Raw genomic sequence first — 105,785 nt, forward strand, 5'->3', positions numbered from 1 at the left:
AAGGGAAAAAGGATGCTAAGGAAGAAAAGATGAATGAGGGAGAGAGAGAGACGGTTTCAACGGCTGCGAGACAGGCTGTGATATGGTAGTCACCATAGTGATAACGAGGGAGGGAGGCAGGAGACAGTACAAAAACAAAGTCAGTCGATAGTAAAAACATTCCAGGTTCAAAAGGCAGTCTGCTGGCTTGGCGCGTGTCTGCAGATCGTGAGGACTGGGCAGGCACCAGCTGGCTTCTCCACACCTTTCTGCCGCTATTGGATTTTGTTTGCTGAAGGCAAATTTAAAATGATTCTTTGGACCATCGTGTAACACAGACAACAATATTTTAGCTAAAGGATATTCCCTTTAGGAACAACTGGCTCTTGGCTAAGCCTGACTAACTTTGTGGTAAGATTGATATGAGAAAAAATCCCTATCCTACAAGTTATTGGAAAAGTATATTTTTTACCTTTTTTGTAAACGACTCCTTCCTGTCTTTTACTAGTGGCTTCAAATTGTTAGTACATTTATTCCCTGTGAAGGGAGGACTGTCCTACAGCTGTGGTCCTAAGAACACAGAGATACACACCAGCCACAGAACCCACGGGTCTGTGTTAGCTCCCTTGGTGCCCCGGCACATGCAGATGGTAAGGGAGCGTCGGGAGGGGATCCACAAACACCAGTACGCTGAAGTGACGCTTACCTAAAGCAGTCCAAAGGAGGCCCTGGAAAGAGAAGACATCCTTAGATGCACACTATCACTTCAGAAGAGGCTGCAGCAATTTAGGACTTGATCGTCTTTTCAACTGTTTGCCAGGTCTCTCCCCAAGATCACTGTTGTCACTGCAATGTGGTTCATCCACTCCAGAGCAAAGCCAGACCAGGTGGGTTTTGCACTGAAGCAGATGAGCTACATCATGAGCAACTCTGCCAGCTCTGCTAGGGGAAAGCAGTGGTTTTCAGACCAGGAGAAGTAGCAGAAGGGCAAAGAGCTAGTTCCTTACGCTGCCACAGATACATTTTCAAGAGACCATCTGCCTAAAGCCCCTGATCTGCCCCTCTGATCTGCCCCTTCCCATGGCATAGACATCTCACTGCATGCCACCAGGCAGTGCCTTTCTCCGTCTGAAATTCAAACTGGAGCCAGATGTCTGAAACTTGGCTCTATTGCATCAGTCTTTCTGTTGTTGTTTCTGCTGTTTCTGTGTCAGCTGCTGGAGATGAGACAAGAGACAGGGGTTAGAGCACTTGACAAAGAGATCCATTCACCTACTGCCCATCAGCAGAGCATCCAGGCGTAGCTGCAACTATGCTGGAAGAGAGGACCCCGCAAACCTTTTGAAGCTTTTCTCTGCTGCATGAAATAATTAGAGATCCTTGAGGGAAGGGAAAAGGATGGAGGAGAAACTGTGAGGGAAAATTCTGTTCCAGAGATTGCAGCACCTACCTCTGAGTCCCAGCATCCCAGTCTATCCCTAATAATTTATCTAGTCAGTCTTGTTTTGTCTTTGTCCCCTCCAAACTTTATTCTAGACTGCAGCATTTCTGTGAACTGTGGGAAAAGAGACACATAAGCTTAGAGAAAAAAACAGTCTTACATAAGTTATTACTAGAATACACCAAGGACATAAACATTTGACACTGATGTATTAAGTGTGTTATTGCTATCAGTGAAGGCTTCATGATATGCCATATTTTCTCTGACCCTTTTACTTGCAAGTTGTGTCTTTTCCTAAAGCTTCATAGTAAAATCATCCTTTTTTTTTTTTTTTCTTCTTTTTTTCTTGGTTGAGAAATTAGGTGAATTTTAGATTTCCAAACCTGTTATCCTTGATCTTCTTCAGTGAGGAAAGGCCTTCAACCATGCCACAAGAAAAGTGGTGATTTTTGCCTGATTCTTTAAGGGTACAGGATGGACTCAGCCCCTGGGTTTACCAAATCATTCCATTGTATATCTTCACTTCCAATAAATATCCTCACCAGACAACTCCTCCTATTTCATTTGGGTTGTAAAAACAAGTCTAGGAACCTCCAGGAGTGATGGTGTCAACCTAACGAGCTCCCTTCCTTTGATTTCTTAGGCAGAGAGGAGCACATGTTAACATTCTTAATTCTTGGATCCAGCCTTTCAGGTTTCTTCCTATAACTTTAAAGTTGTGTAAGTTCTGTGAAGTGTACTGTGCAATGGGCTACAGAAATTGTGAACCTGAATTACAGGCAACCATATTAACCCTTACTTCTGAAAGTATTTTTGTGTCATTTCAATACTTGTGTTAGGGTGTACTTGTAGTGTTCAAGCACCAAGTCAGAGCTCAGATTGTACCATGGCAGTCTTCAACAAACAACCTCCTTTTTATATTTTTATTTTTTTATTTTTTGCAAAGATTTCACAATGGTACTCTGGTATGGGGCATAGGCCTAGAGGTGAGAGGGAGAAAAAGGAAAGGGAAATTAGCAATAGGGAGGAGAAACAGGAATTAACCTCATTGAAAGGCAGCTGTCCTTGGTGAAAAGTCATTGAGAACTGTACTTGGATGGAAAATCCAGAGATGGAGGTTGCAAGTAGGTCATCAGAGGAGCTGGGATGAGGATGAGATCCCTGAGCAATGGAGAGTGAAGTGAAAACAGTGGGAAAAGTGAATAGCGCAAGAGTAAGCCAAGGATGTAAAGAAAAGAATGGGGCAGGGATGCAGAAAGGTCTGTATTAGGGGAATGCCCATCAAGGTGTGTGACATCCCCCCATCAGAGCACGGACAGGCAGCCTGGCTGCTGAGCCTCCCTGTTCCGTTGTCAATGAATAGCTGTGAAGCTGTGGCAGGGTAGGTGCTCTCGCATCCAGACTACAGGGCATTGTAGTACTGTGAGCAGATATTCCATTAGGTCAAGCAGCAGAAGTGCGTGGAGTGGATCTAAAGAGTCACCTCTTCCTGAGCATGAGGATATGAATGATTCCAGATGCCACATCAAAAAAAGAAAAAAGTATTAAAACTCCTTCCCCACTCCCCAAAATAGAAATCTATACGTGTAAGTGACAATGAGGTTGAAGTTCAGGTGATTCAGAAATTCAGATGACTCAGAAAAATGACAGAATAAAGACTGCATTATGAGGCAGCTCTTAATGGGATACTATTTTTTTCCAAAGGACTCAAATTTCTTTGGTACAAGAGAGAGGCAGAGGATCCCTTAGTCATTTTGTTTTATCTGCAGCATTTAATGAGTTGTCCCCTACACATTTTATTGCATGTTATACAGACTTGTTTTAAAGACCATCTATTTCCTCCTAGCTAAGGATGCCGTATATTTTTTTTTTTTTCCTCTGGCACATCCTTCTTTTCTGCCCTTTGAATCACATCCAGGTGATTTTTAGTAAGTAACCAGGATTTTAAAGGGCAGTTTGAGGGATGAGTGCTCTTGGAGTTGGAGGGTGTGAGAGTTAACATCTAAGACTTTTACTCCCCTCGCTTTATATTGGCGATACGGTAGCTCAAGCCCTAAAATTTTCTCCAGTGCTCATCACTGCTGGTTTGGAGGGCTTCACAAACATTAAGTTCATCTTCATATCAGCCTGGAAAGGGTTTCATTTTGCTTTGTTATTTTGGGGAAATTATGTGGGGCTTCAGAAACAAATTTCATTATCAGTCTTTTAACTTTGATTATAGAGTACATCTGTCCCTGCAAAGACCTTGCCAAGAGCAGTGGGTAACACCCTCTGATTATAGATCAGAAAACTACAAGGTTGCCTCCTGGATCATTTTTTTTCTTTTCAGGCCATGTGCTTTTCTTTCTCATTCAAGGTATTTCAAGCAGAACATGGTAAACTCTCTTTGCAATCTTGGACTCCTTACCAGCTGGGTATGCAAACACCCCATTCTCACCTACTTTCAGCTGGACGCGGTTTGTGTAGCTCCAAGCACCTCTTAAGGTTAAGATGAAACAGAGATCTGGAAGTCAAGAATCTCTCCTGCTGCAGACCTACCCCAAGCAGAGCGATCTGTTACTCAGAGAGGTAGATGATCCTGGGGGAAGTATGTGATCACATCATTAAAGGCTTCAGAATTAATAATCAGAAGCAGGACAGAAGGGATATCAGTCAAACAGAAGTTGCGCACTCAGGCTTAATGTTAGTACTTCCTCAATTCCCCAGTCACACTGTTCTTACTAGATTTTGATATAAATGCTGCAACTAGAAATGGAATGACAAATACACCCAGCAGAACTGATATCAATTCACTGCAAAATATATTAGTTGTGGCCAATAAAGTCAGATTATTTTACTGGATTTACTCTGGATTTACCCTAGTGTAACCCAGAACAGAATGTGGTCCTGTGGGTATAGGAGAAGTTACACTGTAAAGAAATAAATCTCAACTATTTCAAGTTTTATTAGCTTCTTTTTCTGTCGGGCCTTTCAATTTTTGTATTTTTCATATACTGGGGCTTGGCTGGGATGAAAGCTATACTTTTCCATTAGTCTTCATTGTGTTATAGAGTTTTTGTAAAGAGTAGATGATGTTTTAAAAAAGCCAAGAATAGACAATATATGTAATTGTTTATAGTGAATTTACTCTTGGCTCAGTTCAGCCTTTAGCGTGACAAAGAATTTTATCCAAGAGCATAGTCAATCTATACAGTATTGCCAAATCAAATAATTTAAAAATCATGAGTCACATCTTAAAATAATAATAAAAAAATGACATGGGCTTCTAATTATAAAGTTTAGAAGAGAATATATGTTCAACTCATTTTGCTTTGCCTTCTGTTTTCTGAGCCTTCGCAGTGTGCTCAGGTTATATTTTTAAGCCTTCCCTCTGCAGCCATGAGAGCAAGAAAATTACTGCCTTTTTGTTTAAGTGAAAGAAAAATGAGAGCTTCTTGTGTAATCACATCACTCCAGAAGCTGGTACTTTGAGGAAAAAGCCTCAAATATCACAAAACTTATGATAAAAATTGGGAGAATTGGCAATTTGTAGCTCCTCAAAGGTGTCTGAGTTTTAGATATGCCCTTCTTACAAATAAAGAATTTCCTGAAGTATATAAAAGATGCAAGGCTATACTTCTGCAGCAATACCATTACCTGGAGGAAATAACTTTTCCAGGAAAAGACACAGATTGCCACCTTCTCTCCACAACCACTGAAATGGGAGGCCTGGCTAGAGGAAAAAAAAGTCTGATCTCAGCTGAGTCGGCAATCTGTTACCACAGTATGGGTTGGGAGCAGCTCCAGGAAAGTCGGTGAAAATGCCACAGCTTTCCACTTTGCATCTCAGATCAGAAAGTTTCCCAATACCTTGTGGAAATTGGAGGTGGCAGGGATACTATTTTTCGGTTTTATGACTGTGTATTATCTCTAAAAGAACAGGAGAGGCTAGGGTCTCCCATCTGCTCTGGCTTACTGTGGTGTAATTCTGCAGAGATTGCACAAGGACCAACCAGCATAGGTAAGACCGAGGCCAAAGAAGAATTTAGCTTTTTTTTTTTTCAACTTTCAGTTCTGCACAAAAATGACATTAGATTTTGTGCATTTTTAACTCATATCTGTCTGCACGAGGGGAACGCTTCATTGCTAAGCAGCAAACTGAAGTTATGCAGCTAGTTCAGGACGTGGAAGCACCCTTCTCAGTGCCCTAGGGGAAGCATCCTAGAGCAGACCCTCTGGAAATTGAACCCAGGAAAACAGTGCAGGCTCAGACGTGGGCTCTTATCTCTTTGGGATATAATCTAGGAAGACTGAAAAGAGTGAAGAACCTGGGGAGTGTTATGGGGTGACCTAGTGAATGGTGAAATCCCCTTGTCCTGTTCCTGTGTTGGTCCTAAGTAAGCTGACCTGATGACATCTCCATACATCTCCCGCTGTTCCAAGGGTTCTTTACAGAGTTGTAGCCTCAGCATCTCTCCTGAGTTTCAAAGGAGCTCTTTTTTATTGTCACGAGGGAAGCTACTACGAAGTATTACCTTTCTTTGTCCACTTTTCTGCAGGGTGGATGCCTGTGATTGATATGCCATCCCACAGCTATGGGAGATGACAACCACCAACAGCAGTAGGTCATTCATTTCTTGTAGAAAAAGATGGGTTTCTTTACAACTTCAGGACAGTTTTGTCAGGCACATTTCTTTCCAGTCATCTGAAGGTTCCAAAGGAATTTTTCTAATACTCCTAGTTCATACCTTTGCAGGGTTTGAGCTAATATTTCACCATTTCCACAACAGGTCTTTCAATATCGGGCACAACAGGAGGGGCTTCTTCTCCAGTGGACATGGCTCTTGTGTGCATTGGCGCCAACAGAACTCATTTGTTATCCCTCCAGTTTCAAAACAGGAGCCTCTACAGCTGAGCAGTTGAGGCTGTTTGGTACCCTAATGTTCAACAGCTCTGTCTGGCTTCTTCCTGCTGCTCAGGCCTTGGTGCGGGTCTGCACCAGAGGCCTGAATAATCCTGCATGACAAAGCAACTCAGGATAAAGGAGGGGTTACCTGTATTCCCAACACCACAACTCACTGCAACTATCTGGCACTGGCCTTCCTCAGGCCACGAGGCCTCCTCCTTCCTTGTCCCTGTGCTGGTACGAGCCGTCCCACAGCTCTCCAGTTCTCAGGCTCACCAGAAGCCTTATCCTGATAGCCAGCTCACATTTTTCCTTCTCAGCTTTTCTCCCCAGTCTATCTGCTCTTGAGTCATTGCTTCTTTATGCTAATCACTGGAGCTGGATTCTTTCTAGCTCTGTTTAATTACTGTCTAGCTTATATATAACCCCCTCATACTGTAATCATAGAGATAGTAAAGATTATGCAAATGTTGATTAGGGTGTAATGTGGCTTGCAGAGCATTCATCATAGCTGGTGAGAGGTGAGAAGAAGAGAAGCTTGATTCTTAGGGGCTAGGCTGAATTTGTCTTGAGAGCATTTAGATTTATTTTTTTACTTGAAAACTGAACGTATTTGATACAGAGAATCAGAGAATACTGAAGCTCAACACGGAAAGTATTTGAATATCATCATGCATCCCTGAAGATACATTTTAAGTAGATGGTCTTGGATCTCACCTGTGCAGTGTGTTGTGGTTGCTAAGATAGTTAGTTGTTTGCATCACAAGACAGCCACTCTCATCTTGATACCACTCGGAGGCTTTTTGTCATTCTCTTCAAATTCAGAGAGCAGAGACCTCCCAAAACCCTGTGATAAAAAATACAGGTGAAAGTGAAATTATCCTAAATATCAGTCAGCAAGTGGGATGATCTTCTTTCCTCTCCTAATTCTGAAGACTCGGGCGGATAAGCAGAATCCCAGGTAAGAAGTATCTTCTGACAAACAGCTGGATAATTTTTTCCCCTAGAGCTACCATATTTTCCACATATTATCATGAGGCAGAATGAATGGTAGCTGCGAAACTGTAAATCTGAATTGCTATTTATTATACAAGGTGAGAAAACTGCCAAGAATAGCGGGGAAAAAAAATGTTGAGTAGCAAGAGGCAGACCGTCAGGAAACTACAAGCTGTATGCTAAAAGCCAGAGAGACAGAAGGACGTGATACCTTCGTATTGGAGTGATATAAGTCTTGGATCCAACACTTGTGGATCCACTAGATTGCTGGATACATATTAGATAAATGCTGGCAGGGAATTGTTAATGTCATGAAGCAAGTCCCAAAACTGTATCTGTAAGACCTGGATCCGGGACAGAACATCCTTCAATAAGACGATAGTATCTGTCATACACATAGGGTAAGATTCACGTGATTTAACATAGGGAATCAGGGCTCCACGATGAAAAGCTATAGCTCCCAACGGAACAACGTTGACAAGGGAAGTTTTATTTTCCTCTAGGCTTCTAGAACAACTATTCTTTACATGATTATTGCTACTGGCTGGATTCTGACCAGGAATCTTCTGGCATTACCGTGCAGCAAACGCTGAGGTTCCATCTTGCAGTAACCTCTTTGGTACCAAGGCCAGCTGGTCCGCCTAGATCAGGCTGTTGATGAAGTTGGGTTTTCAGGGTTTGGAAACGCACCTTTTGCAGACAGTTTGCTTATGACAGAAGAGCACCCAGGGGCTCAAACAATCTTCAAGAACATTCTGAAATCCCCCTTTAGAACTTGCTAGAGCAGTATCAATAATAGGGGAAAAAACATGCCTCTTAGCTGGCATGACTGGAACCCAACCTGTTGTGATGCCCTCATGGTGCTGGAGATGAGGCACACAGCTAAGCTGGAAGCCAGGGAAGCGACGAGACTCAATGACCACCTCCCCGTCACCTCAAATGCTCAAATTGTTCCTAAGTCTAATTCTCGCAGGTTGGTTTGTGTTCCCATGACTACATGTAGAAAAGGTGAAAGTAAAAATAGTTATGTCACCCTGAAGAAACAGCTATTATTGATTACCGTGAAGAGCCAGTAACAATTTCTACAATAATGAGCAATTCTCAGCATTGAAAGAATACTCATCTGGTCTTTCTGCCAATATTGGGAGAGGCTTTTTTTCTTTCTTGTGATTACATTCTGAGATTCTTGATGGAGAAAAGATCCCAAAGATATTTTCGGAGATGGGTGTATCACCCAGAAAATGAGGGCTTCTGGATAAGTCAATACAGCTGTTATATTCATCTCAGCCTTTTACTGTGCCAGGTATTTAATAGAATCTTTGCACTTGTTAGTTACAAGCTAGTATCATAACAGACATCTTATGTCTGGGGAAAACTTTTGGACCAAATCCTTGATCCCGATAAAGCTGCTTCACGCTGCTCAAAAGGCACAAAGCAGCCTTTAAGATGCTTTTACTGGTTATATTCGGATTCAGCTGTCACAGGGAAATCTCCATATGGTGGAGAGCAGGCCTTGCTGAGTCTGCACTCTTCCCACCACAGCTCTGGATCTGGAGATGTACTGTGGCGCAGACGTGTAGCTGAAGAATTGCTCTGCTCTAGTAATTCCCTGCTGTAGTAACTTGTCTTTTCTTCCAGGTACAACTTAGAGGTTATGTGGCCCACTCTACAGGCCTCTTTGGACATCCACTCAAAATTTTCATTTGACTCCAAAGCGAATTTGACACAGGCACAATGGCAGTCTTGGTGGTGGGGGAGCCTGGGGATTTCAGTGTTTATTTTTTTGATGGTCTCAGCAAGAGAATAAGAAAGCCCTAAGATTACTGAGACACAGTTGTGATATGTCATACTAATATTTCTTGTCAATCGTGAAGGATGTGTATAAGCTGACGTGAGAATTACAATTACTTTGAAAGAAAGGAAAAATGTCACATAGCATACTCCTAAACTTCTGGAAGACTTAGGGAATGTTTCACCTCAAATGCTTGTCATTTAAAAAGCCATCACTTTCTAGGAATTTAAAGTACAAATCACTGCTTGGGCAGGGGAAATCTTTTTTTCCTTAAGCAAGAGGGCTATCGCATTAGACTTTCCTGCTTAGCAGCAGTTGAAATAAACTCAGGGGAATCTTTATCTCATATATAGGATGCAATAAATGAATGTGTATTCCCATGATACAGGTTCTCTTCAGCAATACAAAGGAATATAAATTTAATGATTTTATTGTTCTGTTAATTAGCACCTCCAGTCCATAGCGTAAGATGAGGAAGCTGCAAGTCAAGAAGCTTCCCCAGTGCCAGATGCAGAAGCTGTTTTGTGCTAAGTCCTGCTCAAATGCACAATCAGTATCGATTAGGAACGCGACATAACCGCCTTCTGAAAACACGCTGCAGAAACTGTGGAGAGGGCAGGCACAATGCACACGACTCACAACGTTAGAGGTAGCATTATGTACAGAAGCAGTGCCAAAATGCACCTGAAACAGCGGGGCTAATAAGGATGTACTGTATCATCACCAGTTACAATAGTTCAGCTGAATGACCGTTAATTGCAGGAAACCGCTTCACACGAGAAACAATGGTTTGCTGTCCTCTCTCTATCCTTCTCCCAGGTTCACCTCCAGCATTACAAATAATCTGTTGATGCTGCTTTCAGAAAGATAGGACTGGAAATGATCTCTCCCTACAATGGTGAGCAACAACACAATGGAGGTTTTGTTTAGGACGTCTCACAGAACACCTTTTCTGCAAACCCCATTCATCCAGGGTCACAAAACACTTCTGAGTATTGGATAATAAACTTCAGAGCTGCAGCAAAAGACCAGACCTCACACGCACAGTATCACAGAGGACTGTGGCAGGAGGTGACGCCAGAATCCCTGCAAGAGGATATCTGCCAAGTAAATTTCCCAGAAGGTTCTGAGAAATCGGCAGGGGCGGGGGCAAAGGGGAAGCAGTCCCCTGCCAGCCTCACCTGAGGGAGAAGATTTCTTCGTGACCCAGATCTGTCAATCAGCTCAGCTATACGCCTATGAGCAAGATGCACCACAAACCACCTGACGATTTCATGTCACCAGTGTCCTTTCTACATCCTGTTTCTGACTAATTTCCAGTGCTTCAGAGGCAGTTGAGAAAACCCTGAGAAGCCAAATGCAGCTGGGGTAGAGGACCAGAAGCAGCCCTGAAGTTTGGGAAGCGTAGAGGTACAATGGAAAAGGTCAGCAGCTTGATCCCGTTTAAATTCCCCTCGGACATATCACAGTACCATGCCACGATTTAAAACCTTTTAGGTGCTTGTGCTTAGTTTGTTCACTCTGGCATGGTCAGAAAGCTTTCCAGTCCGAGTCCAAGCTCACGAGCAATTCGTAACCATACATCCTTGTGCTTGCATAATTCTTTCATTAATTTAAATAATTCTCCTTCCTTGATATTTACTCTTTGAATGTATTTACAGTGAATCACCACGCCTTTTTGCAGCCTTCATTTGGCTAGCTAAGGAAGCCAAGCTTGCATGCTTGTAGCTCCGGTCCGAGAACACAGAAGCCCCATTCCCCGTCACCCCGCTGCTCCTCCTCTGCACCTGCTGCAACCTGAGTCAACCATTTCTGATCGTAAGTCACCAGAACTGTACATAATTTTCCAAATGAGGGGAGGGTCCTCAGCAGTGCCGTGTAAAGCCATGTTAATACTTCCCTATCTCTTCTAAAAATACCCCAGCTGGTGCATCATAGGCTCACATAAGCCTTTTCCACAGCTCTGCATGCTGGCAACTCACAGTCATTTTCTCAGAGGTACACCCCCGTAAGAAGGCCAGGCGGGCAGGCGTAACGCCACCAGCATCACTGCCTTCCTCCATTCACTACTTCTAACCTTGAACAAATTGTTTTTGAAATTGTAATTTCATTTGCCAGTTTCTTTTGGTATCTGTGGGTAAAACTCAGCTTTGGGCTCCTCAGTCCCGTCATGAGCATCCTTTGTTTCTCCATGTTCTGTCACCCCCGAGCTGTGGACAACTTGTCCCTCTTGCAGTGTAACAGGAGCTAAATTAGTCCGTGATTGCTCAGTTTCAATGCTACGGCCTTCTACAAGGCCCTTGTCGCTTATTAATACGAGGCCTAAGACAGCATCCTCGTCCACGGACCCCCTGCTTGCTTGACAAGTCTAGCTCCCATCACCCTCCAGAATATTTAAGCCCTGCCTCTTCCCAGTGATATTTTCCAGCCTGTACCTGAGAAATTATGGTTTCCCTTAATCACACGATATCGACTCGTCCGCATTTTCCCCATAGTTTTTACAGATCACTGTCCCTATTCAAGTTTCTAACGGATGACCACCGCTATTTGTATGGAATTTTTTTTTTAATTCTTCTCACATACAATTTCCCGAATCAATGCCCTCTCATTTTACTTCTTTGAACCGTTTTACTAAAATGCAGGGTCACTTTACCACCATTTCTGTCGCTCCAAGCAGCTGCCCCTCCGGGACCGTATTCCGAGCACTGCTGCCAGCAGCGCTGCGTGGCAGGGACGTGCAGCGTGCCGCAGCAGCGTTGACAGGCGCTGCTTTGACTGAAAATGTCGTGTATGCCATGAAATCCCAGACCCCTTATAGGCCAGGCACAGGGGACATACATCACTGTAATAGTCGCGTTCGAAATCTTTGGAATATTGTAATCGTGATAAGGAAGAAGAAAAATAGCAACCAAGCACTTGGAATGGGAGGTATTTCATCAGATCAATGCTTTCTCCCTTCACTACTGACATTTTTAAATATGGAAGGCCTCTGTTTGACATCTCTTAGATGGTGTAAGACTTTGTTTTCAGTCTCTTTTTTAGGAAGAACATGTTAGTACAGCTGCTGGAGCTACCGGCACTGGAATCCTGTTATGTTTTTTCCTTTCTTTTTCTAGGGCAAAACAAGAGGACACACATACAACAGCAAAAAGAGTGGCAAGGAAGGAAATTGCAGGTTTGTCTCTGATAGAAACTTATTCGCAGCCCCGCTGCTGGAGAAATCCAGGCTCGGTCCTAGCAGCCTTCCCAGAGCTAGGCAGTCTCGAGCAAGTGACGGGAACATTTAAGACCTCGGTCTCGGCTTGCCTTTCTGCTCGCAGGTTCACGGCAGCGTTTCGGCAGGCGCAGCTGTCTCGACAGCAACGCCAGCCCCTTACTGGGGACAGCAGCAAGAGGAGGGAGGGAGCGAGGAGGGGGGAGAGAAAGCGGACAAGTGGGACGAGGAGGGAAGCGGCGCGCAAGGAGGGAATTAGCCGAGCTTCGTTGTTTAGGGTCTGGTGAGGACACAGCCGGAGCTGGAGGCGTGTGGTTCGCCGGGCAGGTTGGCGTGGGCGTTGCACCGCTGCGGGGGGATGCGGATGGCAGCGGGTCGGCGGGGACGGCTCCGGGGGACGCGGGCAGGGGGATGCTGCCGGTGGCGGAGCCTGCCCGCTCCGGATCCCGCAGCCGGCCGATCCTCCCCCGATAAACAACGTCCGAAAGGGACGCTGGCCTCACCCCGGCGAAACCAGCCCCGCACCGCGCGGTTCTCCGCGCCCCGGCTCCGTCCCTGAGCCCCCCCAGCCCCGCACGGCTCCTCACGGCGGCCGCCCCCCTGCCCGCTCCCCCTCCTCACAGCAGGCACCTGCCCACGTCGCGACATGGCGCGACACCAGCGCGGTGCGGCCGCCTGTCGAGGCCGGCCGCCCGCAGGGGACGGCAGCATCTCCTCCTCCCCTCAGCCCCTCTGAGGAGAGCCCCCCTGAGGGGGGTGGTCGAGCCGCCCTGCCCCCGGCTCCTTCCTCAGCTTTTCCAGACTCTTCTCCCCCTCCCCTCCCCCCTCTCTTGTGTGTGTGTGTGTGGTGTTTTTTTTTTTATTTTTTTTTGTTTCTTCTCCCCTCCCCTTCCCCCCCCCCCCCCCCCCCCCCCAGTGGCGTTTTTTAAATAAAGCCGACCGCCTTCCACAGCGACCCTTTGCGCCGGCTCCTCTCCTCCGCGTCCCCTCACGGTCCCCCGCCTCCCTCAGCCCCAAACCCTTCAGGGCGAGCCCCCGGGACCCCCCAACCCCTCAGCCCGGGGTGCTGTGGTGCGGTGTGGTGCTGCTGGGGGGGGGGTGGACAACAACGGACGGGGGGGGGGGGGGGGCACAGCGGCATCAGGTGCAGGCGGGCAGGGCAAAGCCCAGCCCCCGGCTGCCGCCTGCGCGTTGAGCCGGGCCCGCCCCTGTGTGTGCGGGGAGGAGCCGGGCGCGCAGCGGGCTTCGCCGGGGATTTCCAGCCTGAGCGGGCGGGAGAGGAAGTGCGGGGCGGGGGGGAGACGGCGCAGGGCGGCCGGGACTTTCCGCCGGGCTTGGCGGGCGCCTTTCGCCGGGCTCCAGCCGCCGCCGTGCCCGCTCGCAGGTAGGGGCGGCCGCGGGGCTCGGCGCGCCCCGGGGCGGTTGGAGCTGCGCTGCTGCTGCCGCTGCCGCTGCTCCGGGCTCCGGCCGGGCTGCTCGGGGCTCCCCGGAGCCGTTGTGGGGGGGGACACGCGGGGCGGAGGGGGGGGCACGGCGCTGATACGGGGCATCTGCTGGCAGGCGGCGCCCGGTGCCGGGACCTCGGCGGCGGCAGCGGCCGGGGACGGACCAGCGCGGACTCTGCCTGCCCGGAGGCGCTCGGTATTTTGCAGGTGCCCCGTTTTCTTACTTATTTTCGCCCCCCCGCGGCCCCCCCCCCCCCCTTTCCCTTCCCACCCCCGCTCCCTCCTCTCCCCGCTGCCTTGCGGCGTTTGAATGCGGGAGCCTCGCTGCGCTCCTGGCTCCCTCCGTGTGCGGCGCTGGGGGCGGGCCGGCGGCCTTTAAAGAGGCGCTGCCTGCCCGCAGCCGCCGAGCAGGGCTGCTCCGGGGGGCCCCCGGGCTCCTCAGCGCCTTCCCCGGGCTGCCTGGCTCGGCTCGGCTCGGCTCCCTTTGGCTCCCTTTGGCTCGCCCCGGCCCGCTTTGGCTCGCCGGGCGAGCTCCGGCTGTCCCCGGGGGAGGGGGGGGAAACCCGTGGCCGTGCCACCGAGCTGCCCCCGGGCTTGGACTTGGCTTTATTTTATCTTATTTTTTTTTTTTTTTAATCCCCGTCTGCAGCCCGGCCGGCTGGCTGGAGCCTGGAGAGGGGCTTCGTGTGTTGTTTTTTTTTTTCTTCTTATTTATTTATTTATTTTTAACGCCATTCATTTTCGTGCGCTGTTTTCGCAGCATCGCGTTTTCGCCCGTTTAAATTAATGACCGCGGTGCGGGTTAGGAAAAAAAAAAAAAAACAACGAGTGTTTAAAAGTTTATACTGAGTCATTCCTCTGCAGATGAACCTATGACTGACTCATAATCTGAGAACTGCAGCGGCTTGTGAAATAGGAAGGTAAGGCATTTACGTCTTGATTTATTTGTATCCGAAGTGTCTGAGATCCGAATTACATGCGGAGGAACGAGTGAAACCGTATTAATGCTGAGCGGCGTAATCTCGCCCGCTGCCAGTCTGAGCTTGTGTGTGACATGAAAGGCTGTACGTGCACCTCTAGGTGGATCTTCACCGCGCACTGGAACGTCTTTCTGTCGTTTTCTGTTTCTGTAGTAGTAAAATGTGGGAAGTTCCAGTGATACAATGTGAAATTTGCAGGCTGCTTGGGTGCCTGCCTTCTCTACCTCGTTGAGATCCGACAGAGTCTTGTGTATCATGATCCCAGTGTTTTTATCTCTCTGATGGAGCTGTGTGTTCCTCGCTGTACGTCTGTCCCGCAGGATTCACGTAGGGTTGTTGTGTACTACTCTGAACTCGCATTCATAGACCGAAAGGGAGCTTAGCGTGTGATGTCAGGGCGTGTTAACCGTATGTAGCTCAGACGAATGAAATAGTTTAATACGAAATAGTAAAAGTCAGTGTTTAAAATAGCTACTGACTCGCGTAGAAGCCTGGATTTAAAGGATACACTGAGCACTAGAGTTAGGACTAAAAGGATGATAACATCATGTATGTTGTCCTTTAAAATGAGCTATTTGGCTGGAAGTGCCTATAAAAGGCAATCTCTACATGCTGAAGTGTATGAGTAACGTGGATGTACATGTTGTTTATTTAGCTTAGGGAGAGGATTTTTATTTTAAGACAAGAAATATTTGAATATTTGGACTGAATCGGTTTTTTATGGCTGGACTGGGAAACCCCTTGTAATAGGGCTTGATAGCGGAAACATTGATGTATCATGAGTTGGGGCATCACAAGCAGACAGCGCTATGAGGTTATAGAAGTTGCTTTGGTACAACGTGAAAATGGTAGGTGTTTTACTGAAATTTGACTTGATTCAACGCTTCCACTAGCAGCTGGATCGAAGATGCAGAAGGGTACAGTGCATTCAGTATCGAAGCAAATTAATTGTAATGGAAAAAGGATACTAAATGACTGAGTCCTTAGGCTTGCCTGAAGTCCTCCTGCAGTTAGCTGTGATGATCCCAGTTTTGAGATGCAGTTCTATTATGGATTCAGAGAATTTGAGCGTCACGTAAGCATATTTACTGTTGGTATCTGAGAAAACTGTAAGATGGCAGTAGTTAACATCAGTAACAGAAAATTCTTAATGAGGTCTTACCAGTCCATGCTAATGCGGTTTGTTTCTAAATGATTTCAACAGCCTGCTGCATTTCAGATCTTTGCATTGCTCTTGTTCATAATGAGAAGTTTAAGTGATGGAAGGGGAACGTGTTTTTCAATGCTGTATTAGTGGCTATGGCAATACTGAAAGCAAGAAAAGTCAGCGGTCCTAATTTTTAACTTTTGTTGTTAAACCACCGATATGTAAATACATTGGTAAGTAGACAATCACAGTTCTGCAGATGAAAAGTAAGGCAATTTAAAAATAGGCATGACTTAAATCTAATCCAATATCCTAAATTGGCTCTGTATGAATAGATATTGCAAGAATAACACGTTTTGATCTCAGATATCCAAGATGATGCAATAACTGGATTTCATGTTCTTTAGCATAATAGTGTTTCTTAATTGGAGGTGCTGAATCCTATGATGTCTGAAGACTGCTCATTACACGTTGGTTTCAGATGTCTGTGTTCTTGTGCACCGTTCCTTTAAAGAATTGCCAAGGCTTTTTATTTTTTTATTTTTTTTTTTTGATTCTTGTGGGTGGGTACTTTCTGCATATGATGCTTGTATTTAAAACCTCCTGGCATTTTTGGCCTGTGGCTCAGGAACACCAAAAGTGGTGGCAGAGAGTGAAATTGGAGATTTCAAGATGTGGTATGGGGTAGAGAAGCCAAGGGAGGGAGGGTTGCGTGGGTTTGTGCAACAATATAAAGGTGTGATTGTAGCACAAGAAAGAGAGCTGTAGCTTTGCAGGGTTTTATCTTACACTTTTAAACCTGCAGTGGTGAAGTAGTGACATAGAAACCACAGCAGCAAAGGGCTGGCAAAGAAAATAGAGCTGGTCTGCCTGCTGGAAGCCCCTGCCATCATAAGCAGATAGATTGAAGTCAGTATATGTTTGTTTTGACAAATAACAAAACATTTAATTATGTCTTTAAGTTTTTTTCTTTTGTTTGTTTGTTTCAGACAGAAAGAAAAAGGACTAGAGAATTCAGAGGAAAGGGGTGGCAGCTTGCAAGGGAAGATGATTAGGTGTCTGCAGATTAGGAAGAGGTGCTCTCTTGATCTGTGCTAATGGGAGAGAAGAGAAAATAAAGACTACTCCCTCCACCCCTAGAAAATGAGCAAGGAAAGCGTCGGTAGAAAGATCCGAGAGCATAAGAAGAAAATGAGGCAAAAGATGATTTGATTTTGGAAATTGTGAGATATACATCTTACGTAGTGGGGTCTGAGAATTTTTTTCTTCCTGGATTTTTTTCTACTTTGGCACTGACAGCAAAACATTGTTGCCCCTACGACTTCAATTGCTTCTGACTGTTGGCTTTGTAACTAGGTTAACAGGGCGAGTGTCTCTAAAATTATATACGACAACTGTAGGTCACTAATCCTTTCCACACCCCCAAAATGTTAAGCCTTTGATTTCCATGCTGTTGTTCTTCCATGCTGATTTACTCTGCACATGTAAGTGTGATTTTTAGTAGAATCCTGCAGTCTATCTGGTAAAGGGCAGCACGGGAAGGGAAGGCTCACGGTGCTCATGGTGCAGAAGTTCCATGTAGGACGTGTGGGATGGCCTCCATTCCTGGTTCCCTCCTTGTACTTCAAACTGGGTCGTTGTGTACTCTGACATCATGATTGACTATTGCAAACTGCAAGCATTGGAACTGCGTTGGCCATAGCAGAAATTCTTTAGGTTGGAGCATTTTATAGTTCCGGTATTACTTTATATGCTGTCATAAAATGTTCGCTTACGAAATAGGTTTAGCTGATGTGTAGAGGAAACATTCTCTAGGTTATTTTCCATGATAAAATCACAGATAATTCTCTAATATAGTATAAGGGCTCTGAAGTGAGTATACCCTTTCACATACAGCATGTATAGAAAGTGCTCCAGTGAAAGAAGTCATGAAACTTCTCTTTTACATGCTCTAATGATGGCTGCATGGAGGCTCGTGATTGCAGAAGTTTAACATTTGGAGTAATATTGAACTTGTCTGACTTGATTTCTGCATTAAAACAAAAAACATCTTTTGGTAAATCAAGTAAGATACGCCCATTCAAGACAAGCTTGGAATGCCATGAGTCTTCAGTGTTCTTGGGTGTCTAGCAAAATGAATTATTTTGATTTGGTTGGTCTTGAAAAGCACGTTACAGATGCTGCTTTTAGAAGAAGCACTGCCTTCCTGGCTGCCACTCTGTTCCCACGAGCTCTGACATCTCTTGAGAACAAGAAGCTGGCCTGTTGAAGATACCATTGTAAGATCTGGGAGACCTGCAGGCTGTTGTTTTGTTCCTGTAGATGCATGTAATGAAGTCATTGGAAGGCCAAAGTGCCGAGGGCCTTTGATGTTGTGGTGCTGAGCGGTGTGACATCATGTTCACGTCCCCGGGGCAGAAGGGGGATTCCAATCCAACTTTTCTACTTCCCTGGGGAGCATTCTCATAATCGGCTCACAGGCCAGTTAAGCATAGTGTCACTTCCTTCTCTTGAAACTCTTCTGCTATGCCAGGAATAATCAAAACTCGCTGTGCCTGTGAAACGGAGCAAGAGGAAGCGCGATGGCTTAGAAGGGTGGTTAGGACGATTACCGAGATGAGGAAAGGCATGCAGTCTGCTGATGCTTCTCTCCACTGATGTTTTGTTTCTTGTCTTCTGGTGCGTTTGAACCTGATACTGAGGTGCTTGCTGAGGTGACCAACCTTGTCAAGACAGACTGTTCTTGTAGCACAGAAGATGCCTTCAAGGTGCTGTGGGGGGCGAGAGAACTGGTACTTAGGTGCATCTAGGGTTAGGTGAGAGCTGGCTGGGACTTCTGAGAATACTTGTCATACAGCTTGTGGCTTATGTCTATCTGCTGGCCCCATGGTCTCGGCTTTTCCTGCTCTGTAAAATGGAAATAGTGGTGCTTTCCTGCCCTCTGAGGACATCAAAGATGATGAGGTGCTGAGGCACAGCAGGGCAGTATGAGCTTTATCCATTGATAAATGACATGAATTGCAACAGTTGTGTAGAGGCATCCTGTTTTGTCTTCTCCACAGTGCTGTGCCTTTCTGCACCGTCAGCATTATGGGACAGGAAACAGTATTTGCTTCACGGCTCTTGCACTGTTGCGTACAGCAAACATGCAGGGCTCCATGAACCTGAGTGTCCATGACATAATTTCTCGAAGTGGTACCTGTTCTGGTGCTCAGTGTGTTCCCAGCTTTCTGCCTTGGATGCTCTAGAATAGTCATAGTCTTTCCTTATTCTATGGAACCAGCTTACTCGCACAATAGAAGTGCCTAAAATAACTTTTTAACGGCAAAGCCCAGCTCATGAACCAAATTTTGGCAATGTGAATAAAATTCATTTTGTAAGCTCATCCATGTACTTGTGAGAGATATTAGAACAATTGTTAGGGGTTTCTATTATGGATGCGTTTTGTACTCTATCAGTTTATACCTATCGCCTATCTCTGTCTTTCTACAGAGAAGAACCTTCCAAGAGTAAGTTTCCTTGAGTGATGTCTTCTGACCATTTATTTATTGACTTGCAGCTTTAAGGAATTGTATCTATCTTGATTTTTTTTTTTTTGCTTAGGAAGTACTGCCTTAAAATTTCCATTCATCTTCCGCTTGTTTTAAACTCCTTTAAACCATCCCAAGTCACTCGTCTTTCTGCATTTTATGCTCTTCAGCTACCAATGAAATACTCTTACCACTGTGTTTCTGTTCCATCTTAAGTTGTTTGGCCAAACAGTGTAAACGCTCTTACTTTCTTAAGTTGGTTCTTCTGATTCTTAGAAGTGGCTTATTTTGAACTGCTTTCAGTTGTTCCATATCTCCTGTAATTTTAAGTTGTGAAGGGATGACTTTTATTCCAAGGTGGTCTCATCCTTTTACTTGACCAAAATGACTGACTTCATTTTCCCATTCACTTTTCTTCCCATTTGCATCACTTTTCTCTTGAAATACTTGCTTCCAGGTTTGTACTTATTTTCATGCTTCTGGCTAATAATCTTTATCTGTAAATCAGCTTTTCTTTGACCTCTCTGTAGCTACCTGTTTCTTTCATTTCCCCCAACCCAAGGTGAATTAACAAGCTCTTCCATGCCACTAAAGATGGATCTACAATGTACCCTCCTATTGTCTGAAGTATATATGTCCTTAGATCTACAAATGCTCTCTTTCCATCCTTTTCACTCTCCCCTTTTATGTTTTCCTTGAGAGAGGAGCATTGTGCTTTTAACCTGGGAACGTTTTAGTTCTGACTGTTGTAGCTGCATGTGACAAGGGTACCAGTTCTGCGTTCAACAGGTGCCAGAGGTAAAGTGCATGTGGTTGTAAAGCTACATATTCTCAGAATGTTGTCATTAGTTTAAGTGGAAGGAGGTTGCATACTTAAGTGAGTGCTGTTGATATGAGTATGTGTGTATCTAGCGGTTTTGAGACGGTCTCATGCAGTAGTATTCCCGTTGCCTTCCAGAACTCAACTTTTTTTGGGAAAAAAAAAAAAGGATTTGACCTAACTTACTTTGCAGTTACTTTGCATACCTTATGTTACTTACTTTGCATACCTAATGCTGATTTTGAGTGTCAGTATCTTCTCTGTCTTCTGTTAGGAGCTGAACCGTTCTTCTATCTGCAGAACCTGAGCGTGCAACATTTCAGATTAGTAAATATGCCTTCGGTATATTTTTCATATTAGTAAGTATGCCTTACTTCTCACTGGTGGTGTTGGTGAGTAATGGAAATGGCAATGGATCTCCTGTTGTAGTTAGAGTAGCAGACATTGCTGTTGTGTTGTCCTTACTGTTTGGCAGGGTTTTTTTGTTTTAATCTATGTTATAGTGAGATATTTTCACACTTCCTTGGAGCATGTGCAGAAGAATGCTCTTGGCAGTATTCAGGAACATAGAGCAAGTTTATTGCTGTTTGTGTGCTGTACTTTGTCAGCGATTTTTCAATACCTTGGCCCGTAAATTCCCCTTCTTCCTCTTTCCTTCTTGCAAATTCCTGAAAGCTTCACTTTCATTTTGGAAAGGATTATTTAGATATGTAACTTTCAGTACTCCAGCCAGTAACTTTTTGAGGGAGTTTTGGGGGATTTACTCTCTTGGCAGTTTGTTTTGTGTGTTCTTTTTTTTTTTTTAAATTGTTAGGATAAGCAAACAAATATCCGCCTACTACATTCTGTGTATCTTTGCTGAGGACATTTTCCTAAATTAAGTGAGGAAGGGAGTTCAGAATTGTCCTCTTTGTGAATGTAAAACCTGTAGCACATGTAGCTGAAGTATGATGTGTAGTGTAGCTTTGCAGACTTGTTTACTAAGAGTTGTTTGTCTTCTAATACAAACTCTCAATGTACCAGTCGACTGTTCTGAGGTGAGTTGGGGCAGACAGTCTTCGAAAGTCCTTTGAGCTGTACATAAAAAGGCAGTTATTCCATAACAAGAGTGTCAGTGTGCTGAGTTAACTGGCAAAGTTCAAAGTAGTTGAACCCTTCCTTGAAATGCTGTGATTTAACAAACCATCCAAAGAACAAGGAAGACAAAATGACATGAGGAAGAAAGTTCGTGAAGGTCAATTACATATGTAACGATATACTTTCCTGTCATGTTTTCATGAGAAAATGTTGTTAATGAGATGACTATTGGCAGTTCCTGCTATTTATTGTGCTACATGCTTTATTGATGCTTTTTCTTGATTCGCTGCCCATCTCCTGTAGCATGTTTTGTGCCAGAAGAGCAACCTTAAGGATGTCTTGGAGTGCTTAACTTCATTTTGAGCAGGTGCAGGTAGTCACTTGGGTTGCTATGGTTAAGATCCAGGGTTGTCCATATTCCTTAGACTTCAGAGGCACTGGCATCTCTATTTGACTTTTGGAGGGAAAGCTTAAACATTAAGGTATTTGTAAACTGGCATTGCTTTTTTCCACGAATACATATTTAAATACTTGAACTAAAATCTTATCTCCTGGTTAAACAAACTCCCTGTTGTACTTACGTCATATCTGTGAAAATGGACTGTCTGACTGTTTATGGAGAAATGATTTGGCTTCTCTTGTAGCTAATCAGTTTTTGTAGAGTATTAGATAGGCTTTGTGTTAAAATATCAGTTGTTATCATCTCCAAAATAAAATGTTTGTCATGTTAAAGAAAGGGGAAAAATTGGTGAGCTCTCCATTAGATGGTGCTGCTGGTATTGAAATATTTAGATACCTAATAGAAGCAGGTTTCTGCTTAGAACTGTTTTTACATTTTTTTTAAAGGACTTCTTTTTAATAAAATACTTTCCAAAGGCAGTGATACTTGAAAAGATGTTTTTTCTTAGTTTGAAATGAATAGGTAAGATACTGAAAAGACAGGCTGTCTCCATGGGAAGGAGGTATGGAAGAAGTAAAGCATATGCTTTTCGCATGGATGATTTCAATTCTAGCAGCTGCCTCTTTTGTTGTATCCCTCATCTGTTTAAATGATGACTCTGTGTTACCTTCATACACTGCTATCATGTGGATTGGGATGCTACAGCATTAAAGAAATTCAGTGTCAAGAAATACTTGATTTTAAAATCCCCAAGTGAATTAGGCTGACCATTGCAGCATTAACACCCTGGTGAATTTGAGTTCCTGTCTTCTTGCTGCTCCCTGTCCACCTGTGTTCCTTTTATAAGTTGAAACAAATACTGCTAATTAAATGTGTAGCGATAGCATTCATTTGCCTGAACCATGGCTGACTAGCAAGTTTTAGAAAAACCTACAGGAACAGAGATGGTGCTTACGTGTAGGAACATGGTACCATCTTAAATGCTGTAGGTTATCCCAGACAGTCTCAAGTTACTGCTCCAAAACTGTGCTCCATATGTCCAAGCCTGTATCTGCCAGTCCTGCACATCTTGGATGCTTTAGGGCATCTAAAATTGCGCTAAAAACTCATGATTGGTCACATGACTCTTCATACGTATTAATTGAAAATGTGCATTATCAAGTGTATCCATGCTGTTAGGACTGCTTCAAAGATGGTAAGGCTGGGTTGCTGAAGTCTTTGAATTCTTCAGTGCCACAAAGGCTGCAAGTAGAAAAATAACTAGTTTTTAGAATTGGTGTTGGACAAGAGAAATAGAAATTGGTCGGGGGCTAGAACTAGCTGATCTTTAAGGTCTCTTCCAACCCAGACTACTCTGTGATTCTAGGTTGGGTTCATGAAGCCACAGCCCTTTTCTCATTACAGGTAGAAGTATTTTTAGTATGATTTAACAAATGGAGATGATTGTGACTAGTCAGCAAAAGAGTTTTATAGTATGAAATAACACTTGGCAAGAAATGTAGATGAAATCTTTTTTAAGAAACTGAGATTTTTTTTTTCTTTTGGGAAGGTTTTTTATTGAAAAGCATTCACGAAGGCTGGCTAGCAGAAATGGCTTAGCAAAACTCTACTTCTTGGGGTTGGAAATCTTAAATAATTTTGTACTCAGCAGCAGGAAGCCTAACGTAACAGACTTGGCCAGAGTTTAACAGCCTTTGAAAGCTGGTGAGGAGCAGCCAGTGGATTTCATATGTAATTTTCTGTTTTCAAGAGAAGTGAGCAGCTTGCAGATTCTTGGTTTACTTTCTGACCTTACCTGGGGTTAGAAGGTGTGACTGCAAGGTGCTGTTAATTCCCCCAAAATCTGGCAAGTTGGAGTAATAAGGCAGAGGGATGGTTCTCTTTGCTGGTATTAATGATCCATTTGTGGGAAAACTCAAACAGGAAAAGGTACAAGTTATGAGGTAACTGGGAAAATGGACAAGCTGTTGAGAATGAGAACTTTGCTGTAATTATCTTACCACTTTGCTAATAGTAACGTGCAGCTTGCTCATAATAACAACCCTTGTAAGGGCGGTTAAAAGATTATCATGTCATCCAGCTGTATGATAGAATAGCTAGAATTCAGAAAACTTGTAGGTAAGATGCCGTAGGAGATGACTTAGGAAGCATGACTAAGAGTAAGGAATTCAGTGAAGTTGTTCCTTAAAGAGCAGGTAAGTGTGATTTACTGATTTGTACTTCTTTTGCACTGACACGTAGCAACAGACTGCTTTAGCTAAATCAGTACACTGCTAATGATCTGAAATCCAAGAAGAAACTATGAAATTAGGTGACAGTGTTAAAGATAAGCAAGACAGAATGGCACAGGCATGTAGGGAAAAAAATTGGAGTGTTTGAGGCAAAGAACAATATCAAACTAATGAGGGAGATAAAAATATATTCTCGTTACTCTTTCATGCGGTCTTGAACAGTTAAGAGGGTATTGTTCCAATAGTCAATATGAAGGAAAAAGTAACAACAGTTGATGCCAAGAGAAATGAAGTAATTAATGCTGCCTTTTTCTATGTAAGAATGAAATATTATAATGCATAACCCAATTATCTGTTAACTCTTCAGCATATTTATGGTAATTCATGGAGGTTAAATGCAATTCCAGATGTTTTCCATATTTGATTTTGTGACTTCTGTAACAAGAGTGGTGTGAAACTGCGTAATATAATTTTATTTACCAGAGAAACTAAAAAAAATATTTTGTTTGTAAACATCTGCAAGATAGCAGAATGATCCTAAGGGTTATTGGAAACTTCTCCATAGTATTTCTATTGCAATTCTTTCTGTGTCACGATTAGGGATTTAGGGGGACTGGGGAGAACCATGCCGTTTTAAAAAGGATAGCTGCAGAAGTAGCATGGAATGGAGTGGAGAAGAGAGGAAAAATGCTGGTAGCTGTGATCATCCTGGGATATGTTGCCTAAGTATCTATTTTTGGGATGGTTATAATTTTCAACAGTGATGTAAAGGATTGAATAACAGAGAATCTATTACATTCAAAGATGGATACCAAATTGGTAATACCTGCAAGTATTCTGGAGAACAGAATTCCAATTCAGAATGAGCAGTCTTGGTTGTTGGCTTTGGGTAGCTCACTGCTCCTTAAGTTTTTATATAGCTTACGTTTTTCTTGCAGCAAGGGTGCAGCCTCAATTTCTCTTGATCTCCCGAATTTCAATACTGAATCGAATTCAAGATGTCATTGAGCTTCCAAGTACTTGTCCTACAGCCTCATCTTAAATGAGATGCCTGAATCTGAAGTTAAGACTAAATGCAACATGTCAGTCCTGATGCCATTACCAGCACTGAAATGAAATTGCATCTTTCCCCCATTTGTAGAGTAGACTCAGAGCTGCAGCGTGCTAGAACTCACTTTATACCGTGGGCAATGTTTAAATGATCAGTGAACATGAGTTTTGTTATATGAAGCTGTGAAGTGAACTGTAAAATGAAGGAGCTGTTTTTTAAGTCTTTTTTTTTAACTACCACAAGTATAGCAAATGCAAAGGGAAAGATGGGAAGGCCATATAAAGATGTAGCACTATCCTAATGGCTGTAATTAGTCACTAGGGCTCAGACATCAGAGCCTATTGCTAAATATTACATACGATAAGAACAATAGGAGCAAAAGCATTTAGAGAGTGTTTAATAATTCACATGTGTCTGTATGGCCTGATCGTCTTGGTAGAGCTCCCTGAGCCCTTATGATGACTCTTCTTAAACTGGTGTTGTCTTTGTTCTTCTGATCTCTACTATTCCTCCTGTAAATAAAAATGTTTTTAAGAAGCCTTCAATGTTTGCATGTCTGAGAGACTATACAGCCTCCAATTAAACCTCCCTGTGTATTGAGATGTTTGGTGCTTGAATAAAGAGGTTAACATATAATGATTGTAAATTAGTGTGGCTCCTGTTCTAGGCTAAGGTAGAATATTCATCTGTTCTCAATAACCAGGATGAGACTAGGTGGTGACTGGGTCATTCTTTCTGCTAATACTCAGAACGGTCAGTCCTCATCGTGACAGTGTTACAGCTTTGCCATGACTGCGGCAGAACGAGTTAAGAAGACAGCCCAAATTAACCAACTTTGGACAAACAGGCAGGATGAGAATTGAAGCCAGGCTAATGACTTCTCAGGATTATGTCAGTCGATTAAAACTAACTTCCTGTCAATACTGAGCTTGGCAAAAGTGCATAGGGGAAAACAGATCTTGGAATGTTACACATCTGAAATCAGTAATACCGTTGCCTGGAATTTGCCAAGACATAACTGCTTCTGGTGGTTGCACAGACACAGGAGGCTTCAGAGTTGTCTCCAGTCCTTACTCTGACGGGGAATAGCTGGACTGGAGGTATAAGGTCTGAGCAGTCAGTTTGTCAGTAGAGAACTCTCTGCTGTTTTTAAGTAGTGATACAGGTGGCTTTTCTGTTATCCTGTTATTCTGTCCATGATTTGAGTGCTTTAGAAGGACAGAAGTCTCTATTATGGGAAGAAAGAAGTCTAAGTTGTGTGGTGGTGTTGTTTGCCTTCATCCTCTCTGTTCTTCCTTTCAGTAGAGGATTACATCATGGGCTGGAATATGGGCTGGAATCCATGCTTGCTGCTGCAGCAAGGATCTCATTTTTTTTTAGTGCATCCTTTGCCCCTTGTTTAGTCTGCTAGTACTGTGCGCTCTCACTGTGCAGATCTGGACTGCTGTACTGAGGCCTGTCCCTGAAGCACATGGAAATACGTTGCTTGACAAGACTTACTGAACCCTCTGTAGCATTGTATCCCTGTCAGAATAAAGGAAAGATGCTTTCATGGCATGGCCCTCATTTATGGCAGTAGCTCAGAGGCTTCTGACTTTCGTAGGGCTGTCTAGCAAAAGAGCAGGTTAAGCTCGCTCCAGCATGACTTCCAGATGTGTAATGCCGTAGGAACAGCTATGCTCACACTTACAGTATGAAGTGCAGCGATCGCCTTAGGTGGAAAACCTTAGGCAGACCACAAAACCAATATTGTTCTGGTTGTGGTTTTTTGATAAGGCATACAGGGAGTGCACTCTGCCAGTTTGTGGAGAGGGAGGACAGAGTCGGTATGTGGATAAAGATGATGAAGCCAGCAGAAGCGTGATGCTGTTGAGCCTGACAGGAAAGCTGGCAATATAGGTGCAGGTGAGGAGCTTTCTACGTGAACTGGTGGGCACCTTTGGGTCCTCAGGGCCATTCCAACAGCTTGCTTTGGCCACTGCGTGGTAGAGATGTTGTATTTCACCTCGTCAGTGCAGCTGTATCGCTGGTCTCGGCCTGTATGTTCTGGGGGTAGAATCTGGGCCTTCAAAACGAGTGCATTCATCACTAGATAACAGACAGGAATATGCTTTCTATTTTCTGTTTTGCTTACTTTATTATGTGTGTGCATATTTATATATGCAACAATTTTGCATGATTACAGGTCAGTTCTATCCTGCAGTGGAGGCAGACCCTTTTTGTACATTGAAACTAGGAAAGGAGCATGTAGTTACTGGACTCAGATGGCCTTTTTCAGTCACTTTTTTTGTTGATCCATCCAACCTGGCCTTAAACAGTTCCAGGGATGGGGCATCCACAGCTTCCCTGGGCAGCCTGTTCCAGGGCCTCACCACCCTCTGAGTAAAGATTTTCTTCCTTATATCTAATCTAAATCTATCCTTTTTAAGTTGAAAACCATACCCCCTTGTCTTAGCACTTCACTCCCTGACAAAGAGTCCCTCCCCAGCTTTCCTGTAGGCCCCCTTTAGGCACTGGAAGGCCACTATGAGGCCTTCCTGGAGCCTTCTCTTCTCCAGGCTGAGCAACCCCAGCTCCCTCAGCCTGTCCTCATAGTAGAGGTGCTCCAGCCCCTTGATCATCCTCGTGGCCCTCCTCTGGACTCGTTCGAATAGGCCCATGTCCTTCTGCTGGGGCACCAGAGCTGATTGCAGAGCTCCAGGTGGGGTCTCACAAGAGCAGAGGGGACAATCACCTGCCTCACCCTGGTGGCCTTCTTTTGATGCAGCCCAGGACACGGCTGGACTTCTGGGCTTCAGGCGCATGTTGCCAGCTCATGTCGAGCTTCTTGTTAACCAACACCCCCAGGTCCTTCTCCTCAGGGCTACTCTCAATTGTGGCTTTTACTCAAGTGTGGCTTTTACTGGCAGAAATGTCAGTAAAGTAAATCATCTGTGAGAAGAAAGGAGAGTTGTGAGCTCTTAACGTGTAGTGGGGTGGAAAGGATGCTTTGGTAGGACAGAACTCTTTATAAAGAATTTCATTGCAAGAGTTAAATAGATTACAAAAGGGCCGTAGGAACAGGTTTTTCATATATTGCATTGTGGAGTTCTCTTGCAGGAGATGGCAAAAGATGCTGAACTCTGAATTTGGGCTTCTAAGTGTGTGGTGTTTTTATTCCTTCTTCCCTGAACGCTTTGTGGCTTGTTGGTAAAGTTGTATTACACTGCCACAGTAACAGAGTTGTACCTCTTCACTACTGAAACAACTGGTCTTTGTGCTTTTGAGACTTTTCACAGATTTAACTTATGATCAGTTTTGCAGTTTGAAAATATTTTAGAATTCAAATCCTAATACTTTGGAATTTAAGATCCATTATATTAATTCAAAATATTTACTTAATTTGCAACTTTGCAAAAGTTGTATTTTTTAAAAAAGATGTAGTCTTTAGTATTATTAAAAAAAAAAAGTAAAAGCAGTAACTAAACCATAAGTGATAATCTATACAATCTGAATTTTCAAATTTATTGTATTTTTAGCAGAATAAGAGGGAATAAATTTAAGCAGTGAATGTATTGAATTTACTCTGATTTTATCTTTGAGTTTCCTGACATCAAATATAGTCTTCAAGCTGTTCTCAGCCTTTGGAAGACTGAGGAAAGCTCCCTTCATTCCAGTTACTCTGTTTTGAGTGAACTGGCTCTTATGTTGTAGTTGTGTTGCAGCATGTTTTCATTGGTAAAAGAAAAGAACACCTTTCAGTTTGTTACTGACTGTCTGTAGGGATTCTTGGCTCTCCTATTAGCTTTTATGTCACTGTAAAGTGAAAATGGAAGGATTAAGATGATATCGTGCTTTCTCGTAAATCCTTTCTTGTAAATCCATTCCGATTGTTTCACTAGCGGTAATTTTTTTACATGAATAAACTGGTAACTTAAGCTATGTTCAGTTCTCAGTATCGCAGTTTAGAAATGGCCACGATGGTCTAGCCAATATGTTTTAATACTGTTTGGTGGCAGTATTAAAACTACCTGTGTTTTCAATCTTCGTATTTCCTCCCTTTTTTATCTGAGTGTAAATTTTTCCTACGCTGAATAGGTTCAAGTACAGTAGCTAGTAAAATTAGACCCGTGTTGAGAAATGGAGCATGCATCTCAGATAGTTTCTTTTCTTGGTTTTGGTTCAGGTTAACAGAAGTATCTTTACATCTGCAGTTTCTGGAAATTTAAGAACACTGTGAACCTCTGGCCAATAAAAATTTTCCCATTATGTAAAACATTCTTGCAGATTAGCTTGACTCACTCGGTGGTGGCAGTGGTGACTTCCTCCATGAAGTAAATACACTTTTGCAATGAATTTCCTAGTCAACTAATAAATCTCAGTGTAGCTTTCTGATTTGCTGTAGTTTGTGTGGTTTCATGGAGCTCTAACCTACTATTTCTTGTTTGTGCCTTCAAGCTTGAGAGAATTGTTTCTGTATATTAATAGGAGACACTTGAAACCGACTTTACTCGTTTGTTTCCCAGCAGGAAAGCCTGAGTGCTTTGGGCTTTAACTGAATCAAGACCAGCTCTCAGCAGTGGGAGACTGTATTAATCCATTGGAAGTACAGACTGCAATCTTGTGTATCACTGCGGTTTGTGTTGCGAATTTTTCTCATGTAAACAGGTAGGTTGCGAAATTTTTTCTCTGCTGCATACATTGTTTTTGTAATGCGTACATTTAGAAACCTCGTGACAGTAGTGTGAGGTGGTTTTCTTTTTTTTCCTTTTTTTGGCGGGAGGGGTAGTGGTAGTATTTCTGTCATTGCATGAAACTGTAAAGTACCTTATTCTCCTTTGTGTTTTCACATCTTTAAGTTCATGGTATTAATTTTACAAATCGGCTTCAGTGCTCCGAGTTGCTTTAGGTATGAATCAGGGTGATAGCTCAAAACTCAAGCAAGTTTCTTTCTTGTTTCTGTAAGCCAGCCCTCTGGTAGTGTCTTTTGTGTTTTCCACACAATCAGTGGATTATTTGGCAAGTTCTTCTGCACTCTCTGCCTGATGGAGTTATGTTGCCCGATAGTATGTGGAGGTTTGTTAATAAATTTTGGGCTGTTTTATCAGTTTTATTTCATTTGCAAGCAAGGTAAGCAAATTATTATCTCTATTTCATTGAACACCAGAGGGAAAGATTTTTTTTTTTTAACAAATAGTTTAGAAATGTTATAAGAAGTCAGATGGTAGCCAACTTCCTTAGTCAGCTCTGCCTAATTTGGGAAACTGCATTATACCTTAGTTGTGAGAGGAGAAAATCCAGCAGGAAATGCCCTGCCGGAATGGTTGGATACTGTCTTGACCTTTTTTTCTCTTACCCTTCCCCCCAAATACAGGGGATTTTGAACAATTTGTGACGCAGGCTTGTTATCTTTCTGTAAGAATTTTGCCCTTGGCCCTAGCATCTAACTTAACGCTAGATGTTATTTCTTAGGAAATGCTGTGTGCATCCCTGATAGTGTGTGAATCCCAGCCAGAAAGCAGCTAGGCTGCATGTCTCTGTCTTGAAGTCATTCCCAGTGACCCAAAGCAAAACAGGTTAAAAAGTGTTAAGGTGCTAGTTTTAGACTAAATGCAGAAACTGAAAACTACTTACAAATCTTACTTTACCATTTATGTTCCCTTTTTAGGGGAAAGGGGATATTGCTGGTCCGCCCCCCCAGCTTTACCAAGATATAATTATGTTTTTGTGTTCCTTATTTCTAGTTATTTTTTGACTTTTGGCAGTTCCCAGCTTAAGACTGAAGTCCTATTATACAAGGTAATACATATACAAGTATGTGAAGAGGTGGGATCTTGGTAGGTGTCCAGGTAAGAGGAGAGAAAGGAGGCATTATATCTGTTCCTTGATGAATGGGAATGGAAATGTGCAGAAGTGCTCCAAGTCATGCAGAAAGTCTCTTAATAGTTCTGATTATTTTTTTCCTGTTCCAAAGCCAACAGTCCTTTCCCCTTTCAAAATCTGTTATAATTTTTTTATGTGGCACTTAATGTTTGGCGTACAAGCCAGGGAAGAGATTCTAAACTGAAGATGACCTTTGGCACTGAATAAAATCTTTATTAGTAGAAGCAAGCTTAAAATAACTAAAACTTTGTATGGGAGCCTAAACTTGAGTACACGTTGTCCATTATAAGAACTAACTAAGCCATATTGGAAAATGAGAAAAACAAACGCACACAACCCCACAAGACAAAAAAAAACGACAACAAAAAATAAAGCTGCTGTATCAGTGCATGGGATCTCAGGAACCCCTGTGAAAAGTAAGTGAAGCACTTGTACCCAGCTGTGAGAAAGTAATCTTTCTCCCATCTGTGGGTGGGGGAGTGGGAGGCAGATATTTCGGTTTTATCTGAGAGTCTGTACCTGTGTTGCCCATTACCACCTTCTTTAAAAGGTCAATGTAAACCCTGTTGAAGCTTGCCACTAAAAACAAGCAGTCTTTTCACTGCTGTGAGCCAGAAGCCAAGAGGATGCATGCACCTCCTAATTCTTTCCTGTTTCCTTTCTGCTTATCCCCAAATAACGTAGTCTGAATGCTGGCTCCTGCCCCTTCTCCTGGGGCTGCAGAAGAAGGTAGGGAGGTGAGATAGGGAGTGCTGAAGAGTTACTGGAGGTTGCTGAGCTTTCGGTGCCACTGTCAGCATTTGTTCAGCCCCACCTGATGTTCCAGTGGTGCCAAAACAGATAAGTCTGGGCAGGATGCTCACCCAAGGAGGAGGTGGATGGATCTTGAGGAATAATAGCTTGCTGATGGTAGGCAGCTGGGCTGCTGTGGACTAAAAGATCTGGCCTTGAGCCTTGCTCTGCAGGATGCAGAGGGAAGGAGGGGTGAAAAGCAGTGTGATGAGCCTATTGTTGCAAATGAGCTAACTGGCTGATTGGTACTGGGGCTCTCATGCTGCTCCCTCTGCTCTTAAATGCAGCTGTGAAGAGTGAAGAAGAGAGGGGGGAAAGGGGAAAACAAGCTAGACTAAACTTCTCTGTTAAAACAAGTATAAATTAGACCTAGTGTCTGAAGAGGCAGGGGGCATAAATAAATAAACCCTAAGAAATTACATCTAAACACAAGAAAACCTTTTTGAGGGTGCTCAAATGCTGCAGCAGGTTGCCTAAGGTGGGGTTGGAGAGTCTCTTGTAGGGGATGCTCAAAACCCAGTGGGACACTGTTCTGGGCAGCCTGCAGTAGTGACCCTGCTTGGGTGGGTGGATTGGACGAGATCAGCTCCAGAGGTGCCTTCCAACCTCAGGCAGTCTGTGAAAGCTTCTTTAGTTTTTTTTTTTTTTTCTAACGTATACTTTAGCTGCTGTTGCAGAATACTTGGGAAATAATTACAAATGCTGCTGCTGGGCATTTGTCTTGCAAATGCTGCTGCTGTGTAATCATGGCAATTTTAATTGTATGGGGAAAGCATCCAAGTGTTAAAATAGTTAATTAACTAGACTGCCCTATTTAAACAGCATAAGCAAAAAAAAAAAAAAACCAAACCCGAAAAACCACAAACTAAACAAGAACCCTCTTCCCTCCTCCCCCAAGAAAATGCTATCACCTTCAAAACATTAAGAGACTTTTTGCTTTATTTTTAACACCTTAAAATATTAGTGGCTATGAACATAAAAGATAGTTTTAATATAAATAGTGAAGTCACTAGAATATTTATCAAAAATATTTTTTATCATTTACCTTTTTTTCCCCTGATTCCCTGTAAGTTTGCCACAAAGTACACCTCAAAAATTATTCAATGAAAAGGAGAGGAAAAAGGAGATGAAGAGATGCAGGAACGTGAGAGGGACAGTAGAGAAAATCCTAGAGATTCCACCAAACTCTGCAGTTTATTCCCTTAAGCCCACATCTGATGTGGCAGGAGATGATTTGAACAAACTTTACTGTGACTATTTCTTTCCTGGGCTCTTTCAGTCCTCTCCTGCCTGCGTTTTGCGTAGCCATCAGAAAGACTGCAGTGCAGTCATTGGCAAGGAGGGAATTACTAGGAGGGAAAATCAAGCTGTGGTGACTCCTCTTGCAGTTTTGTGTTACTGAGATCCGTGTTTGGGAGCGGGAGGTAATGCCTGGATGCCTTCGGGTTCCAGATTCGGAGGTCGGGCTGCTTGCGAAGGAGGATGTGGACAAGTCTTCATTGTGCCCCTCGTGTGTGCATGTCATGGCAGAGAGCCATTAAGTTTATTGATGCAGTGGTTTGTTTGTTTTGTGATATGAACTGCTTGCAGTTTCTGCCTAATGCTTTGTTTCTAATCCTCTGTGCTCAGACAGTGGAGAGCAAGGTAAGGTACTTTTTGTTGCCTAACATTTGAAGGTTAATGGAAGTAACTTCTGCATGTTGTAGCATGCAACAATGACTGTGTTCCGCTGGAGAGTAAAAGTTTTGATCACCTTATTGCTTGCAACTCATTGAAATTCGCTGTAATAAATTCCCTGGATTATCTAGTGTACCCAAGTTGGTGAACAGTTCCCTTAATTAAGATGAATTAAAAGATTTTTTTGGTCGTGTTTAACTCTGATATTCCAATGTAACAATGAAAAAGTTATTTTCAAGAACAGCGTTTTGGGACTGTTCGTCCTCTTTATGTTAATCTTAAGAACTAAAAATCAGGCCTTTCTGTTTTATTCTTGTCTCTGGATGATTTTTTTTTAAAATGTAAGAGTTTTAAGGTTATAGCGTTGTCATACTACTGCTATTTAGCTGTGAAGTGCGCTCATTTAGTAAGAAAGAAAATGTGGAGGCTCCTAAATTCTCTGAATTGGAAGGAATTATGTGCAGGGAGAGGCAGGAGGGGCTGGAAGCTCAAAAATCGCTGCGCTAAATTAAGCTTTATAGCTGAGAATGTAAATGGACAGTGACCAGGGCAATCGTAATTGGTGTCTAAATTCTGGATGGGAGCTTTAAAAGAGCTTTAGAACTTACATTTTTTGCTGAGTTACTATATAAAAAATTTAGTACTGAAATCTGTGAGATCTGTAAGCATTATCGACTGATTTGGAGTGTATGTACTATTTTGGTAGGGAAGTGTAAGATTGTGAATCTTCACGTGAGTAAGAGTTTGTTGGTATGGATTTTAGAACTGGGCTATTTTTCCAGCTTAGTTTCTAGAATGGGTCAGACTGGGCTTTTGTCGGTCAATGCATTTCCTCTTCCAGAGTCTGAAACCGCTCATTAGCCTTAATTAATAGGATTTTGGTCCAAAAGTGCAGCATGGCTGCTGCTCCGTTAGAAGCGGTAGCCTTGCCTTTCTCTACCTCCTGAGGACCAAAGGTGAATTGGAGCATGTGACAAAGATAAGAAAGAAAGCCCCCAAAAGGACTCATTTAATAGCTCTGAAAGTCTGTAGCACCTCTCCTAACAAAACAAATGTTCCCTTGGTCTCGTGGTGCAGAGTTACTTACATGAGACGTGATTATGAGAATGAGAGCCCAGCACGCTGAGTGGCAGATACGATTCTGTGACTGTCTACGTTTCTGTAACCCGTTCTGTGTAACTGCTGAGGTTGATCCATCTTTGCAGGATGACAGCTGGGAACACGCTGCCGAGCTGGGCCCTCGGTGCCGCCCTGCTTAGTGTCATCTGGGAACATCGTTGCGCTGGCACCACGGAATAGCTGGTCAGGCTTCTCAGAGCTCGCTGACACTGTTAGGCTTTGTGGTAGGTGGCTGCAGGACTTCACTGCCAAGAATTGAGAAATTGAAAGTATTGCACAAGTGTGGTTTGATTTGTGTGCAGTATAAATGGTTAAGTGAGGTTTCTACAACACGGTCACAAAGTGTTGTCCTCATAGCATGAGAGCTCTGGGGACTTCAGATTAGTGTATTGGTTGCATAAGCATTGGGGCATTTGTTGTCTGAACTCGACTGCCAACTTTTAGGAACGGACATAGAGGTTGATGGACACTTCCATTAATAATGCTTTCAGACTCTTCCTCTTTGTCTGTGCCTGTAAAAATGTTAAGATCAAACAAGTTTGACCCCAAACAGGTTGCTTTCTTCTAATACAGGTTTGAATATTGTCATGGCGTGAATCATTTTTTGAAGAAATGCTTTGTAAAACGCTTAGCTGCTTTTCCAGAATAATGTTTCCAAATGGAATTCAGTGTTTAAAGAAAACTGCACGACTTTGAAGTGTGTGTGTGTGTGTTTTTTAAGTCTATGATGAAAACTAACCTATCAGGGTGGATAAGCTTGTACGTGTGTGAGGGCAAGAAAAATTAACCATAACTTTGTGCATGTCCTTTTAGCATGTTTTGTTGAAAAATCTGCTGTGAGTGATAGTGGAGGGGGAAAGAACAGTTTAAAAATCGTGCATTTGTATGTTAACTATACTGTTCTTTATCTATGTTCTTTTTAAAATTTGTTACTAAATTAGTTTGATACTCAACTTCATTAGACTGACTTTATAGATGCTGAAAAACCTATACAGCATTTTTGAATGAAGGTGACATAACTTTTCTTTCTTTACCCTAAAGAAAGGAACGTGGCAGACTAGCAAAGCTGTTCTTGTTGGCAAGAGTAAGGAGAACCCTTTCAGAGCATTGAGGGAAAATCTCATTTTCCTGCTCTCACCTGAAGCTGCAGATCAAATGAGATTCAAATAAAACAAAGGAAATGTAAGCAAAGAGCCTGCTCCAAATCTGGGAGAAGGGAGGGGATGTTAGTGTGTCAAGAAAAGGAGGATAGAAATTTCATCAAGAAAGCTGTTCCAGGAGCTTTGGAAATAAAGAGCTTTTAAAACTAACAAGTTCCCTTTTAATGTTGTAGTATCTTCAGTTGTCTTTCATGGGGGAACTTACATGAGGAGTATGTGATTTCCAGAGGGATGTGCAGTTTACCTGTGTATTCAGGATAGCTAGTGAAGAGGTTAGCAGAGGCAGCGAGTTAAGAGCAAAGGCTGGGCTGGGAAGAGGGCAAGAACTATCAAGGATTTCAACCATTAAGCCATTCTGATAGCAGCAGTGATACTGCTGTGGCATTTAAATGAAGACGGGTTTTGTAACCTTCTCTTGCAAAGGACCTCTGCTAAAGAGCAAATTCCAAGAAAATACATTTTTTGTCTCTTTGGAGGCTCACCTTTAATCTTCTAATGCTTGTGACTTGACCGAGGGTAGCTTGACACTATATTCACATTCGTGTCAAATCCTTTCTTGATGTTGTTTTTAATAAAACTTTTTTTTGGCTGCTAAGACAAACCTTGTTTGCCCAGCATAAAAATTGGATAGCATTGGATAAACTTCAAAGGAGAAGGATATTCTTGGGAGAGCATTCCATCTGAGCAGTCTTTTCACTGGATCGATGTAGATTGTTAGGGCTCTTGAGTAGTTTTCGGCTTATGTGCCATTTCAAACTTCACTGGAAATCTCCTTTTTTGCCTTGTTTTTGTTTCAGCATCTAGTTGTACACATTTCCTCCTTGTGGACATCAAAAATGCAATACAACCTGTTGTGAGAGCGAGTAGTGTTCATTTTGATGACTTTGGTCTGGATTTCCATGTCCAACGCTTAGTTTCCATTACACTGGTGCTACTATGGGACACGGACATCAGAAAAATACGTTCTAAAAATCTGTGTTGCAGATTTTAATGTTGTACTTCAAGGTAAAACTTTGTGGTAGTTGAACGAAGCTACTGGTCAAAACACAGCAGATAAGAGAAAAGGGGGCTGTGTAAAGGGTAGTATTTCACTACAAAAAGTTTGTGTTAATAGAGGCGAGCTCTCATTTGCTTTTTATATTCAGTTTTGACCACATTTTTGATCCATCTACAGATGTAAAAATTATGTGATGACATTAAATATTTAAAGTTTTTATATGGGTAGAGAGAAAGTTGGGATTAGCTTCATTTCAGCTGAACTTGGATACTGTGTATTTGCCCTAATTAAAGCTGTTATTAGCCCTTTGTCCTCTGTAAATGCACTTAGAAAATCCATTAATTCAGTGAGGCACAGTAGCTGTTTGGACTCGTAACAAAATGTGTCCGTGTTCCAAAGTAGGATAACCTTCACTTATGTTATTTGCTGACAGCTGTGCTGGTGATAGCTATGATTTAGTAAAACCCCGGTGCAGTCAATACTCAGGAGAAAAAAATACTAGAGCTTTATAAATTATGTATATATAGTGTGTACTTGTGAATACCTAGTTTTGTCACTTTTTTTTCCTGAATAACTGTCTTGAAAATTAGAAGTTATGAACCACAAACTTTTTTTTGTCTACAAAATTTACTGATATGAACTAATGTTAGGAATTTTCTGCACTTGGCCTCAAAGTAATTGCTTCTAAGGTTAGCAGAGGGATAGGGGAAATGCAAAGCATGCTTAACAGATGCTTTGGAGATATTTTTGTTTTTTTCTCCAAGTGTTGTATTTTGCCAGAAAATTTCCAGCTATGTCTACTGAAAGCAAATGCTCCTGTTCTGTAGGCTTGAACTAAATTATGGTGGGATGCCTATCTGTAATGGAGGCTATGAGCTTCTACCTAGTGTGTTGTAGAGGTTATTTAATGATGGGAAAAGATCCCAGGAGCTGTATTGAGCCTGGCTCCATGGATGCATGTTTTAGAATTTTCAACTATTTTGGGACTTTTCTGTAGTGTAGGAGGCACATTTTTATATGTTTTTAATTGGATTAAATTTCATGCCTTTTTTGAGATCTTCTAAAGGTAACAGTGTAAGAGCTGCCGGAAGAATGTAAAGCCATTAGAAGAAAGGGTTCTTCACAGAAGGCTTTATAATGATATGGCGGTAGTTCTGCTTATGTATAGAGATGCTTGTGCCCTGACTTAATGGCTATTTGTCTATGATATATCTGGTGTTAGTGTTTCCAGATTCTGAAATTGCTTCATATAAAACACTGGGCTGCAATTTTATTGGACAGTATTGGAGATGAGACTTTTAAGTCTTCAGGGAGGATTTAGACTAGTGACTCTTAAATTTTAGTTGAAGAAGAGTCTGAAAATAATACTTTCTGCTGACGTAGAACACTTCAGGCCAGGGAGGCTATAACAGGTAAGCTTATTTTGTGGTAGAGGAAGAAAAAACAAAGTGTGAAGTCTTAAAATCATGTAGCCATTCAGTAGAATTGGTGGGGGGAAAAAAAAATCCAAACTACTGCTATAATAAAGCATCATCCCTGGGTTCAAGTTATTTGCAAAAAAGTGGGAAATTACAGCTGTCTGTCCTCTGAATACTCACTGCTGATGCAGCATCCTTTAAACTCTAATCTTAGGATTTAAGCTGCTTGGTATAACAGTGAATATCCTTTGCATACTTCTAAACTTAGCATTTGTGCCAGTTGGAAGCTATTCTTTGCATTTTGAATATTTCGACTGTGCCTGCATGGATCCTTACAATGCAAGCAGATAGTCTTTATCAGCATAAATTCTACAAGGAATCTGAGTGCTATTCTTCTAGTTTCTACTGCAGCACCTGGAGGCCTTCAGATTTGCTTTTTCACAAATAAAAAATCATAGTTAAATATTAGACTGCCATTAATATATTAAACAATTACTCTTTTCAGTATTAGTTTGGTGGAGATGAACATGATTTTATTAATATTAACCAGAGGAGCCCTCTGGCTGGAGCCTTCTGGAAAAAGAATTTCCGGCTAAAACTGGCAGCCTCATGTTAACAAAAATCTTTCTAAGACCTTGTGGATAAAGTGGAAGTTGCAAGTTTGTAATGCCTCTCTTACAAAGAAGCAATACTGTACAATTCTACCAGAAGTATGCTTGCAAGTTTGCTTATTTCTTTTGTTATAAACTTTTTTTGGCTAACAGTGGATAGCACTTACTTTGGGGTAGTGATGTGAAATCTAGTGGGGAAAAAAATTAGTAAAGTAGTCTTACAATCTTCACTTTAAGTGTATCATAGAGGACAAAATCCTCATCAACTTCTATTAATTCTCAAAATCCAGCGCCAGAGACAAATGTTCAAAAGGACCTGTTTTTTTGTCCTTGGTATATTACCCTGTCTAAACTGATACCGTAAAGATGGCTTATTCTCAAGATGTCAACAACATCTACTGATCTGAAACCTCCAGGATAACTTGATATACACCTGCAGGCAGCAAATACAAGAGTTAAGGTAGACAGCAGAAAATAATAAAATAGTTTGCGAAAGTAATCACAATCTGAATGTTGAAAGTAGGAAATTGCATCAGGTTCCAGGCAGAAGAATCTTTTAATAGGACTTTGCAGCTGGTAGAACAAATACTGTCATAACACCAGAAGGAACTCATATCTTTCTCCTGTATAGACTTGGCCTTCAAATAGCACATTCCCAAAGCCTAAGTTTACTGCAAGAGAAAGCAACAAGTTAGTTCTTTCTTGCATTGATGGGAAAACATGTTTTGTGAGTCTGAGTCTTCATTTACAAAAAAAACGCAGCTTCTTACGTGAGCATGTTTAAAAAGATAAGCTCTTTAGAAAGCAATGAATGTGAAATTCTGTTTAGAAAGTTATGACTTCAGATTCTGACGGGCCTGACTTAGGACTTTCTCCAAGTGTTTTTTTGCTCTTGAAAACTGAACTTCAGTAATACATTTTTACTAGAGATGTAGAAGCTGGAGTATGCTTCAATATAACTAGAAATACTAGCATAAATGTTCTGTTCAGATTCCATTTTGAAATGTATTTTGATTGGATTTTTCTCTACTACAATAATATTCACAACAAAAAACCTCTCTTCCTAAAATTCAAGATGGTGGTCATGAAGAATATAGTGCCAACACTGAAGTAGGCAATATAAACGCTGATAAACCTGCGGTCGTGTCATTGAATGAGTGGACAATGTTTTTGTTTTCCCCCACTTTTTGATGAATAATAAAATACAGTTGAAGAGGGAGTTGCCCTTACGTCCCCCTCTCCCTCCCTTTCTTCCTGAATAAGAATCACTGATGTTAGACAAAGCTGAGGTTGTGTGGTGATTTTACTCAGGTGGGCGGCTGAGCTCCACCACAACTGCTCTCTCACTCCCCCTCCTCAAAGAGGAACGGGGAGAAGATGTGATGAAAGGGCTCAAGGGTTGAGATAAGGACAGGGAGATTGCACAGTAATTATCGTGACGGGCAAAACAGACTCAGCATAGGGAGATAGTAAGATTTATTGCTTATTACTAACAAGCTAGAGAAGTGAGAAACAAAGGAAAGAAACCAAAAGCACCTTCCCCCCCGTCCACCCTCTTCCACCTCCTCCCCCTGAGCGGCGTCGGGGAACAGGGGCATGGGGATTATGGTCAGTCTGTAGCGCTTCTCTGCTGCTCCTTCTCAGTCACTCTCATCCCCTGTGCTGTGGGGTCCCTCCCACGGGATGCAGTCCTTGCTGAACTGAGCTGGCGTGGGCTGCCCACAGGCAGCAGCTCTTCAAGAACTGCTCCAGATATGGGTCCGTACCACAGGGTCCATCCCTCAGGAGCGAACTGCTCCAACCTGGATCCCCCACGGGCAGCAGCTCCTGCCAGGTCACCTGCTCCTGCGTGGGTCTCCTCTCCACAGGCTACAGGTCTGGCCCAGAATCTGCTCCGGCAGGGATCTTCCACAGGCCGCAGCCTCCGTCGGAGCAGGTCCACCTGCTCCACCGTGGTCTCCTCCACGGGCTGCAGCATGTAACCCTGCTCCACTGTGGTACTCCATGGGCTGCAGGGGGACAGCCTGCTTCACCATGGTCCTCGCCACAGGCCGCAGGGGACTTCTGCTCCAGCGCCTGGAGCACCTCTCCCCCTCCTTCTTCACTGACCTTGGCGCCTGCAAGGCTGTTCCTCACTCCTCTCACTCTCCCAGCTGCAGTGTGGTGCAGCATTTTTTTTCCCTGTCTTAAATATGCTCTCACAGAGGCGCAACACAACATCACTTACTGGCTCAGCTCTGGGCAGCCGTGAGGCCCTTATCAAACATGGGGCAGCTTCTAGATCCTTCTCACAGAAGCCACCCCTTTGGCCCCCTGCTACCAAAACCTTGTCACGTAAACCCACTACAGGTTGTTACCTAGAATGGGGAAAAAATGCGCCTAAGATCAGTAAGAGAGCAATCTGTGCTTAAATGAATGTCTTCCAGGCTATTCAGTATTACGTATTCTGATGTCATTTGTTGTTAGGTTCTGGAATTTGATTAATATTTAGGGCTTTTCCAATGAGAAAGTAATTTTTACATGTATTTTGTAGCATAGGCATGCAGTAGTCAGTTGGATTGGAAGAATGGGAAATGTTTTATGTGGGTCTATAGGTGAATAGATTTTTGAGCTTTGGATGTAGGTTTAGAAAACTTAATTCAGTTAGACTGGAAAGTATTTCTTGTGTACATGAGATGCTGTCATCTCGGTGTTCTTAGATGCCTGTTTTCTAGTTCGGCAGTACTTAATTTCAGCATTGAATTCAGAAAGTGCAGAGCCATACTAGAAGTTGCATTTATTTCATTTCCCAGCTTCCCATGTACTCTGCTGTGTTCAGAATTTCCTGGGAATGTTATTTTGTTAAACATCAATTGCATTTTAAAATTAGATTAACTAATATTTTTGTGATTCTTGAGAAAAAGCGGCATTCTTATAGTTATTTACTATAAGACATGCAGCATTTCGATTTATTTACTTGCTGGTCTCTGACATCTTTGCTTCTGGAAACAACAGCAGAAGATGAGGTAAGGGATTTTAAGATAGGTAGTACTGCTGCGTAGATTTCAAGGATGGTTTCATTTAGAGTCAGCACAGATGTATTCTGCCAGGAACTGTCAATGCAGAAAGTATTCTTCATGTACTTGCCAGTCAGCAGAGTAGATAGACTGTGATTTGAAGAGTATTCATGAGGCTTGAAACTGAGGGTCTGTATGATTAACAGTGGAAAAGAATAGCATCCATTGATAGTGTTTTTTTTGCTGTGTGCTTATTTAAAAAAAAAAAGACTAAAAGACAGCAAGACTTTTTGATTCTTATTTGGTGATGTCAGATTAAAAGATGTTGGTGTCTTGAGCTGATGTAGTTTAAAATAAAGATGTTTCTGATTAAATCACTGTTGTGGTTTAACCCGGCTGGCAGCTAAACACCACACAGCCGTTCGCTCACCCTCCCCCCTCCCTCTCTGGGATGGGGGAGAGAAACGGGAAAGTGAAGCCTGTGAGTTGAGATAAAGACAGTTTATTAAGACAGGAAAATAATAATAACAATAATAATAATAATAGTGATAATGGTAATAGTATTAACAATAATAATGTGTAAGAAAACAAGTGATGCGCAATGCAATTGCTCACCACCCGCTGACCGATGCCCAGCCTATTCCCGAGCAGCCGGCCCCCCACCCCGGCCAGCCACCCCTATATATTGTTTAGCATGACGTCAGATGGTATGGAATACCCCTTTGGCCAGTTTGGGTCAGCTGTCCTGGGTCTGTCCCCTCCCAGCTCCTGCTGCACCCAATCACGCAGCAGGCTTTTTTTTTTCTTGAGTCATATCTCAGTAGGAAAAGTGACTTTTTAGGTCGCTTGGTAATGAGACATCTTTTTCTAGGACTTTGGCCAAAGTGATTTGGACAGGACATCCACTTTAATCCTTGTTGATCTTCGTTAGGATTTGTCACAGGTCATTCAAATCTGTTTCCTCATCATAATAGGCATAACTGGGAAGCAGCATACATCTTCTCATCTGGATACATGTGATTTTTCATTACTACTTGTAACATTTGGAGGAATGACTGCTATGCTGCACAATAAAGGTAAAAGAAATGTTAGACTTGCTCTGAAGTGGAGGAAATCTGGTCTGATGAAAATAGATTTCCATAAAGACGGAGTATTCAGGATGCAAATATAAACAGGTTTTGCTAGCGCTCTCTTCAGAGCATAGATAAAACAGTTCTGTAAAATGAAACTACCTTTAACTTGAAACAGATTCTTATGGCATTCCCAGAGTATTCAATCTTAATCTTTTGCGATAGGTGAGTGTCTTTCCTTTGGAAACAGAGCCAGAAGTTATGAAAATACAGGGTGTTGATCCACTTCCTTGACGTGTGACTGGCATATCTCAATTGCGGACTTCCCCAAAGCAGCAGAGGAAGAATTGCACTTTGTCCTGTGGTTATCTGGTTGTCTCTTGATCTTTCCTGTTCTTTACATGCTTCTACTAAAAACCTCATATAGGGCTGTGGGTCCCAGCTGGGAGTTAATTTCATAGATGACATGCAGTAGCCTGGTAAGTTTTCTTTTTCTGACCCATGTGTGGTGAGGTTGGACAGAATGTCTCTCATCTGTTGTCCTGTGAACCAGGCTTTCAAAGCTTGAGAGATCTTTGATTTCTGAAAGAGGCTTTTGATTTCTTGTACTTCAGATGATTTTATACTGTGTTTTGGTAGCCCACTGAGATTATGAAGTAATTATTAAGAGCTGTAGATAGCAAGTGCAAGCTGAAATACAAGCACTTTTTACTACTGCCTCAAACTGAATCTTGGTTGTTTTGCTATCTCATATGTCACGATTGGAAAGAAATGATGTTAACTTTCAAAAAATTAAGTTATACATAGAAAAGCTGACTTTTTAAGCAGTACTAAATTACACTGAATTACTTTTCTGCTGCCTTTTTTTTCAATAACCTAAAATCAAAACTCTCTTTGAGTTGTTACTCCCACCCCTTGCTGCAGTTTATATTAGACTGGATGTTAATTATCCTACTCAACACTGAGTAGTTATTAAAATTGTCAGTCTCTGGACTCTTGGATTCCAAAAAGAATGAATACTACATTATTACTTACAAATATTCCTATTCTGAACTCTTAATAGTGATATAATTACTGCTCAGTGTAACAAGCATATTAGAACTGTTTCCATGAAAGTACAGTCTAGCAGGCTTGCTAAATTGAGCTTGTTGTATTGAGGTGCTGTCTTGTTTAATGCTGTAAGTCACTTCACGTGAATATGTAGTTGAAAGAAATGGAGACAAAGAAAGTGTTAAAAAGTTAAAAGAATAAAATATGAAACTAACTTACCACTCATTTTCTGCTATTCAGTAATCTTGCAAACTGGAACACAGGAAGGACCCAGTGTTGTAATATCTGTGGTTCAAGCGACATACATGGTTATTCTTTTGAAAGTACTTCAAGATACCAGATCTTTTTTTATACTTACGGTTTCCCAGTTCACCTAGGAAAAGAAGGAATAGTCTATACCATTCAACCCAAATCCAGTTTTGCTATTGGTTCAGTAATTTTTAGTGCGTAGAGCCCTTAAACATGGTGAAACCTGCTTTAGTTGCTTGAGAGCATAGCAGTTCATGTATAAGGATAGGCCTTTTCTCTGTACCAGATCGTATTGTAATAGCTATAAAATAACTTCTTCACAGCGGGAGTTTTGAGCACTGGAGCAGGTTACTCGGGGAGGCTGTGGTATTGTCAGTCTTCAAGGTTTTGAAAACTCAGCTGGGCAAGGCCTTGAGCAGCCCAGTCTTTGAAGTTAGCCTTGTTCTGAACAGGAGGTTGGGCTAGATAACCTCCAGAGGTCTCTTCCAAGCTGAATGATTCCAGGGTACTGTACCTAATAACTGACTGAAGAGCTAGTGAGTGGCCAAAGCTTCTCATGCAGAGAGTACTCAGTCTTTCCCGTGTGCATTCAGATGCTTGTATCTTATGTGCTTATATCCAAGTAGTGATTCTTTTCTCCCAACTCCCTGTTGATTTTTTTTTTCTATTTTGTATGTTATATCAAGGTCATGTTCAAAGTTGGTTTGTATTAGTTTATGCAAGGAAGGTGGATGCTTACACAAGTGTAAGATGAAGGTTATAGCAGTTAAAATACCCAGTTCTTTTTACTACATGAAAAAGTTTTTACATGCCAGTGCTGCTTTTATTTTTGTATAGGAATTAGTATTTGAATGTGTTGCACGAAAAAACGTGAGGGATGGTCTCATGCTTTTCACCGTGTAAAGTTATACCTGAAGTTGGTGACTGCCACCCTCCCCTGTCCCCCCTTGGTGCCCCTCAGAACTTCCCCACAAAGCATACACTAGAAACACTGAAGCACTGGTGGTTGATCCTGTACGTGTTGTACAGAGACAGTAAACAGTGCATCAAACAGAACAAGCGCACGGAGGGGAAAAATCATTAACTTCCCTGTACAAACAAGAAGAGGGAAGTGACTTTTGAACTTGGTACGAGGCAAAATCAATGGATGATCCTGTGCTTTCAAACCTGCCGCTCCAGTGCTGCTTTGGTCACTACCTAGATACTTCTGTGGTGAGAGTTAAACTACTTACGTTTTATTTCTCAGTTCTTCTTCTGTGCCCCTGCTCAGACTCAACAGCTGTGGGGCTTTGGCCTGAACATCAGGCCAAGGTGGTGCCTGGATGCTGTGAGACCAGGCCTCTGCAGTGAGATACCTCATGCTCAGGAGCTCTGGAGTCAAAATACCCATGGCAGTCTTCCTGCTCAGCTTTAATTTTTTTTGACATTTGTTGCATTGGATAAATTGATAATATGTTGTCACTGATATACTCCTTTCAGCTTGCATTATTGTTTTAACCAGTCATCGTGTTATGGCAGTATGTTGTATATTATAATTGAATTCAGAAGTGCAAGCAAAATTGAGTCGGAAGACTGTCTAAAAGATAGTAAAAGAGAGGTGTATGTTCTTTTCAATAGGTATGTACTAGGAATTTATTAGAAGCTATAAAATGCTGAAAGACAAAGTTAATTTTTTCATCGTTTAAAGTAATTCTGTGCGATAACTTGAAGCAATAACTTTGTGATAGAAACACGTAGGCTAGGAAGACTGAAGAACTAGAAATACCACTGCAAGTAAACAATTATTTGGTTCTCTGAGGGTATCCTGTAAATTACAAAAGAAAATTCTGTGAAGACTGAAACTGAAGAAGTCTGGTGTCTGGTTTCCTACAAATCTGTGCACTATATCCCCTTCTTGACCCAATTCTCCCCCTTCCTCAATAATTAAAAAAAAAGGCCTTCAAACACCCTACCTTCCCATTACAGTAATAGAGAGGATGAAGACCACCCAGTTTGCCTAGACAAGGGGGAGCTGGTGGTTTAGATGTAGCTTATGCAGACTGGCCAGCTGATAGACCACACAGAGGCGGTGGTGTTTGAGGTTGCACTTTCCTAGCCTTTTACTCACTGGGATGCTACATTAAGTTTCTCTTTCTGTTCCCCACAGAGCTGCCCATTTTCATGAGACCTGTCTGTACAGTTGGTTCCCAGTTGGTTGTGTTGTATTTTTTTCGAGAGGCTGATACACGAATGGAAGGATGGATAGAAAACAAGGAGCCCTATTTCAGTAAAAACTAGGTTTAAGAAGAAAACACTCCATATTACCGAAAATGGCCTAGTTAGGATAGGACACTAAAGTTTGTGTTTTCTTACACTTCTTAAATAAAAATATAAATGCTGCTCTTTGAAGAAGAAAGGTCGGATCATCTTAATTGGTCACTGTTCTGTTGTGATCTTTAGCTCCCATCCAACTTCAGGTTTCTTCTTTCAGAGCTTAATTTAGGTATTGTGTGTGCAGCACCGTTCTCTTTGGGTAACTTCTGTTGTTAGTGTAGCTTGCAATTTGATGGAAAAGCTTTTCTGTCCTAAGTAAAACAAAAGTAGATTGTATCTTTTGTTATCTTCATAACATAAACATTTTATTGAAATAGCTGCTTGACCTTTTTTGATTTTAAAGTTTTGGTAAAAGCTTATTTGCTTTATATTGCCAATGTATTGAAACTGTCTTCATGCAGAGCTTGCTAAGTAGTAAATACTGCGTTCCAATTCTAAATGAGCTTTTTGGGGATTCAGTAAGAGTTACGGATTGTTTTTGTCTTTTTTTATTTCAGATGTAAATTTATTTTAAAATTTTTTAGAAGCTTTATTGTATTTCTAAGTTGCAAATGAGTTTTATTCCTAAGGAGCAAATAAACCGAACAACAAAAGCCAACTATGTGGCATAATTCAAAAACTTTAGCGCAGATTTCTAGGATGTCTGCCCTCTCTGCAACGAGAGCAGTGTTCTTGCTTAAACAAGGAAAGAGAAAAATGCTGTTTTGGTAACTTCCATGCTGTCTAATTCTTGGAACATCTTAAGTCAAGTCGGTAAACTTACTTTTGCTTCCAGTTTCTAATATTAGTATGAGTTGAGAAAGAAGAAATTGTACTGACCTTTGTTGCAGCATGTGCGGCCTGAAATACTACTTGACACTCTAGTATCTGAGGCTGGACCTCACTTGTATTAAGAGGAATGACAAAATAGAGCTCAGCGAGATGTGACCGACTTTGGGGGAGCAAGCGTTGTCACAGACACGATGACCAGAGAATCTCCACTTTTGTTACTCTGAAGAAGCGTGACTGTAAGCGTATGCTGACTGCATGAGAAACGGCTGAAAGAATTGTAATCAATAGTGGACAGAACCAACCTTGGAGATTGTGCCTCTTTTTCTGTGTTGATCTGTCCTGAATGATGATTGTCCAAGATTTAACAGTTTGTCCAACAGACTGAGTTTTAAGACGTCTAAAATTGATTCTTGTTATTGTGATGACTTTTCCCAGGGATAAGAAAGCTGGAGCTTAAGGAAGCAGCTAGTGGTGAATCAGGAGTTCAGATTTAGCTTGCTGAACAAGGACTGAAGTCTTTGACTTGATGGCAGCTTGCCATGCCTTTAGGAGTCGGCAGCTCCCACCAGAACTGGCATATCTTGAATGTTCTAGCCAGGCTCACCTCCCTGCTTTCTAGAAGTGGTTATCTTTACTACTGTAAGCACGTAGTATCTTACTGAGGTGTGACTTCAAAAGTGCCTCTTGTTGGCAGTTTAAAACCTGATTATGGGGGTATAATCTGAGTCCCACTGTTGAGAGTCCTGGAAAGGAAAAGACGATGTTGCAGATGTCACCCTGTAGTGGTATGTAAACCGTAATAGAAAGCTGTTTGCAAAGGGATGGCAGCTGAATTGTAGTATTTGCACTTGTGTTCACCATTGATCTCATATACGTGTGTAATAGCACGTAACTCATGCCTGAGGATGTAGCTCTGTGCATACAGTAGTTTAATTTGTGTGTGCAGTTTGCGATGAACATCAAGTCTCCCCACCTCCTTGTTAAATGCAGCTTTTGGGTTGTAATAAAGAGGTTTTAGTGTTCTTTTAAGCTCAGTTCTCTGTTGTATTTTTATTGCAGCACTTTATGAATGGCTTCCTGGTTTTGCTGCCTAAGAAAATGCTGGCTGTTCAGAGCGCTGCGGAAGAGAATTCCTCACCAAGCTGGCTGCTGTAGTGCTGCACTTGTTTAGCTTTTCTTGTCTGACATACTTCTTCATGAAACAAAACCAAAAAAGCTGAAGCGCACAAATCTCACTGTTAAGCATATTGCATAGTAAACTTTATTTATCGGTGTGCTTTCTGGTTGTTTTCTGTGACATGATATTCAATATACCAATTCCAAAAGGGGAGTCATGTGGAGCACTGTGCAGCTTATTTTGGTATGAAATCTCTTTTTCCAGCTGACAGTTCAGCCACTGAGCAGTTTCATATCTCTGTGAAACTCTCACCTGCTGTTCATTTGGCATTCAGTACTCTTTCTCAGCTGAATCTTGAGTATTCTTCTTTTCACCCCTGCCTCCTTGTGACCAATTACTCAGTTTCCATGAAGAAATAATGCTTTTGAAAGACTTTAAATATCTGATATTTAGCTCCTTTTTGTTTTGAAGAAACAGGATGAGGAAGCAAACATTCAGTATAGTTGTTTTGTATGGTGCATAAGTTCAGGCACTTTGTGCTGTCTTGACTTGCCAATTCTCCCTGCAGCACCTCTTTTAGTGCCTCTTTTTGTTTGTTTTGTGGGTCAGAATCAGGCCGTGTCTTGTTTTATTCTGGCACTCTAAGGAAAATCACGTTCCCTGTATTTGTTGTTCTCACCCATCAGTGTGCTTGAAGCTGGTTGTTGACTTCAAAAGTTGACCGAATGGTAGAAGTCTCAAATATGACAAAAGAATATGGAGTTGCAGAGGGAAAAGAGAAATTAGTATCTGCATGTTTTAAACCAACAGGAAACTGAATTTTAGCTTTTCCTGCAATCATGCACAAGAAACAAATCCATAGGTAGTTAAGTTTTACCAGTTCAGCTGCTTATGGAATAACACTTCTCCTCTTTTTCTAATCTCCTTTTGCCTTGCACCCTTCAACAAAGAGCCAAGTCCTAAGCTCATGATGGGGTCACCTCTGCCCAGCCATGGATGTTCAGCAATGCCAGTGGAGTTGGGCAGTCTCTAATGCTAAACTACTTTCATTAGGCGCTTTCCTTTCTCACTCATGGCAGTTCTCTTAACCTTCTTGCCTCCAAGACTCTTGTTCTCAGCATCACGTCTTGTCTCTTGTGTACTGGTTGCAACCTCTTGAATTGCCTCTTCAGTGCGGTCGTAGTCCGCTTTTATGCTTGCTGCTGAAACTTTAGTTCAGGCTTTGCTTGCTTCCCTCGTCTAAATTAATCTGAATTTCTTCATTAAAGAGAAGTGCAAATTGCTTTCAGTTCAGCACTGATCTTTCTCTGCTTCAGACTGCAGACTTTAATGCCTTGGCAGAACAGTCTTTGAAGACTAGATAAGGAGCAGGCAGACATTAACTCAAATTATGGACCAGACTTTATATTTCTGATTACTGTAGAAAATGTGGTTTTTATTGTTGCTTTGAGTACAACGCAATCACTGAATCTATGTACTCAAGTTATGAGGATGGCTTTCCTCAGGCTTTCTCTGTATTTGATGGAGATACGGAGAGGCTTTCCCCTGGGATGGGAGGGCACTCAAGTGTGGATTCTTCACTGAACACCTTTACTCGTGTTTAGCTGGTGTTGGTAAAGATACGAAGTGGTATCAGTGATTTTGTCTTTTAAGAAAAACAGTTGGTATCAGAGATGAATGAAATTTCCTTGTCTGTTTAGTCTCTGTGGAGAATTCTATACCTAAAGTACAGATACAGAAATGATCTACAAGAAAATACATTTAATTACAAGTACTTGTTTTGAGCTTGGCAAGGGAAACTAAGAGATTACAAAGTGTGTACGTGACGGAAGTGTAAGTTTGTGTATTTGGGAGGTCAGGTACTTGACTCCCTTTGTAGTGTTTGTGGATGTTCTTTCATAACTGAGAAATGAACTGGGCCTCATTTCTTCTTTCTGCTGCTTAAAGCTGAATTATAGCTTTAGTGGTTAGGGAGCAACTGGAGCAGTGGAATAGGCTTATGCCTTAAATGTCGGTTAACGTGGAGAGAGAGCTGAAGAAGGCCTTTCTCTTGTAAATAGTGAAGTATTTCTCTTATGTAAATAGGGGTTTTATCCTCCAAATATGCTTGATCCTTCATGTGCTGAGGTGGCGGGTTTTTGTTTTGTTTTTGTATTTAAGAACCCGTAGATTTTTTGACTGCAGGATAAGGTGACAAATGACAGGATGCGAGGAAGTGGCCTCAGGTTGTGCTGGGGAGGTTTAAGTTGGGTATCAGGAAGAATCCCTTCACAGAAGGGGTGGTTAGGCATTGTGACGGGCTGCCCAGGGAACTGGTGGAGTCACCATGCCTGGAGGTGTATGTAAGAGACGTGGATGTGGCTCCTTAAGGACGTGGTTTAATGGTAGACTTAGTAGTGTTAGGTGATGGCTGGGCTTGGTGGTCTTAAAGGTCTTTTCCAGCTGAAACGATTCTGTGTTTCTGTTCTAAGATTCTATAAGCAAGGAAGTTATTCAAAGCAGGTTTTCAGATTTAATATGCAGTGTTCTTCCTCTGTTGCTCTGCTAATTCATTGCGTGCTGACCTAGAGGTATCACAGTCCAGGATAATAGCTATTGTAATTCAGTCTTCAACTGCATTAATTATTTTCTCAGCTGCCTGTCAGTTGTGCTTCATCCTAGTGAATTAATCAAGTGGCCATGTTATGTCGACGTATCTCATCTGCCAATTAGAGTTGTGTCACCTGCTCTCTTCATGTGGGAATGTATGATGAAGAGGTTGGAAAGCTGTTTAATGAGTAAAAACCTGATGTTTTGTTCTAAAACAGGCTTAGAACGGTGCGTCTTACACATTGCTGTTGCATGAGGTAGACAGGAGGAGCTGGCAATGGAGCTGTGTAGGTTCCAGATACCCCGTATAGGACAGTAGTGGTCGTGTGCTTTTTGCAGTAGCATGTGAGCAAAGTTGAGCATGGCACTGTACCAGCACGCCTTGTCGTCCGCACACCCTGCTGCTTCCTCTAATGGTATGACTTCAATATTACTGACGTTTTTCAGTGACAGGGATAGAAGAATAAAAAGAACTCTTCCTCCTTGTTCCCAGAGCAATGCCCACAGATAACTAAGGCTATCCTTTCAGGAATAGGGCTTAATTCCTCACCTTCTAGAGCCTTTAAAATGTAGAATACTTTACAGAGTTGTTAAGCTTAATACACCTGTGCGGATATATTTACTTTATATGTGTATTGTGTGCGTGATGCGTGGAGACACCTTTCTTAGCGCTTTCTGTTTTTACATAGTCTGTCAGATGCTGGATATGTTTTGTTTTATTTAAATGGAAAAAGTCTTCATTTCTCAGAGGTTTTCTTATTTTATTTCTTCACAGAAATTATCTTAGAGCATGGATGCCAGTAAGAAGACAGAACCTCCTTTATCTGTAGAAATGGTACAACAAAGGGCCAATCCCGATCGCAGTCCTTCAGCATCAATTTATGTTCCAGAGCAAGGTGGCTACAAAGAGAAATTCGTAAATGCTGTGGAGGATAAGTATAAATGTGAAAAATGTCACCTCATCTTATGCAATCCTAAACAGACTGAATGTGGACACAGATTCTGTGAGACCTGCATGAATGTCTTGCTAAGGTAACTCTTCTTGTACTGAAACATATTTAAAACTCGTGAACTGCTGAAAACAGTATGAACACCACCATAGTTCTGTGCATACATTAAGCTAATGCCCGGGGCTGGAAGTAGACTTCATCTTGTCGCTTGCTTGCTTATTTCTTATCTATATGCTGGCACAGTAATTTGTGTTCTCCGCTGGGTGAAGATGAATTAAACTTTCCATAAATATTGTTGAAAGTATTGGTAATGTGTTTTAATTCCATGCAGTGTTAAATTAAGTAAAAATTGCATTGCCTGGAGTGTAGACTGGGTAGCTATTTTGGTCTAGAACCCATTTAATAATCTGGAGCTGTGGCTGTGTGAGGAAGTGAGCCTTGCAGAGGCTCATTGGTGATAGTACCTGACCTACCTGTGGACCTGTCTTTGCAATTGAGTGGTGGGACCCTTGGGTAAATGTCATGTCTTATGGGGAAATGAAGCTCCACAAGCATTCTACATCTGTGGCCTGGGGCTTTTTGTTTTGTGGATGCTGGCTGCTCTGTTGCTGAGATGTTTGGTCCAGAGTGTAGAGTATGTGAGTGTATGTTGCAGACATAAAATAAACGTTGAGAGATGCAATCTTTCACAGTGTAGGTAAGAATAAAAGTGTGGCTATTGAAGAAGGAGTATCTAGCTTTTAAGAAATATCTATGCATCAACGGAAGTATATTTCTTTGCCTGTCAGCTTTGGTACATTGCCAGGGATTGTATTCAGCAGTGTGATTTTGACACTTGGTCTGATACTTGAAGACCATTGTCCAAGCTTTAATCTCCTGGTGTAACTAAGCAGTCAATACTTCCATTTACTCCTGCGAAAGCAGAGGTACAGAACAAAATGAGCTCACTGGACATTACACATAGGACTACTAATCTAGAGAGGATTTGTCTTTGGAAGCTTTTGGTGATCTCCCATTTACTTCTTGTAACCATTTTAATTCTAGGCAGTAGGCTATATTTCACTTGGAGATATTGTAAGCTTGGGAAGGTGCAAATTAAGAATACATGCAATATGGCAAAAGAGGTTATAGGACACTACGTTACCCTGTCATGTGTTAAAGAATAAGATCTGTACAGGGGAAATACTGGTGCCTGCAGCGCACTGATCAGCTCCTGTAGGTTTTATGCTGCAGCATGCCAAATTGAGGAGGGTGGTGGGAAAAAAGCTTTTCTTTCAATACACAGTTTCAGTTAAGGTGTAGCTTGTTTTAAGAAATGCAGTTATTTCTTTCTGAATGTATGTTTTGGAAGGCTCTTACATGGTTAATAGCAGTGACTGCAGAAAAGCAAACACCTGGCATGCTTGGATGTGTACAGATGGACAGAGCAGACCCTTAACAATCTAAGCAGTAAGGATTCTGGCACTGCTGGAATCTGGGCAGTTTTCCTTCCCTGCTGCGAGACATGCACATGTGCTTATTACAGTGCAGCTAGAATGTGTGTAATTTTACCTTCCTGTTTTTTAACCAGTCTGTTATTGAAAAGAACACATGGGTAGGGCCATCTACCACGCTACTCTGTCATTGTAGTTACTTCACCATATTTAAGTGCCTGTTGCAAACAAATCCTTTAAAATTAAATTTATAGTTTTTTTAAGAAATAAAAAGTGTGCCATAAAACAGGAAGCAAAATAAGTTTAAATTGTTCCTGTATCTGGCACCAATTTTTTTCGTTCAGTGTTGGTATGCTGCTGTGCACACTGATTACATGCTAGCAGGTTCCTTTCCAGGGTTATTTGAGGACAAAGAACTGGGAGTCAGTGTAGATAACAAAAAAAAAAGTCTGCTCAATATGCAGCTGTAGCTTAAAAGAGCAAGTAGGATGCTTGAGTGAATTCAGTAAAAGCGAGGAAAGGATGACATTGTATTAAACACTATGCCCTCAAGTAGATTAGTTTCCCTCCCTTCCTTTCTTTTTGTTTCTGCCTAAGAAAAATATCACAGATATTTAAGCTACGAGACAGTGAAGATGCTCTGAAATACATTAAGACATATAGAATGGTCACTTCAATGAGTAGAAGCCAGTGAGGTGATTTGAAATAACTATACTGAACTATACTGATTGTATAAAATAATCAAATCAATTCAGTCTTCTACATTGATCTGCAATGCTGCAAACAGCAGCAATTTGCACAGTCTGTCGGTGAGATGCTTTACAGAAAAACGTACCTAGCTGTTAAACAGTGCTTTTCATCCACAGATCTCAGTGCTTTATGAGGGAGATCAGTATGGTTATCCCCATTTTACTTGGGGGAGAAGTAGCTGCAAAGAAATAAAGGGATTTGTACTAGATAAAGGGAGCAGGGAACTGTAACAGCTACTAAAACCAGAACAGATTTGAGAGAGATGGACACGTATCCTTTTACGGTAAAAAATATTTAAAATTCTGTCAGAGAGAGTAAAGTTTAATTGTGTGTTGTTTGAAAAACATCTGGGTAATTGAAAGATGCAATATTTTGCCTGTTTGCAGTGATAGAGAAGGAACAAGAATTGTGGATCAGTTGCAGGCTTGTAAAATAGGGGATGAATTTTGATGACTTGAAGAAAACCACTGTGCAGGTGTCCAGAGGCATCATGGTGGTCTTATTGCCTTGGAAATGCCAGACTGTCCAAATTTTTGAAGTAACATCATGTTATCTCATTATAATAAACTGTATTCACTTTTAACAGTTAAAAAAAAGCATTGAACAACCTTAACTAAGTAGTTAACTAGTCTGAAGTTCTTATACTGTAAAATTCAGTTGAGTTAAAATACAGCTTTTTTCTTTTCTCTGCAGTTCTTCGAGTCCAAAATGTACAGCCTGTCAAGAAAGCATAGTGAAAGACAAGGTATTGTTAAAATTATTTCTTCTTCAAAGTATCAGATTGCATAGCGTACATAAGATGTGTTAAGTGCTTTGTGGCAATTACTTCATAAGCCTAATAAGCTATTTACAGAACATAGTTTTGTTCTAGAATCTGAGCTATGTATTTTATCTAGGAAGACAGCTTATTTTTGCTGTTAACTACATGGCAGAAAACTGTGCTGGCTTCATTCCTAATGCTCTATCCAGGTGTTGTTTCATAGCTGGAAGCTGCAGCAACATACTGCAGTTCTCTCATCAGCTGGGATGATGGTAACAAATATTGCATCTACTGTAGGTATGCAGAGGCTGTGACAGGTCTAAGCAAACCTTACTCCTGATTTGGCTCTAGATCATGTCTGCTTGTTGACTAATTCTGTTTTACATGGTGGTATTCTGTGAACCACACTGGAAACAAAACAGTGTGGAGTTACAGTAAGTGTAATAGAATCGGAGACTTTATTTGGATAAGTTACTTCACTGATAATCTCTCTATTGTATTTCACAAGAAAACTTTGTGTTGCCTCTGAAGGGTTGAGGGTAGAGAAAATTCTTTTTGACTTTATGCGTTTTTTACATTAGACTTTTCTGAAGTGTTTAGTAAATTCTTTGTGTCAGTAGTCTTTACTGCCTGAATAAATGCTTCTAATAGTAACGATTTTCAAGAATATGCTAGTGGGTACATTAGTCTCTTCTTGTCTTAACACAGAGTAGTTCTCTGAACAGTGCTTAATTCAGTTTTGACATGGATGGGCTTTTGAGGAGCTCAAACCAGTAATCACGATGTCTACTTTATTCATCATTTCAGCTCTGCCTTTCTAGCTCCCAATACACATAAATATGTACATTTATGATGAAAGTTCAAATATCTTTAAAATAGGAGGATGACACGAAGGGCAGCATATATTAAATATGTTAGACAAAGTGTGCAAGTCAGATGGTGATTTTCATGAAACTGGAAACCTGTCTCTTCCCACAGAACGTTGGTGTCCAAAATCATTAAAGAGCTTTTAGACAGTCTTGGCAAAACTTCAAGAATCATCTTCTTATCTTAACTTCAGTTGGCAAAGCTGTGCCTAGTAGCACTGTGTATTACTTAAGGGGGGGGATGACCTGCAGTGCTGAAAATTGTTTATTTAAATGAGATTTGCTGATTCATTAAACTTCACATGTGCATCTGAAAAGTAAATAAAAATCAGTGACCTGTGTCAGATTGGTTGCAGTAGTTTTGTCTTTACTGGGGATGGGTTCATAGACACTGTGGACAGTGCTGTTGTTGTTATTAAATGCTGGCATGCAGAACAGTTCCGTAGTTACTGCGTAAGCTGTAGGGATACGTTTCACAAAACCCCATTTTCAGTGAAGTAGTCATGGTTGGACTTGGTCTTTGGTATTTCTAAATGGCCATGGATGCAGTTTCAACTAACTAGAAGTTTCTATCCATTCAGTTTGCACTTAAGAACAGCAAAGGACAGCCATAACGGCATCAAGTCCTCTTTCCCAGTGTCTGCCCCTAGCAATAGGGCTTCTTGGTAGCGTCATTACATTGTCTCTGAAACAGATTTTTTTTTTTTTTTTTTTAAATGGGATATCATGTGTGAAAGGTACAAAGTCTAACCCCCTTAGCTCTCTACTTCTAACTTCTTGCAGTTCTATTATAGACAAAAATGCCGGAAAGGCTTACAAACATCAAAATGGAGAGATGGTTAAAGCCTTCTTATCAGTGAAATAGTAAACCTCCTCTGAACTAAGACCTCTGATAATACATACTTACAGAAATTCTAAGAGGTGTAAATAGGTGTTCAGACAAACCAGGCTGGTTGTTGTGTGACTGCCTTTCTTGAAATCCTCTCTTTAAACCACTGTTTCACCTCTTTTTTTTGGTCTTATGGTATTGTATCTAATATACTAGCTTCCCAAATAACATGAAGAGTTCTAGTTTACACCTACTATAGACAAACAAATAGCAAAAATCATAATCTTTTCTTTTACCTTTCCCCTTTATTGTATTTATAGTAAAGGTGGAATAGTAGTAGAGCATCTGTCCAAATATCTTCTGTCACTGGGCTGCTTCACAGGGGAGAAATCTGTGATGTGCACATGAAGAATTGAATGGTAGCGTTTTATTTTTGCCACATAAGGTTAAAATTAAATGACATTGCTGTAGCTGAATTGCGCGACTTCTTTCTTTGAACTTGCATATTCTTGAAGGGTTTTAAGTTTCTAAGACGAAATGGCCTTTGATCTTATTTTATTTTTTCCCTTCAGGTGTTTAAGGATAATTGTTGCAGGAGAGAACTTCTTGCCCTTCAGATATACTGCAGAAATGAAAACAAGGGCTGCAAAGAACAACTGTCTCTGGGTCAATTACTGGTAAGTAATCAAACATAGTCATAAGCCTTCTTTTGAGTTAAAGAATGAGAAGAAATCTTGCAAATGAAAACCCTGGCCAGTGTCTTGCTCACACTGGTGATTAATTCGCTTATTTATAAAGTTGGAACAGAGTTAGATTGTTTTGGAATTCATCTTTTTGATATGCTATGAGGGATTGTGGTAAAAAATAATGTGGTTGTGTGACACTAAAGCTCTGAAATGTAAAAGTGCAAAACAGGAACTAGAGAGAGAACTAAAAAAAAAAAAATCGGGAAAAATCCTAATGTATACCTTAAAAATGTGAATTTTTTTGGTGTGTTTCTTTTATTTTTATTACCAATGCTAATCCTCTGACATAAGTGGTGGTTTATGCATGGAGTTGTGTAACCTTTGGCTTCACCAGACTCATATAGAACTTGCAGCTTTGTCTCACAAAGGCATAACAGTAATCTAGTAATTTAAGTCAGAAGGAATGGTTATAGAGCAGTCTGCAGTGAGCTGTGTGGGTATTTAAAGTGCACAAGGTAACTTTGCTTACTTTGATCCTAAGGTTACTTTGGTTCTGAAGTTGTTTAACATGGGATCTCTTCAAAGGAGAGAAGAAATGCACAAAACTTAGTCGGCTTGACTTTTTTTCATCTTCCAGATGCATTTGAAAACTGATTGTCAATTTGAAGAACTTGCATGTCCTCGTGCTGATTGCAAAGAAAAAATACTAAGAAAAGATTTGCCAGACCATGTAGAGAAGACCTGTAAATACCGGGAGACAACTTGTAAATACTGTAAAAGCCAAGTCCCAATGATTATGTTGCAGGTGCGGTATTTTCTTGTTTCAAGATTCCATATGTTAATATGGAGGAATAACTCTTCATGTTATGTTTAACTGCCAATGCAGTATTGTCCTCTCAGACTTAGTAACTCAAAACAGAAAATAGGCTGTCTTTCAGAACACCTTTTTTTTTTTTTTTTTTTTTGCTGTGAAGGCACCAGCTACTACAGTGACTGGGAAATGTATTCTGTGTTAGTTCTGATGTTCAGATACTGCACTTTAAAAAATAAATAAGTAAATTAGATTCACTGCCTGATAATGATACTACAGTAACTTCTGCCTTCCTTTTCTCTTTTGCTTAAATTGATATAATAAATCAAACTCCTATCACAACAGTTAAATGTTATACTGGAAATACATATGCATTAGCTATTGACTGGAGAAATAACATCTTTTTTGTCTAACCCTTCTTGGGTACAGTGTGAACTGTTAGGAGAGGAAGGAAGGCAGCAATGTGGTAACAGAATGTCTTAGTGTGACCACTAATGGTACAGGACAGGCCTAGGCCAAATTCCTGCTGTTCTGGCATATAAGTAGCTTGCCTGATAAGCAGCCTGTTGTGAATTACTAAGTACAGAGCAGAGAATGAGAGCGCCATACTTTTTTTTACACATAGAATTGTAAGCTGAGTGTGTGCGTTATTTCCCATATTTTATGCTGAATCTCTCTAGCTGTAATTATGATAGCTCATTTTATTTACATAATTTCTATAATTTGATAGTTTCTATAATTGGACAGTCTCAGATTTCAGCCATCTTAGTATACTAAGAGTGGTCGTATCTATAGATACCTATGTTCTTGTATATTGTTAAGTGAATCCTCACAGTGATGAGACGCATTCTTTGCTCAGATATGTTGTTACAAAAAAGCATAGACAGAAGTTTGCCAAGTTTGGAAGTATCTGTCTTTAACATATTTCAGTATATATTTGCAAGGTTCGGTACAATTAGTAATTGTGCAATTACCTAGCATTAGGTGGTTGAGATGTAAAAAAAAAAAAAAAAAAAAAAAAAAGGCAAAGAATATTGTATGTACCTTTTTTATTCTTGCACATGCAAATGTGAAAGTGTGTTTAGTTACATTATGGCTGGTATTCTCCCAGAATTTTCTTTAGGTTGGGAATTGATAATAGACAAAGAATGACACTAAAAAATGTGTTCAGTCTTAATGGACAAAATCAGTGAGTATTAGATGTGTCTTGTTATGCAACTGGTTTTCCATATCTAACCAACATACTCATGGGTTCCTTGTGGACAACTGATTTTTATTGGGGCAATGCAGTTATCACTGTTAAATTTTTGAGTCTGAAATCATCCTTACCTTTTGAGGAACATAAAACTCTTTTGGTTTCAGAAATCTCTTTCACCAGATATTGGTGGATTTAACACTTATGAAATCTTTGAACAAGTGGTAGCTTTCAAGATATTCAGAAGCTGAGACTAGTTTTTCTACCGGTTTTTAACTCAATGATTCACCTTTAATGTATTAATGTTGGAAACAAGAATGACATATTACACTGAAGTACAGAAAAGAATAGTTGTAAATCAAGTAATTGTTCTTCTCCTCCAAAATCTTCTCCAGATCCTTGCCTAGATTTTCAAAAATTCAGTGATTATAGAAATGCTGCTGCTGTTGTTTTTTTATGACCTGATTGTGTTACCTCATTGTACTTTGGTAATGAGGAGAATTAGAAGCTTAATGAGACCGAACATTTGAACGAAAGGCTCCTTTTGACTTATTAGAGTTTTGTCATCCAGAGGCTGAGTTCATCTCTAGCTTCTGTAGCCTAATTTTTTTTAATGTAATAATGACTGAAGCAGGTCTCAGTGACTTGAACTGAAAATGGAGATAGAGGGAGCGTACTGAGAAAAAAGGTATGCAAATGGAAACAAAAATAATTTTACCGGAGTACATATGGTTCGTGTCTTCATAGAATCCCATGATCTTGGGGGGTAGGAAATCCCCGTTGTTGAAGGCAGACTCTCTAGTTAACAAAGTTAGTTCACTTTTTTTAGATTGCATTTGTCTTGCCTGTACTGTTGCTAGGTGAGTTAACTTTCTGCATATGGTTCAAATGAAAGAAATTAGTTTTTTTTCTTGTCACAAATCTACCTTTTCCGTACTGTAATTTAAAACAAACTAGTAACCTGACATCCTTCTGAATTACTATACTTTTTTTAATGGATAATCCACAAAGTTAGTTGAATGTTTGTCCTATAAAATTTATAGTTGGGTAGTATTATGATATAGATCTGGAAGGACAGCATTACTTGGTGCCTAGGCTCTTTGCTACCTCCCTGCCCCTGCCAAGGCAATCTGAACTTCAGTCAGTAGTTGGAAATAGAGCTGAGCTGGCTGGGCCAGCCACTGGGGTAGGCATGAGACCTTGCTCCCTTGTTGCTGCTCTTGGGGCTACATATGTCCCTAATGTGGCCTCAGCTTCTCTAGAGAGCCGTGTTAATATCCTGCCTTCCCTCACCTGTGCTCGATGCTCCCCATTGTGGTGCTACCCAAGTGATGTGCTGCCTTGGTTTTAGGTTTTGTGTGCTTGGCAGCATGTGAACGTAGCTGGTTGGTGGGAAGAGGTTCTGCCACGGGAATGAGATTAGTCTGGTGTATCCTGAGGTCACTGGTTTCACTGGGTGGGCCTTGGGAGAGGAGCTGGAGAGAGGGCTGTCAGTGAGTTGCACGGGGCCTTTTTGTTATCAGCTGTGAGGGAACTTTCAGCATTTATTTCATGACCTTTGTCAGAAAGCTTAGGTAGGTTAAAGAGAGCTAAAATTAGGGAAAGGATGGTAGAAGGGAGTGTGTGTGTTTGAGTGTATATATATATATATATATTAAATTTTGTATTTGCCGAACAATTGGACAAGTCTGTAGCACAGTAGGCTCCCAGAGCTGCATGGTAGTGTGTGATGTCTCTTCAACACAGCGACATGGTGTGCTCAGGATGAGTGGGGTCCAGGTCCAGTTCTTAAGTCTGTCAGAAGATAAGGTCCTAAAGCTGTTCTTTATCAGAAGAATACTGCAGTCGCTGTGACAGAAGTTATTCTGGGGAGAGGTGTTTTCAGACTGTGCTAGCACCGAGCCTGTTTGGGTAGCCATGTCCTGCTGGGGTAGGCCTGAACCTAGCTCCTTCCACGTTTCAGGAGGCTGTCCCGGCTGTCTGGCTAAGAAGCAACTGAGGCTTTCTTGCTTTCTGTCTCTGACTGTGTGTGCTACACCAAGTTGAGGTAGTGCAAGTCAGAGGGGTCGCAGGATGGACTTGATTCACGCAGAACGGCATGCCCGATCTGCTTTTAAAACCGAGGACGTATACGTTCTCCGATGCTCACAGATTTATGACTGAGCTCTGAACCAAGACCTTTCACATCTCAGAGCTTGCGTCTCCATTGTCTTGGTTTTGTTTCAAAGATAGACGTCTGTACTGGGCAAAAGTGGCATGCTACATCATCTTACTTTTCTAGTGGGCTTATAAATCTAAACCTTTGTTTCCTTTGCTTTTCTTAAGTACCAGAAATGAAACAGTGTGTTTCAAGTTGAATGGGACCTTTCCTTGACACAAAATGAAAACTTTTTTTCCAGATTTTTCATTTTGCTGAGAAAAACTGAGAAGAAATGCAAATTCATTTAGACTGGGCCTGATTTTCTTCCCTTTCTATGGTGTTTTGGTTTGACAGCTATACTAAGGTATCTGTCATCAGCTAGGTTCAGATCAAAATGCCTGCCTAGCAGTGTGATAAATTTCATCTCTTTGAACTTTGGATGTATAGCAATGAGACTCAGTATCAGATGTTTGGGAATAAAAGTTAGAAAACATTGGAAGGGAAATATCCTTATATAGGAAGGAAAGCTTATCTGAGATGGTGCAATGCATGTTGTTGGAGAGCTTTTCCATGCACTGTATATTCTTAAAAAAAAAAAAAAAAGACATCTGCAGTGGTTCTATTCACTTGTAAAGGTGCTTGATTTTTGTGAGTAATTCTTGGGGGAGAAAACTTGATTTTTATTATTGTTTCATTGCTCCTGAGTAAAAACAAAATAGTAAGCAAGTAGATTTACTCTAATGAAAAAAACAAGAAAATGTTTATTTTTGGTTCAGAATCTATCAAAAGCATAAAAGGATGTTTTGGCAATAGCAGTTCAGTAACTCTGCACAATTAGGATTAATGTTGGGAAAAAAAAGTGCATATTTAATTATTGTAGGATGCTTTTCTTTGCAGGTAAGTGCTCATTAACTTCAGAGTACAAGCTGATTTGTGGTTTGTTTGCTTTTTCCTCTGTAGAAACATGAAGATACAGACTGCCCATGTGTCATGGTTTCATGTCCTCATAAATGTAGTGTTAAGACACTCATGAGGAGCGAGGTAAGAAGTCTTGCCCAGTGTTGTGCTGGAAAATCAAATATCTTTTTAGTAAGATCTCGCAAGAATTTTGCCAGAAGCCATTTCCTTTATTAAAATGTGAGATCTAAAGAAAAGCTTTTTCTACCACACAGTTAAGTGTGATAACACTCAAGTATCTTTAATGATTTATTGAAAAACTACTTAAAAAATAATTTCTTAGTTTTGTGTCTATATTACACTTGGCTTACTCAAGACTAGCGCATGTCTCTCCTGCTTTTTTTTTTTTAACAGCATCCCCCCTCCACCCTACCCTAGTCTAAAGCATTTGTTGAGCACAACAGAGCAGCATCTCAGGGTAGTGATAGTTTGTCTGTACTAAAATAGAATGAGTGAATGAAACTTTAGTGCACATTGACAAGAGTTAATAAAGGCTAGAAAAATATAAGTGAATTGCTAGAAAGCAGAATCATTCTATGGAAAAATGTAAAGTAAGGTTATCAAATTTGGGGAAAAAATAACAAATGCTTGGAGAATTAGCATGACGTACAAGGTAACATGAATACAACTTGCCTACAGCCAGATGCAACAATGCATAAAAATTTCTCTTAATGCATAGAGACTTACAGTGATAATATAGACCAGATTAAAGGAAGCAAACAAAATAAAAACCCAAACACATGAAGGGTCTTCTTCGAACAGATCTGTGTTCTTATAAATAAGCAGGCATAAGTAGCTTCTGTCAGTAGATGTACGTTAATTTTTTTCCTCAGATAGAACTTTGAGGATGGGGAAGAGCTTATTTAAGTCTTCAGCACTCTGTAAACCTCATTTAAAGAAAGTCAAGTTTCTGATCTGAGGATGTCAGTTTATCTCTTTCTACTTATACCTCCTCGGTTGGATTTTTTTTTCAGTTACACTTGTAAATTATTAATCATATATCACAGTACCCAAGGTGCCTCCCAAACATGAGCAGCATTTTCCCTTAGGATAAATAAATCTAACATGTATGTTAGATTAACAGAAATTAAACTGCTAAGAAAAGAGAAAGTATATATCCCGGGCCAATTCTGTCAGCAAGTTTCTGAATTAAACACTTCTGAGTTTAGACCCTGGTTCTAGAGCACTCATGCATAGCTAAATCTTGAGCAGTTATTTTGTGAAGAGGTATATCTTACTGCTAAAGAGAATTGTCCCACTAATTTGCATGACATAACCCAGGCTTTATCACTTCATTGCACATATAGCCAGAAATTAGTTCTGAAACCATAGGTAGAATTAGAACTTGAATCTTGCCCTGCATCATCCGTTGTTACATGTTGCTTAATTTTTTTCTGATGCCGTCAGTGTGTATATATATATGTGTGTATATATAACTTAGCTGCATGGTTAGGGACAACAATTCTAATGCCGAAAATGGAAAAATGCCTGCCTAACAGTTTGAGAAAATTCTGTAGTGTACAAAAAGTGACTATCTAACTGTAGAATAAATGGCAGCTTTTCATGTTTAATTCATAACTCTTTGGCAGACTTCTAGTTTGGAGAAATTGAAAATGTGGCATTCTAGTAAGCCTGTTATACCACATGTCTCGTTCTTATTTAGTCTTTTTTCTGAACCGTGTGTTTCTTTTGAAACTACAGTATGAATTTCTACACATAGTGAAACGTAATAGGTGTATATCAGAGATGAGTGACTGACTGCATCTCGGTATCAGACTGTAAAGCCTGTCCTGTCTGTTCCAGAGCTACAGGTTCAAAGCAGAATTGGTTCACCCCTTCTTTCCTTGGAGGTGGATGAGCTGAGTCATATGGGACTTATTGTGTGGGAATTTCACATGACATCTTGAAAGCCAAAAGAGTGGTACCAGCTGAGGAGCTAGACTCTAGCTCCTGTCTGCTTTGTGGGAAATACAAATTGCAGATCCTCTTTTTGAAGAGAGGGTGTTTGTTGCTCTATCCTTTGCAAAAATGGCTCTTTGCTCCAACTTTTAGGCAGTTTGCATCCAGCTGCTGCCCTCTGTGCTGCAATGGCTGTTGTCTGTATGTATGCATATGCTTCTGTGAATTGATTTATTTTGAAATGAAAAGTGGTCTGTGTTCATAATAATCCAAAATACTGGAATAAATCTCAATCTGTGAAAAATGCAGGCATTTTACTAATCAGTTTTAGTCCCGTGTACTGCATTTTAAAAAGTTACTTAACTGTACCTATTATAAAACTGTCTGTTTCATGCAGTACTTGTTTAGTCTTTTTTGTGTAATATAACCATTAATTTTGGCACTGAGAATTGCATGTTATGTTTTGAAAAATTGGTTCCTCGTGCAATTAGAGTTAGAAAAGATGTACTTTGCTACAGTGAAACTGATCTTAAGACTTAACCAGAACACCAGTAAAAATCACTTGGTGAGCAAAGATTAGTCATTCATTAAAGTCAAATGAAATAATATGAATAATTGTAGACTGTTCTTGTTTGCTTTTTTAATTGGGTTGCTTATTGAAATAGTCTTTAGTAGAAGTTTCACTGTATACTAAATGTATCACACTGTATACTGTATTGGCATGTGCGTGTGGTTTACATGTGTATATAAAGTATTTGCACTTTAGTTCAGACTGGAGAAAATATACACACGTGTATTGTATGTTCTGCAAATGGCACACTACAAATCTGATAACCTGTGCCCTTTATGTTTTGAGCATTATCATGCAAACGTCTTTTGCCAAAACTCACATTTTTTTCCTATTGCAGTTGAATGCACATTTGTCAGAATGTATTAATGCCCCAAGTACCTGTAGTTTTAAGCGTTATGGCTGCACATTTCAGGTCAGTATATAACAATTGTACTTCCCAATTGATGAAAGTCTGCAAGTAGAACTTAACTCTTTGACGTGAAAGTTCTGGACTTCTCTAGTCTTGGTTAAGAAAAAGTCATCCAGTTGCACCAAATGACTAAGCATCACATGATTGTTTTTTTCCATTTTAAAAGTAAATGATATAAAAAACCCGTACATTCCTGTAATGCTTTGAGAGTTCAGTTGTTAGGTACATCTTTGTTGAAACAGGGAGGTTGACATATTTGAAGAACTTAGTAAGTTAGAATAAGAGTAATGTCACTTCTGTTCTTCAGAAAGTAAACCAGTAACTTCACTTGTTTCTATGAAAGTATTTTCTTAACCTAGGTATGTTTATATTTTCTTTCATTTGTTTGTCTTAGCATTTTTATTAAGTTTAAACATAGATGAGCTCATTTAAAACATGTATTATGTGCATTCATATGTCTGTGTGCACATAGGTGTATAATCAAAGTATAGCTGAAATCTATTTTAAAAAATGTTCTAGATTTTAATCTTAGCACTCCCTGTGATGTTGATAAAAATAAAATCCAACACTGGATTCAGAAGTAGTATTCCAATCACTTGTAATGTTCTGCTCCCTATAGCATATATCGTAGCGATTTTGTATGCTTATATAATGAAAGGATTATTCAGGAAATTTCAGAAACTGCTGACAGGAAAAAATTGAGTTTATCAGATAGTGTCGTTCGTTTGTTAGTCCATGATAGCTTAAAGAGACAAGAACTGTAAGTAGCAACACTTCTCAATAAACTACTTCCAGCAGGTATTTCCAGTTTTTTAAATAATGAGCATTCATCATTTTAAGTGTTAACAGTAATGCTCTTAGCTGTAGAATTGATCAATGCTATAATCCTGCCCACTGTTATGTCGTATGTATTGCCATTCATTTTATGTATGTATATGTGTGCATATATGTACATATATCCACATATATATTTTTAATACTTTATATAGAGTACATACTTTGAGGATCATTGAAACCTCTTCAGTTTCTTTGGAGCTTATCTGCCATCGATGCGAATACACTCTGCATTGCAAAACACTTACTGAAGTAGGTGTAATGCAACACAATACAAACAAAGTAATATGGTCCGCATCTTATGTACTCTGTATATGATCTATGTGTGTTCTGTAAACTTTTTCTATAGTGATTATTTGTAACAGCATTTACAGGTTGTGCAGAGGCAGCATATTTGAATATCATAGAGCTATCACGATAACATCTTAGGATGACAAACTAGTCATTGGAATATCTCTCAAAGTAGTTTATAAAGCTGGCAGTTTCCAGTGATGAATTTGTCTTAAATATCTGTCTTTAATACTCAACTGAGGGTAAATTTAGTGCTTTTGAAGCTGCTTATGAAATACAACACAAGTTTAAATTACACTTCGGGGAATTGGACGTTTTAGGTTTTGTATGCCTCGAGAGTTTTATTATGCTTTATTTAGTGTAAAGCTACACAGAAGACTCTGAAATACAATTCATTTTGTAAATCTTGCTCGCCTTTATTGTCTCTGACGTATAGAGTTTATTGGATGGAGATATATGGCAGTTGTATAAAACACTTGCTATATTAAATGTTTTCCTGACTTTTGTAAATTCTCAAGTAGATTTCCCTTCTCTCTACAGTTCTGCAACACGCATCCGTGAACCAAAATACATAGTGTTGGTTCGATGTCTTGATATACTCTTTCTTTGTAGGTTTAAAAGAAGTGGAATTGGCTAAAATGTATAAATTCTTTGTTGTCACAGGGAACAAACCAACAAATTAAAGCACACGAAGCCAGCTCAGCAGTGCAGCATGTTAACTTATTGAAAGAGTGGAGCAATGCTCTAGAAAATAAGGTATATCTTCTACTCACTTCTAATTTTCATTGATTTCTTTAAATCATCTAAAAGTACTGGAAGAAGCACTTTTTTCTGTTTAACAGCTGTTCAACAGTACAGCTAAAGCACTAGTAGGCTCCAAAAGCATTCAAGCCACATAGTGTAACTGTACCTTTATTATAATAGAATGTTATAAGAAACTTGGCTTCGCAACTCCATGTACAATTTTCCTCATTGGTAGCTTTAGTTAAAACACTCCGTTCACTTAGATAAACTACATTAATATTTAATATAATATCCAATATTAAATATCCTCTCTGAGCTGCCTTCTTACAAAAAAGAGGGTTCTGAAAGCTATGGCAGTACTATGAGCGGTATTTTTGCTACCTCAGTATTTTTCAAGGGGTAACAGTATTAGAAATAGCGTGTAATAAACTGCGTTTCATTTATTTTTGTTCTTGCTCTCCAAACTTAATGACCTGCAAGGGTTAATTAAATTAAACATCCTGTTACTCTTGGGCATGATGACTTCTTCTTTAGTGTTGGACCAGAGTGAAGTTCTTGTTGCAGTGCATCCTTGAGTTTCCTAGTATTTTAGAACGTTTGGGATTTGGGAGATTTTGGAAATCACACGAACAGCCATGATCTTGTGAATAGTTTAAATGACTTAATTTTTATTTGGAGAGCAGATGGTTAAGCTTTTGATTTTTTTTTTTTGAAATGCAAAATTTCAGAACAAGTTGCTGGTTTTTTGCATCTTTTGGAAAAGGTTACTTTTCTTACAGTTCTACGTAACCATTAAAATAACACTGTTGCTTTTTTTGGTGGTAGTGGGGACCCCAGAACTATCAGAACTGTTCTAGAAACGCAGGCAGAAGAATCAGGAGCCCCTTCAGATTTTTCTAGAGTGAGTTAAATGAGAGTAGTGATCCCAGCGTAAGCTCAGTGGCACTTGGATATGTGTGGCTTGTGACTTCTGTCATCTCCCAGCAGACTGCTAGCAATGGTTTAGCAAGCTCTGTCTAGAAAGCGCTTTCCTCTGCTGGTCTAGCACAGTGCTCTGTCATGCGTGGGTTTCCAGCAAGGTCCTGCAGCCACAGGAAATGCAGTTATAAAGCAGAAGTTAACAGGAGCAGCAAAATACAGTTTTGTCCCTAGCACGTTAGTCCATGGATTGCAATTTTTTGAACTTGAAGCCCTATAAGGAAAACTATTGAGCCTGGGAGAGGTCTAGCTCAGTGTTTATTTTTTTTCACATACAATTTTTACTAAGTGTGTAAATTTTAGTTTGTTGGTCAATAACAATACTTAAGTTTGCTTTTGCACTTGAATCTTTTTGTTAATGTAGGAACTGTGCATTTTTGGTTTTAACAGATACCAATTCATATCCTTAGTTTTGTTTTTCATTAGTCTGATCAAAACTATGCAATTTATTTTGCATCACTGGGGAAGAAAAAGCGTTCCCTGTGACTTCCAGAATAGATCACTTCCTGCCTTTTGTCAGTGTCCTGAGAGGTGCTTCATCATTTACAAAATGCTCAGCAGTTCTGTGTCTGTCTCTTTTAGAGCTAAGACAATATACACTTTACTATGTTTTTTTTAATGTGTTGGTAGTTCTTTTAACTTCCATTTAGGACATAACTGCTTATCATTGTTTGTCCTTTTTTTTATTTGTCCTTTTTCTTTTTCACTTCCTGCTTTGTAGACTTCTTCTTATTCATAATAAAGAGTTGAATCACTGGAAATCCCAAGACATTGCCAAGTTACCAGAATAGCTAACCACATATCATATGTTAGTGACTTTATTCTAGAGAAGGGTAATAAAATTTGTAACTTCCTTGTCCTCTGAGAAAAAAAATGCTCTGCACTGAAGACAGACAGTGCAAAGTTAACTTGGCTGATGAATATCACAGAAATCCTGGTCCCACTGAAGTCAGTGGAAGTCTTGTCACTGGTTTCTGGAGGGTAAAGATCTCATTAGGGATACTGAAATTTATGGTAGGGGGTAGGAAATGTTGCCTTCTCCCAGTCACTGTGTTCTTTAACAGAGATGTGGAGTATGCGAGCTGAAAGCCTTCATAGCTGCAAAGGTTGTGCTGAGTTACGACTTAGGTATTTGAATGGTCTTATTAGCAAAAAATAGATAAGAGGAGGTCAGACTTAAAATCTTGAATCACAGCTTTGTGGGATGAATTAAAATTCAGTGTTCTATTTGCTCTGTTACGGGACAGACTTGCAGACTGAACTCCTATAGGTTTTATGGTGCTGGAAGTAATGATTTGAACACGATTTTGTGGCTTTGTCCCGTACTTAAAGAAATCTGGTAGAAACAGTTTATTTTGAATGTGTGACTTAAATATGGGACCTGTCTGTTCTAATCCCATTCTTTGTGGCATGAGGGTTACTTCCATTCTTCTTTTTTTTTAACTAATCAATAGCTGTAAGAATAGCTTTATTTGAAAAACTGCCAAATAAGAACACGCTTTATCCTAGCAGTTTTTCAAATATGACCAAAAAGTAAAGGAAGCTGGTGGTTGATGCAGTTTGTAAATGGATGCCTTGTTTCCTTTACCCTGTTTTTCATTTAATTAACCTAAGTTCCAAAGACTTATGCCAAATGTAATTATGAAACTGTATTTAGTGTTAAAAGATTTCTTATTCACAAATTGGCACCTAAGTACAGTTACTGAGTTAGCATCGACAGCTCTTTATGATTAAAGACTGCAGGACATAATTCTGTTTCTCTTACGATCTGTAAAACTGCGTGGAAAATCTTGGTACAAGATAAACCCACGTATTATGGCTTGTACAAAAATGGAAATGTAATGCTAGTGACAGTGTTACTGCCTTACGACTGGGAGGCCTGAGCAGGAAAAAGTGAGAGGGAATGTAAAGATCACAATTAACTGAAGAACTCTGATTCATTAAGGAAAAGGAGGATGTAAAAATGGCTACCCCAGCAGATCTGAAATAAGTGGGAGGCAGGGGAGCTAGTTTAAATTTGCACTTGTTCTTGAAAATTTTCTGACACCTAGGCAATGCATTCCTGTAGCCTCAGGATTGTTTCTCTGCACTGGTGAAATTAGCTTTGTCTCGTTGCTGGTGAGCAACCCTCTTGTGCTAGTGTTCCATATATAAAAGGTGGAGCTATTGTGTTTCCATATACACATGCTATGCTATATGGAAAGGTAGATACCAACCTACAATACGAAGTATGATCTCTGTATATTTTTGGGTCTGCGTTCAATGAACATGCTGAATGCCTTTGGACTCTGGCAGTCCTTTTTTGCGCAGTTTAGGCTTGCACAGAGATGAGAATTATTTACCTTTTTAAACAGGCTAGCTTCTTGAGTCTGGGAACACAGTGATGCTTAAGTAATTCAGCTGTGTCTGGTTAGAGGGCAGCTAAGGTAGTGGAATTTTACAGTGGTATCCACATCAGAGGTAAAAATGGTGTGACCCCAAACTGTATTTGTTGAGGCGGGGGTTAGGTTTTGGGGGGAACATGAAGCATCTAAGTAATTGGTCTTAATGTGGAATGTTTATCAAAAGATTTTGGCAGGTCGAAAACAGTGCTGCTTCTCATCCACATTAAAAATCTAATTGTGGAATTAGTTGGGGTATAGAATCATTAAGGTTGGAAAAGACCTCTAAGATCATCTAGTCCAACCATCCACCTAAATGTCCATGTCCAAATGTTATTTTGGATTGGTGGTTTGTTTTCTATGTTTTTGTTGTTGAATAATCATACCTAGGGAAAATGAGATTAGGGGGAAAAAAAAGGCACCCTATCACCACCCTTCTCCAAACCACATTAATGAACAGAACACAAAATAGTGTGTACCTGCAGTAACAGAGAATATTTACTGTATTACTTTCATCTCCAAGGAGATACATTATATGATTCTTGTAACAAGGCTCATGTTTTAAAATCAGAATGAGTCACTAATGAATGAATTCATAAAATGTCAATACAGAGAGAGAATATAATCATCAGTCTGTCTCTGTAGCTCTTTATTCTTTTTTTTTTTTGCTAGTAGACACCATTGGATTTTCCTTCAGATATATGGATCCCTTCTATATTTGTTCATCAAAGGAGTCTTCATCACCATCGCATTCTGTGAAGCCAAGCCAATCCCATTCAGATGCCATTTTTACTTAAATTTGCTATATATCAGAATAGATTGGAATAAGTGGAATAAGATTGATGTTTCCCCTTCCTAACTAGATTTTCATCTGTCCAACTTCTCTTTGGTATCCCTGTCTGTGAGGGCTCAGGTTGTTTCTTCCAGCTCCAAGCCACTACCAAGTCAATGGTTGTTGCACTAACAAGGTAGTCATGGTTCCACTACCTGGTTAGTGGAAACTGGGAAACCAAGCCCTGAAATTACAAACTAAAGGAAAGATTATGCTTAGACACAAGTTCTATTGCTGTTTGTGTATCCCATCTGTACTTTTATTAGCCAAAGTTGTACCAGTACCACTCTGTGGAAGTGGAAAAGTAGCTACTAGAAGGTTGTTATGTTGGTTTTGTTTTGTTTTTTATATTTACTTTTTGGCAAGACGTAGAGGAGATCCTAGTAAAATCTTTCTCCCTTTCATGTATGCGAGACAGTTTAAAAATAATGAAGTTACAGGTATTCTTAATAAACTCTGGCAGGAGTAATTGTAGAATTTTTTCCAGGTGGCCTTGCTCCAGAATGAAAGTTTGGAAAAGAACAAGAGTATACAAACTTTACATAATCAGATTTGTAGCTTTGAAATAGAAATTGAAAGACAGAAGGAAATGCTGCGGAATAATGAATCTAAAATACTTCATTTACAGGTAAGAAACTTAGAATATCCCCATTAAAGCAGAAATGGTAGTAGCTTCTGTACTGTACCTTTACACTTGTGAAGTGAGGTGTTCTAATTAAAATGGGGGGAGAGTTTACCTTATTTTAAAGGTATTCTAAATTTTTTTTCTTCTGGTCAGCAGCTGGTTTGTTGTGTTTGTTGGAGGAAGACACTGCACTAGAACACCACAGTTGATGAGCCTATGTTAAAACAAAGCCCCATTTTAAAAGGAAAATGATTAAAAACAAAGTTAAAAATATCTGAAGAACAATCATAATTATTTTTTACTCTGTGAAAAATATTTGCTTGAGGAACTACTGTCAAACTAGAAGAAAAGCTTAGCACCTTAAAACTGCCATAAACTTAATGTATATTTCTTTTCTACTTGCTGGTATTTTAAAAAGTATTAATCATGAGTGAGATCAGTCTGGGGTAGAATTAATCCAAAGATAGTATGATGTATTTGAATACTTAAAATAAATAAAAAAATCCCTCTTTCTCTTGTCCTTTGACCCTTCTGAGAAAAATACGTTTATATATTCCTTTGCCAGTAGGTCTGAGTTTCTTATTCTGTGGTCTGAATCACCTGGCCACAAAACATTGTCACAGTAGAAGCCCTCTGGGTACAGTAGCATGGTGCTTAGCCCAAGTTGAAATACTTTGCTCTGTGTTCAGACCTAACTTGGAACGTGGATGCCGGGAGTTTGTGTTAGCATGCGTGATGTTACCCACTAGTAGGGGAACTTCAGGAGGTGGGTTAGCAAGCTATTGTGAACATATTGTTTACACATTATTTTAGCACATCTACTGCCAGAATATCAAATATCTGCTTTATCATCCATTTAAAAGGAACATAAATAAAAGTAGCTTTTTCACTTACTGTTTTCACTTACTGTTCTCTTCCTATATTGAACTAGAGAAGTTCATACTCAGGACAGATCTAAGTCTCCAAATTATAGTGTAAGTCCAGCAACAGCAACTTTTCTCCTTATAGCACTTACTCTTGCCATGTTCTGCCCACATGGTAACCAGTCTAGCCTGCCGTAGTTGTTGTTACTTGGTGTGATGATAGTTTGGGATGTGGCTGCATGCTTACAGTATCGTTCTGACATTGAGAAGCTAATCCATGTGTGTATTGATATTTCTGATTGAATCTGCCTGGAGGTAAGTTAATTTGTAAGCCTGGGTTTTTACACATGCTGTCTCAATAACCAGTGATGAGGAGGGAAATGTAGAAAACATAGCACAGTTTTTCTTGATTGTCTTGATGACTGATTGCAATGTCTTTGATTTCCCCAAGCCATAAGAGTGTTAACAAAAATCAATTTTCAAATGGTTTATGTTTAGAAAAACAAAACAAATATAGTTGGCAGATTGCAACAGGTGTTTTTGATGGGTAATAGGTACTGGAGAGGGTGTGGGTTTTTTGCTTTTTTTTTTTCCTGCCTCCTCCTCTTTACTTGTTTTTTGCCAGTTATTTTAGTTTAGTTATTTTAAGCCAAGCTGTATTTTACAGCGCTTTCTGCCTGATTCCTTCCACTTATTGGAACTTCCTGGTTCAGTCAGGTTGTTAAAGCCATCCTGGAAATTCACCTCAATTTCCTCTTCCCTGAACAACTTGATTGGCCTCCTTCTATTGCCTACTAGGAGATGAAGGAATTGGTTACCTGGTGTGAACAATATTCTGAATTGCATTGAGCAGCCATGACTGTAGCAGAGCCACAGATAGCTCCAGAATAGAGCTAACAAATTTAGGTCTGGAGAATTGTTACATGAGTAGTCCCCCACATCCTATGCATGCTAGTAACTGCCAGTAGAAATTCAGTATTGTCATTTAATCTTCTGTGGCACGGCAAGAACTGTTTTGTTGAGCAAAACTGGCATCATCTGCACTGTGAAGCATTTTAGCACAACTACTGGAAAAGCATCAAAAGTTTATGGGCACTGAAATGAACCAATAAATGGATTCTCAAAATGGGTTCGTACATGGCCTTAGGATGTTTTGATTCACATTAATTTTCTATATACTAGTGTCTAGGGAAAGAATTGCTGCTTTTTCTAGCGCAGTTCCACTAGCTTTACCAAGAGGATATATGATATTTTTTCAACTTGTATCTAGTGGAAAGGAGCATTCACATCCAGTATCCAGTTTCTTTATGAGCATACAGAACCGTACTAGTAAGCGAAGTCTTAAACTGAGTGTGGACATGAAATATGTAAGACAAAAGACAACGATCTTATGAACATAATTTTTTTGGTAGATAATACATCCCTTCAAAGGAGGAAGGATATGTAATTTGTTTCCCAGTAAAGTAGTACCTTTGGTTCCTTTTCTGGTGTGTTCTTTTGTTGTTCAGTTTTGCTCTATCAGTTGCAATGGAAGGGTCCACTAGGAACATCTTAAAGAGAGCAAACTGCAAATACAGTTTTGTCAGCTCCTCATGAAATTTGCTGAATTCTTTTAATAATAATAGTGCTAAAATTCAGAAAATAACTTACACAAACCAAAACTTTAAATGAAAATCAATGTCTAGAAGAGTAGTTTTTCAGGTATATAGCTCTGTAGATTAATGATCTGGAGAGGTCAGTTGCTGGAATAAAAAGTTCATGCAGAAAATTGATATCTACTTGAAAATTTATGAGTACAGTATGAGACATCTGTGTGCTTTCTAATGGCATAATTAGAGAGAGTAAGATTCTCAACTGCTGCATTAAGTTCAGATTTAGTACATCAGTATCTCCCAGCATGAGGGAGACTTGACTCCCTGTAGGGTGAAAAACATAGAGATCCCACTGCTTTTTTAAAAATGGGATACAAGTTTATTTCAGATGATTTTGTATCTTGAAATCACATGAGGAGGTGCAGGAGATTAAAGGCTACACATTTCTTAAAAAGAAGCTAAAACCCCAAATTGGTGGTACACGTACAAAAGCAGAACATTGCAGACAGGTTGATGGAGGGAAGTTGGTCCCTGGTAACAACTTCGAGAAAGCTTTCTTCTAAAAGGAAAATAGCTTACAACTCTTCTGCATCTTTGACGCTCTCCCAATTCATGTAAAAATTTATTTATTTTGAGTGATGCTGTGTTAGTGCCAAGAGGTCCCAACAGGAAATGAGAGCATCTCTGTGTGAGACACTGTACAAAGCCAAAAGCATGTTAATTGTCCTTGCATTGGAGAGTTTGTTTTGTGTGAGTACTGGAAAAATGTTAGACTTAGGCACGCCGTAGTTTGTAGTAAACTTAATGGCCAAGTCCTGTAGCTCTGCTGTCACAGTGTTCATTCAGGCCATTCCTTGGTGTGTTTCTTTTTGTATGTATAGCAAACAGCTGTTCCCTGTTTTATTTTCTGATTACTGTCAGTCTAAAAGAGAGGATGCGACTGTGTTGTTGGTAGCTGATGATTAGCGTGTCCAGAAAAGTTGCTTGTTCTATTTAATGGAACCATAGCCCATTGGTTTAAGATTAAGACACAGATTTCCTTCACAAAGTCCTAATCTTGCAATATATATAAGTTTATATAAGCTTGTTTTAAAAACACCAACATAGAAATAAGTAATTAATCTTGAAATATGTTGGATTACTTCGTGGTTTTGGGACATAACAAAATAAAACACTCCTAGAACATGATTTTGCTAACTGGCTTGTCAAATTGACAACCTTCAATTAAGCATTACAGACTTCCAGTATAACCGAAACCACATGATTTAAAAAAAAAAAAAAAAAGCAAATGCCTAAAAAGGGAAATGAAGGTTGCATGAGGCAGAAGGTTTTTCCCCATCAGTGGGGAACATTGAATCCACATGGGTAACCAGAAGGCAAATGCAAAATAACTTTTTCTTGGTTTGTTCTCAAATGCCACTACTGTTTTCTGTTGTTTTTTGTTGTTTTTAAATAAATGAAAAGTCATTTTTACATGTGTTGGCATTATATGATAATAAATTCTAAAGTTAGACTTGGACTTTTAACTGTAGGTGGTAGCAAAAGTAGTTTCTTGTCTCAAATGTTTCTATTATCATTTGAACTTTACATCTGAATATGGGGTTCTGGCTAAAATTCCTGCTAGTTTAAATTAGCTGTGACAACAAAGTACTATGTATTTCGTACACCAGATACGAGGTAGACTGGGGAGTATGTTGTCCTTTATATTTACTGAGGTGCTTGCAATATTCCTCTTTCTGGGAAAAACAGTCTTTCTGTATATGTTTTTTCTTGACTGTGGCTTTTAATGGCTTTCCAAAATCAACTATGTTTTTTTCCTTTGTTTTCTTGAAAAGATTTGACTAGCAAGCACCTTCAGGACATGTGGTTTATTCAATTTAGGAAGTGAGGGTGGGAATTTCAAAGGTGCTTAAGGGGTCAGAAGTGCTAGTTCTGCTTATGCGCTTTAGGGCTTTTGCTCCTAATGATATGGGCACAAAATAACTTAGGCATTGATAGCTGGTTTATAGAAGCTTGTAGCTTGCTGATGCCACTGTATCTGCACATATTCATAGTCCTGCTCCGTGTGGAGTGCAGGAGTGCTGATGAGGGGTAAGTTACATTGGTTTTACCCAATGATAAAAGCATGCACGCTAACAGCCACTTGATTCACACCATGGTAAGTTGTTGTTGTGCCCATACTATGTTGCTTAAGTACTCTAAAATGAAACCCAACAAATTCCAGCCCGTAAGACCGATATGGAGGCATTCAGAATATTGTACTTGCATCAAAAGGCTTTTAAAAAAGAAATCTTTAGATAAGAGCACTCTAACAATTTTGTTTTTAAGTGATTGTGTTGACAATTCTAATAGTGCTCTAATATTAGTATCTACGCAGCACGAAAGGCTTTTGAGGTGTTTTGCAAATACTTGGGCTATTCCTCTGAATTTTCAGGACTTTCTGTTTTACTTCAGTATTTGACCTAAGTGAAACACTTTTATATCAGAAATGCATCTTACTATGGATATATAATCCTTGTTTATCTTGAATAAATTACGTCTTTTTGTTGTGTTGAGTTTTTTCTTTTAACTCCAACTTACTGTTTCATGAAGCGAGTGATAGACAGTCAAGCAGAGAAACTGAAAGAACTGGACAAGGAAATCCGTCCCTTCCGACAGAACTGGGAGGAGGCTGACAGCATGAAGAGCAGTGTAGAATCCCTTCAGAACAGAGTGACTGAGCTGGAAAGTGTTGACAAAACTGCAGGGCAAGGAGCTCGAAATACAAGTAAGTGTAAGCAGAAGGGACTGAAGCACTCAGCGCGTTGTCAAAGGAGAAATGGTACAGTTTGAATGCCACTCCCATTGCCATTTCCTTATAGAGCATCAAAAATGCTGATCCTTCTGATTCATGAATAGGAAACTATGTAGTTGGTTTGTTAATGATGTGGCATTGCTTCCATGACGTTTTTTAGGCTTGATTCTTGTTTTTTATTTTTTCTTGACCCTTGCCTTGATTATAATTTCAGTTCATTATAAATGCTTCTTCAGCTGATCTTTGAAAGCTAATAGCTTTCAGCAGCTTCTTTCAATGCTGTATCTGTATTGACAAGTCATCTCTTATTACTGTTCTTACCCATGAATAGATCAACATTACTGTTACCCACTTGAAATCACCTGTTCTGCTGTCTATTACAGAGGTCTGTTTGTATCCCAAAGAATACTGCGGGATGTGCTTGAGTAACAAGGTTATTGCCATACTTGTTGAATGAAGTGAAAACCTGGAGTTTATGAAGATAGCATAGAACATTCATAAGGTTTTAAATGATAAGGGCAAGCAACTTGACATTTAAACAGATGTGTATGAAACAAAACCTACCTTACAAATGCATCTGCTTCTCAGTATTTCGTGTCGGTCAATTTTGCCAGTATGCAGAGAGAATGAGTAATGTTACTTCTCATGCAAGGGAAAGGAGACATTAAAAATAGCCCTTCCTCTGAAGTGACTGACTATATAATGCAGAGCTAAGCTTGAATTTTCTGTTCTATTATGATGAACTTGAGACAAGGTAAAGGCACTACACTTCTCAGTTGAGTAGTGTGTGAGAAGAACATTTTGAGTAATCAGTGGTGCTTCTGAATTTCAGAGGGATTATGTAGGATCTGTGACTCCTTCCAAGGCCTTCACTGCCAATAATAACCTACAGATAATGCTACCAGGTCTTTTCTCCAAAAAAATGGAAGCCTCTGTAGTTACATTGCTCACTGACCTGACAAAATTTGTTAGATGATTGGACTTTCACTGCATGCATCATTAATACCCATGGATGTAAAAATCCCAATTAACCTGGTTTCTGGCTGGCAAACTGTTGGCTGTGGAAATTGTTCCAAAAGTGACCAAATGTGGTTTGGTTCTTGGGGAAGAAAACGTTTGCATATACGATAGCAGTATTGGTGATAGATTTTTTACAATCTTGAGAAAAAACTCTTCTCTTACCCCAGTCCTCTCCATTTTCTAACAGGCCTGCTAGAGACACAGCTGAACAGGCACGATCAGATGCTGAGTGTTCATGATATTCGGCTGGCTGACATGGACCTCCGATTCCAAGTTCTAGAAACTGCCAGTTACAACGGAGTACTAATTTGGAAAATTCGAGATTATAAACGTCGGAAGCAAGAGGCAGTCATGGGGAAGACTCTGTCCTTGTACAGCCAACCCTTTTATACTGGATACTTTGGCTACAAGATGTGTGCCAGAGTTTACCTTAACGGAGATGGCATGGGAAAGGGGACGCACTTGTCACTGTTTTTCGTCATAATGCGTGGAGAATATGATGCATTGCTTCCTTGGCCATTTAAGCAGAAAGTGACTCTAATGCTAATGGATCAGGGACCGTCCCGACGCCACTTAGGAGATGCTTTCAAGCCAGATCCCAACAGCAGCAGTTTCAAGAAGCCAACTGGAGAAATGAACATTGCGTCTGGCTGCCCAGTCTTTGTGGCTCAAACTGTTCTAGAGAATGGAACGTATATTAAAGATGATACTATTTTTATTAAAGTCATAGTGGATACATCGGATCTACCAGACCCCTGACATACGATGGGGGAGGCAGATTAAACAGAAGACAACTCCGTTTGGGGGTTTTGTATCAGTTTGTCTTCAATCAGAGGTCCTAAAGCTCACAGAACCACCTTGTGGCACAGACGGAAGAGTTTGAAGGCATAACTGCATAGGGTCCAATTGCGAAAGTAGCAACACATTAAGAAATCATACCATGGTGTATTTTTTAATAGAACTAGCGACACTTAAACTCTGAAGAATCATTTATCCCTCATGAGGATAATGATTATGGTCAGAGAGGGTTTTTGTTTTTGTTTTTAACTTATTAATGATCTAGTCAATTGGAGGTGAAAAGACATATACAGTATGTGCTGAATAAATTACTGACTTTTATTTCTTTAAGCTAGAATACAAAAAAAAAACATTCACATGTGGGCTAGCTGGAAATTGTCAGCATGTTAAAAGAAGAAATGAAGTAATGTTGCAATTATATTATTTGAAAAACTGAGGTGCAATCTTGTCTGAAATATAGTATATTGTCTTTTTAAGGCCTCATCTGGTCTCTGTTTTAATAATTACTTTGTCAGAAGATCTTGGAAAAGTATCCATGTCTTCTCAAAAGTATCTGAATCAAAATCATATTTTTATTTAAAGTTCTATTGTTACAGAAAACATTTTATTTTAAAACTGTTGATAGACTGATATTTCTTGGAAGAAAAATAGAAGAAATCAAACACTGGTTATCACTTGTGATAGGAAAAAAAACTATTCAATTCTGTTATTTCTCTTTAGAAATGTAAACCTACAATATATGTCGTAGTTAATGACACTATTTCAAAATTAAGGAAAAATCACTCATGGATGCTGTGCATCATTATCAGATTTATAATTGTTTTCACCCTAAAATAGGGCATTTGTTGAACTTTGGAGTTCTAAACGGAATCCTGTACATTTTTTAAAGTTCTGCCCCATGCTTTCCAATCAAGCTATATATGTTGCACATTATGCTGTCAGCAGTATATAGTATATTCAGTATTGGGGAGGAGGATTAGTGCTGAAAAAAGCCTGTATGTTTGTTCCGTACTAGCAGCCATTGCTTCTTAAGGACAAATCAGCCATGTCTTAATACAGTGATGGTGGCTTGCATGCATACATGTGCCTTAGGTGTGCTGTGCTGCTTATAAACCATAGCTTTTTATTCAGATTAATTCTGATATCTGAAATGGTAGTTTAATTGGACTTCAGGCATAATGTTTAGCCTTGTCTTCAGAGCCCGTAGGCACCTTGTGATGTGCAAAATCGAAGCCAAAACCGATTTCTCTGGCTTCTGGAGCTTCTATGACTTGGCCATTGCAGAATCCACCGTACTCAGGTGCCAAAACGTTATGCCCAGTGCTCCTATGGAGCTCGGACTAGACAGTCTCCATGGCCAGCGTGAAGGAAGGCGACATTTTTTCCTCTAATGCCTGTGGTCGTAAGGTGGCATCACTTTAAACAGACTCATCCGAGAACTCTGTGGGGCTGTGAATATATATGCTCATGGCAGCTTTTCATGGTAGACGAGCATCCTAACAGGGAATGCCCAGGCTTCTTTACTCTAACAGCCTGAACTTTAGTGGAAAGCATTTGCTAGCACTGAAACATGCTGATTGCAACCTGCTGTGTTCATCTGCTTCTATTTAATAGCCTGTGACAAGCAAGTCTAGTGACATAGCCTGACCGTGGTGCTTTTTAAAATCCAAGAACCGCTTCAGCAGAGCGGGCTTGCACCGCTGTGTTAAGCCTTCATGGGCTTGTTGAAAGAAGATGGTGCATCTTAGTCTTTAACGTCAGGTCGTATCAGCTTTCTGCTTTTTGAGGCATAGTCACAATTTTTGTCTAAGGTGCAGTTGAATTCATGCCTTTGTATTTCAGCTTGTCTTTGCTCTTGTCTTTTTTGGCTGTGCCTTCACACACAGTGCCTGCAAGAAGTATTTATGAATATACAATGCATGCTAAGTGGTCTTCATGGGTTTTCCAGGCACCTGCTAGAATACTGCCTGCTGCTGACAGTCACGACCGTCAGTGGCAATTTGTCTTCCTTTTCTTGCCTTCCATTGTCCCGGTACTGTATTCCCGTTATGGTACACAGCTGTCAACAGGTGCAAGCTAAAATATGGAGGCACGTGCTAGCATTGAATTTCTAGCACAGAAGGAGGACGTTCTGCACAAGAGATAAATATCTATAGATATACCTGCATCTATATCTGTAGATATAATTACATGGCACTTGCAGTTTTATGCAGGCTGCACAAGCAAACCCATCACTTACGCTTTCGGGCGGAGGTTCGCTCAACTCGTGTCATTTTAATAATTGTGAATGTAGGCAGCTGAGCTTTTGTGTTTGTGCATCACAGAATTTTACTGAAAACAGGATTCCCAAGTGGAAATGTCCAAAGGACTCTCCTCCCATTGCTAATGCATGTCTTGCAAACTTAAATGAAAACGTTTGGCCATCTCAAAACAGTTTATATCCTGTTGCAATCTGGGACTTGGAGGAGATTTCTGGTGTAAGCAGGGCCCAGCATATTCTGCAGATTTGTGACTAAAGTTTCCAGCTCCTGTGACAGAATTGCGCTTCTAAATCCAGGCTCTAAAAGAGGAGGAAAAAAAAAGAGTTTCCAGCCTTTATGATTGAAAGAGGACTTTGAAACATGTGAAAAGTGTAAACTAATAGGGAAGTCTTCCTGAGTCTGCACACAGCCTAAACTAGTAGCTTTAAGAGATCTGAATATCTCCTCTTAGCGGGATATTGACTCAGAAACTTCATAGAGAAGTTCAAATATGAACACTGCTAACTCTATTAATGCCGATCACTGTAGCAGAAACATCAGTCACTGTTGTTATTTCACAGATCTCTATGCTGCTTTCCACATCTCCCAAGTGCCAAAAGCACCAGCTGCCAGAGTCTTCAGCTTCACTTGGGCAGCTTTTATAATGCAGTAATGTGCTATCAATATAAAAATATTTTTGCATATATGCTTTTTATCACAGTTAATAAAACGGAGGCCTACTGCACTTACTTTTTAAAACTACATGAAGCTGCCAGAGAATTTCCAGTTTGCCAACCCTGCGTACTGTGAAATCCGGGATCTTGCTACACAAATGTAAACACCGCCTGCTGTGGAATACCCGAAGCCTTGACCGTAACACCCCTCTGTCCGCAGAACTCACAGGCCATCTCTGCAGAGTTCTTACTGTGTACATAGAAATCAGTTTCCTCTGCTTTCCAGCAAGGAGTATGTAGCATTTTGTGAAAACAGGGCCGCTGTATATTCTCTAAATTGGAAGGAAAGATACCTGGTGCTTTACTCAACACTTTAAATTATTTATCTTTTTTTTTTCCTATCATTGAAATGCCCTTTATCCTTTTTCCTATGTGTTTCTGACCCAGATATCCAAAGGTTTTTAGGGAAGGTCTATTCAAAATGGTTCATAAGGCAACAGTCTGCCCCCAGACTACTCTCGAACCCCTGGCAAGTTGTGTGGCAACTCGTGTGGTGTGCCATTATTGCATAAAGGGGTCCCAGAGTATTTCCATTACTATGAACAGTGTTTCTGCAGTGGAACCTTTTTTTCCCTCTGCTTAGTAGTTCTTAGCAGTGCACAACCGAAGTCTCTTGCTAGTGTTCTTTCTTAATGATGACGCTCCAGGTGATGTGCAAGCCTCTTTCCTTTCATTTCCAGCTTTCTCTAGGGAGATGCCAGTGAGAATCTGGATGTTGCCCTTCCTGTGCACTGTTCAGCACGGGGGCACGCATCTGTTATTTAGAAAGTCTCGAATTCTAAACAGGATGAAACTATTTTGGTTCAAAGACCAATCCGCGATTATTATGATTGACCGTGTCTGCATTACTTCTCTGATCTGACTAAAGGGGTCTTGTTTCAGTTACTGTCTACATGGTACACCTTCAACTGCTGACTTACAATATGCAATGTGGATTTCAGCCTTGTACTGTAAATGTTCTTCACAAAGAGAATGTGCAATAGGAAAATGGGAAAGGTGGCGTAATTTTGACGAAAAATGTGGGTAACATGCTAGCTTTCTTATAAATATGAAAAACGGTTTATGTCCTTTTCCAGTGGGTTCTCCTACTTGGAAAAGGAAAGTTGAAGATATGTGCCTGTTTCTGTGCCTGGTGAATTTCTCAAATGCAAAGGTAATAGAGATTTGTGTTAGGTGTAATTTAAGTGTTGAACCCATGAGTGTTAGGTTGTGATTGTATCGCTCGTGTTTCTCGGCTTGCCACGATTTTGGCTTGTTGAGTTTAAAAGGTACCACCTATTTGTATTCCATCACACGTAATAGGCAGTTCACCAACAATGCAAGGTTTCTGTTGTGTGTGATATTTTTTTTAATTTTATTTTTTCTTTTTGTTCTGTTTTTAAAACACTGGTGCTGTTTGGTCCAAGACAGAAGCGTGTAGGGAGTGACAAGAAAAGTTGCCTGCACCGCAAAAGAATGAAAAATGTTACTGCAGTATTGATGCCTTGTTATGATTTAACTATGCAAATATACAAATAGGTGAGGGGGAAAAATTCTTGGGTTGTATACCTAATCTCTTAGTTCTTGCTCTTTAAAATACATGTGTAGGTACATACATATGCGTACAGACATGCATGCACATATATATGCAAAGTCTTTTCTTTATGTAGAAGTGATGAAACAAAACCCTTTTCCCCCGGTTTATACTTGATCAAGTGGTGCAAATATAACTTGCTGCTGCTAAGGGAGGGTCTGGGCTAAGGGCAAACTTTGGATTCCCATCTTTCAGGTTTGAAGGCTTGCGCATAGCAAACAAACCATTTGTTGACTGGGAAAATGAGCGATTTGCTTAGCCTTTCTGGAGACCTTGGAATGTCATCTAGGACACGTCCTTCCTCATACTCAGCTAATTAGGAGATTCCTGTTTTTTAAACTAGCAGAGAGATGGGCAACTTGTTAATTGCAAACTCAATTTTTCTTTTTAATTTGGGAACAAAAGATAATAAAAAAGCTGGATCTCTTCTTCAGATTCCTATCCTGTTCGGTCAATACCTCTATGTTCTGGTTGACCTAGGAATCTTAGCTACTGCAATAAAACTGCTCAGTTCTGGAATTCAGTCTGTCTGAGAGTAGCTTCTAGTGCTCTGTACAGGGGTAGTAAGTATTCTGCATCTGCAAACGTTTTCCTCTTTTAGCAAGTACTGTTCCTCTTCTGGAAAAAGGAAATTGAGGATGAGATGTGACGAAAGGGATCTCCTGGAGCCAGTGCTAAATGAGAGGTTCCAGTTCCTTGGTGTCATCTTCAAATCAGTGGGTTTAATTATTAATGCATTTGCCCCTCAAAGGAACAGAAAAACAAGTCGATGTACCTTAAAGGCCCACATCAAGACAGTAAGGGCTAGAATTTAAACATACAAGCTGTCATGATTTGGGGTTGTGTGTGTATGGCAGCCCAGACATTGCTAGTGACCTGACTGCTTTGCAGAGGGGAAGGCCAGCACAACGTGTGAGTAACAGCAGCAAACGTGTGTCCTGCTCTGGTTGTTCAGAATCGCCCAACAAAGCCTCAGTTGACGCTCAGCTGAGGAGGGAGAACAATACCATTTGAAAGTGGATTCATCTTTGTTCTGCCAGCCTGTAGTGTGACTGACCATTTCTTTCTTGTGGTTTCTTGTTTTTCTTTAAACCAAATTACGGAGGGCTTAGTTGATCTTTCCTGCCTCTTAATCTAGGCCTTTGCTGAGAAGCACCAGATAATGAAGGTTGTGGAAAACTTTGGAATACCAATTCAGGGACATCCTCTTAAGATTTGGAAGAGTTAGAGATACATGAGACATAAGGGATCTGACTATTCCTATTTCTCTTCTAATTCATAGGCAAGACTGCAGCTTCTGTCTTCCATTTCATGATCTTAGTGTAGATACTAGGCTGTGTTTTGTTTTATTTTATCTTTTTTCCCTCCAAGTTAGGATTAGTTCCTTAGGGTTCAAATAAGTTCTAAATTTCACAGAGGAGCACCTGAACCAAAATCCTGGATCCAAACATCCCATACTTGATGTGAAATTCAGATCTGGATCCCAACTCTGTGGCTTACTTACCTACCCATTCAGGGAAGGGTTTGTCGTCTCTGTGTGGTGTTTGTGTTTCTGGTCCTTTGGAACTAAGCTTTTAATTTGGTTGCCAGTTCTGCAAGGACTTTTTAACTTCTTAGCGATGCCGGTGTTCACACGCTCCATTGCTGGCAGTGCGATGCGTAGTGATAAAATTTGACTCTGTCTAAGGGTTACTGAGATAAACCAGCATTATCCATCCGTAAGGGTCATTTTCTTGCGTAGTGTTCTGAGCTTTGGATTTGAAAATAGCTCACCTTTGAAAGGACACATCTTCCAACTATGACCTGCGTCACTGGCAGAGAGTTGTATAATCTGTACTTGTGGAATGGGAAGGTACAAGCTTCCATTGTTGCTGATGCATCATGTGATCCACCTATTTTGTTTTTCTTATAGCTGTTGTTCAGTTAATATATTTTTTCAGTTTTATAGAAAAAAAAAAGCAAAGTTCAGGATTTTTTCTACAAGCTATAAAACTCCAATGATTTAGTTGTGACTAGAGAGCTGTGAAAAATACCCTATTAGGAGACGGTGGACTAGACATAGGTCCATTTCTCTTAAACAAGTAGGATAACCTTTAAGATGCATGGAACAACATAGTAATCGGGAAAACTAAAGCTGACATTTGTTTCCAAGAAATTCTGTAAGAAATATCTATGGAAAAGACATCAGTGATCAAGAACAATGTACAAATTAACGTGTTTAAAACTTGTGTAACCATTTCTTTAATCTCATACTCTTCAGTGAACGGTACACTTGTGTTCAGTTTTATGATCAAAAACAAAGACCAAAGAAGGCCAACCTCATTTGATTGTGTATATTCTGCCTGTCTTAATTATCAATAGCTGTAAGGATACAGTGCAAGTGATCTGGTAACCAGTGGTTCTCGTCCTTTTCTTTTAGGGGGAAAAACAACTTTAAAATGTATAATTTATTGCTCAGCAATAACCATGTTGTTAAGATAATAATAAAAAAAAAAGAGAATTAGCAACATGTCTTAATTTCCCAATAGCATTATTCTATGTTGTATTTCAGTTTACTGTATATTGTGTTTTTGTATTTATTTGTGTTTGGAGGTCTTGCTATGTCTTTTTGTGTTTAAATGCTAATAAACAAGGACAGTGTGTAAGAGTATAGAATGCCAAACTCTGAAATGCTAAACTGTGTTATTAAAGGAAAAATAAATCTAAGTAGGAAATCATATTTTTTAAAAAAAAATGGTGTGTTGAATTTGAATGATTGGTGTTGCCTTGCAGACAGGGTCTAAAGACACATCATTTCTCCTCTGTGTACCCACTGATACCGTGGCTGTTCAGTGCTTTGCACACCTGATCAGCCTTATGACATTTCCCTTCCTCTTTGCAGGAAATTTGCCATAAATGTTATCAGAGTCCTACTTTCCATGCGATAACTCGGTTAGAGTAAGTCAGGCGATGGTGTTCATTCTAACATCAATGTCAAGAGTCCTCAAGCAAATGGAGTAGAAATAATTGAAATGGCTTTTCATGCCCTTGTGCCTTTTGCTTTCCCAAATAGACGAGTGAAGGGAGAGATGGTGTGGCTTGAATGTCCTAAAACATAGATTTTTATTCTTCTCCCGTGTCATTAGTGTTTTTTTTCTTTTTTTCATCAAATGTATTTAACGAAGGGGGGTGGGGGTGGTTTTATATGAAATCATGGGTAACAGTGCAGTCTGCAAAAGTACAATGGTGGTTTGAAGTGGCTGAAGCAATAATATTTCCACCACGTTTCACATTCATCGTGGTGGTGGAAGCAGATTCCCAGGGGTGGTGTATGAAGCGCGTCATCTCTACTGTGTGTTACGCTGGTCTGTCTTCGCACCCAGCAGCTACCCCCATTGGTGGCAGGTAGTTTAAATGTGATGGAAAGCCTGGGGCACCAGGGTGCTCTTTTTGAGATTTTTTTTTTTTTTTTTAAATAGGGACAACAAGCAAAAGGCGAACACAGGAAGGTGGACAGGGTGAGAGGGAAGGGCGGCTAAGAAATGCAATTCTGGCCGCGCACAGCGGGACTGAAGTGTACATTCCCTTCTGCTGCTGAAAGAAGTCACTTGTAAGTGACTCTGGATGCTCTGGCGTACCCTGCCCTGCACATCGCATTTGCCACTCCTGCTCCCATGGCCAGCACTCGAGGCCACACTGAGTAAAAGCTCTTACCTTGCTGTGGAGCACAAAAAGAGGGCGAGACTCCTCGTCTTTTAACTTAGTGCGTTACCTTCAAGCAGAGCCTTCATAAGGAAGAGCAATCTTTGCTACCCCAGAGCTCATTCTTTTTCCAAATTTTTTGTTTGGTGCTGTTCAGACTTGACCCTGATGTTGTTACAGTGCAGCAGGATAGGTGGAGAAGCAGCGAATTGCTTTAAACACAAAAGCAAACACCGATCCTCTCCTCGTCTCCCTCCTGCTCCTTCCTCCAGCCATGAATTATAATCGAAGTGATATGCTACCCTGTTCCTGGCAAGAATAAGGTTTTATAGGTGCTTTCTGTTGCACAACAGGTCACTTCCAGCTCTGTAGCGTGCTTTCCCCAGGAAGGTGATGCGTTGCCTCGGGTGACAGCAGTGGTGTGCCAGCTCTTGAAGCATGAAGCAGCTGGTGACAGCGGAGTGAAGAGCTCCTGGTGTTGTCTACAGAGGGTGCTGTGCAGTCGTGTACATCTCCTGGACATGGACAGGGTGCTGGGGTCATCACTTGCAAGAACCGCAGGGGAATTATTATTTTTTAATGTAATTTAATAAGTTTTCTAGCATTTCAAGCCTTGGGTTTGCTTACTGTTTGGTAAAGATAAATGTTTTCAAAGCCTCTGACTTCCTGGCCCTGCGGAAGGTTTTGAAAACTCCCCAGCTCACCAGGATTGTCTGCTTTGCTGTGTCAAAGTCCTGGAATTGTTTGAGGAAGGCTGAAATAGCCAGTGGTCAAAAGAAGTGGTGAAAGAGGTGATCACCCCCTTCCTTCCCCAAAGCTGTTGTTCCATGAGTCAGCTGTGTGGTTGCTTCCTGCGCAGCTGGGTTGAGGCCTGAAGGCTGTCACTGTCGCATAGCTCCTGGTTTGTCCCTGTGTGGTGCCAAACTTCTGCTCTTTGCCTAAACAGGCAACGGCCCATGTCCTCTCTTGCCACCCTTTGTGATCACCTGCTTCTTTGGGAAGTTTGCCAGAAGGAAGTTTGCCAGAACTACCAAAACTGGAGCCTTGGGGTGACTCAACCAAGCAAACTGGCAAAACAGTTTTGCTGTGGCTGTTAATTTTCCAGAAGCTGGGCATGGAAAGCACCCTGGGAGAAATCACGATGTAGAAATACCCTTGATCAGGCAAACTGTAAGGTCACAGTGGCACCTAGAGAGGGCAAGTCCACCCAAGCTCTTTGGTCCATTGGCGTGGCCACCAGGGCTGGGTCTGTCAGTAGCTGATGCTGGAACATGCTTCCTGCTCTTGTGTGTCCCATGGGCTCATGAAAATGGAAAATGGCTCAAACTGGGAGACAGTGGGAGAGCTGAGTGCCCATGGGCCAGGCTGACAAATGTGGATGAGACTCCATGGGAATGGCTTTCGCCACAGGAACTGCAAATTGGATTAAGAGGTGTTTGGCCACAACTTGTGGTACCGGCTACAGCTGGTGGAAACCTGTGTTTTGACAGCATGGCTGAGCTGATTAGAGGCAGGAGTTGTTTGCAGACATTGCTATGGACACTCGACTGCTGCTTTGTGCCAAAACAGCAGTTCCTGCAGAGGAGATTGTTTCAATCAGCCTTGGCTGGTAAAAACAGCATCTGTCTGAGGGCGGTTGGTGAGGTGCTTCTCAGCGTGCCCCTGTCACTGCCAGCAGGCAAGGCCTGAGCTGGTCCCCAGCTATTGCCCCCTTAGCTCGTGTCCCAGGGCAGAAGGTGGAGGCTTGTAACATCAGGGTTTAAAAAGAAATCTTTTCTGAGTGCAGGGGGATGAAGTGGGCTGGTTAAAGTGTCTGGCAGAGCATTGGCTCAGGACTTGAAAAACAAGTCAGGTTGCTCAGATCCCAAATCCATGCATGATGTAGCTCTGTAGCTGCTCCTTGCCCATGTGCAGAGAGCATTTGATCTGCTTGAGGCTCCAAGATAAGCATGTGCAACTTCTGAGTTCAAATGGCCATTGGCATCCCACCTGTCCTTCCTCCTCGTGAAATAGCTGATCCATCATCACCCACATTCCGGTGTTGCTCTCCCCGCAGTGACATTTGGAAGAGTCTGTGCCCCTCCAACTCCCCCAGTGGAGCACAATGCTCCACCACATCCCTGGGGAAGGTGCCAGCCTCCTCCTTTGCTCACCTCAGGCTTCTTGTCTCTGTGCATCATGTACAAGCTGTCTACCCAGTGCCATCCATAAGTTTGTGGATGACACTAAATTGGGAGAAGCTGTTGACTCTGTCAAGGGTAAAGAGGCCTTGCAGAGAAAGCCTGACAAATTAGAGGGCTGGGTAATCACCAGGAGTATGACATTTAACAAAAACAAGTGCCAGATTCTGCACTTGGAAAGGGGCACCCCTGGATATCTGTACAGACAGGGGTACAAGAGGCTGGAGAGCAGCCCCATGAAAAGAGGTCTGGGGGTTCTGGTCGACAGCAAGTTGAACGTGAGCCAGCAGCGTGCCCTGGCAGCCAGAAGGGCCAAATGTACCCTGCGGTGCATCAGGCACGGCACTGCTGGCCGGGCGAGGGGAGGGATCGGCCTGCTCTGAGCTGGTGCGGCCTCACCTCCAGCACTGTGGGCAGTCCGGGGCACCACAATATAAGAAGGACATAAAACTATTAGAGAGTGTCCAAAGGAGGGCTACAAAGATAGTGAGGGGTCTGGAGGGGAGGATGTACGAGGAGCAGCTGAGGTCCCTCGGTTGTTCAGCCCAGAGCAGAGCAGGCCGAGGGGAGGCCTCATGGCGGCCTGCAGCTCCCTCACGAGGGGAGCGGAGGGGCAGGCGCTGAGCTCTGCTCTCTGGGGACAGCGACAGGACCCGAGGGAACGGCATGGAGCTGGGACAGGGGAGGGTCAGGCTGGGTGTGAGGGAAAGGTTCTGCACCCAGAGGGTGGTCGGGCACTGGGACAGGCTCCCCAGGGCAGTGGTCACAGCACCAAGCCTGCTAGAGCTCAAGCAGTGTTTGTACACCACGCTCAGGCATGTGGGCTGATAAAAATCAGTGGTCCTGTGCACAGCCAGGAGTTGGACTCGATGACCCTTGTGGGTCCCTTCCAGCTTGGGACGTTCTGTGATTACACACGAAGCGCTGGATGGTTCCTCTTCATTCGACACCATCAGAGAGCACGTTGTTTCTGGCTGGCTCCTCCTGCCCGCACCTCACAGGGAAGGCGGCCATGGGGCTGCTGGAGGCACACACCAGCCAGCTGAGCTCCACAGCGCCTGGGCTCCAGGGCTGGCCAAATGTCCAGCCTCAGCTCCCTGGCTGGCTGCTGCACAGCTCCTCTGCCACCAGGGATGGGCTGTGGCGATGCAGATTGTGCTGTCACACCTGTGACATTAATGTTTTCTCAGATAAATGAGAATCTCACATGGTGTCTCATCCTGTGCCATCTGCCCCCGCTATTATTTTTATCACAGAGTAATTTTCCTCTGTCCTAAATGGTTTTCTGGGGATGTTGTTATTGCAGCTTGGCCATTTGGAGGGCTGCAGGGAGTCGGGGCCACATCACCCACCTCAGGGATCAATGGTCACAACCATCAGTGTTTCGTGCCACCTCAGCAATCATTGGGCTCCCTTCCCAGGCTAGAAGTGCCTGCTGAGGACTGCTATGGGAGGAGAAGCTCCCTGTGTTTCTTATTTCTGCTACAGGCTGCGACTTGTAGACTGCAAGAAGAGATGTGGTTGTCCAGCAGGGGAATTCAGAGAGGCACTGGGTTGAATGACTAAAGTGAATAGTACCTCTGGCTCTGATACCAGTTTATAATTCAGTGCTGGGTAAGTCAAGCCTCTGCTGTGTGTGGCTTGCCATTCTGCAGTGCTTGGCCTCCCTGCAGCGTCACAGAATCACAGAGTGGTTTGGGTTGGAAAGGACCTTAAAGACCACCCAGTTCCAACCCCCTGCCATGGGCAGGGACACCTCCCACCAGCCCAGGTTGCTCAAAGCCCCATCCAGCCTGGCCTTGAACGCCCCCAGGGATGGGGCATCCACAGCTTCTCTGGGCAATCTCTTCCAGTGCCTCACCACCCACTGAGTGAGGAATTTCTTCCTTATATCTAATCTAAACCAACCCTCTTTAAATTTAAAGCCGTTCCCCTTTGTCCTGTCACTCCACCCCCTGACAAAGAGTCCCTCCCCAGCTTTCCTGTAGGCCTCCTTTAGGTACTGGAAGGCAGCTATAAGGTCTCCCTGGAGCCTTCTTTTCTCCAGGCTAAACAATCCCAGCCCTCTCAGCCTCTCTTTAGAAGAGGTGCTCCAGCCCCCAATCATCCTCGTGGCCTCCTCTGGACCTGCTCTAACAGGTCGATGTCTTTCTTACGCTGGGGCCCCTGAGCTGAGCACAGTGCTCCAGGTGGGGTCTCATGAGAGCGCCGATGATCACAGGCAGTTAGCACTTGCACTGGCAGGCAGCAAGGAGTAAATGTGCTAATCTCTGGGCTGGGGCAGCAGCTTTCATTTCTGGAGATCGATTTCTGCTTCCTTTCATCTTTGTTTCTCTCTCTGTGCCTCTGCCTGACCCCAGCCTCGCCCTCGTTCAGCCTCCTGTTGCACTGCCTGCTCCTTGGGAGCAGCTGCGTCGTGGTGCTACAGCAGAAGCACGAGCTGGGGCAGAGGGGGGCACGCTCCAGTCCCAGGAGAAACACAGAGCAAACGCTGGGTTGTCCCGTCCTGTCCTGTCCTAGGCTGTTCTGTCCCCCTGCTCCCAGCCACATTGCAGCTGTCCCAATACCAGGGGATTCACTTGGATTCCTGTAACTGCCCTGCCCCATCCTATCAGAGCAGCAGGAATGGGGCCTGTCCCTTCGTGGGCAAGATTTCCCATTGATGAGCACAGGACAGATTGGGTATGTTAGACCTCTGCCTGATTGCTGGGTGAAAACAGGGCACAAAAAAGCAAAAACAGGGGTGTGTGAACCCAGACTGTGTGCGAGGGGAGGCTCACCCCACCCTGCCTTGATGTCTTGCGGCACCTCTCGCTGCATGGGGACTGAGTGGTTTCTCCTCTCCCACCTGCCTCAGACATGCTGTGGGATGCTGAGGCCATGGACGAGCGTGCGCCCTGCCCTCTGCGCACTGTGGACCTTCCTTCAAGCTGTTCCTGCTGAGCATCGCTGATTAAATTTTTTTTTTTGCCTGTTAGAGTACAGATTTCAGCGCAGCCAGCAATCACCCAGAGATCCCCAGGGAGTGATTTGTGAGCGGTAATGAGTGTGGGAGCCTTTCACCTCGAGGACATCTCTTGGCATCCAGCTCCTTACGCGGAAAGTGCTGACTGCGTTTGGGCTGATGCCCAGGCTGGGAGCTGCTGCTCCATAGCTGCTTCGCTCGGCGAGTCAGTGGGCCGTGCTTGTGGCACCGGTGGGGACGGGGACGTGGGGACAGCAGTGCCGTCCTCCCCGGGCACAGTGCATCAGCTGGGGCACCTGGGGAGTGGGAAGCCTGCCGCTCTTCTCAATCCTCTGCTCACAGGGTTACGGGTTTGGGGGAAGAGAGGGTATTTCCAGGGAGTGGTGAGTGGCTTCACCAAATTACCCCCATCAGCGGGGATGGCTGGCAGCAAGGCTGGAGGAGAAACCCATCCACAGGCTTTGTGGCTCCTTAAAATGACAGTTGCTCAGGGTCAGTAGGGGCACTGCGTATGGTGGGGACCTTTGTCCTCATCCTCCTCCTGTGCTGGCGCCGCTGCCACCTTCGACCCCCAGCAGCCTCAACAAAAGCAGCGTGGGGCTGCGCGGCGCGCGCCAGGTAATGAGCGAGTCAGCTGGTGGCCAAAGTACAATTACAAGTTGTTGCTGGAAGCTGCTCTCTTCCAAGGGAGCTAATTGAAAATACACGGAGACCATTATGGTAATGACGGGGTTCTGCGGGAGGGGGGGAACTGGAAGCGCATGGGGTGAGTTTGCTCTCGCCCCCGCTCCAGAAGCCACCACCACTGCTCTCAGCTCCTCGCCTCGCTCCCCAGTGGCTCTTCCAGGCTCCCCGGGGATGCCAAGAAAATGAGGAGCCTGGGAGAGGAGCTGAGAGCAAACTGGCTCCCAGGGCTGGCCGAGGCTGTGGTCAGTGCTGGGGGAAGGCTGCCTCCCGCACCGCTGCGCTCCCTGCAGCCTCCCGCGGGCTGAGCCCATCACGTGCCCGGGACAGTCCAAGGTCCGGCCGGGCAGGGCTGTGGATGCAAGCACCAGAAGCCTGCAGTGACATGGATGGCCTGATTTTCCTCCTCAGTGTGCTGCAGCTCCTTGGTGAGTACGCCCAGGGCCTGGCTGCGTGCAGAGAAGGGCTGGCCGAGGGATGATTTCCCCATTTCAAGTGTCCTTTAGCAATCCTGTTTCGGAGCAGAGCTGCAGTGTCACTTGCGGTGTGTTCATAATGCGAACAGCAAAATGCATTTCCAGATGGACAAAGAGAAGGAAGGAGAACGAGCCTGGGAGGCCAGGCTCCAATTTGTGTGTGGCACTCGCCGCACCTCTGCAGCTCAGGTTTTCCTGCTCTCGCTCGAAGCCAGCAGCTCTGCACTGCAGGATCCATTTTCTGTTGAATATGCATGTCGCTTTGATGTTCAAGGACTGCGCTTCCCTGGAGACAAGGCTGATTAAATAGCACGCTGATATTTCCCGGGCTGCGGAGGGTGCAGGAATGCGTCAGCACAGCTGTATGGGGAAAAGAGGGTTGTGCAGGAGCAGGTTAACCTCTGCGGCCCCTGAGCCCCAGCCCCGCGGCGGGCAGCGTGCCGGGCAGGCACACAGCGTGGGCTCGCTCCACAAAACACCTCGCAGCTGTGGGAACATGAGGTGTGTGTACAGTGGGGCTGGCAGAGCCTTCCTGCCACGGCTTTAACCCGGCTTTTTGGGGTGGGAAGGACACGGATCCCTAGCATGGACAGAGCAGCTTGCAATGGCTATTTGGGAGCTTTTTCCTTCTTAAGCCCTTTTTGACTCCAAGCCAGTGAGGACCTCAGATCTGCCCTATTCTTCCTTTGACAGCTAGGAATGGAAAGTTTTCTTGCTGTTCCTTGGGACATTTCCCACCCGTCCTGAGGCAGCTGAAAGTTGTGTCTCCAGCCCCTCTGCTCCCCTCCTGCCCCAGCTGCTCGTGGCCACGCTCCGGAGCCTGCTAGTGCATTATGACTTTCATTCAGGTTAAAACCATATTTTTTCCTCTTCATCCGGCCATGGTTATGTACAATAAATGGTCTCAGCAGAGCCCCTGGCAGAGCCAGCCAGTGCAAGTCTGCAATTATGCTCCGAAGGCGATCATTACACATTGATAAAGCCTCTGCAGAGCCTACTTAGCACAACCAGCCAGCTCTCCTCCCGGTCATTGGGACTAGCAGGTCCCAGGCGCTCTGCAGCACACCTTCCCCACCAGCCACAGCCATCCAGACCCCTTCCCTCCGAGCTGGGGTCCCCATGGCCCCTCTGTCCCTCTCCACCCCACCTCCAGCCCCCAAGTCGTGCTCCTGCCCTTCCTCTGCCCACTCCTCTCCACCACCTACTTTGAATGTACTCTGTAGTGTTGTTATTTTTTCCCCTTTCCTGAGGAAAAGATGAACCCTATTAAGAGCAAAGGTTTTTTATTTTACCTTTTTTCCCCCCTCCTTTCTGTCTCATAAATCACTTTCCCGAAGCCATTTAATTCAGGCTGTTGAGAATCATCTCCAGGTGAATGCGAATTTCCCAGCCAAGCCTGGGAAATGTCAGGCTCGCAGGCAGATGCTCCCGGAGCTCTTGTACAAACAGAGGGGATTAGGGTGGAAACCAGCCTCCGCCACGGCTGCTGCTCAGCGAGCGGGGCCATCACTGGGGGTGTCACGAGCGGGTACCACCACGGCACCATCGGGGTCCTGGCAGCCCATGGGGACAGCTGCTGGGGGACACCCAGCCTGGTGGGACCTCAGGCACTAGGACGCAAGCAAATCCCCACTATTGAGCCCCAAACATGTGATGCTGGCCAATATTTTGTGCTACACGCCATACCAAATCCCCTTTCTCCTCTTGCCCTCTCCTCCTGGCACTGCTGGCTCCGCGTGCTCACCTCCTACCTCCTGGAACCACCAAGGGCAGGGGCTCTGTATTTTACTAATGCCTCATGGGTTGGGGCCCTAACGGCACCAGAAAACAAGGAATTTAATGGTTAGGTACCGGGTTGTATATATCATTCTTACCCACTGCCTGCAGGCCTTTACTGCCTTGTCTCTTGTGTAAAGTATCTGTCTCTTATTTGTATTTCTTCCTGGCTGGGTAAAAAAATATCACTCAGCCAAAAAAATCCCTTTTGTAGAGGAGGCAGGGGCAGGAGGATGGGGGCTGGGGAACTGCCGTCACACAGAGGCTGATCCTGGGCAGAAAATCCCCAGATCCAGCTTGGAAAGGTCGAAGAATCCCATAGAGCATCCCATGGTGTTGGGCACTGGGACAGGCTCCCCAGGGCAGTGGTCACGGCACCGAGCCTGGTGGAGCTCAAGAAGTGTTTGGACACCGCTCTCAGACACAGGGGCTGATTTTGGGGCGGTCCTTTTTGGAGCAAGGAGCTGGAACTGACGACCCTTGTGATGGCCAGTGCTAGGGTAACGTCCTTCCTTCGTGTCCCTCAGAGCCTGGTAGATCACCCCACCGCTGCTGGGGTGAGCACGAATGGTGCCACCGCAGCGGCATGGGCAGGGCGGGGAGAGGAAAGCGAAGTCACAGCCCCGGGCCCCAGGCTGGCGGTGGTGAGCTGGTGCGGCACGCAGGGCTGGCTTTCAAGGGTGCGGAGGTGTGGGGTGCAAAACCCATCCCTGCGGCCACCTGAGGAGAACCAGAGGCTGCGATGCCCTCTGAGGGCCTGGCCCACGCTGGGACATCTCCCCAGAGTCCTGGGTTACATTTGCTTCCCTGTTCCTCCCAGCTGCTGCCATGGCTGCGTACAAGCAGTGGATTCCCAACACCAATTTTGAAACCGCGTCCAACTGGGATAAAGAGCGGGTCCCGTGTGCCAGCGACGTGATTCGTTTTGAGAAGAACAAGGTATCAGTGCTGAGTTTCTTATTTTTTTCTTTTTTTTCAAAATGACATTGGGCATTTGGCAAGCCCTTTACCTGCCCATGGAAAGCGCCCTGAGACTTTTTTTTTTTTATTCTCGCTTTCCTTCCAGGTGCTCTCGGTCTTCGTCAGGTCTCCCCACGCAGTGACAGACATGGTGAGCAACGTGCCACGGGTGGGCGGGTGGGCGGCACCGGTCTGGTGCAACCCGCGGAGAAACCTCAGCTGGGGCAGCTGCTCGAGCATCCTGTGCTGCTCCGTGCAGAAAGCAGCCTGGAGCAAAAAGCCCATTGCCATGTTTTATTTATTTATTTATTTTCACTTGGGGGAGTAGGGGGTGAAACATCCCAAAAGCCCATTGGAAGAAATTAAATTTTCTTCCCAAAAGGAAAGAAAAAAAACCCCCTGTCCACTGAGCTCTTTGCAGCAGCCTGCTCGGGAAGCACCAGCTCACGGCGCGGCTGGTGCAGAACAGATACTAGCCCTGGGCTGAGGCTAAGTGAAGCTGACAGGAAAACACTTTGAAATGAAAACAAACCATTCGGGGAAATCCCAAAATGTTGCTCAAGAAATTTCCTTTCAAATGCCATTGCTTTCCGTATTTTTCTCGGGCGCTCTTATCCCAGAGGCGGTGAGACGGGCACAGCATGGAGCTGTGATGCCCCCGAGGGGCGAGCGCGGGCTGGGGGCTGGGGGGGGCAACGGGAGGTCCTGGCTGGGGGCTCGAGCTGCAAAAACACCGTCGAGGAGGGGATGGGGAGGAGAAGCCCATCCTGACACCGACAGCGAGCTGAGCTGGGGCATCCCACCAAACGGGATGTGGCCGCGGCAGAGTTTTCTCTCTGGGCTTTAGGCTCAGCAAAAAAGTCAGAGGTGGGGTTTGGCTCTTTTATCAGCCATTAAGTCTGAACGGGCCCTTGAAATTTACGTCGTATGATTTGTGCGGGCTGTCTACCCCGCTAATAATTTTGATGCTTTAATAACGCCATGCGCCGCATTTAATCCCTCTACAAATATTTGGAGGAGTTACTTTATTTACGTGGCATTTTAAATATGAATGTTGGAAGGAAAGAATGTACTTGGGAAATACGTACAAATATAATGTAATAAATGAGGTGGAATTTACCCAGAGAAGAAAAGAGCAAAATATCACTCCAGTAGATTTTATTTTACTTACAGATGAATGTATAATATTTCTAAAGTACTTTCATCAGAGGACTGCGAAGTGCATAATTGCAAAGCAGCATTATTCATTACAGCATTAGCCTTTCAAAAACAAGCTAAAGAGCCGAAATTAAAAAGACCCAGGGCTGGCCATGCGCTGGGAACAAAGGCGAGAGGCCAGCGTCACGCCAACGACCCCACCTGCGGCAGCAGAGCCCCGCCGACCTCTTCTGGGCGCTCAGCTGTAGGTTTCCACCACGGGTGGTAGAGTCAGGGTGCCCGAGTGGCCCCAAAATCCTCCCCAGCACCAGGTCAGGCTCTGGTGGGGGTTTCGAGCCCTTTGCAGCTGACTTCCCAGCACGCAGCTCCCTCCTCCTCAGATCATCACCGTTTGCAGTGCGCTGTCCCATTGAGTTCCCAAACCTGGCTAATCAATTTCCTAATTTCACCTCCACCATCTCCCTCTCCCTGCCGTGCGCTGCCGTGCTCTGTGGTCACCAGGTGATAAGGGGATTGCCAAGACGAGGGATTTTAAAAGAACGAAATCCAGCACCTGAGCTGGGGACGGCGTGAAATTTGGCAACGGGGTCGTTCGGAGGCAAATTGGTTCTGAGGCTTTCTGCAGTGAGGCAGGGCTGCACCTGTTCGGATGCTGGCCTCGCCGCGCCGCAGAATTAATCACTCAAATCAGCAGGAATACATTAAGCTTTGGAGTCGCCATGGAGATGCTATACAGCCTTTGGCCAGAAAAAAAAATAAATAAAATAAAAAAACAGGCGCGCGATGCTTGCTATAGCATCACAGAAGGGAATTTGTGGCCAGGGAAGGGGCTCGGCTCTCATTGACTTTCATGAGGACGGTGCTGACTGCGCAGGGGAGGAGATGCTGGGGCTGGTGCAGGGCTGGCGGAGAGGTGGTGCGAGGACTCTTGTTCCCCCCCATGCCCCCTGTGTGAGAAACACCAAAATGCCCGTGCTCACCCCCGAACAGGCTGTTTGCTGCGCTCCCACTGCTCGTCCCCTGCCCCTGTGTGTGTGTGCCCATGGATAGCGTCAAGATCAGACCCGATCCCGTTGTTACAAGACCCTCCTCTCGTTTCTGTTTTCCCCTCCCTCTTGTTTTCCCCTCCTGTATGCCGCTGCGCACTCAGCGCCCGCTCGCTGCTCCTCTTCTCCGGGGCGAGCCGCAGCCCCCGGCCCCTGCCCAGCACCCCGCAGCCCCCCGGAGCTGTCGGGATCAGGTCGGGGCTGCAGGGGCACGAACCCACAAAACCCACCTCCCCTGCTTCAAGGGAAGCACCTTCATTGTCCGATTTGTCACTTGTCTGCTCTGAAGGTTAGAGCGGGTCTCTAATTCAGCTACACGCTAAATCCAAATCCAGCTTAAGCGTAAGTGACTTTGAAGCGTAACCATCACTATTAGGCTGGATTTTCTATGGTCTTTAGCTGCCTAAAGATGCAGATAAGTATTTAGCAGGCTTCCAGAGGTGCCTGAGGGTAAATCTGCAAAAAAAGGACGGAGGTGCTCGGCGCGGCAGTGCCTGATGTGCCAGCAAGGCAGCGAAAACCCAGGACCTGGCAAGGGGCAGGGGACCCAGACCCAGCACCCCCGTACCCTGCTCGCGGCTGCGGGGCTGCTCCTGTGTCTTGTGCTGGGTGCCGTGACCCGGGTCCAGCTGCACCCCTGGGTGCTCGCCCTGTTCGTGGCCCTGAAGGGCTGCAGGCTCTGCAATGCAGCCGTTCCCCGCGGGAAAGCTGGGCACGGCGTCCCCCAGCCCGCACGGGCCCTCGAGCAGTGCGTGCCCCAGCCGGGGCCAGGGACGGCCCGCGGGGTCAGGGATGATGCCACTTGCTATTTTTGGGGGGGCAGGAGTCAGGTTTAGCCACGTGGGCAGCGCAGCCTGGTGTGGTCTCGGGGTCAGGGCACAGCACAAGCATCACCTTCTGCTCTCTGCTGCTCCCTGCTTGGGGGGAAAACACCGATGTCCTGGGCATTTCGGGTGCCTTCAGCCCCCGGAGCCCCCTGCCCAGTTTGCACAACGCCTAATGGCTGGTGGTGCTGCCACCTGCACCGAGCTGGAGGCCGCTCATCACACCCCATTTTCTCCCCGTCCCCACCCCGAGGTGTCCGGGAGGTGACGGGGTGGGATTGTCCCCTGGGGACCTCGCTGCCCGCTGGACCGAGCTGTGCCCAGCGCCCATCCCACCCTCACTGAGGTCCAGCTGCCCAAACCTTGTCCCTGCCCACCCGCTGCGGGGCCCTAAGCCCCAGGGAGGGTCAGGAGCTGGGGTCCAAGCGGGTCCTCATCTCTCGGCGTTTTATTTTTAGCTGCCTAATTGTGAGAGCAGAATGTACTCGGCTTTGCTGCAGGATGCTCCTGCTTGGTTCCTGGCAGAGATTGATCTCGAAATGCCAATTGCTCTCCAGGGGCGCTGGCTCTAATGAATTGCAATGGTTTGTGCTCGGCCCACGCACCGCCGCTCCCCTCCCCCTGCTTCCGAAATCGCGGCGACGCAGGTTAACGAGACCCAGGCAAGGGAATAGTTTCTCTTTTCCCGAGATGAAGGTAAAAATTTTACGGGAGTGTGTGCGCGCGTGTGCGCGTGTGTGACGACACATAATGACCAGCCCAGATCCTGCGGGCTGTTCTCCGGCAGCGCGCCTACCTGAGGAAGGGGTGCAGCGAAGCAGCTTTTTGCAGCCGTCCATGCTGACACCTCCCTGCCTTTATTTGATCCTTTGCAGCAGGAGGGAGCTGCAAAGCCCGCGGTGAGCAGAGCAGCGCGCCAGCACCCTGGGGGCTCGTGGGCTGGGGCGGGTGCTGGGGCAGCTCTGGCTCTGTGCCTCCGTCCCTCGGCGAGCACCTCCAGCCGCCTTCCGTCTCTCTCTGACCTTGGGCACAGAGAGGAGTTCAGAAAAATGAGCTGAACTAATCCCGAGTAGATCTGTAAATAGCTCTAAGCCTCTGTTTGCAGTCTGCATCCATAGCTCAAGTGCCTTAGCCTGATTTGCACTCCCGCAGGTGCGAACGTTTCACGTACCGGCTGCTCGGCGCGGGAGCCGTGTCCCTGCTCTCACTTCTTGGGCAAAACAGTGAGGATGCTCCCGACGTCCCCTCGTCCCTCTGCCCAGGCACCAGGACACCCAATTTCTGCCCAGGGAGGCTCTGAGCCCCCAGGCAGCACCCACACATGGCCCAGGAGCTGCTTGGGGCAGCAGGACTTTGGGAGGGCTTTGGTCCCCTGGGGGAAAGCTGGCAGCCTGCTGACCTCAGGAGGATTTTGGCAGGACCTCCTTCCCCCCAGGGCCAGGAAAAGCTGTTGGTTTGCATTTTATCACGGTGCTGCAGATAAAGTGCACCCCAGCAGAGTGTTTCGAGTCAGGTGGAGCTGCGGGTCAGCCGAGAGGGGCTCAGCTGCCCCCTGAGCACAGCCTCGCCACTCCATCACCCTCACGCTACGTTTTGGGACCCCGAGGTGCCGAGGCCAGCTCAGCGGGCACAGCAGGGGAACCTGATCCTGCGTTAATGAGAGCACAGTTGCCAAATCACCCTGCCTTGCAGGGGGGCAGCAGGGGTGCAGGCAGGGGAGAGCAGCCAAGCGCCTCGATAACGTGCAGGGGACGATGCCGGAGTGGTGACATCCCGCCGGCACGCTGCTCCGCCACCCGTGCCCCTGCTGCTGCCCTGGGTGAAAGCAGAAGGGCGAGGTACTCGAGGGAGCCGATGAGGGCTGGAGTGCATCTTCGTTGAGCAGCGTTCTCATGGGGAAAAAAAGTGCACATCTCACCCTTTTTCCTTAGGATGCCGAAGCCCAGCTCCTCCCAGGGGGCATGTCTCACGGAGGGATGTCAGGCTAACCGTGGCCGTGGCACCTTCCCGCCCCTGCTCCCTCAGCAGCGAGGTCTCTGCAGTTTCCAGCCGTTCGCCCAGTGGTGCTGGGATGCTCCAGGTGCAGGGGCAGGGGGAGGAGCGGGGTCAGGATGGAGCCAGCAGCACTGGGCTTGGAAGCGAGCTGGAGGATGCAGGTGTGAGCTTCATCCGGGCAGGAGAGAGCGCAAAGGAAGCCCCTAACAAACCAAAGCAACCCCACGGCAAGCAGAGCCCTGGCAGCGCTCCAGAGCCGTCGCAGGGATTTACCTGTGGATGAATCTGGCCCCGTGCCTTGCTGCTGGATCCCACCCAAGAGCCCGCACACCTGGCGGCACTCAGAGCCCCTGAGGGCAGGGGGAAAACCCCCGTATTTCCCATCCACAGGCAGCAGCAGGAAGGGACCAGAGGCTGCCTGTTCTCCTGCCCGCCTCCTGCCTTTCCCCCTGGCAGATGCATCCCATTTTCCCTGTGCTGATGGATGTGGCACTGCTCCTGTCGCTCACCTCAAACCTTTGCCAGAGCAGTGCCGGGATGTGCCAGAGGCTGGGTACAACCCATCTCAAAAGCTGCCCTCTCAGGCCTTTGCCTTTGGGCTAGGATAGTTGCAGGTCATTCTGCAGGAAAGAAATGCAGGAGGTGGCTCCGGCCCTGCCTTCCCCTCTCCTTCCTTTTGTACCTCTGCAGTTGGTGTTGTTCTCACCGACGTGTTGGGGCAGCAGGACTGCACCTCGTGCCGCGGCACAGTGCTGGTGTGGCACGTGTCATGGCTGAGAGCGAGGTGGGGTCTTTCCTGTCGTCTTTTTGGGTCTTTTTTTCTGACTTTGATTAGAAAAATTATGGCTGTGTTTCAGTTGTCCTTACATTTGATAATGAAGACCAAGGACATAAGTCATTTAGCAGTGTCAGGGGTGGGAAGTAACTAGTGGGACTCCAAGCTCATGGTATTAATGGCCCTGGAGTACGGGTTGGCAGGAGCCGAGGAAAACAGATGAAACTGCCAGCTTTTTGGCTCTGGTCCTTTGGTACATGTCATTGCTCAGTTCAAAATGTACTTGGAGAGGGGCCCAGCCTATATGTAATTCCTATACAAACTCCCAAATGCAGAAAGCCACTGCCCAACCAGCGTCTCCACTCGTCCTCTGCAGTGAGCCGAGCTGCTTAACTCTTTGCTCTGCTAGGAAAAGACAAAGTGCAAATCGGTTACAAACCCGGACACCAGCGTGTGCACCTCGGGAGGGTCTGCCCAGCTCTGCTGCCGACAGCAGAGGCCCCACCGCTGCCTCCCCACGAGGCTGGCAGTGGTGGGTGTACAGCACCTCCGCAGTGGTGGGCAGCGAGCTGTAGATGCAGCTGCTGGTGTGGGGGCCAGCCTCGGAAACTCCTGCTGGGAAGCAAAAGTGCAGGGCTCTTCTTGCATTTTGTGCTTGCTGGAGGAGCTGCATCTTCTCTGGAGAGCCCTGGGGCCGGCGGCTGCAGACCAACCCCAGCCGGCACACAGGCTCTGCAGGTGTGGGGCAGGCTGGGCGTGAGGCTAAGGGGCACATTCTTCCACCTCTCCCGTGGGCACGAGTGGTGCCATACGTGAGCAGAGCATGCTGCTGACCCTGCAGCTGCTCCAGACCCTGTCCAGACGCTGCTCACCTCATGTGCAAGGGGGCTGTGACGCTGGACCTGCTGGGTCACTGGATTTGTGTATCTGTGTGTGGATCTGCAACCAGCCAAGGTCCTTACCTGGCTGCCTTCCTTTGCTCCGGGCGTAACACATGTACAAAATGCTCTTGCATTGCTCCCGGGAGCAGTGTGAGTAATGCGGATTACAAATGTACGGACACACTTGTCTGAGTGCTGCCTTTGCAGCTTTTTTCTCCCCCTCATTAATTTGTGAAGCTCTGAACAAACAAACCCCTGGACAGAAAAGCTCGCTGCATGGCCTCGGGGTGTTTGGGGTGCTCTGATCCACAGCCGCAGCCAAAGGGCTAGGTAACCTCACTGGGGAGAGAGATGTCCGTCAGGCAGGGGGCAGAGATGGGACTTCCCAACCTGGTGGTCTCAACCTAGCAACAAAACTCACCACCAGCACCTTCTGCAGCCTGGGAAAGCGACCAGGGGCCAGCTGGTGACAAGCCACCGGGGGTCAGACACCTCCCTCCCTGCTCGGCGCAGGCACACAGGGCTGCAGCCCGCAGGCTTGTCGAAAACGAGCCACAGTGCTTCGCTTGGTAAAGGAGGCTGGTAGCATAGAGCTTGGCCAGCTCAAAGCAGGCCAAGTCCCGAGCCTCAAAATGTCACTAGACGTGGCTTCTGCATCTGCAGGCAGAGGGCACGTTGCCATTCTCATCCTGGCAGACCTTTCAGCCTCTCTCCGTGTTGGAAAAATTGGCTTTACTCAGGAGCAAAGAGGTTTGGAGGACATGATGGTGCGGTTCCCAGTTAGGCACTGCACGTCCTGCGGTCTCGTGAAGCAGCACCCGTGGGCAAATGTCTCCTTCTGGGCGGTGGGGAGGCGCCGTGCCTCGGGGCAGGAGGAGCCCAGAGCCCAGGCATCGGCCTCCTCGCTCCGTCTGTGCAGCGGGGCCGCCGGTGGGACCGAGCACCCGCAGGCGAGGCCTCCCCCCGGGACAGAGAGCTGTCGCAGCCACCCGCTGCCGCCAGTCCCAGGTCTCGCTTTCTCCAACCCTCATGCATATTTAAAGGCCAATTAAGTAGACGAAACCTCACCAGCTCATCGAGCGTGCCTCTCTCCGAGCTGCACGGGCCCAGCGCGGACCCGAGGGCTCCCAGCAGCCGGTGGGAGCGGGGCTGTGCCTCCGATGGACTGAGCTGGAGGAGCCTCACGCATGACTCACCCCTTGGCGCGTGGAAATACTGGGGGAAAACCCAGCTTTTCCTTTGGCAAGCTGCACGTGGAAAATGAGGCGAGCCGGGCTGAATAAGCGGCGCGCTGTGAGTGAGTCGGCCGCTTGCTGCAGGCCGCCCTGGGGTGGGCAGCGCCGGCTGAAGGCTGCGGCTCCCCGCTGAAATGGGGCAGTGCTGTGCTCTCCAGGCTGGGCAGGGTTTGTCCCGCAGACCCCTCTCAAACCAGGCAAGCGTGGTGCCACCGGCTTGGCCGGGCTGTTTGCCCGAGGGGGTGCGAGGAGGCGGTCTGGCTGCGGCAAGCGGTGCTGAGTGCTGCTGCCTGCTTCCCACGGCTCGCCCCCCGCACAAACCCACTCCATCTGACACCTGCTTGGGCTCCCTGGTTGATTTCTGCTGATCTGCCGCTGAGGGGCAAACACAGTCGGTGTGGCAGGAGCCAGCACGGTGAGATGCTCACCCACCGGGCAATGCCTGCACAGAGGCATGTCCTAGTCTGTGGGCCAGTGTAGGGCATCCTTATAAATTCTCATCCTTTAATAAACCCACTGTGTTTTGTTTTGTTTTTTTTTTAACCTTTAATAAACCCGCTGCCCAGCCGGCAGCCATTGGGAGCCCACTGCTCTGCCACCTCTGGGCGCTTGCAGACAGGAATTGGGTTTTGCATGGCCCAGGAATTTATGGAGCCATTTTGGAGCCCCTGGGAGCGTTTGTGTATGCCAGAGGAGGAGGGAGCCGTGGAAAGAGCTTACCTGGCTTTTCTGCTTTTCTTGTTTCCCTGAATGCTTCGTGCTTTTCTGTGCTGCTACAAGACCAAGTGAAACCCCATCACAGCATCCCCGTCTGTAAAACGAGGCGACGATGCCTTCCCATCAGGCAGGGCACAGTGAGGGTAGCTCCTAATGACTGCAGAGTGCCTCGGAGATGGGGAGCGCAATCGGCATCCTGATACTTAGCGGCGTTATTTGATGACAAGCCTGGGTGGCTGGCAGCGGGGCCGCAGTAACACTCTTAATCCCTTCCTCCAGTTCCTCCCCCTGAACGGAGAGCTCCTCCTGGCACCTGGCGCCGGATTCGCGGCTTTCGACGGCAGCTGGGACGCGGGATGCGGCTCAGGTACCTCGTGCGGGGCTGGCCGCCCAAGCGCCACGCGCTCAGCCGCACGAATTCAGCAGCGGCAGCGCTACCAAGGCCTCTGCTCTCCCCCCTCGTCGCGGGGTGACTCAGCCCCTCTGAATCCCTGCCCGCTCTTTGATGGCTTCCCCCACGTCGCGTCTCGTTTCTCCCGCCCCATCACCTGTCTTCTAAAACAGTAATTATACCAGGGGGCTCTTTGAAGTCGGAGCGGCGAGGTAAATGTTGTTTGTGTTTCACCCTGCCTATTAAGCATGCAGCCACATCAAAGCCCTCGTTTTGCTTTGCCACGGTGTTTCTAAAGAAAACTGGTTACAAATTGCACACCCGGGCCTCCCAGCACCGAGCTGCAGCCGTTTGGGAGCGCTGCCCTTCGGCCCTGCGGGCGTCCGTGTGCGCGGGTGTCTCGGCACATCCCGCTGCCTCCCGCGGCTCTCAGACCGCAGCGAGCGAGGCAGCGGTTTGGTTTGGGCAGTGCCACTTGTTTGCCCCAATGCTGCTTGCCCCGGAGATGTACTTTTGCTGTCCTGGAGCCAAATAACACGTCTGGTGGCACGTGGTGGTGTAGTCCAGCCGCAGGACAGTGTCGGGTACAACAGTACGCGTGGGGCTGCTGGAGGGGCCTGCAGCACTGGGCTGTTTTCCCCCCTTAACCTTAAGGTTCAGCTTTAAAGAATGGGGAAAAAAATCCCCTGGGGTCTGGGTCCGGGGGT

At 43.4% G+C, this 105,785-nt stretch overlaps 2 protein-coding genes and 2 long non-coding RNA genes across 24 annotated transcripts in view; all 4 read left to right on the forward strand.

Moving 5' to 3' along the window:
* Nucleotides 1–1,622, forward strand: part of LOC136790989 (uncharacterized) — a 5,774-nt gene extending 4,152 nt beyond the window's left edge. The window contains exon 3 of the long non-coding RNA XR_010832017.1: nucleotides 1–1,622. This exon is cut by the window's left edge and continues 577 nt beyond it. This is a non-coding gene — a long non-coding RNA (uncharacterized lncRNA).
* Nucleotides 1,623–8,675: 7,053 nt separating this feature from the next.
* On the forward strand, nucleotides 8,676–12,486 carry LOC136790988 (uncharacterized). The gene is made up of 3 exons (XR_010832016.1): nucleotides 8,676–10,517; nucleotides 10,755–10,911; nucleotides 12,210–12,486. It is a non-coding gene; the product is annotated as an uncharacterized lncRNA (long non-coding RNA).
* A 63-nt stretch (nucleotides 12,487–12,549) lies between these two features.
* Nucleotides 12,550–86,040, forward strand: TRAF3 (TNF receptor associated factor 3). Of its 21 annotated transcripts, none has more exons than XM_066998371.1 (16): nucleotides 13,478–13,691; nucleotides 13,868–13,959; nucleotides 14,617–14,672; nucleotides 29,494–29,635; nucleotides 30,712–33,286; nucleotides 34,525–34,662; nucleotides 51,555–51,811; nucleotides 54,606–54,657; nucleotides 56,940–57,044; nucleotides 57,691–57,858; nucleotides 62,160–62,240; nucleotides 64,964–65,038; nucleotides 66,824–66,916; nucleotides 71,583–71,723; nucleotides 76,768–76,942; nucleotides 78,177–86,040. In XM_066998371.1, the coding sequence occupies exons 7-16, from the start codon at nucleotides 51,570–51,572 to the stop codon at nucleotides 78,746–78,748; spliced, it is 1,704 nt and encodes a 567-aa protein (XP_066854472.1). In that variant the 5' UTR covers nucleotides 13,478–13,691; nucleotides 13,868–13,959; nucleotides 14,617–14,672; nucleotides 29,494–29,635; nucleotides 30,712–33,286; nucleotides 34,525–34,662; nucleotides 51,555–51,569; the 3' UTR covers nucleotides 78,749–86,040. The 21 variants fall into 21 exon arrangements, with proteins under 21 accessions (XP_066854475.1, XP_066854485.1, XP_066854487.1 ...); XM_066998372.1 differs by having other exon boundaries at nucleotides 30,712–30,816; XM_066998377.1 differs by having other exon boundaries at nucleotides 30,712–30,766.
* A 7,006-nt stretch (nucleotides 86,041–93,046) lies between these two features.
* AMN (amnion associated transmembrane protein) overlaps nucleotides 93,047–105,785 on the forward strand; it is a 19,356-nt gene continuing 6,617 nt past the window's right edge. Inside the window, exons 1-4 of the mRNA XM_048069769.2 lie at nucleotides 93,047–93,272; nucleotides 95,917–96,035; nucleotides 96,163–96,207; nucleotides 104,967–105,054. Of these exons, the coding sequence (XP_047925726.2) occupies nucleotides 93,203–93,272; nucleotides 95,917–96,035; nucleotides 96,163–96,207; nucleotides 104,967–105,054 (322 nt within the window). The 5' untranslated portion in view covers nucleotides 93,047–93,202. The remainder of the gene's footprint in view (nucleotides 93,273–95,916; nucleotides 96,036–96,162; nucleotides 96,208–104,966; nucleotides 105,055–105,785) is intronic.

The sequence above is a fragment of the Anser cygnoides genome, chromosome 5 (genome assembly GCF_040182565.1).
Source record: "Anser cygnoides isolate HZ-2024a breed goose chromosome 5, Taihu_goose_T2T_genome, whole genome shotgun sequence".
Classification (NCBI taxonomy): Eukaryota; Metazoa; Chordata; class Aves; order Anseriformes; family Anatidae; genus Anser; species Anser cygnoides.

What these genes read in the sequence shown, in the direction of transcription:
- TRAF3 (XM_066998374.1), top strand. Translation starts at nt 51,570, where the DNA reads ATGGATGCCAGTAAGAAGACAGAACCTCCTTTATCTGTAGAAATGGTA. An exon ending in TCCCAATGATTATGTTGCAG is followed by an intron (nt 57,859 to 62,159) that starts GTGCGGTATTTT and finishes TTTCCTCTGTAG; the next exon opens with AAACATGAAGATACAGACTG. An exon ending in GCAATGCTCTAGAAAATAAG is followed by an intron (nt 66,917 to 71,582) that starts GTATATCTTCTA and finishes AATTTTTTCCAG; the next exon opens with GTGGCCTTGCTCCAGAATGA.